The sequence below is a fragment of the Hippocampus zosterae genome, chromosome 1, assembly GCF_025434085.1.
Source record: "Hippocampus zosterae strain Florida chromosome 1, ASM2543408v3, whole genome shotgun sequence".
Taxonomy (NCBI): domain Eukaryota; kingdom Metazoa; phylum Chordata; class Actinopteri; order Syngnathiformes; family Syngnathidae; genus Hippocampus; species Hippocampus zosterae.
This window is the reverse complement of record NC_067451.1, coordinates 12,662,261-12,806,439: the sequence shown is the minus strand read 5'-3', so window position 1 is coordinate 12,806,439 and position 144,179 is coordinate 12,662,261. Positions and strand designations below refer to the sequence as shown.

Here is a 144,179-nt window from a genome sequence, read left to right as displayed (position 1 = left end):
TAATGAGCCGAATGTTTTCTGTTGTAATGAACTCTTGCGTCAGCTTTAATAATTTTAAGGAGATGAAAAATGATAGAGAAATGTCAAATATTCATTTAATTGACAGCTCAATCTCCTTAGCCCCTTTTTACAACCTTAAAGGCCATTGGGAGTATACAAAAAAGACAGGACTGGTGAGAAGAAATGGAGGGAAAATAAGGAGAATGCCTTAATAGGTGGCACAGAAAGTTAAAATAAGTGGGGCACTCCAGAAAGGACCAGCTCGCGGATGAGTTGTAATTCATCCGATAAGGCTAGAAGGCTTGTTGTTCATGCTTATCTCCCATTAGGTATTTGAGGCATGCCTTTGCTGGTCTCTTCTAGTCTGACTCCAGCAGATTTAGATAGCGAATGATGCTTTTCTCTCACCATCAGTCTTCGCCCTGATTGACACTCAATCTATGTACCCGTGTACGTTTATGAAACATTTCACAAATTCTCACTTGCCCTGCGATGGGCTGAAAAACACATTTGCATACTACATGTCAGAACAAATGAAAAACAGTTGCTTTTCATGCAGGATTTAAATTGTGATTTTTTTTTTCACAGAATCACAGAATAAACATTCAAAGCTACCTTACCCTGTGTGAAAAAGCACTTGCCCCATTGTTAGGCCCAAGCAGCTGCAACCAACGCGCATTTGCTGTTGTTGAAGAGATTTTTGTTGTTATTATTGCAATTTATTATTCTATAAATTAAACATGAACGACAGCTCACTAAACGTTGCACAGTCACCAGGCGTGGTGAAAACATGGCATTTTAAGGTTGTTATGCATAATTACAAAATGTAAAAACAAAATGGTAGTGAGTGGGTGCTGGATCGGGGAGGAGTGCAATGATACACCAAGACTGAATGACTTTGTAGCCTTCGCAATGCTGTTGGCCAACAAGTATGACGCGGTCAAGGCACTTCACGTTCGATGACGAATCAATTTTTAAAACTCCCTTCAGTCATTGTGGAGCCGCTTGATGCACTGCGCATTGGGAGATAATTTTCTCCAAAACAGGGCAGATAATTTCCAGAAGAAACTGGATCTGCTCCTCAAAGCTGAGTCACTTTGGATTTCTCATTGGCAATCTCAACTTTAGTCATCTTAAAAGCATTAAATTTTCTCAAAAGCCGACAGTGCGCCTGATAATCTGATGTGCCTTATAAATGGATCAATATTCTGATTTCTTGGATGCAGTATTTTAAATGTTCTACAAAGCTCTTTGTTACAGCTGCAGCGGTTGTGAAAGTTTTATATAAAGAAAGCTATATTGTATAAGATAAGATAAGATATCCTTTATTCGTCCCACACTGGGGAAATTTACAGCCTGCAGCAGCAAGAATGTATGTAGAAAGGAGAAAGAGAAAAAAAAACAACAACAAACATCTTTCAATTAAATACAATATGAACACAATGGATAAATCGCAGTACTATTTACAATTTTACTTCACATAATTTAATTATTATTATTATTATGATTGTTATTTTTTATTCATCAGCCTGACAGCAGTCGGTAGGAACAAGCGTCGGTATCTCTCCTTCTTGCAGCGCGGGTGTAACAGTCTCTGGCTGAAGGAGCTACCAAGTGCTGTCAGTATTGTATTGTATCAAAATGTATATCAATATTGTATTGTATTCTCTTTAGCGTAGCTCCATCTAGTGGATGCATAATGCAAACCCAGCATCTATTGTAGCTGGGCTTGCATTATGTGCTATATGCTGTATCTGAAAACAAATTTTCAAATAGGCCAGTCATTGAAGATGTGCTTGATATTCCGAAGCGCCTGATGGTGCGGAAAATATAGGACCGGTACTTATAACATATTCGTCTTTTGGTGCCGCCATGTGCCTTTTGCATATGTTGAAAATACAATACAATACAATACATGCTGATTTATATATTGGAACTTGTGTTTGTTTGTTTGTTTTTTGTTATTGTTATTCTTAACTCTTTCATTCCACAAGACGTATGTCTTTTTAAAATTACGCCCCACCTACCAAGGACATACTTCTTTTTTTTTTTGCGCCATAGAGAAGAGGAGGGTCTGATGCAATCTGTGAATGAGAATAAGCCGTTTGCATTGTAAATCATGTAAAAAAGCAAGTAGGTGGCATTGGTGCCTCACGTGATTAAAATGCATGCTTTTACAAAAAGCTATTTGTTTGCATTTTTTGCCCAGGAATCGCCATTTCCATGAAACTTAGCCATTTTGTAATGCCAATTGCTGAAGAATGGAAAAAGAACATTCTTTTTTCTACTGAAAAAAGAGTCCATGTTATGTTTATATAGCATTAGGACCAAATATTCTGTGGGCCATGCAAAATCAGTCAAAATCCAGTAAAATGTTGGGATTGAGGAGGTTGCTCTAGTGAAAATGGCTGGGATTGAATGAGTTAATGTCCAATAGCCTAGCAAAAATACAGAGTGAAAATAGCAGTTGTCTTGAGTGGCTGTGTGTGTGTGTGTCACATGTCATCAGGGTAATAAACAAGCCACAACAGTAGCCATAATTAACAGAGTTGAAACCCTGTGCAGTGAGGCAAATATGAAAATGCAAAATTCCAACAGAGCTCAGTTCCGATTATTCTTTTGTTTTGTATTTTTGTTTAATGTGCTGCATACATCTCTGCACTGAGGGGGAGAGCAGTGTGCAATTACGCATGCGCACAGCTTGGTGGGAACACAGCTGGGTCATGTTAACATCCGAGGAACAACACAATTAGCTCGTGATCCCTCATATAGTACTCTTTGTGGGTGGATACACTTTCCTTTGTAAACTCTTTCAGTTTACCCACGGACACCTTACCTTGGCTGCATGCTCTGAAAATCAGACCTGCCATCACTGTGTTGACAGTGAATATGCCAAGGCTGGCTGCCAACATTGCTTTGTGCTACCTGAAGCAGTTTTTTATGGTTTGTGTGTGTGTGTGTGTGTGTGTGTGTGTGTGTGTGTGTGTGTGTGTGTGTGTGTGTGTGTGTGTGTGTGCGTGTGTGTGTGTGTGTGCGTGAGCGAGCGTATGGCTTTTTTGTCCTCAAGGCTGGAGCCATTATGCACCACTGATTAGATGAAAAATCACATCTGTGGCCGCTTACTATAACTGCTGATGTGTTTAATGACCTAAGGCAGAATTTGGATGAGAGTGTGCTCAGGTCGTGGAAACGGTTGGTGTTAAAATGTAACCAAATACACTGTAAGGATTTTCACATGTAAGTCTCAAACAGCAATGACACCCACTGCTTTCCAAAAATAACCCCAAAAAGTTTGAGAGAGTCGTTCTGTTGGGGGTATCAGAATCCAATGGGGGTTTGAAAGTACCGGTACTGTAATCTGTGACTTCAGCAAATCTTTCATTTGCAGGAGAAGGCCCAGTCTCAAGACTTGTACTTCCAATCTTGTAGCTGACGCTTCGGCCGGGCCTCCATCCCAAGGCCTTCAGCCGAAGCAGTACCCACAATTCATTCCGGATTTGACTAAAATATCAGAAACATATCAGTTCATAAATTTCAATCAAAGTTTTAAAGTTGCTTACTTATTTTGTCGTAGTATATTTTCCGTACAAAGCGAATTTCTGCACATGCGCTGTAGATCATGTCGGGGCTGCACATGTGCATGGTGCACCCCAAATCCTGGAGGGGAGTTACAGCCGCCATTGACTGGGGGCTTGAACTTTTTACTGCTATGTTTGATGACAAAATCGGTATGTAGAAATGTGTTTATGGCTAAATGTAGTTGTTGTGGCTTTTAATCATGTGCGTTTTCTAAACAAGAAATTACAATCATATGTTTTACATTCTTTATGTATGTCACATGTACAGGTTGGCCAAGTTATCCAATTACACACATGAGCCACGCCCACTTCACAGATTTTCAGATCTTCTACTGTTTGATGGGTCTGTCTCTGTTGACTTTCAATCTACAGATTGCCACTTTATTTAAAAACACCATGTTATTTAAATGTGACTATTGTTGGTTGCAGCTTGTTAAGATACATGTGATTACCGGTATCATTATGTTTCCATCCAAACTGACATCTCTCACACAAAGCTTTTCAAATGCTCAAGCTAAAAGGCTTGACACCTGACTTAAGCAAGCAAGGCACTTCATGACCAAGATTGTTTTATGACTAATATCTTTTCCCAGCATTTCTCCCATCCATCCATTTTCTCGATCGCTTGTCTTATTAGGGTCACAGGCGAGAGGCTCCATAAGAGGTCGGGTACAAATTAAAGTGGTTGCCAGCCAATCTCAGATCTCCTTTCTTCCATCAGTCAATCAACTGTAAGACGTGGAAATAAATCTTGAGTTACTTGTTCCATTTGAAATCCTCACAGATGGTTTTTAGACGTTTTGATGGTTTTCTAATGAACAGGAACAAAACTGAAAAGAACTTTAGAAGCAACCACAAAATAACTTGTTAGGGCGCTGATTGTGAGAAGGACCCCAGGTCCAGACATGAGAGGCAGATTATAATGTCGAGATTGTTATCATAACGTGTGGTTATTGTGACAGGAAGTAAAGGCTCCTCTTTGGAGAGAGTTGGCGGAATACAGGTGCAGGGTCAAGGTTGTCGGGAACAAGATCTGTCACGTGACTGCAAAAGAGGAACAGGAAACTGGTATACTGGAAAAATAATTTAGGACGGGGCAGTAGGGCCTCAATTTTGGCTTAGCACGATCTTAAAAACATTGTAATCGAAGACGCATACTTTGCCAAGAAAATAACACCTCTTTAGAATGTCTCAAAACATGCGTGAGAGCACAGACTACGTTACGAACACATTAGGTTTGGTTAAAAAATATATATAAAAATTCCACTTTGGTGGCAGAAACTGAAAATGTTATTTTCTCGGAGCCCTACCCCTCACACTTTTTTCCCCCTTATGGATTCTCTTCTGAACAGAACAAATTTGAATGTCCGGATAGCGGTTAATAGTTGAAATCTCAATATTACAAATATTGCTATGTATTCACCTTGGCATATGGTGGGAGCACCTGGGTTCATATGCATAATAAAATCTCAATAGAGTCTGCACTTGATTATGGGGAACCCTTCAACTGATTACCAATTCGACCATGTTTGTTAGATGGCCGTTTTCTATCTTATATTTACATTCATCTTGCGTACCCTCTGAACTGACCCATCAGCCTGTCTTTAACCTTGAAAAAACTGACTCATTATGTAACATCTTCACATCGGCAGGCAGGGGTTGACATGTCACATTCCATCTACTCCCCAAGGCAAAAACAAGTTAAAGTGGGTGGACAGGCCTTCCTCTGCCCAAATTCAAACAGCTCTGGACTGAGGCGTACACATTCGCTGAGTGCATGTGTTGGTGTGCATTCAAGCCTTTGCACTTTCTATATGTGCAAACACAATGTCATCTTCCCCCGGGCTTAAGGACACTTACATAAGACTGTAAAAGCAACACAGGTGATGAGATGATGGAAAGGGCCAGAAAACATGGCGAAGGACCCAAAGTGTGCTGCTGTCTCTCAGACCATCTGCCTGTCTGTCTAGCTATTTCAGGTTGGTGGATCGCTGGCGGGTAATTAAATGTATTTTTGGCTGCTAACTGTCTCTGGCTTTTTATCAGACATGAGATACCATAGAAGTAGAAAAAAAACAGGTGGGTCAGTGCCAGCAGGGGTGTTTGTGTGTGTGACAGTGTGAGCGTGCGTGTGAATTGGTCTGCCGATAGGTGGGTGAGGGAGATGGAGACAGCTGTAATTTTCAGACACCCATTTGGGGTTAGAGGTGGAAGTGACAACTTTGACGGCTACCTTAAATACACCAGGTAGCAGGGGAGGAGCAATACTGTTTTTCAATTTATTGTACTGTAGTGTAACATTTAGGGCTAAATGATCATGGAAAATAATGTGTTTCTTTTTTTTTAACCTAATAAAACATTGAGATTCGCTTTTGATCTTCCTTTTATAATGCATTTTCAACAATTAATGTTTATTCAAATGGACAATTTTCAACAATTAATTTGTATTAAAATGAAAAATAGCAGATATGGCTTATATAACACTAGGGTAAATGCAACTGAAACATGAAAGACAATTATAGGTACAGAATTTAAAAGATTTTTACGTACAATTTAGTAAGCGTTCACAACAACTTTACACAGTTGCGTTTTCATTTGACTACTCGTCTGTGTGTGTGTGTGTGTTCAAACTTCAGAAACAATTACCGTATTTTACGCACTATAAAGCGCTCCTAAAAGCATTCCATTTTCCCAAAAGCCGACGGTGCGCCTTATTATCCGATGCACCTCATATATGGATCAATCTTCTGAATTATTGGATGTAGTATTTTAAATGTTCTGTTCTTTGTTCCAGCTTCAGCGGTTGTGAAAGTGTGTATAAATAAAGGTGCATTGTATTGTATTCCTTGAGTGTAGCTCCATTGCGATTTTGGGGTTTCAATGCACGCTGTAATGTTTATGAACAGAATACAGTGACATCCAAAACATCGCAAGTGGTCCAAATTACAGCTCTGATACACAAAAACCGTTGTGTATCACCTGATGCCAAACCTACCATCAAGCCCATCCAAGACCCCACCAACATGTTGATATGATATGATATTATATTAGTATTATTTTATATTTATATGAATGAACTCAGAATCCAAACGGCAACCAAGACGTGCCCTCCACTCTAGAGCTACTAAAATAACTACAATGACATAGCAAATTGTGAACTGTATTCTAACAGGGTGGCCCACTTAAAAGTAGCCCGGATTTTTTTTTAAATTAAAATATTTTTTAAATTTTTTTCAAAACATGTATTTAATTACGTGAATGTTACAAGTGACCCAAGTCTTTCCAAAACCTGTTTTTATTACTTACAGGTTACAAGAGATGCTGGAAGTGTTCCAAAACTGCTCCGGTTATACACGTTGGCGCTGAGCCAATTTTTGTTTGTTTTAGATTATACACGAACAGTAGTGCTCCTACCTTCTCCGGGTGCGTACCATACCTCAAGAAAATGGTGTTTTCCTTGCAGCAGAGAATAGTGATTGTGGAAGGCTATGTGCGAACCGGATCAATTAAGAAAACACAAGAGGCCTTCACTCGCGAGTACCCACAAACAAAACCACCGGCTAAACGTTGTGTTCAGAGCCTGGTTAAGAAATGGCGAGACACTGGCTCTCTCGCAAACGTGAAGAAGCAGAGACCTAAATTAGTCCGGACGCCCGAAGTTGTCAGTGATGTTCAGCAGCGAATTACAAATAGCCCTCACAAGTCAACTCGGAGACTATCCCAGCAAGTTGGTGTATCACGAACGACATGTCAGCGTGTACTGAATTCTCTGAAACTGAAACCATACCGAATTTCATGTGTTCAGGAACTAAAGCAGCCCGATAAAGCTAAACGCATTAATTACTGTACATGGTTGCTGACTAGCATTGCAGACGGACTTTTGGACCCACTGCTATACTTTATGTCGGACGAAGCATGGTTTCACTTATCAGGATACGTAAATTCCCAGAATACGCGGTACTGGTCTTCTGTGAATCCCCACATGACACGCGAAAAACCACTACATGACCAGAAAATCGGTGTTTGGTGTGCAGTTTCAGGAACACGGATAGTGGGCCCATTTTTCTTTGAATCAACAGTGAATACCGATGTTTATCTGGGCATCTTGGAACAGTTTTACGAGCAACTAACACCACAAGAAAGAATGTACTCCTTCTTCCAACAAGATGGTGCAACATGTCACACGTCCCACATGTCACTGGCATCCATTCATGAAGTCTTTACGGAAGAGCGAACTGTGAGCAAGGGGTTATGGCCACCACGGTCTCCGGACCTGACCTCATGCGATTTTTATCTATGGGGGAATTTAAAAGAAAAGGTGTACGCAAATAATCCTCATACCCTGAACGAACTCAAACAGAACATCACCAACACTATCCGAAGCATCACCTTAGCAGAGCTGCAGTCAGTATCAGCCAACATCCTGTGCCGTGCTCAAAAATGTATAGATGTCAATGGGGGACACTTCCAGCATCTCTTGTAACCTGTAAGTAATAAAAACAGGTTTTGGAAAGACTTGGGTCACTTGTAACATTCACGTAATTAAATACATGTTTTGAAAAAAATTAAAAAAATATTTTAATTTAAAAAAAAATCCGGGCTACTTTTAAGTGGGCCACCCTTGTATTACCTCATTTGACTTGTGTGGTTCCACCATATTGTAAAAGAGATGAGACAGTATAAATTAAATCCTTTTGTTACGGCAGCTTTTTCAAGCAGTCAAATTTATTGCAAAATCGACAGTGAATAATATCGTTCATGGACAAAACCCAATGTGACGCTCACCTATGTGTGTGCTGAAGTGGAAAATGGCCTTTTATGTCAACTTTAACTATGCGTTATTAATGTTTCAACCGTCTGCAAAAACAATAATATCAATCTCTCTGTCAGGGATCGTGTTTTCTATAAGCAAGCTCTAACAGCGCAATGTGCCTCTCCCAGAACATCCTTTATAATTGGGGCTTACAGTGTCTCAAAGTGAATCACATTCCAAAGACAACATTGTTCTCTACACTATTCCTGGCCAAAGCTCATATAGTCTTGCACTGTAACATGTTGAAACCATCAAAAGCTGTGCCCAGCATAAGTTTTTCTTGCCCATTAGTGTCCTGTTGTCTGGGCTTTGAATTGTTTCTGGGTGGCGTATAACCACAGATGGATTCGCTGTGGGGCTCTGCTGGTGATTCATATTAATGGCCCTGACCCCAATTCCTCCTTTCATTGTTCTTCTTCCAATTTTCCCCCCTCCCCTGTACCCCCCGCTGTTCTCAGTCTCTCATGCCTTCCCAACACCCTGGAGACAGATGGACCGACACTCAAATTCACACCATTTAGCTTTTCAAGGCTTCCAAAGTAGTGTGTATGAAGAGATGGAGTGAGTCAGTCGGGGAATCAGAACTGATTGTGTGTTAGGTGTGTTGTCCTGTGTTTGGCTGCACATGAGGGCATTGGTGTGAGGCTGTCAGGCATCAAAATGTGGGGAGTAAATGGGGACTTAGCGCTCGCCACGACTGACTGATCAAATCTATGATGTTACCTTGAGCGCCTGTAGCTCCACTCAAACTCTCCTTCTCTTCCAGTAATGAAGAGTGAGTGCTGCTCCAAATGCCAAGGAGCACACCGGTGCCTTCACGGAAATTGGTGAATTAATTCTGCAACTGTTCAGAACAGAATCGATTTACATGTTTTGGAAGTGTGGCCATAATCGAAAACATACTTTACAGTCGAGACATTCATCCAAACTTCAAATTTACTTCAGTAATTCTTAAAAGTGTGGTACAAGTACCGCTCATGGTATGAACGCTCCCTCTAGTGGTGAGTGAAAGAAACAGTGCCTAAGTGTAGTTCAATTATTTCTATTATTAGTATTATCATTGGTACCAACTGAATCATTGTGTAATTTGTTTTTAATTTCCTTTAATTTTCTAGATACACAGTATTAATGTTAGAACTGTGATTAAGAGTCCAAAGGTGCCAGTATAACAATTTATTTGCTTTATTGACAGTCAACAGTTTTTGTTGCTGTAGCTCTTGAGGCACCACAGCGCAAAGTCCAGGTCTCTCAGATGAAACGACAGTTGGCAGACCTTCACTGACATTCCCAGCCACTAATTGTACTGGTTCCTCGAGTGTAAGTCATCAGAGCGACTTTGTTCCACCAAGCGCATTCACAGTACCTGTGTGACCCATTATAATATCAAACCACTTCCGGAGTCAGTAACCGAGGACTCATGATTCTTGTCATTACAGCCAGGTAAACAGCCCCTCCTGGCCTTCTAAGCGCCATCAAGACCCATGGACGCCTGTGGCCAAATTTCGATCAAACCAAACCTATTTACTAGTCCTGTCATTGTGTACTACAAATTGAAACACCACCTTTGTATCCTGTGTTTCATTATTCTGTTCTTTTTGATAAGATGATAAAACCTGTTTGATTTTGGTGCAAGCTCTTGGGCAGTTTTATCAGACCAAAGTCAAGAGGGACAGGAGACCAGTGTACCACTCAGTTCTTTTCTCTGACCTTCACCTTTTGTCACAAGTTTTGGAGAGTAGCAAAAAAATAGATAAAAAACAGAATCCCAGACTCACGTCCCTGAAATTAGTTTTCTCCTCACGGAGATTGGTGTCACCTTCCATGACAGCTAGAGGATGGGAGAGGGCTTCAAGGTCAAGCTACAACCCCATTGAGGCGAGGTGGATCACGAACCTTTTAAAGATACCTCCTATGACACCTCCTGGCTAGAACCAAGCAGAAGGATGACAACCTCCATCTGTTTTCGTTGTGTGTTGACTCTCAGGGAGATACTTAGTGTAACTTTATTGCCATTGGTGGCTGTGCACCAATTACGACAGATGATTGGCTATTATGTTTACACTCCTGCTGTCGAATGAGCTTGTTTTTTACTTTTAGTGCAAAGGCAGTGGAACCTCTAAATTCCAGTGTTTTAAAGTTGGATCGTTCACAATCATGAGGGCGATATGAACCAATGGACACTGTAACAATCCTTATTTATTATAAAGATGATGCTTTTACGATGGAGGTTTTCTGAATCAAAGAGTACTCCAGCAGTGTCCGGATTACTTTTCCCAACTTCCAATAACACCCTAGTTTAAGTTAAAGCAATGGTCATATTTGTTTTTAGTTTAGGTTATTTTTTTATTTTTTTTACCATGTTGACACTTATTCAGTTACAAAATAAAAAATATATATATTTATGATGGTGACAGTCTGAGCAATTATTGAATTTTAACTTTAATGGGGTGGGTGAGGATGTCTTCGCACCATTTGTTTTTTGACACTGCAGTACTTTGTACTACTCTATAAATTTTCTGATCCGCTGATCCTTTAGCCTATCCCAGTGCTCAATCAGCCGGCTATGCATGTTTTTGGAATGTGGGAGGAAACTGCAGTACATTGGGAAAAACCCACACAGGCACAGAGAGAACATGCAAACACCACACAGGAAGGCTGGAGCCGGAATCGAACCTTGGACCTCTGCACTGCTAACTTGTCGACCATCGTGACGCCTTGTACATTATCGAGTTTGAGCTAATTAACAATCCTCTTCAAAAAGTGAAGTCACCTATACATTCAGTGGGATGTATAGCACAATATAGCCAACAAGTCTCACATCTTTTTCAACCCACAATACAACAAGTGTGCATGGCCCCAAAAGCGCGCACAAAACCATTCACTCCGATTTCTTTTTTTTTTTTTTTCCAACAAGAATGCAATTACTTAACCCAGCTTCGGGTTCCATAACCTCTTTGCACCACCCACCTTCAAACTCTACATTAATATCTGCTGACAGCCTACATCCAGCACCACAGGTACACGCACACACACACACACACACACACACACACACACACACACACACACACACACAGCTGATCCCCCTCAGAGTCTGATTAAACCAAAACCAGAATGCCCATTTTTCAATTCATGGGACAATGAATATCAATGAGAGCCCTGTAGGGTGTCACAATGTGTGTATTATTCTTTTTTTTTTTGTCAACCGAAATTTCAATTGGATGCCTATATTTGGCACTGAAGATCTATTAATTTAAATATCCTTCTTAATTTTTTTTTTCTTTATCTGTTCCGTCCATATGTCTCCACAACATCTGGATTTTTATTGTTCGCAGTCCATAGATCACTTACTCAGCTAAGTAACAAGGAGGTCATGCATAATTTCATATTCTCCAGTGCTACTTGGGGGCATGTTCTTATTTTACTGAAATCTATGATAGTTTCCTTTCAAAAGGCTATAACTCTCCATCAATAGCTAATATCAGGGTCACAGATGCTAAACCAGCCCTTTATACGGTCCTGGTGGAAGAAGAATACGGTGAGTCATGACAAACTTCTTATTGGGCCTCTTTGACTCTAGATGTGGTCCTTTCCTCACAGAGGCATACTAAGTGCAAGCTAGCAGGCAGAGGATGTTATTTAAGAAGTCATCAGTTAAGTCAATCAGATATCCACATTATTTCCGGTAGATATTCCCACCGGCAGTTGCCCACATGAGATTTGCAGTGATTGCTCGTTAATATAATTATCTTGTCTTTTGTTGCATGGCTTTTTTTAATTCCTCTAACTTACATCCCAATTTCATGTTATGATTCAAATATAATGAAGGATTAAAAATTTAAACTATTTCACACTTTGATTAATCAAATTTGATTATTATTATTTGATTAATAAACATAAATCATTTCAAATAAAACATTTGTAGTGACACATATTTTGATGCAAAGCTAGGGCACATCATCATCGATATGACCTGAGGTCATAGAGTGTTTCAAGTCATTTGAACATCAGACATCCTTGCCCAGCTGAGTTTGATTTGGTCTCATCTTCTACACGAGCAACAGTCGATCACAGATGTGACCTCTCTAACCGAAGCCACCTCAAGGCTTTTTTTCCCTTTTTTTTTTCTTTTCTTTTTTTTTGCTGAGTGTAGTGTACAGTAGGCTCTGCAGAAAGACTGCCCTGCAAAATATCTGCATTCAACTTCCACTGGCATCCTGCTTGTGTTCTTCATAAGGCACTGTACGCTCCAGTGTGATAATCCTTGTTACGTCTGACACTAGAACAGTGTGCGTGCCTGAGGCCAGTCACACTACTCCTTGACTGTTGCATCCAAAACCTTGTCTGCATCGTCCTCAAACTTCTCCCACATGGCTGTTTAAGAGGCTTGAGGCCATCGTATCCTCTTTTCTTTACTTCCTGGTTGAAGGCATGGTTTGCATTACTGAGAAGCTCTGGGCTCTGTGTGGTTCGTCCAGACCTGGCTCCATCTCTGTAGCACCACATGCGAGATCTGTGCACTGTGATGCTTGCATCCCCCCCACCCCCTTCCCATGCACATTAAGAGTCTGGTTTTCATTTTCAAAACATTTCCCCAAATGCACGATGATCGTACATCAATGCTCAACAAACAAAAAGTTTGCATCATTTGAACTCAGTTGCAACCCTGCATCACACATAACAAAACAAAAGGAAACGTGAACAGGTGTTCTGAAAATGCATTGGACAGCTGTGTGGAGGGCAGACAGCCGTTCAGTTATTTAGTGTGCCACAAAGTGCTCTGCCTGCTCTGACTGTGGACACAGAGTGTCAGAGTATCCAACAGGACAACATGGAAGCTATGCAAGCAAGATGCGAGTCCCCGATGGAGTATTAGACGGAATCTAACAACACCATGTTCATAAACTCTGCCTCTTGGAACACTCACGCTTTCCGGGTAGATTTAGGTCCTCATATTGAATTTCTTTATGCCCCCGACTTAATACCGTATTGGCCCGAATATAAGACTGTGTTTTTTGCATTGAAATAAGAAAAAAATTGGGGGTCGTTTTATATTCGGGGTCTAGACGTTATACCCATTCACGACGCTACATGGCGCCAGATATCATTGACACAAATGGTGAACTTGGCTCCCCAGGTCAAAGTGAACCCATGGCATGAAGAATAAAAATAAAAATAGCGTGAGCACATAGAAGAAAAATAAAAAATAGCAGTAAGAAAGAAAAGAGAAGAAAATAATAGAAGAGTTAACAGAAAATGGAGAAACGTAGTGACAATCTGGAGAAAAGAGAGTCGAAGATCGGCCAAGTTAACCGGCAGCTGAGGAGAAGTTGTGATGTAATTTACATTTCAAAAACCAGAAGCCATTCATTTCCAAATGTGATTGCACTTTAGTTTACATATTTAAATGTTCAAATATTTAGATTTGAATGAGGCAAAACATGCTTTTTCTCACAAATATATTGTTATAATCATTTGTTTCAGATGTACTGTAATTATTTTCTGTATAAAAATTTATTTGGTGTTCAAAAAGTCTCTTTTCAAACTTGAGTCTTAAAAAAGAGGGGGTCGTCTTATAATCAGGGCCGTCTTATACCCGGGCCAATACGGTAAATTAATACAAAAATCACTTCCGCAATTTACTAACTATGTACAGGCTGTTTTGGAAAAATGTGAATATGCGGCTGTCAACACAAAACTTGCATTGTAAAAGTAAAAATGTATCAAAATAGAGTATGTTTTGATTATTTATTTATTTGATTTGATTTTACGCCTTATAATCATATTGATTATTTAGCATTTAGGTATTCTTTATTCTTCTATATAAATCAGGATGGATTGTATTGTATTCTGTCGGGACGTTTGTTTTAGTGAATAATCAAAGTATGCCATTTTATTTCATCCATCCATCCATTTTCTCCCGCTTCAGGGTCAGGTCACAGGGGCGGCAGCTTGGGGAGGGAAGTCCAGAGTTCCCTCTCCAAAGCCACTTCTTCCAACTCTATTTACACAGAGACACACAACTGGAAGCTGGGCAGCCAAGACACACGCTATGAAACGAAGATAGACTGTTGGAGACAAATGGATATAATTTCATGTTGTAAATGTAAGTCGTGCTTCTGATGGAGGCCTGCAAGGGACTCTCTGTTGGTTTAAACACCATCATAAAACTTCTATCAACGTTCAAGATTCAGTGAAGGGTTGAGTATCCTAATGACAGTTGGTAAGATCAAGAGTTTAATACGTTTTTTCAGTCCTGCTTGCAAAAAATGCCTTGGGTAAGCACAATTTATGATTCTGATAATGGACAACCTGGCCATTACGGAATTATCTGAACCACACCACCAGCAAAGTGAATGAATTAGTCAACGTCCAAAAATGGCTGTGTTTCCCGCTGACTCTCCACTTAATGAATGTGTGTATTTGTGTATGTGTGATGTCTATCACGACTTTTTCACCCCCCCCCCCCCCCCCCCACAAGTGACTTGAAGACTCATTTCACTTTACATTTGCCGTATTGAATTCATAATTGCTTGTTGGCCATATAACTTCCTGTCTAATGAAATGCTTTCATAGTAATCAATAAAGGAAATAGAGCAGATCCATTTAAATGTTGTGGCAATAATAGACACTCATCAGGCTGAACTGTTTTGCTTTGTTCGCCGGTGAGTTACCACATCCGGGAGTGTCTAGCATGTACAAGAGGAGTGGAGTTGATTCTATTTCGGAATCTTCAATTGGGTCCTGCTATGTTTATCCTGTGTGATGACAAAAAGGATAGGAGGGATGGATGGCTGTCTGCGGTTTCTGGACCAATCCTGGCCCTTGAGTGCCCCTTCCCCAATCTCTCACAGTAGATTGTGCTTACTTTCATTTAGCCCAACCAATTTGTCTTCCTTCTAAAGCACAGTCCACTGCAAAGATGTAATTCCATAAAAGCATTCAATCAATACACCTAACGTGTAGTCTCATCTATCATTTCTGATAACAAAAAGAAAAAAAAATCAAATATGGTAAATTGTCTCGAAGAGTGTATGTGTAAGTGCATGTCTGTTTGAGTGGGACTAAGCTGGGACACATTGCAATCAACAAGCTGAGGAGGTGCAGCCCAAAATAGCTGGTCGTGAATGAGAGACAAATAGATGCACAACACTGGGCTGTCCGATGTACGGCATAGCACTGAGTGGTTTTGTCACTCTATTTTCAAAGCAGTCATCAACCCATGAGGTGTATAATGTCAACAGAGAGGTTATATGTATTTCTATGCTCCCGGAAACCTGAACATTTCCTGGAAGATATAAATGCAATAGCCACACAGACACTTGCAGCCACCTACAGAGACCTCATTAATCTCCTGTAACAGGACTCTATCCTCCAGCTCAAATATTACCGTAAATGGTGATGCTTATCTGGAAGCAGCCCTGCCCTTGAAATGGGAGCTATTCCATTGCAGGCTAATTCAACAACCATTACTGGTTGGCACATTTTTCACGGGTATATTCTGTAAATTGCTTTAAGCTGCTGCTTACTTTCTGCACATTGAAATACAAACACAAATGTTCTCTCCATTGCGTCTCTCTCTTTCCTCTTTCTCATGAATACCCACCCCTAAGTTGCATACTCACCTCCATCTTGCCATCCCTCCATTCTCTTTACACATGAAATGAGCATAAATTGACTTTTAGCTTGAAGCAAGGTTGATGCAATAGCTTAATAGCAGCCAATAAACATCAATCGCTTCCATTTACGCTAACACTTCGATCGTGTTCATACTCAACAAGACATGGATATGGCTAGAAATCAGTGTTACGTTTTAAGAGGTCATCCCCCCTGTGCAAATGTTTAATCTACCTGATGAAGAAGGCAAGCCGCTGTATCAAGGGCAATTATGTGGTTGGTCGTGGCGACGTGCAGGTATAAAGTGGGCGCAAGCGTAAGCCAGCAGAAATTCAAGGGAATCTAAAAAAAAAAACTAAAAAAAAAACATGCATTTCAGCTTACAAATGCTACAGGGTAGCGGGGATTAAAAAAAAAACACAAAACTATGATGCAAAGTACAAAACATCTTGTACACAATAAAACAAATAAACAGGTTACTAACTCTCTCCCATAGTTGACAGAACATACCACAATGGACAAAGCTGAGAGGAAGAGAGCATGGGAATTACACAGAGACTGCAAAAACGCTGATGAAATGAAGAGGCACACCGGGACAGATTTGAGTCGATGGAGAGAGTTGATTGATTTGATTGACACAATAGGAGCAGGACTGATGAGAACAGGTGAACAAGTAAGACACAGGGAAAACAAACCAAAAATATGTACCAAAATAAGAAACTCAAATCACTTATGACCAATGTGACATTTAACAAAATGACAAAACACACATCATGACAAAAGGGGCTGTTTTGTATGAATCTATCTTAAAAAAGGTAAATCAACAATGATGTCTACCCTTTGTCAGGTAAGTCACTGAATTATCTTATTTCCAGTAACTAATACCAGAAAGCTCTTAAGTCATACCCTGCAATACAAAAACACTTGAAGTCAATCCCCGCAATGAAGGCGAATGAAGATCAGAGGCTCTCGTCACACCTTTGCCCATCCAGAACTGACAACAGGACAGCTGCAGCCTCGCTGATGAAGGGTTGAAATATTCCCCGCCGCTGTGTTTGTGCATCTTCCCATTTGTCAGTTTTATATTCCTTTTGGCGCCCACAGCCACTGAGCAGGTGGCTACTTATTTGTAGCCAGCACGTCGGTGAATGTCACAAGGTTTCCACGCAATCAAGAATACATTTCCGAAGCAGCCACACAACAATTCACAAGCCTGAAATTCATTCTATGCACACACATAAAGAGGGCCTTGCATGGCAATCAAAGTACGCGGAAAACTACAGCAACATGAATCGAACTAATCGCTGTTGCACTACCAAAGGCAATTATTAATCGATCGGTTTGCGTTTGGGATGAGAGGGTTTCAAACAATCACATTCTTCCAGGAGAATATTTGACAGTGGAGCTGAGGATCTATAATTGCCTCCCATTATGTTTGTTTTAAATATTGCATTGGGCAAATGCACCACTAGGAGCCCTTATTACACAAATCATGTTAGAGAAAAGAACTTCAAATATCCTTTGTGAAACCCATTTTAGGGGTATTTAAGATCCATTCATCCATCCATTTTCTAATTCTCTTTTCCTCACAAGGGTCGCGGGTGTGCTGGAGCCCATCCAACCTGTCTTCAGTCAGTAGGCGGGGGACACCCTGCACTGGTTGCCAACCACTCACAGGGCATACATAGACAAACAACCACTCACATCACAATCACACCAAAGGACAAATAAGAGTGATCAATCAACCAGCCATGCATGTTCTTGGAATGTGGGAGGTAACCAGAATACCTGGAGAAAACCCACACAGGCATGGGGAGAACATGCAAACGCCACACACGACCTGTGCCCTGTGAGGCGTACGTACTAACCAGTCCACAAGCGTGCCACCGTTGGTAAGATCAAAGGTCACTTAATGACACTAACCATGCCTAATAAAAAAAAGAAAATGTTTCGGGTCTGTTTCTTCAGCTCAATAAATCTCCACATTTACTCATGATCCTGAACAACACCATAATCTTTATGTCCCTACTTTAAGAGGCACTGAATAATCAAGCATTTATGTTATTGTATGAGTGCATCTCAATTTGTGTGTATGAGTGTGCCTCTCTCATGTGGCGAGATACAAAAGGGTGCCAGCTCGACATTCGCAAATTGAATTCTGCCCAAACGTGACAGTGATGAAGTGTTGTTCCTAGCAGCCGTGATTGTCTTTATCTTCACACTTGTCCATGAGTAGTGCTGCGGGCCTGCCGGCTCCATAGGCATCATCCTCACAGCCAGCCCTGCTCATCTATAAATGACAGCATTGGAAAATCAAATTACATCATACATGTTTTATCCCGCTCAAGATTTGGTTGAAAGCCTTGTGTTTGTGTGCGTCTCGATCTTTCTCACGGCATGCTTTCCACTTTTTCCTTGTAAATACAGGTTTCCTTCCCCTTCAGGCTAGCGTTTAATAATAGGATGCAATGCAGGGCATTGATCCGGGGTTCATGGGTAAAAGCTTTTACGATTATGTCAGTTAGAAAACAAAGTTTGGCTTTCCTGTATTTCTCTTCAGGCATGAAGAGAATCTCAATGTTGCACTCTGACTCTGCGCGGATTTCAAAAGAAGAAAAACAGGAAGGCGAAGGAGAGCGGATATAGAGGCGCATGAGGAAGAGGTTATGATGCTGGAATTCAGTCTCAAATATCTCTGCAGAGCAACCTTTCTCAAACAAAGGAACAACAGGAAAGCTATGTCTGTTATGGCAAAATAAATTCAATGAATAGAAGGATAGAAGGTTTGTACTGGAGAGGTGGGCGACCGAGTAGGAAACAAAATCAAGGAAAGATATTTCTGCCAAACAGTATGTGAGAAAACAACAGCAATACCTGTACCTTAAATCGTTTTGTGTGTGTGTGTGTGTGTGTGTGTGTGTGTGTGTGTGTGTGTGTGTGTGTGTGATATATTGCTAAATGTTCGACAAAATCTTCTCAGGTTTGAGGAAATGAATAGCATCATAGCAACAAGCATCCTGGGTAATTTAAATCAAGAACAGTTGCCATGGTGAATTCAGCATGCACATTCTGTCTCTGTGTTGTGATTTGAAGCTTAGAGGGTCCACGGTGGGTAAAAAGCTACGAAATACATTTATCAGTCTTGTTATTGTCTTGATTTGTTCATGCATTGTTTTTTAAGTTTTTTAATCACGGGTGTTGCATATGTGGGATATGCTGCAATACAGACACTTTTCCCAATGACAGGTTTTAACACCACCATCTCGCCAACGCCTCCTCCCAAATTTTAAAATAAGGGAAAAAAATTGACCGTAGAAACAACATGCCCATATCCTCCTTTTGTATGATTGGCCTCTGTTTGTAGCAATGAACCAAACAAACGAGAAAGGGAGTGAGCGTGAGGGTCCTTCAGAGAAAGTGACATGTTCTTTACATGGCAGGTCGGAAGGCCTCCTGCACGAGAGCCTTTGAAGTGGCAAGAAGTACCGCTGCATGACCCTTTTCTCTTCCCCTTTGCCAAATCAAGCAAAATCACCTCTGACATGCTGCAGATTATTCACATTTTTCCCATCTTGCTTCCAATCGTTTTTATTGCCTTCTTGTAATTGAAAATGTTGCATGAATTTTTGGGCTGCTCAGTTACTACATCCAAATTAGTCTCATTACCTGTATGTTTAAGTAACACATGAACAATATTGGGGCCACTCAACTGGTTAGCATGTCCGCCTCACAGTGCAGAGGTTCGATTCCGACTCTGAATCTTCCTGTGTGGAGTTTGCTTGTTCTCCCCGTGCCTGTGTTGGTTTTCTCCGGGTACTCCGGTTTCCTCCCACATCCAAAAACATGCATGCCAGGTTGATGTAACTCTCTAACTTGTCCTGAGGTATGACTGTGACTGCAAAACGTTGTTTGCCTTTGTGTGCCCTGCGATTGGCTGGCAACCATTTCCTATGTCACAAAAATAATAATAAAGTTCTAGTCTCAATTAACTCACAAACTGTCAGTGTAAAGTCTGGGCCTGCTCAATTAAACACGAACTGATTTACTCATGAGAAACAGTGACTTAATCTGTGGATGAATGGAAACGTGGTAATTCTGAACTATTTCAGTCGAATTGGATAATTTCTTAGAGCAGCCCTAATGATCTATGCCTGCACACTAGGGTGCCACAGCACCCAAGTAGGGGAACACTGCTTTCACTGTCGATTTGATTTTCCACTGTCAAATTGCTCAACCGTGTCCTCAAAACTAATCAAAAGACAATAGCTTTATGCAAAAAAGAAAAAATAACATAGAAGGTTGCGTATGTTGACTTTTGCTTGAATTACACTCCACTGTAGCTTATGCTAAGGTGGTGTGTACAGTACAACAAACACACAAACACATACGTGCACACAAATCACACATCACATGTGCACAGATGCACACTCTCCACACACAATGGAACATAATGAGAGATTTTATTCTGTGCTCCCTCCCGTCTGCAGGAAAGTCAGTGAAAGTGGAAATTGCCCTTTTCAGACCAAATAAATACCAAATAGGGAGGGAGGGACGGAGAGAGAGAGAGAGAGAGAGAGAGAGAGAGAGAGAGAGAGAGAGAGAGAGAGAGAGAGAGAGAGAGAGAGAGAGAGAGAGAGAGAGAGAGAGAGAGAGAGAGAGAGAGAGAGAGAGAGAGAGAGAGAGAGAGAGAGAGAGAGAGAGAGAGAGAGAGAGAGAGAGAGAGAGAGAGAGAGAGAGAGAGAGAACAGTGTCACTAGTTTCCCGCTAGGTTACAATCAATTCCATTACATATCAATGCCCAAAGTATCTGAGTCCTGCGGTCATGGATGACCTTTGAAGCTCAGAGCTCCCACTTTAGTTACCGAGGACTCTAGAAAAAGAAACCCACCCACACACACCAAGGTTTTCTAAAGCCAAGTTTGCTTATTTTCCCAATTGATATAGGATGGGTTGCAAACTAAATTTCAATGTGTCGACGCACATTACACAACAGGAAAGAAAAACAGGCAGATCTGAAACGATTTTGCACACTGCATTTGTCATAAACACAGTCCCTTTCATCCATCAGAAGCTCAAACAGCTGAGGGACTGCAGAAGCAAAATACTTAGAAGGTACCTTCTGGCGAACTTTCTATGATGCTCAGAGGACTTACATGTTAGGTCTGTTGAGTTGAGAAGAGAGCATGGTATATCTGCAACACTTCAAACCCCACTGGGAATGAGGTAGGAAGGATGAAAAGGGGTGGAAATCAGAAGGGGAACAAGCTCACAACTTCCCCCTTCCTGAAAATAGCTCATGTAGAGGGCGTTATGCACTCAACTAAGGGTACTTGCCCCATGAGAGTTAGCGGAAGAGGGAAGGAGGATCAGACGCGGCTTTTGTTACGCTCTACAGGGTAGCTTGTTGACAGGTCATTGCCTTTGCAAGCTCAAGGGTGTAATTGTTTCATCCCAATTTGAGTCTGATCACAAATTTCCTGACAGTTGAATTCATTGTCAACTCCGAAAGTTGTGCAAGAGAAAAGAAGTTTGATTTGTAATGTATCTTTCCTGTGCTCATATCCAACTAGCCCAGATCATAAACCCTTCCCTATTGCCTGGACCAAATGCTCAGTGCCCTGAATCCATCTATTGGTCTGGTCACACTTTTGGTAGAAGAGGAAGCACTTTTCATCTAATTAGACACCAGTTGCAAACATGTTCACATACCCACCCACAAAACATATTTACATATCTACTATACTTGTGTTGGATAGTCTGAAGCACAGGTAGCAAAAGTGAAACTCATTTGAAACACAAGTATCTTATCAAATGCTGAGACACAGTTCTTGAAACTTTTTTGTGAACTACAAACAAAAAAAAAACACTTCAAAGAACATTCTGACTCTTGCTGGAAAAACAAACTTTCCATCAAAACAATTTGAACAGTGCACAAAACCAAACGGTGTGATTACATCAGAACCTAAATCAATCAAATCTGGATTAGCAAACCGGGGTGAGGGTCCCTCTTTTTAAGGAGGTGGTATGTTCCAACTACACCAAGGAGAACCCAACCCACATACATGCATGCCATTTATCCTCACACTGTGCTGGATGACCGGGCACTGCACATCACTTCCCGATTCCCTTTTTGTATTTTGTCATTTCCCTTTCTCATGAAGTGGAATAGAGTTGTCCGTTTTGCTCGTCTCTGAGTTGTGATTGTTTTTGCTTAATGTAAGTCTGCTACTCGAGCCACTTCTCTTTAGAAGACTTTGAAGTGTAGTTTCGTTGATGAGGACCCATTGTAAAGATGAGCGGGGCTGTCATTTGTGAATGACGGCACAGCCAAGGAATGGTATTGAAAAAGGTTCAGGATGGGAAAGAGTGCAGGACTTTTGCTGAAAGAAGAAGAAAGTCGTTAAAGGCAAGAACAACAGAGCCTCAATGACAGATGTAGAGTGGACAATAAAAAACATATATATATATATATATATATACATATCTGGATTCTTTGGCCTGCATGAGAACTATCCAGGATGGTATTAAAAACAACGGTATGAGGTGAAGCATTCTAATGATGCACCTTACTATCCATTACTTCCCACTTGCTCCCTGCGCTCTAGAGGAAAAAAAAAACTTTAATAGCAATTTGCAGTAATGCATCATGCCATAATTCTGTCTGCTGGCTGCATCACCACTGAACCGTAATTGACATTTTACTTATAAATGATGGACAAGAACATACCATCACAAGAGGAACAAATCATGTCAAGGTGATTGATGAATGGATGGATTTAGATGAGTGAGTGTTTGTGTGAAAGGGTATTGATGTGTCAGCAAGGAGTGGTTAGATAAAAGCAGCATCAAAGTGAACATTTGGATTACATTGGAGAACGTATCCTATTTCCCAGCTTGCCACACTCAGGATTGTGCTGATGTATACATTGAATTAATGTGTTGACACATTAAGATGAGCAACCTGAACTGCATTTAGAACAATGTTTAGGCTCATGCAAGTTAAAAAAGTGTGTAAATTATTAAGTGGGAAGGTTGTGACTATTGCATTGGATGTACGAGGTGCCACTGCAATATAATTTAATCTTCACATCAACTACATCGACCAGAACTTTATGGGTACAAGTTAGAACAACACCTGCAGGAAATGTTGTACTGAATGATGCTGATGGCAGTACAGTGGCAAGTGGTTAGTACTTCTGCCTCAAAGTTGTAAGGTTGGGGCTTTGAATCTTGGCTCACTCCTTCATCCATGGGGTTTATATTATTTCCCTGTGTTTGTGTGGTTCTCCTTGTCGTCTGAATTTCCCTTTGTTGGTGTTGAGGAAAACGCCGGTGGACTTATCGCCGCTTTGCTTGGTGGTGCTAGCAGCTGGAGTAGTTACAGTGTACTTGGTAACGCATGAAATTGTATTGCCGTTTACCAAGGGGGAAAAAGGTAAAAAATGGGAAACAAAATACAAGCGAAAGGAGTGACGGGAGCAAAGTCTTGGATAAGTTAAAGACACCATTGCATTCTGTGTGCGCTTTAAGGAGCCATTAAGGAGCCATCTTACGCAAGATACGAGCCTGCCTGACCTTGCACTCCAAACGATTTTTGATGACAGTAGAAAAAAAAACAAAAACAGATCACTCCACCTCAAAGGTCAGCCCATGTGCTGCTACCATGGCGCTTTAATGAAAACAATTGCCGGGCAATGTCTCAGAGGTCTCAAGCAGTTAGAAAGGGTAGGATGTTGAATCTAGAGGAAAATAATGGGGGTAGACGAAACTCACAAGAAATGGATGATGACATAAAACAACATCATGCATCCTGCGAGAAGTCAGAGACAATATTTGACCTCCTTTCGGCAATATTTGACACTGCCCCGAGCACTATCAGTGCCATTTGCCTTACGTGAATGCTGTACACTATAGGTGTGAGTATAGATCTTTGCACCCAATCAATCTTGGGCCGAGCCATCAAGGGAGGCTGTGGATCAATTCTGAACAAGAACAAACATGAGCTATTTGCCAAGTGCCCCACACAGAAGGGAGGCAAACACGACGTTCTGTAATGTCTGCACGTTTGCAAATGTTCAAAATTGAAAACATAGTAACTGCGTCCAAATTCACAGGCTGGATCCTCCGAAGGACAATTCACAGGATGGCTCCTTTTGAAGCCTTTGAAGGCTTATCATCATGTAGCCTCCGTGGAGTGCATAACCCGTGGTGAATCTGGACAGGGTTAATAGCTGTGTTCAAATTAATTGGCTATGGCCTCCAAATGCCGAATATGGCAGCCACATGACGTCACTCAACAGCACGACTCGACCGCACGCTGTTGTCCAAATTCATGCAGCCTTCAAGAACCAGTCTTCAAATGTCGCCTCGTTTCCAAGGAGTTTCCATGGGCACTGGCCCTGAATTACAAAAATGCAACGTTCATAGCTGTCATTGCTTCGCAGTTCTTTTGCGCCATTCTACAATCTTCTTCGACGTCGATTTTGTGCGACCTGTGACATATGTTACTAACCAAAAAAAAAGAACTTTGATCCGTGGAAGCCATTCGCCTTGGCCATCCTTTGCGTGTCATGTGTGAACGCTCCATTATGCTGTGGACATGTCATCCAAACTTCCGTCCACACCCACTCCACCGCTAACAAATATTTTTTCAAAGCCTGATATCTGGTTGTGAGGAGGCTCCTGAAATGAAATGACAGGGGTCCACTCCATTTTTTACCTTTCTTCATGTCTTAAGGAGTAAGTAGCTGACTGCTCAATTCGTAAAACTGTTGACAGAGAACGTTGGCCTCTTAACCAGAGTCAAGTGCCCCACAGCCACGGCTTGGAGGTAAGAGCCATTATAGGGAATATCTGATTTCTGTTAACATCAGGTGGTCCTTTGCTTTTTCCTTCCTGTGAATTGAATTTTGAGCTTTATGGTAATAGGCAAATGTAAATGAATTAAACATTTCCCTTTTTGTTCATTGCCACCACAGGCAATCCTCCTACTGTCGACAAGTCGCTGCTGTTCTCATGCAACAATCATGTCATTGGAGGACAAGAACAATCAATTCCTTATACTAATAATTCAGCTGTGCATCACTCTTCTACATTAATAATAGCTCAACTTTTTATTGCACTTTCACGACAGCTTAAGCACTTTGCAGAACATATAAAACATTAAAATAAAATGTGCAAGTCAATTGTCACGTTCTGTCCGAGGCGATGAATAGATCGCCTCGTACAGAACAAACTAAAGGGGTGGATTCCCAGTTAAGCAGACACGGAAAGATCTTGTCAGAGAAAACAAAGAGTCTTTAATGACTTAACAGAAAGAGCCCGACAGGGAAAACTGTAACAAAAAGCGCTGGACAAATAAGGACCAGGAAATAAGGAAAACAACCGAAAACGCTCGCTAAAAAACAAAGTGCGAGGAAGTACTGATTAGGTAATCTAGAGATATACAATTTAGAGGCAACGCGAATAACAAGAGTGATGGCCGCAAGGCAAGAAGGCAACGAGTAGTTAACAATCGAGGAAATAGCGCGAGAGAACAATGGCACGGCATGGAATTCTCCGGCAGTGAGTGGACTGCCGGAGCCTCTTAATAAAGGAAGATAATCAGCCCGAAATTACGGACAGGTGTGCAGTTGGCGGAGGGAAAAGCCCGCCACCTGCTGGCGGGCACGTGACGTGACAGTGCCCCCCCCCCCCCCAATGGACGCCTCCCGGCGGACTACCCGGCTTGGACGGATGAGCAGTGTGGAAGTCGCGCAAAAGGGACGGATCAAGGATCCAGGAGCGGGGCACCCATTGCCGCTCCTCCGGCCCGTAGCCCTCCCAGTCGACCAGGTACTGGAAACCCCTGCCCCTGCGCCGAAAGTCCAGGATGGCACGTACCACGTACACCGGGCCACCATCGACCACCCACGGAGGTGGCGGCGGAGCGGGAGGAGGCGCCAAGGTGCTGGAAGACACAGGCTTGAGCAGGGAGACGTGGAACACGGGGTGAACCTTCATGGAGGACGGCAGCCGGAGCCTGACTGCGACGGGACTGATGACGGCCTCGACCTCGAATGGTCCAGTGAATCGGGGTCCCAGTTTTGCAGACGTGCCGGCCAGGCGAAGATCCCTCGTTGCCAGCCACACCTTCTGTCCCACCACATATGAGGGCGCCGGGCGCCGCCGACGATCTGCGATCTACCGGTTCCGGGTCGCAGTGCGGGACAACGCAGCCCGGGCCTTCTTCCGCACGTGATGGGCCCGCTTAATGTGGTGCTGTACAGAAGGGACCTCCACCTGCCCCTCCTGGGATGGAAACAACTGTGGCTGGTAACCGTAAGCCGTCATGAATGGTGATCTGCCTGTGGCGGAAGAGACGAGGGTGTTGTGTGCATATTCCAGGGTAAGTGGTCGACCCAGGATGCGGGACGGTGGAGGCACACACAGCGGAGGGCCGCCCCCAGATCCTGATTGGCGCGCTCAGCCTGTCCATTGGACTGGGGGTGGTATCCCGAGGTCAGGCTGGCCGTACCTCCGAGGGACCGGCAGAACCGCTTCCAGACGCGAGACACAAACTGGGGCCCCCGATCCGACACAATGTTCGCCGGAATGCCGTGGAGACGGAAGACGTGCTTGACGAGGAGGTCGGCGGTCTCCAGCGCCGACGGCAACCTGGACAAAGGCACAAAATGAGCAGCCTTGGAGAAGCGGTCCACGATCGTGAGCACGACAGTTCGACCCCGGGAAGGAGGAAGGCCCGTGATGAAGTCCAAAGCGATGTGGGACCACGGGCGAGGAGGAATGGGCAACGGCTGGAGCAGTCCCGCCGGAGGTTGATGGGACGACTTGCCGCAGGCGCAGGAGGTGCAGGCCTTGATGAACTCCGTCACGTCACTACGGAGCTCCGGCCACCAGAACCGCTGGGCGACGAGTTGCACCGTCCGGTTCACCCCGGGGTGACATGCCACCTTGGACCCATGTCCCCACTGCAGAACCTCAGATCGGAGGGGCGGAGGTACGAACAGCCTCCCCGCTGGGCACCCCGCCGGCACCTGAACCCCCTCCAGGGCTGCCTGGATCCGCTGCTCAATCTCCCATTGGACGGCCCCCACGATGCACTGGGTCGGGAGGATGGTCTCCGGGGATCGGTCCCTCCCCGCAGGTTCGTGGAGAATGGAAAGGGCGTCGGGCTTGGTGTTCTTAGACCCGGGAGAGTAGATAAGGACGAAGTCGAACCTGGTGAGGAAGAGGGCCCACCGGGCCTGACGGGCGTTTAGTCTTTTGGTGGAGCGGAGATAAGCGAGGTTCTTATGATCCGTGTAGACCGTAAAAGGTTCCTTTGCCCCCTCGAGCCAGTGCCGCGACTCCTGCAAGGCGGTCACAACTGCCAACAGTTCACGGTTGCCCACGTCGTAATTGGATTCAGCGGCACTGAGTCGACGGGAGAAGAAGGTGCAGGGGTGCAGCTTCTGGTCGACCGGAGAACGTTGGGACAGCACCGCACCCACCCCTGAATCCGAGGCGTCCACCTCTACGATAAAAGGAAGGTCAGGATCAGGATGTTGTAGTACAGGGGGACTAGTAAACGCCGCCTTCAGGTTAGCGAACGCCGCATCCGCGGTCGGATCCCACTTAAATGGGATCTTGACAGACGTAAGGCGGGTTAAGGGAAGCGCCTTCTGGCTGTATCCGCGGATAAAACGTCTGTAGAAGTTGGCGAACCCCAAAAAGCGCTGCAGTTCCTTGCGACTGGTAGGAACCGGCCAATTAGTGACCGCACACGTCTTAATGGGGTCCGCTCGTAACCTGCCCTGTTCTATAATGAACCCCAGGAAGGAGATGACGGGGACATGGAACTCACACTTTTCTGCCTTGACGAAGAGCCGGTTCTCCTGCTGGCGGGCACGTGACGTGACATCAATGTTCACATAGACCTTCACGTACCGTGCTTTGAACGCTTTGCCGACACTTTGATAACTGGAGCAAATAATATAAGTCATTCATGGTATCTTGACATCATTTCAGCATATTGCGAATTATTTAAAGAGTTTGATACTATCGCTGTGCGTTAGAATAGCGACCGGATATTATAACACCAACGTAGCCCGAATGCACTTGGACACCACATGCAGTTGAATTGCGCCGGAAGTGACACACAGACACACACACACACACATACAAATATGGTCTCTGAGCACAGTCCAATCAAAGCAAAGCTAAGCAAAGCTAATTACAGTCTTGAGCTGATATTATGCCAGCGTGGAAGGAGCTGGCCCATCGATGACGTCTAAGCTTAAATTACTGCTTTAATTACTGATGCTAATGTTTTCCCTGCTATTAAACCTTTATGCAAAGTGGCATCCGGAGATGTTCAAATCCTTATCAACATAGATCCCCTGAGGCCTTGGGGGGGCGGGGGGTGGGGGGTGGGGTTGCCGAGGACTGATGTAGGAAAAATGCCATTGCTGCACTTCTATCCAATCTCCGTGGATTCTTATGAAACACCTGCTGCGGCCTTGGCCTCAAGTCCTGTGAGAGATACCTGACTTAACTGCTGCCAAAGTAGTCAGCCCTCATCCAAGCATGCACGGTTCATTTATATGCTCTGAGGGAATTACTGGAAACTCCGAGTGGGTGAGCGGACAGGCTCTGAGGGATGATGGCTACGGGGCAATGAGACAACTTTTAAAGAGAAAACGTGACAAAAGGTACAACGGTTGAAGAGAATAATTGTTTGTGCACGGAAAGAAGTTATTCCGCACCCGGGCTTGGGAAGACGCGTAGGGAAAAAAAACAGACCTCTGTGAGGAAAACATAATTGCACCATGACTGCTATTAGCATAAAAAATGCAAATCAGAGTTTTACAACAACTTTTTTTTGTCCAAATGTCTCCCTCAGTGGAAAGAGCTTATACCGGACTAAATTTGACCTACCTCAGGGTGGTGGGTCAAATATTTGCTCCGGTGCAAATGCTCATTTGAGAAGCAGCACCGGTGTAAATTTGCACGTGTGAACGCAACTGGGTTAAATTTGCTCCAGAGCAAATGCTTGTGAAGAGTACGTATGGCGAGAATGCGTTGCTTTCGTGCTCTGTTGGACTTCCGTAATGTGTTTGTTTCATAACGACACAAGACTTGGCTAGTAACATCTTTCCTTTTGTAGGAGACTGGACTTTCTCGGAATTGTTTGTTCCTTTGTTGTTTGTTCACAACCCCCCGCCCCCCATATAATTTATTTTGTGATTTCCTCTCTTGATTTTCTGTTTGGCGCATTAGTGTTTGCTTTTCTGAGTGTCATTGAAGTCATCGTTCATTTACGTTTTCTTGGGCGGTCACTCTCGAGCAGAAGGCACGGAAACCGAGAAGGAGAAGGACGTGCCGGTCCAGTAGTCGCTTGAGTTGTGTATATACAGTACGTTTTAAAAAGAACCAACACGACAGCTCAGTTGTTTTCTGTCGTTTTGCTCCGCTGCAGAAACTGCCGTGTGAAAGAAAGTGGGGCAGCCCCGACACTGTGTCAGGACTGCCCCGCTCAGCGGCTTTGTATCTGTGAACGCTCCACACAATTTGCTGCGGTGCAAAATATATCGCAACAAAATATATCGGTGCAGCGTCGGAGCAAATGTGTGCCGTGTGAACGACCCTAAAGATTTGAATGCAGATGAGTGCTTTGATCATTTTCGGCCGCAGAGTAGGCTAAGCAGGATGGGACACCCCTGTTAAATACACCCTGGGAATGTTTTCATAAACACTATTGGCACTTATTTTATATAAGTGCCAACAAGTCTTTCTACACACTTTTAAAACAATACATCCACGTTGAATTACATTATATATGGACAGAGAGTTATCATGCTTTTGCACAAGAGGCAATGAGAGGCTTTTGCATGATAACTCAAGAATATTGGACAAACAGTATAAAAATAGAGGGGGACTGAGAAGCATTTGTTTCTAGTATGTAGAAACAGTCAAACCGTAGTAGAATGGCAAATAAGAAAGACGTAAATATCCAACCATCCATCCATTCTGTACCACTTATCCTGGTCGGGTCGCAGGAGCAACAACTTTAGCAGGCAATCCCAGACGTCCCTTTCCCCAGCGACTTCTTCTAGTTCTTCCCGTGGGGGATTCCAAGGCGTTGACATAGTTTCTTCGGCATGTCCTATGTCGTCCCCGTGGCCTCCTGGCGGTGGGACATGCCCGGATCTCACCAAGGAGGTGTCCAGTGGGCATCCTGATCAGATGCCCGAGCCACCTCATCTGGCTCGTCTTGACGTGGAGGAGAAGCGGCTCGACTCTGAGTCCCTCCCGCCTGGCCGATCTTAAATATTATTATTATTGTTATTATTATTTGTAATTTATAGTAAAAACAAAATAATATTATTATTAATAAATTAATACATTAATTTATATTCTTACTATTATTATTAATTAATCTCTGATCCACTGGTTAAAGGACACTTTGATTCTCTCCTCTTTCATCTCAAACCGCTTCAAACAACAAAGCGTGTGACGGAAAAGTGGTTAGGACTGCACGACTGTCTGTGTTTTATGTTATGTGTTGCGTTTATTATTTTACTTTATGTTAACTGTTTTGTAAAGCGCTTTGTTACAGCTGCCGCTATTGTGAAAGCGCTATATAAATCAGCATGTATTGTATTGTATTGTATTGTAATAAATTGGTGCCGTTGTTAAATCCAGCTTCTTTCACCTTAGACAGCTGGCCAAAATAAAACCTCTCCTCTCACATGAACACTTTGAGACAGTAATTCATGCCTTTGTCACATCCCGGCTCGATTACTGCAATGCCCTTTACTTTGGAGTCAGCCAGTCCTCCATTAAGCGCCTTCAGCTGGTCCAGAATGCCGCTGCTCGCCTCTTGACTGGTACTCGTAAGAGGGAGCACATAACTCCTACTCTGGCATCCCTTCACTGGCTCCCCATTCATTTGAGAGTTATTTTCAAGATCCTCCTCTTTGTTTTCAAATCTCTGAATAATCTCGCGCCACCTTACCTCTCTGAGCTCATCCGCCCCTACACACCTGCCCGTTGCCTCAGGTCTGTGGACCAGACATTATTAGAAGTACCAAGAACTAAACTGAGGCTCAGAGGGGATCGAGTCTTTTCTGTTGCTGGTACCTCTCTCTGGAATGACCTCCCACTGAACATTCGACAAGCCTCCTCGCTGGCCATCTTCAAAGCCCTCCTCAAAACTCACTTGTATTCTTTGGCATTCAACTCGGCATGAATTTGATTTGTTATTGGTTTTACTGTTTGGTGCTTTCTACCGCCTTTATTACCGATTTGTCTTACTGTTTATTGTGCATGTTAAATTGCTCCATGTACAGCACTTTGTATGCAGCGATGGCTGTTTGAAAGTGCTCTATAATTACTGTTGACTTGACACTGTCCGGTTTAAGGCCCACGTTTGAGACTGTTGACTTAAGATAAGGAGAAAGGGGGCCCAAGTCTACAGGATGGAATGTAGAAGGGCCACTGGGACCAAACAATATCACCTCTGTCTTCTTTTCGTTGAATTTCAAGAAATTTTGTGCCATCCAGGTTTTGATTTCTTCCAGACAGGATAGGAGTGGCCTTAATGAAAAGGCGTCTTTCTTGCTCAAGAAAGAAAAAAAGACAAGACAGAGTTACATCTCACACGTTGTGGTCTTTTGGATAAGGAGTGCTACCACCTAATGAAGAATGGATTGACATTCAACCGAACCAGTTTCTTCAACAGAATGTCTGGATGAAGTGAATTAAAGGCTGAGCTAAAGTCTATGAATAGCTTTCTGGCATATGTACCCCCTGTTCTCAAGTTGCCTCAGAAGAAAGTGCACAATAGTCGACACTGCATCACTCGTACTACGGTTTTTAGTGTAGGCAAATTGATATTGACCCATCGAAGCTTCCACCTCCCTGTGTCCTTGCATAGTTTCTCTCCAATTATCTTCTCTAACCTTTTCATCACATTGGAGGTTAAGGCCACTAGTCTTTAATCGTTGTCAACCTGGGGACAGTGTTTTTTAGGGACCGGTATTATAATCGATTTCTTCCAAGGCTGCGGCATTTCTGTGTCTATAGACAGCTGGATGAGAGGATGCCAGACCGGTGTTAGTTCCTCAGCGAAAGTTTTTAAATCGATAAGCAGGCATGTCGTCTAGTCTAGTGGCTTTGTTTGCACACAGTGATTTAAAAACCCGGGTAACACTAGCTGAGTTGATTATCACCCTGTTATTAGAATCGCACTGCAGATTGCAAAGCAATTCATGACACTCTTTGGAAGTGTCAACTTCAACAGGCATGTAGAAATCATTTAGCTCCCTTGCCCTCGCTTTCTCATCATGAGCCGACAGGGGTTTCTTCCAAGTGTCCATGTTTGTCGCGGTGCGAATTGAGTCCCACAACCTTTTGGTGTTTGAATTATCCAGGGCTTGTTCTGCCCGCTCTTTGTGTTTAGACCAAGCTGCTCTTAGTTGCCGGTTGAGATCCTTCTGGGCCAACTTCAGCCCAGCGGTGTCACCGAGCTTATGGGCTGTTTTCTTCCTCCTTATGCATTCAATAACATCCTTTCTTATGTACGGCTTGTTTGCATATATTTTTACAATTTTTTTAGGGATAATGTACATGCAGAAGGAGACATAATCTGCGATTACTTCTGCAGCCTCATGAACATTGTGTCTTAGAAGAAGATACTCCGGTCTGTGCCGAGATAGCTTCCCTTGAGCTCCTCTACTTTGTTATTTGACCACACGTTCACAGTTTTTATTTCTGGCTTGCTCGACTGAAAGGCTGACCTGGGAAGTAGGTATTTAGCCTTATGGTCTGAGCTTCCAAGGGGAGGCAGGGCTCTAACAGTATAAGCATCCTTAATATTTTCATAACATTTATCATTTAGGATATTGTTATTTTTGTGCCACATTTACCATACTGAATAAAGCCAGGCAGTGATTTATCCAGATTACAGTGATTTAGGTCCTCTAGAATTAACTTGGGGGGCATCAGTTCGTAATTTGTTACGAACAAATTAGTTTGCTACTAACTTTGTCGTCCTCTTGGTTGTATTTTGCTGATGCACTCTCAAGGTTGCAGGCTAATTTCCACTCTAGCAACAGTGTTTTGGGGATGCCTGAGACATTCTATTTTCCAGGATGTGCTATGTGGATCCTCATCCTGCAATGCAAGACAAGGCTGGATTAGAATGGACGAGATTACCCTCATTTTCATCCCTGTGACCCCAAATGTGTTGCTTTGGATAAGAAACGGATACAGGCAGGTAGTATGGCGGCTTCCTACTTGCCTTCTCTACTCAGTAGTTTCCAAGTCTCATGCAACAACTTTATTCTAGTTCAACACAAAAGAGAGATCCTCTCCGTCAGCACAAATTTGAACACGCTCAAGATTGTAGAGATGATCATGGGCTTCAGGAAACATTCTTCTCCACAGTTGCCCCTCACACTATCCAACTGCCCTGTGTCAACCATCGAGACCTTCAAGTTCCTGGGAATCTCAGTCTCCCAGGACATGAAGTGGGAAGTCAACACCATCTCCATCCTGAAAAGGGCCCGGCAGAGGATGTACTTCCTGAGGCTGCTGAGGAAGCATGGCCTGCCACAGGAGGTGCTACGACAGTTCTACACGGCAGTCATCGAATCAATCCTGTGTTCTTCCATCACGGTTTGGTTTGTGGCCGCCACAAAAAAAGGACAAAATCAGACTTCAACTGACAGTTAGGACGGCGGAAAAAAATCATTGGCACCGCCCTACCCACTCTTGAGGACTTGCACACTGCAAGAATCAAGACAAGGGCACGGAAAATCCTCCTGGATCCCCCGCACCCTGCCCACCACCTTTTCCAGCTCCTCCCCTCAGGCAGACGCTACAGATCCATGCGCACCAAATCCAGTAGACACTGAAACAGCTCATTTCCTCTAGCCATTAACTCCCTAAACAGTCACTGACGTAGTCACTCTTTTTGTACTACAAATACTGCTACTGGTCACTCTAAAATGGTTCAATGATTTTGTTGTTTACGGTGATACAAATGCAGCGTGTTATACCGGAGACAAATTCCTTGTGTGTTCTACATACTTGGCCAATAAAGATGATTCCGATTCTGATTGATATTTAATACAGGAGGCATGGTTTTGGTATGGTGGACGAAGCCTGAGCAACCGCAATTCAAACCCAAAGCACAAGAACTGTGAGGTGTTCAACACTTGTGAACAGTCCTGCAGAGACACACGGACAGACAGATGGATATCTAGCTAGCTAGCTAGATAGTAATCAGCTAGCTAGATAGTCCAAACTGGCGAACTATAATGGAACATGTCCTCGGTCTGCCTATCGATGAGCAGCAAGCACGGATAACTAAATTCTAAAATTTGCTAAACTGGACTTCTCATGGCATGAAAATGCCGAAATGTTTACGCCGAGAGTAGTCTAATTTCTGTGACCATATCGGCAGGTACGTCAGGGGCGCCAGAATGCCCGGTCACCCTCATTGTAGTCCCAAACATGGTAGGCTGGACTTGCCCCAGTACAAAAATTAAGTTGCGTCCATTTTCACGCCGAGCACATGGGCGTCTGTCAATGAAAATAGAGCCATAAGTGATGAACGTCTTCTTTGTTTTCTATCTCATCTTCCTATAGGCACATTCTCCCCATTCCGGAAAAAAAAATCCTCCATGTGGACCCTGATCTTAAATGACTTTGACACCCTTTAGTTTAAAGTCATTATTTCACTTAAAATTGTCCAAACCCTCTAATGGTAGCCGATTAACAGTAATTATTCTGATTTCTGTATTCCTTCATGAAAGCAGACAGATTTTGTGTGTGTGTGTGTGTGTGTGTGTGCGTGTGTGTGTGCATGTTTAATCAAAATAAGACATTGCTACACCTCGTCTGTTTTTACTTTATTAGAAAGTAATAACTGGAATACAAAAGCAAGCCCTCTCCGGTGATGTTGCTTTATTGTTTAGTTGTTTTTTTCAATCACTAATAAGTAATCGGTAGGGAAAAAAGGGGGTCGGTTATACACTTCAATCCAAGTGAAATTGTATAAATGTTTTTGATTTAGCAATGGAATTATTGACAGAATAATCAATTCAAAAAAATATATTCAAAGGAGGCGGCCCGGTAGTCCAGTGGTTAGCACGTCGGCTTCACAGTGCACAGGTACCTGGTTCCATTCCAGCTCCGGCCTCCCTGTGTGGAGTTTGCATGTTCTCCCCGGGCCTGCGTGGGTTTTCTCCGGGTGCTCCGGTTTCCTCCCACTTTCCAAAAACATGCGTGGCAGGCTGATTGAACACTCTGAATTGTCCCTAGGTGTGAGTGTGAGTGCGAATGGTTGTTCATTTCTGTGTGCCCTGCGATTGGCTGGCAACTGATTCAGGGTGTCCCCCGCCTACTGCCCGAAGACAGCTGGGATGGGCTCCAGCACCCCCCGCGACCCTAGTGAGGATCAAGCGGTAAGGACGATGAATGAATGAAAGGATGAATGAATGAATATTCAAAGGAGACATCCTGAATAACCACTGACGAGAACAAAGGCGCTAAATTCTTACTGTACATTGTGGGGTCTCATGCTGAATCAAGTGTGAAACTGGGTCTCGTTTTAGTCACACCCAAGAAATCTGGAAACTAAAATGTTGAAAAACAAAGGTTAAATGCCATTGACTATGTCACTGTGCTGATTGGATTTTGCCATAAAATCACAGTAAGGTCATTGAAATACTTGGCATCTTTACTACTTAAGAGGCTCAATTGACGCTTCGGATAGGTTTGTCTTTGGTTGAGATTTTGATCACTCGAATAAAATTGGCGGGGCAATGAGTGTCCCCTCCCTTAAAGCTCATTTCTAATGGGACAATGAGCACTACTATTGCAGGTTTGGTATGTTTTTTTTTCTTGTTCATACATTTTCTTGTTGTGATGCTTCTTTTCCCACCTAGTATATGTTGTGTGCAGATATATTGGGTTTCGTGTTGAAACAGTAAAAGAGAGTCAAATTGGAATTAAGTGTGTGTGTGTGTGGGGTGCCGGGAAATGGAAATGCGAAATAGAAGGTGAGACCTCTGCATATCAGCCTGCTTTAAATCCTCCCGAGTGTCACTGCTCACTAGAACTCTGCTGTCCATAGAGACACACACAAGCATATACGGCTTGTCCTTGTGTGCACTTTGCAATTGCCGAGTTAGCCTATTGATTTCCCCTATTATTCTGCAGTATTACTTTTTTACTGAGAAAGTGCAGCCAGCCTCTCAGGGGATCTCAAAAGTTTGCCAAAAGACCCCCAAAATAAAGCAGTTCAAGACTAAGTGCAAACAAGATAAAAGCAGTACCATGGGTGCAAGTAAACAAAATCCAATATTTTAATAGCAGCACTGTCACAGCTCAATTAGAGGACATTAGAGCTGTCTTTAGAGACATTTACCGCAGTCGGAGTTCGTCAAGTGACTTGTCTAGTTTATTTTTTTATCACTATACCCATATTGTTATACATACAAAACAATCCCACAGCATATACTATATATAGTATATATAGAAAGTCACAGTGAACGCCTCAGTCAGACGTTAAAAAAAAAATAAAACTGACTACAGCTACCAATTTCTGGTGACCCCGGGTAAATGCCACCAGGGAGATGGACTTCCTTCAGCGGCATTCGAAATCCATATTTCAGTCAAATGTCAGGTCGTGTACAACCGTACACTTGTGAGTCTTTGAGAATGTGTGTTGGTGCGTGGGCACTGTCACACAGTGACCTCGTGCAACCCTGAGATGAAAGTGCATCCTCGGCAGAGGCACAAGAACAGCACAGGTGGTCAAGTCGACAGGACACACAAATCTTAAATAACACACACGTATGCGCTTGCCTACATCAACACCACTTTATTGTATTTTACTTGTTCCCGCATCAGTTAAAGTGATAAAACCACCCAGTGTAATTCAAAGGCATACGTGCTTGTGAAAACAACCATAAGAATGGAAATTGGGTGTCTGCAGATTTTCGACAGCCCCCTAGAGAATAAAAGTCCTCCCAAAGAGATTTATCACTCCTGCTTTAAGTCAGAGTCCACCAGCGTGGCTATGCAAAATGCATGCAAATGGGCAAAGTTTGAGTAGGCTCTTAAAACTAAGTGTTAATTGAGTATTAACACTGGACGACTGTTGTGGACTCATCATTTTAACAACTAATTATGGCCAAATCTAATGACACCTTTGGAATTACTGCAGCGTCATCACAGATGTATTGCAACAATTATGGCTCAACATAATGTGGCATTAGAATCAGCCCAATAGCTCAAATTGACTCACAACAGTAAGTTTTTCTTTTTAAAACGCTTTACTTAATTAACTACTTGTGCATTTTGTTTCTGTGCTGTGGTAGTAGCACTGCCACGGGCATGCAAGTTCTCATGGTTTTAGTGGAGCAAAAGGATTGTTGAAAAAAACGAAACAAAACAAAAATGGGAAAAAAAAACATTTTCGTTAACAAAATATAATTAAAACAAGAGTGCTTCTTAAGAAATTATGACAAACTGAAATATCGGTATATAGGATAGTGTATAGTTACAACAAAAGTATCCTTTGTTTTAATCTGAATCTTCAGTTAATAACATATGTGAGCTTTTGCGATTCATTTCAAACATTTATTTCCGGATTGCGCACATACGTACAGAAAAAGGAAGGTGCTTTAGATTAAGATTAAGATAACCTTTATTTGTCCCGCAATGGGGAAATTACAGAGGCACAAGAACAATAGGAATTTAGGAATTGTAGTTTACCCTTTGTTGCACGAGACTTTAGTTTTTTTATTAAATCTTGCAAATACTCAATACACAAAAAAAACAACCAAAACATACACAAAAATTAATAAAAACTGAACAAAAACTAAACATTTTGCTGAAACTAAACATTCACCGCAATGAAAATTCCCAAACTATTTTAGCCTATGTCTGGAAGTGTCAAGTTTGCAAGGTGGTCGGTCGAGGACCCCAAAAAGCACGGAGGCAGGAGGGCTGAACACAAAATATATTTAATAAAAAAAAACCTTGCAGGGTAAACTACAGAAACTAACTCAAGTATATAAACAAAGTCCAGAAAACCAAACGAACACCTATAACAGAAACAAAACGTAACAGGAGCACACAGATACATACAATGATCCAACAAAGACTGATGAAAGCCAGGGAACTAAATACAAGCAGAGTGATGAGACAACGAGAAACACCTGGACAAGAAACAAAGGGTTGAGGGAGCTGATTGGTTAAACACAAGGGACCCACCCGGATGACCAGAACAGCGGAAGACAAAAAGGGACATGGGGGAACAAAGCCAAATGTAATCTAAAGAAAAACATCACAGAAAGACTGACATTGTCCTTTTGTTCCAACATACGTCACTCTTACAAATATGTAATACTGTATCACATCACACAGCCAATCAATCAGCTTGTAGGGTGACTACCCCACGGGTGTTCTATAATGTGTTTCATACTTGGAGGTAACCTTAAATCAAGAAATTAAAAGCCCTCCTGCGATTCACAAGGGCAAGCAGGTCAATTGTGGAATCAAACAATGTGCGTTGAATTAACTTGAAGTGAAGACACAAATAAACTTAGTGCGGTCACAGTGACTCATTTAATAGGGGCTTGACCTAAAGTATGCGTTAATATATTTGACAATTGGATCATATCATTGATTAGCCACGAGGGGTTCACAATACCGAATTATCTGCGCTAATGACAAATCTCCTTCAATTATCTGCCATCCCACTCATTTTATAACAGTACATGCTGAACAACAGATGGACCCAGACCTTGAAAAAATATTTTGACAAATGCCTGCAATTTAAAATGCACGGCTTTTCTGGTTATCCATCCCGTCCTTTTTCTGGAGCAACTGTTGTGACAGTGGGTTGGAGCCTGTCCCATCTGAGCGCTGGCGTACATCCTTGGCCCATTGCGGGGCACATATGGAACAACAATCGTTCACATTCACACTTATGGAGAATTTCGAGTCTTCAGTTAACATTCAAACTCCACACAGCAAGACCGTAGCTTGAATCGAACCCTGCACCTCCACACTGTGAGGACGAAGTACGAACCAGTCGACCACGGGCCGCAGGAGAACATAAAGAATGTAAATGTGGAGGATTTTCATCAGACAGACCCAATATTTCTCCCCAAAAAATAAATAATTAAAGAATGTCGTAAATCAGAATTCACACACACATTCTGTGTACCTTTTTTTAATTATTTGTCAGGCAGGGTAGATATTTATTTGTTAATCTCGGACTCCTTGTTGAAAGCACAATATTTTTCAATTCAAACTTCCACCCATCCATTTTCTATCCTGCTTATCTGGCTGGCTTTGTGTGGGAAGCTGTGTACCCCTTGGGCTGGTTGCAAGGCCAATTGCAATGTACTACTTGACAAACAACCAATTACGGTCACATTGGCACCGAAGAACAATTTAAAGTCTTCAATAAACACAATATGCACTTGTTTTGCAATGTGGGAGGAATCCAGTTTCTGGGGAAATCTCAATAAAATGTGCCGAATGTTAGAACTGCGAGGTGGCCACTTTGCCACTTCAAATTCAAACTTTATTCCATTATTGTTTTTTTTATGGTTTTTTTTTTTTTTGGGTGGGGGGTTGTCCTTCCAGTTTAATGTGAAGATGAACAGTTCATATTGTTGGAATCGTACAGAAGTGTATCTTTCTATTTCATTTCACAATAGGTGTGCATCATGTTATTTAGAGTTATTTTGAACACAATCAAAATATATGATAGAAACAAACATGTAAAAATTGCCCACAATTGGACCTATTAAATGTTTCATTGAGGATCGCTGCTAATGCTACAAATCATATCAGAGCTATTGAATGTGTGTAGAGTGCATGAAATGGGGAAAGAAAAATTATGGAATTTAAAAATGAGCACCTATCCTGCTGTGTTTGTTGTCAACACATGACATAATTGGCTTGTCTTGAATTAATTCAGTACCGCCACTCAGTTTTACTGAAGATGAAGCAATTAAACGTGACATTCGCCTCTGCTTCTGACTTTGATTAAAAGTTCGACATCATGATGCAGCTGAAAAGGGCAAGGAAGCTCTTCGACAGACTAACATTTTCACATTTAAAAATACAGAGGCGAAATAACTAATCGCAAAAATCATCCACTGAAGAACGCGCAATTAATATTTCGGATCAAGTTGAGCCTTGTTGTGGCCTTCAAGGTGAAATCTTTTTTTTTTCCTATAAATTAGACATCCTTTTTTAATTCAAGAAGCAAGATAACTCTTTGCTTGGTGTTTTGTCTTTTATTGTCTCACATTCCAGACCGTATTTTCACGACTATAAGGCGCCATTAAAAGTCTTAAATTTTCTCCAAAATGGACAGTACGCCTTATGGTGCGGAGCGTCCTTTATATGCGCTGAGTTCCAAAATCTGATTGACTGCCGACACGCTGTTTATATAGAGAAAAGGCGGAAGTGACTGTGAAAGAAGTCGGCCAATCAGGGAAGGGTGGGCGTGTATACATACATATATGGAGAGGGAGAGAGAGAGAGAGAGAGAGAGAGAGAGAGAGAGAGAGAGAGAGAGAGGGAGAGAGAGGACAGACAAGCTAGTCCGCCAATGGTGAAGGGTGGGCGTGTAAGTGGACGCCTCAAGCCAGTACCAACACTTGTATAGCGTGTGGCAATGTGCATTGTTGCAAAACAACTCCGGTTTTGGTTTCTAAGAACCCCTGAAAATAAATTCGACAAAGAGACATGCCTACGAAGCTCAGTTAAAACTTAAAGCCACCGGTTATGCTTTTGGCATGCGTGACCATCTCACAGCAGCGGTGAAAAATCAAGTCAAGCAAATGAACTCTGAGCTTGCCGTTATTCCCGGAGGCTTGACTAAAGAACTCCAACCGCTGGACATTGGCATCAACCGGGCGTTCAAAGTAAAGTTGCGAACAGCATGGGAACAATGATCGATGGCAAACACAACTTTACAAAGAGTGAGAGGCAGCGCTGGGCGAGTTACGCCACAATACGCAACAACGAGAGGGAACGCGGCGTTTTTGATGGATTACGGTACTTGCACAATTGTTCAATTCTTTCTACACACACACGCGCTGCCACCATGTTTCGCTCTGTTCTTTACTTTCAAATGTGGGAAAGCTTCACACGAGAGAAATGTTGACTTTGCTGTTGCTACTCCTTCTTTCCGCTCGGCAATGCGTAGCAACTCACACTAGCATGTGATGCATTCAATGACAACTGAGATGTGCAGTCCTCTGCTTCTGATACAGAGGATGAGGACTTTGATGGATTTCTAGGTGATGATTGATCGAAAAACGTGAGAACATTGTACGATGGCTAAATAAAATACACCCGAACTCAGTTCTGCTTTCGTTGCCTTTTTAAAAACGTGTTTTTATCTTATTTGTATGTTTTGGCATGCTACCGTATGCTTCAAGCTAACGTGTTAGAGTGCGCGCATGCATGCCGTATGTTTAAGCTGGCGTATGTTTTACCACTGTAAAACTGCGGCTATTCGTACGATGCGTCCTGTGTATGTGTAAAATACAGAAATGTCACGCATTAATGAGACTGCGGCCATTAGTACGATGCGTCGAATAGTCGTGAAAACAAATGGTTTGGGCTCAAAATGTCAAGGTCAAATGGCAAGATCAGCGCCAGCGTCAATCCCCCCATGTACATCCTACCAACAAAAGCATCATCAAATTTGGTGCAAGGAATCTCAGACATTTTTTAATTACAGAAAAAAATGAATATCCAATATTGCATGTGATATGCTATTTGCTGCTGGATCAAAATATGTACCGGTCGGTATCTAACATGAATGACAGCAACAGCAAGTGGATTTTCGGCAGTTTCTGTCCAATCATTCATCCATTCTGGTCATATTCATTAGTAGGCTACCCACAAAGGTCACAGAAACAAGTTGAATCTGATGATACAAAAATTATCCATCCATCCACTTTCCAATTCGTTTATCCCCACATGGGTCGCGGGGGGTGTGCTGGAGCCCATCCCAGCCGTCTTCGGGCAGTAGGCAGGAGAAACCCTGAACCGGCTGAGCCAATGGCAGAAAATGTAATTATTTTATATGAAATACTCAAATGACAAATAAAATGAGTATGTAATTAGATTACATTAACAATATATAGTATGTAAAATTCAAATTTCCACTACCTGACCCACAATGTGTTCAGTAACATAAGGCATGCGGTGTGACTGTTAGAATTTTTGTCAATGCGTTCTGCCCAAGACAGTTGACAATGGCAAATGCTATGTACATCCATTCAAGTCGCTCTCATCCAATCAGCCATGAGTCAGATTTCCCGTGCCCTACCCCCTTCCCCTCCAACACCACTTCTGTCACTGTGTTTAACCATGTGATTGTGTTCTTTTGATTTGCTGTTGCAAATGGCTTTTTGTGTTTTTTGTTTAGTGATAAATTTTGATTAGTGTTTTTTTTTCTCTTTCTCCTTTCTTCTTTCTACATACATTCTTGCTGCTGGAGGCTGTAAATTTCCCCAGTGTGGGACGAATAAATGATATCTTATCGTATCTTATCTTATCTTATTTGATTTGATGCTGTGTTTCGTTTATTGTGTTTCTATTTTTTTTGGTCAGTTTTTTTGAGGAGGTGCTTGGTTTCATTTTTTTGTGTGTGTTGGTTCTTTGTTTTGCACTTCGTAGGAACCACCATGCAAAGGCTGTGTTATTAGTTTTCAAAAAGCAGTTTGTCATTGTGATTTTTCGTCTGTAACATTGGTAATAAAGTATATAATCAAACTTCAATTAAAAACAAAAAGTCCTTGTCTCACTTTGAGAAAACTGCAATTAAAACTTGCAATTATCGAGACATAAATGTTTAATGTATTTCCTAATTCTAATCTGAAAAGACCCATCACACCTCATAAATTGATATAAGCTGAGGCAGGAGGAATCCATCTCCTGGAGAATATGGCCTCGTATTATTTAATTTATCTGTCACACTAATTGTCTACAAAGACAGGCCAGACAGACCGTAATGCATCACCAATGTTATTCTGCCTCACATATCAGGTGGTCTAGTTCGACAACTACTTTTAGAAGATTACTCACAGGAGATCCCACATATTAGTTCTGTGTTTTATAACTAAGATGTGAAAATGAAAAACACCTAAAATGAAGTCTTATGAATCATAGTCAGGGGAAAAAAAGAAAGCGTTGTATGACTAATCTAAGCCCAAACTGATTTTTATTTTGAGAATGTGCAGACCAAATGAAAAGTTACATCAATTTTGTTGTGAAGAAACATCTGAATCTTTCTTTTTTGGGGTCTCTCGAATTGATGACTAAACCCCTCTGCACGGAATACGGCTTTGGCTTCTCCGTTGTTCGAACACGCATGCAGAGAAAACTCGCAAGATAAAATACAAATGGCACCCTGAAAATGACGTAACTTCCCTATCACTCTGTGAAAATTACATCTGCCCCCCACTATTCCACCAATCACTTGGAAAAACTGACCCAACTCTCCCTTTTACCACATGTCCCAATTTCAGGCTTTTCCTTCTCGTTTAATGTGACCTTAAATTGCCAGAGCTGAATTGTCCACAAACAGTGTGGGGCGGACAGGGCGGCAGGAGGTGTACGTGAATGTGTGAGTCTTCATGTTATCACCATCGCTTTTCATTTTCCTCTCCAAGTGGTGCTGTAAAAAGCCAAACAAGATATCACTCTCCGGTCGCTCCCAACAGGGTGTCTAGAAAGAACCGAAAGAAAATGAAAAGACACAGTCAAGACAAAAGAAAACAAATAAAATGGCTGCCTTCAAGACACCGGCCCATTAACCTTACAAGACTAATCCTATGATTTGCTTTCTTCCGTAATCCTAGCTACCAGTGTGTCTCTGTGGGTACAGCAAAAGGCGCCTTGGAGTGTGTTTTTAAATGATGTTGAGGTTATTTAAAACAAATCATACCCGGTGATACACCCTCACTAATGTTTTTTTTTTTAATCTATGATCCAGGATGATGGTGTGGTATCCCACATTTTTGTTTAGAAATGGTTCTTGGGCTAGAACCCCAACTCCTCAATTTTCAAGAGTAATAAATACTACACTTGACAGCTCCAGTAAAGTCAACCGAAACAATTTTTGGCATTTGTGTTTCTAACTTTCAGCTCTTTTGTTCAAGTGTGTTCCAACTGCAATGCAAACTAGTTTCAAGTGGCTAGTAATAAACAGCATGGAAAATACCTGTGCAGCGCCAATAGAAAATACATGACTGAATCTCAAATACAAGGAGTGAAATGTTACAACTGACCCCATGGCCTGAGTCACTTGTAACATACCTTGTGGTCAAATGTAACATGATGAAATAAAGGCTGCTGTAATGACCAAAGCTATCGAAAACGATTTCTCAAAACAGTTAGCCAATGAGGTTTACGCTGTGCGAGAAAAAAAAACAGAACTGAAGCTTTTCAGACTATGTCAAGACTATTCTTGATTATGAAAATGGTGTTTCAACTCAAGTCATATTTTCTACAAAAACGTAGTTTGTGAACCAAATTATTCACCAACCTGATCAAACTGAGGTTCTACTCTCAAACAACTTCTTAAACCTTTGCTGAAGTGGGAGCTTTTGAGAGGTGTGACCAATCCAGTGCAGAGGCACTGTGCTTTATCATCTGTGTCAAGAAGATGTAACAGTCGTCGCACGTGGCAGACCAGTCACTTTGTTTTAATAACTCCATCAACTGTAAATCTGTAGGCAGCCACCGGACGACATGGTGCACCATGGCGCTATTCCTCTCCAGCTTATAAAACATCACGTCCTTTTATTCAGTCTCATGTCTGGATACGCTGCCAGGTCATAAAAGAGTCTGATTTAGACAGAAGTGTCGTGGTTGTCAAGGTTGTGCGAAAGGTGGATTGTAACTGTTTTACATTCAGAAGCACGAGCGAAGCGAAGGAGTGGCACACAATACACTGTGTGGTTATGAAAGTGAATTGAGTGGACTTTAATTGAACAAAATTAACCCTTTCATGCACCCTTTAACCTGATAACATGATAACCTGTTCACTGTATAAACAGCTGTCCCTGAAAGGGTTCACGTCATCAGAACTTTAAATGCATCATTGTTTTTCTCAAATATCAATTATGTCATGATGAAATAGTCATTTGAGTTCAGAATTAGTCTTTATTGCATATTTTTTGTACAACTGAGGGTAAGGTGGGGGAAGAGATTTAGCAATTGTTCATTTCATCCAATTTCTTGCGCAAACTGAAATCTTAATGCTAATTAATTACATACACAACTAGCAATTGAAGACGATATGTCGTGTATTTTTATTTATTGTAATGACTTGAAAATGCTGCTGTGGAATTGGGGCTGGCGTATTTGGCCACCTTCACATTCATTCTGTCTGAGTTCTCCCCTTGCTTGCAGGTTTTCTCCAGGAAATCGGACTTCTATACTCCAAAAATGTTATGATAAGTCATTTGGAAAAGTGACATTTCCTGAAGGAGCGAATGTAAATACATTATATCTATTGTAAATTCTCTGCAGTACAGAGTTTACTCTCTCTCTCGCCTCAAGTCTTTTGAGAGAAGCCAAGATAAGTGTTAAAAAATAATTTTAAAAAAATATATTTTTTAAATGGCTGAATGAAATTACGATGATGTACGATAATATTTAAATAACTGCATTTCATCATGCTCTCTAAGAAATGTAATACAACAATGTAATTCTAGTACAGGTATTGAAAAAAAAAACCTTGTACAAACTAACTTTTGGTGCATCTAATGACAATGCATTCGTTGTTTATTGCATTCTGTCAAGTAATTTCTGCTGCACAAACTTCTAAAAAGCATTGCAGGTAAAGCATGATTTTTTTTTGGGGGGGGGGGGGGGGGCTGGGGGGTCAGATACTGCACCGTAGGAGTGTGAATTGTTATGGTCCATTGTTTTTGGAGACCTCTAAGTGCTTCTCAGAGGTAAGAAAATCAGAAGCTTTGTAGTTTGGCAAACATCTTAAGTGGTGTAATTTCCCGTTTGGCGTAAATAAAAACATGCCTGACATCAACAAAACTAACCGCTAATGTTTCTGACTCGGCACCTTGCTTCCCATTTGTAGATGAGCAAACCGTCTCCGTACAACACCACTAGAATAGGAAATGCCGTTGAGCCAGCTGTTGCTCTCCGTGCCATGCTCTCACATTTGCTTCGAATTCTTCTCATGGATACAAATGCATCATGCCTTAATCCATCACTTTCTCCCACACTGAAACACAGCTGGACATGTACCGTATTTTTCATGCTATAAGGCGCACCTAAAAGCATTAAATTTTCTTACAATCCGGTGCGCCTTATATGTGGTATTACAGTTTCTTTATTTCCCCCAATGAGTTGTTTCCCTGTTAGTGTTCCTATTTCATCTAGTGGTGATTATGAGCAGGAACCAATTGTCATGTAAAAGGTTTCTGCCCGATACAAATTGACATGTGAATTCGTCAAAACACACTCAAACTAACAACTACTTTGCAAGCTCTGTGCAACATTATGAAACAAAGATAACACCAAAAGTATAGTTAACTGCTGACTAAACGAAGAAAGAAGGAGACAAGCAAAACTTGTAAGGATATTTAGCCCCTTGTGAATGTGAGCCCAGGTGGTTTGTGTGCCTTTTTGTTGAATCAATTGTCTTCAAAATCTTTGTCTTTCATTAATTGTTTTGTCATGCCATTTGTATTTATATGTTCCATGTCCATGTTTGTGACCAATTCTCACGCTTTGGCAAGGAATAAACTCTGTATTTTTATGGATTTCATTCCATGCTTCATGCTACATCCTTATGACTCTACATATGGGTCAATATTTAAATTTCTTGGACATAGTATTTTAAATGTTTTGTAAAGTGATTTGTTACAGCTGCAGCGGTTGTAAAGGCTCTAGCTAAATAAAGTTGTATAATATTGTATTGTATTCCCTTCAGCATAGCTTCATCTAGTGGATGTAAAAAGCAACCGCAGCCACTATTGGAGCTTCTATTCTGTGTGCCTGATGATGCAGTGCGTGCCCTATGTATGAAAACAATTTTAAAATAGGCCATTCATTGAAGGTGCGCCTTATACTCCAAAGCACCTTCTAATGTGGAAAATATGGTACTGGATATACATGTCAAGAAGAGGTAATTACTCCCAGCGCCGTTAGCTGATACATGTGCTGATTCATCAATGCGGAATATTTCACACAGCCACTCACATTTGTTTGGTAGCAGAATATAGTTTACATAGTGGCAGAAAAAAATGCTGCAAGTTATCATAAGGGGAAGGAATTTTTATAAGACCTGTTTACATTTGCAGTCTGCCGTTTGAACCCTCCATTATTGTGTGTCTGTCTCTGGCTATTTCCCATCGCCTAGCATCTCTTGCAGCAGACAAGGTGTGCGCGTGCATGGGCAGACTGTTTAATCCTTTGTTGCAAAGCATTGGCTTGGGACTGCACAGGATATCCTTCATTGGACTGATTAGAGAGAAGGAGCGAGGTAGTGAATGGTGAAGAGGAAGAAAAGGGGGTAGTGGGAGGAGTGGGCCTTCACAGGTAAACACACCCCAGGCACTATTCGATCCAAACATTTAAACAAACTCACCCTCAAAGCCACAAACCAATTATTCAGCACAAACTGCTGCTTGAAACGAGATCTAACCATATTTAGAAATAAACAGTAGAAAACTAGAAACTAGAAAACTACTAAATGTTTTGAGCAAAACCTTGTTTACATGTGATTTGGATGCTATAACCTACAAGTTCATTCTTTCTAAACAAAGCTTGAAGTAAATGCGGAGAGTATAGCAAAACCATAAATAAGGCAAAAGATGTTGGAACAAAAACAAATTAATAAATTGCAATTAAGTGGAAGCAGTGGATCATGTGGTGCCAAGGTACATATACATATTAAAGTTTTAGCTGAATCTTCTAGTTTCATGTTAGCATATAATAGATTATAAAAGCGATCCTATCTCAAGCTCCTTTTTTGGTTTTGTTTTGGGGTTTTTTTGGGGGCGGGGGGGGGGGGGGGGTAATGGGGGGACGGGGCGCATTTTCTGGGAAGGTGTGTGCTGGGATCAGACCAGAGGGAGAGTGTGTTAACTAGCTCTCCTTGAAATAAACACTTACTGTTTAATATAAAGAAATGGGCTGGCTAAATAGACTGCCATTCACATTTGTTTCATTTGAATTGAACATTTATCAAGCAAATTGCAGGTGGAATTTGCCCTTAATGCAAACTAAATACAGGGCAAAAAGTTAAACACTTTATCGACCACGTTACAGAATTCATTCGCATTCCAATACACTTCTTATACTCCAGCTGCTTTACACTCCAAAAAATGGAAAGTTCTCCAAAAACACGGCGGATGTGCTGCAGATTGTCAATTTTAACATTTTAGCAATATAATATTGTATTTGTTGTACAGAACAATTGGAGCTGCACGGTGGACAATGGACAATCTCAAGGTGCAAAGGTTGTGGGTTCAAATCCGGCCTCTGGCCTTCATGTGTGGATTTTGCCTATTCTCCACCTGCCAGCATGGCTTTTCTCCGGTACACCAGTTTCCTCCCACATTCCCTAAAAATATATGGTAGCTTTTATTAAGATTAAGATATCCCTTATTTGTCCAATGGGGAAATTTACAGTCAGAGTTCATAAAGAAAGAGTATTGAACATTAAATTGTCCATAGGCGTGATTGTGAGTGTGTATGCATGTATGTCTATGTCTACGTGTGTCCTGCAACTGGCTGGTGACCAGTTCAGGGTTTACCCGGCATGCCGCCTGACGACAGCTGGTATATGCTCCAGCATGCCCACCTTCTGAAAATGGATGGATGGATAAATCGCTGGGGTAATCATTCATCTGACAAATTAATTGACTTTTGTGGAGTCTTGAAAATGGGAGAAAATGACACAGAGACAATAAATTGCAACCTTTGGGCAGGGGCGCTGGGTGAGCGGGATGAAGGCAATCTAATGTGGGTAAAGGATATGATGGAATGATTGTATGTATCATTTTAAAAAAAAACACATTGCTGGCTGTAAACTGCTTTGACATAGGCCAATTCAACCACCCCATATTAGGACCGCCTCTCTTATGTTAATAAAATGAGCTGAAGGGAAACAGGACGCTGGATGCCTTTCGTGCGCTGGAAGGGACTGTCTCCCCTTTTGCAAAAGATAAGCTCTCAGTCAGGTTGTTTTTTTGTTTTTTGTTTTTTTATCTCCTGCCTCGATTTGGTGCATGTCTTCTGGTGCATGTAATTCTATTGCATAACCTTAACAGAATAGTGTTAATGTTTGAATACTCCTCCAAGAATTTTCTAAAGAGAGGAAGGCTGCATAATAAAGTAGCACTTTAAAGCTACTTGCTTCACACTTTGGACGTACACAGTCATTGTAGATTTCAACATGGACATTTTCCCGTCAAGATGTTTTTCTGTCAGGCCATGAATGGGTAACATCTCTTCTGTGAACCATGGCTTTATGCATTCTGAGACCAAGGGTCAGTCAAAATCAAGTCACGTGATGGGAGCAGTGACAAAGCTTCCTTCTTGAGGTGTTTGGGGGTCAAAAGGTCGTCCCATGTCAGAGATGAAGTGGAAACTGCAGCACTGCATAAGCTGCAAGATACGGGTGGCTTTTTGAAATATGTAGATTGTGATTTGAATCTGTGAATCCTCATTATAGTCTGAGCTTGTCTGACGACGGCATTATTAACATAGAGAGATGCCCGCATGCCCCCATGAATAGGTAAGTCTTGTTTGCCTTCAGTGGAGGATTTGCACCCAAATCGATTAGGAAAATATGTACTCTGCATCGGTATGAGTTTGAGAACTTAGCATTATTGAAGTCAAGTCAGTCTTTTTCGCTTGCTCAGCACATTGAGCAAAATTCTAAACTCAAGGTTAACATATTCATATTGGTCATCCTTTTTTGTTGGTCAATCATTTTTAATCAGGTATTTTTGTCAGTCTGTCATGATCTGGGAGTTGTCAAAGATCATGATATTTTACACCAAATGATGATCAAAGACTGACTTGCATACTCAGGTCAGCCCGGTTTTACTCATCATTGACTAATTGACAGTCATGCTGTTATTTATGCATACACTGAAACTTGCAATTGTTTCTAATTTGGCTTACTTTCGCCTCTTCTTCCGTTTGTAAACACTGCCCTGGAAGCTTCTCCATGCCCTCTCTACAGCCAATCACAGCTCATATATTGGCCTTTCTAAAACACCAGACCCCAATTTAAAATATGCACACAATGGCCTTATTTTTTTTTCCCTTGTGGGACTATTAAAGTCGATATTTTGTCTGTAAATATAAGCTTGTGATGAGCCCTACAATGTTCTCTTAAACGTGTTGGTTCAGCACTGGGGTTTGTTCTTTATAGATGTGCTTCATTGTAAGTTAAAGCAGTATAATAAAGTGAAAGGGTGATGTTTGGAAGGATTCTAAAATAGAATCCTGGGCGCACATCACCTCTTTTACATGACGCAGGGGATTACTTGCCCACTGACATTCAACGATCGTATTTTTCTCACGATAAGGCGCTCCGGACTATAAGGCGCACATTCAATGAATGGCCTATTTTAAAACTGTTTTCAAATATGTGGCGCACCGCATGTTTATATCTTATTTTCAGTTTGAAGAATTGTGGAAGAAAATAATCAAAATTACATTTCCCTTGTCTTCAATGGCTACAGTGACAACTGGTGTTGAGTCGCTGTTTTTCCAAACACACTGCACGACAACACTATACCCATAGTAAAAAAATGTTCAAGAATTCAAGTCAAGTCAAATCAAGTACAATTTTATTGTCAAATGTGCAGTATGTGCAACATACAGTACAGATGGAATTCAGTATTTTAATCTGAATCTGGATTTAATCTGGTATCTGTCATGATGTGTCACGTTTTCCCTTAGTTTATGGACCACATACTAGGTAATGTGTTTACCAGTGGGAACAGTTGGGGTTGTTGGAAGATTAACGGGGCTTGTAATAAAAGTGGAGGAATGGTAGGGAAACCTTAAATGACTCTTGTCTTGAAAATGTTCAACTCTATAGCTATCCTCAGATGAGCAAGATGAGTGGATCAGTGTGAGGAACTGTGTGCAGAAGTAAAGTCATCCTCTAACGGCCTAACACAGTGGTCAGACCCGGAGATGGAGGATCACACTTATTCAAGAGGACCATCCATCACTTGTGAAATGCATGGGGTAGCTATGGATCACATTGGCCCTGAGAAGACTTATGACCTACATCTAATTGGAGCAATGTTGAAGGTGTGGGGGGGGGGGGGGGGCATTCGTCTCGTGCTGATATAGTGCTACCCTCATAGATGAAAGGATGAGTTTTAAATTCTGCGTGCTCCTTGTGGAGTTTGTGGACAAAGTCTTCCGAAGATAACTCTTTTGGGATCAGATGCTGATGGTGATGAATCAGCCTTCTTGAATATGGTCCGTTTTCTGACATTTAAAATGAATGTGCGTCATCCTTTTCGCTTCAGCCTTCATTCCACATCAATTCATGATGTTATCTTTCACCGTCTGAATGCATTCTTCACCTCTCAATTGAAAATATTTACATTTGCAGTTCAATGTATGTATGAAATAAAAGCAGCATGCATAAGCGGGTTCACGCTTTACGTTTGGTAACTTTTTAATAAATTGCACTTTTAAGAGTCATCTCAATGCAAAATATTTATTTTGCTTTTACTTTTCCTTTCCTTGACCTGCACCACACCAACACCCCGCTGTTTATATTTCAGCTGATGTTGAAAGTAAAATCGAGGCTCTCTGATAAGGGACTTCAAGTGTTTGCCTGGGCTCGACTGTATCACGCCTCTTTCAACAAACCGCAGGCGACCTTATTAGTGCACTAAGTACTGATACGACTGAGCGCATTTAAGATTGTTCATTGCCTAAATGTGACCGTTAGTTATGTCTGGACACTTTTTTCATGTCATCCTTCAACCCCACATCATTAGAAGGAAACAGATTGTCATGTTTTCTCTTTTAAGATGCAACTACCTGTTTTCCGACATGGTTTTAGGTCTGTCATGCTCATACTGAACAATGTCACGAACCGTTAGCATGTAAACAAAACACAGGTTTTGGGAAGTCGCACCCATAAGTCACTCAAAGGATCTTGGATGCTAAGAATAAGATACATACGGCATCACGATTGGCCAGAACTCAAGTGGTCTAAATGAATAAAAATAACATGTTTATTATAATGAGAACCTATAGCAGAACAGTACATATATAATGTTTCAATCTGCACAAAATTGATGAGAGATCCACTCAGTAAATTTTTCTTTGTGGAAAAAAATCCAATCATATATGTATGCAAAATCACACAATGTTAGCGATATTTGAGCAAATCTGAAATATATGCTGTCATATTCCGTTCATGTGAGAGATTCCGTGTGTGGATTTGCTTGTCTTGCCCTCCTGGCCATAATTAATTTGAGTTGCAGCAAGACCTGATTCCAATGCCTGGGGGACTCCAACCTCAGTGACCTTTCAATCCACCCCGCAGGACCCATCTCCTCCAAAAAACAAAACTGAGAGCGGCACGTTCTGCTATTTTTCTAGCACGTTATAAAGACCCGGGTCATTCTCCACGCGCGGTGCATTTGTCCAGGAATCTATCTGGGGGGAAAAAAGGTGGAGAGCCAAGGCAGACAAGGGTGAATAGCCGAAGTCTGCCCAACATTTGATATAAGGATGAATCAGTGGTTGGTGGAAATGGGCGCAGAGCAAAAAGGTTGAAGACGGCGCCTTGGGAAGAGCAACAGTGCCACCTGCTGCAGCTGTGCTTTGACCCATTGACAGGCTTTTGACATCACAGCCGCTGTTGTTAGGAGACCACAGGCCTTGACAAACACTGTCAGCTTGTGTTTTCTGGTCAAAAAGAGATGACCACTACTTCAGCCGAGAGATGGGCATAGGTTCACCGTAACTACGGCAGGATTTCTCAGCAAGCTGGCTATGAGAAGTGTAATTCACAGATTTGATAAAGATGGATTTTTTTTCTTCCCTGAAGCAGCTTTCAAGATGCGATTTATGTGGCACACATCTGTTGTTATATATTGTATATATATACACTGTATATATATATATATATATATATATATATATATATATATATATATATATATATATATATATATATATATATATATATATATATATATATATTGGAGAATTACAGCGCGAAGATCCTGTGGGACTTCCAGATCCAGACTGACAAGATGGTAATGGTGAACCAACCAGATATCGTGATCATAGATAAAGGGATAAGGAAAGCCGTTGTAGTGGATGTGGCGGTCCCAAGTGATGGAAACATCAGAAAGAAGGAACACGAGAAACTCGAGAAATACCAAAGGCTCAGAGAGGAGCTGGAGAGAGCCTGGAAGGTAAAGGTGACAGTCGTACCTGTGGTGGTCGGAGCACTCGGGGCAGTGACCCCCAAACTAGAGGAGTGGTTGCAACAGATCCCGGGAACAACATCGGACATCTCAGTCCAGAAATGTGCAGTGCTGGGAACAGCAAGGATACTGCGCAGAACCCTCAAGCTTCCTGGCCTCTGGGAGAGGACCCGAGCTGAATGAGGGACGGACACCACCCGAGGGGGGGTGAGACGAAGATATATATATATATTCATTCATTCATTCATTCATTCATTCATTCATCTTCCGAGCCGCTTGATCCTCACTAGGGTCGCAGCGGGTGCTGGAGTCTATCCCATCTGTCTTCGGGCAGTAGGCGGGGGACACCCTGAATCGGTTGCCAGCCAATCGCAGGGCACACAGAAACGAACACCCATTCGCACTCACACTCACACCTAGGGACAATTTAGAGTGTTCAATCAGCCTGCCACGCATGTTTTTGGAATGTGGGAGGAAACCGGAGCACCCGGAGAAAACCCACGCAGGCCTGGTGAGAACATGCAAACTCCACATAGGGACGCCGGAGCTGGAATCGAACCCGGTACCTCTGCACTGTGAAGCCGACGTGCTAACCACTAGACTACCGGGCCTCCCTTATCTATATATATATATATATATATATATATATATATATATATATATATATATTGCGCGTCGTCCCGCACGCGGTCTGTCCTTCCGTCTGTCCCTTTTCAAAACGTACCTACTTCACCGCGCCGCTGCGCGCCGCCACTGCGCGCCGCAACTGCGCCGCTCAGGCAGTGGCTCACTACGATCGCGCGGGCATCTTAGCGAAAAAATGTTGTCTACCCACAAGCATTCCAATGAAATTGTTAGTTATTTAGTAGAGCTAAACATCTCTTTATTTTCGCGATAAGCAATGAAGATGAACAAAAAGTTGAACCAAGCAACAACACTTTTGTGGGCCGAAGGCCCACCTTACCAGCCTTCCGCAGGAACTAGCTGATGACAAATTGAAGAAAATGTTCCTTTTAACTAAATTGTGTATTTCAGAATTAACCTTATTTTTTATTTTTTATGGTAGTTACTTTCACGTCACCGGCAAAATATAATCAAATGTGTTTTGTTTTCTGTCTCTGCCTGACTTCTTGTACTCAAATGGGATGAGTAAGTCTCGCTTTGTTAATAACAACCAAATAACAATAATGATTACAAATTAACGTTTACGGTATTATATTTATTCTATTCAGTGCAGGCTGCATGCCATCAACCGTCGATAAAAATAATCTTAATTGTAGGGATGATGTTGATAGCAAAAAAATTAAAAATTAAAAATCAGCGCATTTTAAAATGTGAATTGATGTTAGTGCTTCAAAATTTTTTATTTCATTTCTTTTCGTTAAAGAGCTGTCATTCATTTAGATTTCCATACGATCAATGGTTATTTACTTGTACGGCGCCTTTCTACCTCATTGAGACACTCAAAGCGCTTCGCGCTGATTTGACATTGATGCACTGCTGATGCAGCATCGGGAGCAACCGGGTGGGGACTCAGTACCTTGCCCAAGGACACTTCAAGGGCAGGGGATCAAGCCCAAAATCTCTAGGTTGAGGAAACGACCACTCAATCATAACACTCCTATGAGACGAATGAGAATAATCGTTTCTTGTCGTTTTTCTTGAAATTGTTTAAAAAAAAAAGACAAACACTGTGTATTTACTTGAAACTGGTCGAAGGGAAACTTCAACAACCCGTCATGCATTGTCATCAACAACAACAACATTAATGTGATTATGAAATCTTCAGAGCCTTTCGGATGTTTGGATGTGTCATTGGAATACACTCCCACTGCAAAGATATATTGAGCTTATCCCCAATCTTGGCATCTGTTCAGTCAGCACTGCCTTCATGTTAAATGGAAGTAGTTAATGTAAACAGTGATTCACTGCAAAGTTGATCATTTAACTGAAATGTTTTATGAAACATGTGTGAAGTGTGCAGGCCCTATACAATAATTGGATGTGCCAGACTGGCTTTCCAACAATTTCTGTGTTTTGGGAGGTGCATGGTCCAGGGAATGAAGTGTCCTGTCAGATGGATCTAATGACCAAAGAACACAAGTGTTTGTAGGATCATGAGCCATATTTCAGCATCCTTCAGCGTTTACTGCTTTTTGTCACTCTGACAGGTTGCCCATATGACAGCGTTGATGGCCAGTCCAAGGTGTACCTCTCTCTCAAACTCAGCTTGGTTCAGCTTCAGATATGACAAGTGGTTAGAAAAATGGAAAGCCTCCAAACTCTGCAGCGCTGATGACTAGATTTTTCAAATGTGGGTTAACTTTTCGAGATTATTTATTTGCACGGATTCTGATTTGCCGTTTTTTCTTTAGCACATCAGGTTTCAATAATCACAATAATATAATAGCAACCAAAAAGGGCTGCCACTTATACAGCACTTTTCTACCTTTGGTACTCAAAGCGCTTTACACTGTTTCCTTATTTACCTCCTGATGGCGCAGCATCTGGAGCAACTGGAGGCTCAGAATCTTACTCAAGGACACTTTGACAAGGTTGCACTGGCCAAGGATTAAAACCCCACCCTCTGGTTTGGGAGAAGGCCACTGAGCCAAACAAAACAAAAACAAAATATCTCCAAAAATCTGTCATCAAAAATACATTGAGGGACATCTTCTGATTAAAATGAAGACAGACAAAAGACTCCCGAAGTCAAGGACTGACTAGCCGCCAATGACTTTTCAGCCCTGACCGCTGTGAGAATAGATAAACTTGGAGCACATTCTTCTTGTCGTAAACTTCTAGTAATAATCATCTCACTTCCCTGTGGGGAGACACAACCTTCTCGCGTGAATGATGGCAAGTGCGTACCCTCCATTTCCTCTGACTGGAGGCTCTGGTAAGTAAGGGGTGTATAAATGTTCTGTCTCATATTGTTGCCCAGAGGTGACGAAAGTACTCATTGCGTCTACCCACTCTCCTTCAGCTTCTCCACCGGCTATCATAGAATAAGTTTGAGATGTCGCTGAGCAAAAATTGTATCTCACACCAACGGTAGCACATCTCTTAATGTGCATGGTCGGGGGAAAGAGCAGTTTGACTCTTTAAGACCAATGGCTGAAATCACCCCTAAATAAAAACACACAAAAAAATCCCTAAATGAAATGTAAATCTGATATTATTTTGAACCCAACAGTTTATGGAATTAAGATGAACTACCAACGGTTCTTTACTCGGGATCTTTCGTGATAGTACTGGCAGATGTGTTCATTCAGGGTTTCGATTTAATATTTCCATTTAAAATATAGTTTACTTTATATCGTGGACTTCTCCTTGCTTTCATTGACAAGTTCAAAGAGTCTGTCCCTGTTGTTGTGTTTAATCAGATGGCTCACAGCCTGCACAAGGCCTCAAGAGGGGCACCGTTCTTTTCAGCATTTGATACAATCTGGCGAGGCCTCCATAACTCAAGTCCATAGCTGCAGTGAAAGCAAAGGGTTGCTGTTAAATGTGCTTCTGTGTGTGTCCGCAAAGTAAGAAAGATACTGTAGTGTTTGCCCTGCCCATGATGAATATGAATTTGTTGCCCTGTCAACTGTATTTTATATTTAACAGAGAGATGTGATTCAATCTATGTTTTAACATCTATCCACTTTCTATACGGTAATGCTGATTGGGGTTAAACGGCTGTTGCTGTTTTGTTGTTTTGATGCAAAACTTCGTGACAGCTTGGACATGGTAGAACATATCGGCACCTAATACTAGTGTCAATCTGTAGGAATGTTTATTTTTGTCTTTATTGTCTGTCTTCCTCTTTGTCTCTTGTTAGGGCTGATAATGTGAGTGATTCCAAACGACGATACATTTTATGTCATATTTTGTCTCCAATCCAAGCCACTCTTCACACAATGGTTCAACGAGACCAGACTGCATTTGACAGATTCCCCCTGTGTGCAACTGTGCGCAAGAACTATTTAAAGAAATGTCCTGACTGAGTTCTGTAGACGTTGACTAAAGTTCACTGAAGAAAATGGCTTTAATGGATCCCAGAGCACCTCGCTTTGCTCATGCCTGACGTCACTGCCGAACAGAGTCACACTGGATTCATTACCAGCATCTTCTTCAAATCTGCTTTTGGTATTGTAGTTCTCATTCAGCACCAGGGCTGAGCAAACACCAAAGAGGACACCAACTAGAATGATACTCAGCAGCCCTCTGCCAAAGGCAAACAATCCGAATGTGGATGAGCAGTAACTTGTTCACATTCACCCACCTCCATTACGTGCCTGGATATTGTCATTAAGATTCATGTATTAGTCACACACAATGAAGAGAAAACTGCAAAAAGTTGACTTTTTGAACATGGACTAAGACTGTATGATGACATTTTCTGTGCAATGAACATGACCCAACAATGTCAGGCTACTCTCAGCTCACAAGGTTTAATTTTTTTCAGGCTGAAGTACGAAAGCCAGTGGTAAAAAGCAGGGACGATTCTTGGAAAAGTTTTCTGGGTGCTGACAGTTGGGCCTAAAAGCACACCCGAGAGGGGCATTCAGTTCCACAGAATGGGTGTGGGGAGGGTTCCTTCACATTTTACTGCTCCAAAAACCACTCTCTCTCTCTCTCTCTCTCTCTCTCTCTCTCTCTCTCTCTCTCTCTCTCTCTCTCTCTCTCTCTCTCTCTCTCTCTCTCTCTCTCTCTCTCTCTCTCTCTCTCTCTCTCTCTCTCTCTCTCTCTCTCTCTCTCTCTCTCTCTCTCTCTCTCTCTCTCTCTCTCTCTCTCTCTCACACACACACACATATGCACACGCACACACATGCGAGGACCTGAACCAAAACTAGAACTAAAACAAGGGCACGGCAAATTCTCCTGGATCACCACATCTAAGCCACCACCACTTCCGGCTCCTCCCCTCAGGTAGGCACAATCAAACCATGCACACCAAGGCCAGCAGACACTCTAATAACATCTTCCATCTTGTCTCATCAACTCCCTAAACAGTTGACTCACATACCATTGTGGCTGAGCAAATGTTGACAAATTTTGCACACCCCCGTGTGAGAGAATCACCACACAGATCATTGGAGCTTCAGCTCTCTTCATATTGGAACAGGTGTCAGTGATTAATATTCCACAGCACTAGACACTTTAAAGGTCTCAAGGACTTTCTGCATAATTGCACATCCAAAGTTACATTCCAATTACTGCGAGTGGTCACTTTAACCCTTTCATGCACCCTGTAACCTGGTAACATGATAAACTGTCCACTGTAGTAACCGCTGTCCCTGAAAGGGTTAAATTGTGTCATCTGTTTCGTTTCTCAATGAAACTTTGTTTAATCTGGGGATAATCAATGCGAGCCGGCAGTTCACCCCCCGCCATAAAAAAAAAAATGTTCACATCCCGTGAATTTTGTAGAGCTAGCATCTTACACAGTACACACGTGCTGCATGCGCACACCGTGCGTTTTATGGCATATTCAAAGCATTTTGACGACTTGCCAGCTGATCAAAAAGCCTCAACATCCTATCAGTTTCACATTCACGAAAAAAAGTATTGAAAGCTACGGTGGCGCCTGACCTGCATCTCAGGAAATCATGCTCAGCAGTCTACAATTGCAGAGAGTGATCTGAGCTCGCTCTCTCTCTCTGTATAGACATATATATATATATATATATATATATATATATATATATATATATATATATATATATCTTTGGGCAGTAGGCGGGGACACCCTGAACCGGTTGCCAACCAATCGCAGGCCACACAGAGATGAACAACATTCCGCGCTCACACTCACATCTAGGGACAATTTGGAGTGTTCAATCAGCCTGCCATGCATGTTTTTGGAATGTAGGAGGAAACCGGAGTACCCGGAGAAAACCCACGCAGGCCCGGGGAGAACATGCAAACTCCAAACAGGAAGGCCGGAGCCGGGATCGAACCTGTGCACTTTGAGGTTGATGCGCTAACCACTGGACAACCGGGCCACTCTCTCTCTCTCTCTCTCTCTCTCTCTCTCTCTCTCTCTCTCTCTCTCTCTCTCTCTCTCTCTCTCTCTCTCTCTCTCTCCCTCTCACTCTCTCTCTCTCTCTCTCTATATATATATATATATATACACCTTAATCAGATGAATGAAATAAAAATACAGTTTTAAGTGCCAAACCCATAATTCAAGTGTCACTTTCATACAAATGATCATAAAATACTGCCATAAAGGGAGCCAACATTTCTCGTGCTCTCACACGTCAAAAGCTTTCAGGTATCAAAGAAATACCGTTAGAATCTAATGCAACCATAGCTGTCAATACCCTCAGTGAGCGATTGACCCGAGACTTCATTGCTTTGACATTAACATACTTTCAAAAGTCAACCTCTTTGTGCAACACTTCTGGATTTACACTTGACAACCTCTTGGCTGATTAAATGCGCTGCTTTGGAATAAAATACAATCTTCGTCAAAAGAACCGGAGGAAGTCAGAGAGGCCAGGGTTACACTGCATGTGTACGACACCTTAACTGCATCAATGATTATCTCTCCACATTACGCTTTCCCTTCTCATATTTATCGTTGTGTCCAATTTTCATTATGCCCTTCATTAAGTAGCATAAATAACTTGCGTAAATGTGCCGGCATGCCGCGACACGCCCAATAATACTGCCAAATGTTATCCATCTTGTTCCGAGTGAGACGACATTACCTGGCTGAATTATGTCTATTAGTTTCCAGTAGCCCCTCCCACTCAATCGGGATAGCAGTCCTCATATGGCAGCATTAACTTTTCAGGCTTTATTGCATCTTCTTTACCCAACATGAGCCATTAATCCCCTTAATGGCCACCATGACCTCTTTCACCGTGTTTCATAAAATAAAATTATGAATAAAGCCCATTACAGTCTCTATTGTGGACAGTCAAAGTGATGAATCAGTTCGCTCTATCAGAGGGATTGCCCCTGCGAACGCTTCGGTTGGCTGCATTCAATCATAATCACTGTTTGTGTTATCAGACCTTGCTTTTGCATACATAAAGATGTGATATTTCTGAATCGTGGCCAGTGCTGGGCCATTTTTGCCATTTAGTTTGTGTGTCTCTACTAACAACTAAAGCCTTGTCTGTCAGTGTGCTGCAAGTCTTTCACTTTTTTTGCCTTGCATGTTTATTTTTTCAAGTATTGTTTTCACGTCTGTGAGCTTGTGACTGTTATTGTACTGCAAGTTTTCATTTAATTATGTTTGCAAAGTGGCCTTGAGTGCCCTCAACGGCACCTATAAAACGAAATGTTATTATATTGGATAAAATTGAATTGCCAAATCTCAGCCTAAGTTGCACTTGAATGCGCCATGGCAATATGATAGGACAACATCTCAAGTATAAAATGTGAAAAAATAGGGAAGTACCAAACTGATCAGGAGGTGGGTAATAGACCGGCCATTTGGGAAAATTCACACATTTTCCTGAAAGCCCCGATGGCCTCCACACCCTCTTAGCAGAGCACATACAGATACGGACAACCAGCCGCATTGAATAGTCGATGGTGTCACGTCCCGTGTTTGCCAGCAGGGGGCAGGCTTTTTGCCTGCCGCCTGCACACCTGTCACCCATTGGTGACTAATTTGTCAGCCTTTATTTGGACGCTCTGGCAGTCTACTCACTGCCGGAGTATTCCACGCCGTGCCAAATTCTCTCGCCCATTCCTATTCTAATTATTCGTTGCCTCTTAGCCTTGTGGCTGTTATTGCGCATCGATAGTTCTCTTTCGTGGGAAAACTATAAGCATTCGCCAATCAGACTCTCCTTGCTATTTTTCCGCAAGCGTTTTCTGTTGTCTCCTTATTTGTATTCCTGGTCCTTATTTTGACCAGCGCCTTTTGTTATTCACCTGGACGGATATTTTGTGTTGGTATTAAAACTCCTTTGTTTTCTGACAAACATCTTTCTGTGTCTGCTTTTTCGGGGATCCACTTCAGTTATTTTGTTGTACTCGAAGCATTTATTCTGTCGCTTCGGGTACAACGTGACAGATGGTAGACTCCAGATCAACTCTGAATTTTCCCTATCTTCATCTTGGAATATTAGTACCCCCCCCCCCCACCACCCTAAAAAAATGTTTGCATTCTGAGCAAATTACAATCCCACCTTTTCTGTCATTCCATTATGTTTTCAGTGGATAAAATAGTTTTGTTCCATGTAGTGTTAGATTGTTAGATCAAGTCCGAGCTTGATTGTTTCAAAAACATCTGTTCCTCTTTTTTAGTCAACACCTGCTTCTTTTTTTCTTTTGAGGCAGTAACTTCAAGGAAAGTCAAAGAAAGAATAGAGGTCTCCTTTCATTTGCTTCAACGGGTTCCAAAAAGCATCTCCAGACATTATTGCTTAACACTGCTCCTGATAAAGCGTCACAAACACTTTGTTGTTCAGGGGAGTACAAACCAGTTTGTGCAGAGGCACAGCGATGATAAATTGGATTAAGCTTAACGGAAAACACTTACGTGACTATGAGTCTTCTCTTTAAATTTATAATTTCAGGATGCAGCGTTGCCCTTGAAATTTTAAGTTGGATTTAGTGAAGGAATTAATTTCAGATATGAAAGAACAAAGGGCTACAGAGCTCCCTAGACACTATTCCTTCATTCTCGTTTTGTAAAATGAACAGTGAATCACAATCTCCTATTTCAATATCGGAGTGGTACAAACCACGACAAGAGCAGACAGCGAGTGTAAAACTCCACTAAGGTCAAAACATTTGTCCAACCTTTCAAATCAATAAGGCACAACCATAAAAAGAAGCCTATAGTAAAAACGAGGTCAAGTTTGAAGATTCACTATTTCTCCAGAACCAGCTGAATAAAATGCACAGCAAATCACGATCTGGTCTGATGATATTCAATAGAGTTGTAAATGGCTGAATGTGTTTAATTGTAAGTTGCATGTCGTATTCACATAAAATAGAATTTGTCAGATTAGAAGCACAGTGTAGACATCCATTCATCCTTGTTCGAAAATGTTGCGTCTTCGTGGCTTTTCTCTGGGTACTCCGGTTTCCTCCCAAATTCCCAAAAACCTTCATGTTCGGTAGGGTAATTGAAACTTTGGAGAAGTTTATCGGTGAGACTGTGAGTGTGAAAGGTTCTTCATCTATGTGTGCCCTGAGATTGGCTGACACCCAATCCAGGGTGTACCCTGCCTGAAGACAGTTGCAATAGGGTCCAGAAGATAAGCGGTTCAGATGGATGGCTGGATGGATGGCATGGATCCTGGGACGATATCCATCATAAATTCCAAGATGGGCAGACAAGTCTTTACTGGTGAAAAGATAACCTTCATGGTGGCCGAAATGAAACAAAACATTTATAATAATAATAATATATTTTATTTATATGCGCCTTTCAAGACACCCAAGGACACTTTACAATAACAACAAACACAAAACAATACGGGTTGAGCAGCGGCAGCCAAAATCCGGAAGTCAGAAAGAAACCACCGGGGAGGGAGAGGGGGAGAAAAAAAAACACGCTCGAACTACCCTCATTTTGAGGATAATTTGAATTAGGCAAAAAAACTCCTGCACAAGCATATGACAGTTACAACAGGTCACAAGACAAACAATGAAGACGGTGAATCAAGGGAATGTATGAAGGAGGGGGGAGGATGGTGGGGGCTAGCTTTTGTGCGTACTTTCATCAGGGGAAGGTCGAGATAGGTTGAGATTTCCCTCAAATGACAGTGTGGTGCATGTCCTTCATGGTCCGAGGCAAAGGGTATCACAGGAAAAAAAGTTCAGTTGGAGGCACAATCACAAAACACCAACAAGACAGAACATAAAGTCAAAGAGAAAGTCGAAAACAGGGCTCCAAAACCGAAGCTTCATCTGCTCCTTTTTGTTGTGATGCAGCGGTCCTATTTTCAGGCCTTAATTCACCTTGCCTCTGTCATTCACTCATGTCCCTCCTTCCTCTGAGGAGCTGCTCACCTTTTTAGCATGTAGTCATTTTCTCAGCTGTCAAAGTGTGCTCCCTCCGAGCTCTGCTTGTCGACCTAACCTGTCAAATTCTTATCTGTAACATGTCACCCGGTTTGTGTGCACGGTTTCTTTTGAAAAATATCATTTCATTAGTTTCATGCTGTTCATTAATGCTAGTTGTGTGAGCGTGCGTGTGCATGTGTGAGTGTGTGCATGTGCATGTGCATGTGCGTGTGTGCACTGCAAGGGTCCTGTCAGAGGTTGTGTACAAAGTGAGTCATGGCAGAGGTTAGTGCTGCATTAGTGAGCGTCACTGGCAAGACAGGTGAGCACAAAGCCTTGGCAGCCCGCTCCCACTCATTCACAATCACACACAGACACACACACAGGTGCTTTGTGAAACTTTGTGACGTTCTGTCATGGATAGAAGCCAGCAGGCCATGACTCACACAAAGGGCAGTGTCTGGAACAGACGGACGCATCCAAGCTGTCTTTTTGCCTCTATGCCCACACATGTATAGGACAATGTTTGCATAAGACCGGACACTGGAGCTGCCAGAATCTAAAACTCTTTGCCCTTGCCTTTTAACACAAGTTCCTCATTTTTTGCCCGGTTTTGGATTTGAAGTTATTTTAATGACATTGATTGAGGTTGAATCTTTATGGAGCCGATCCAGTTCTTAGAGCTGAAATCTCTAATTACTTCTGCCTTCTTATGGTTCAATCACTCCAATATAAATTTAAAAAAAGTCACGATCCAAGCCATTTCTGTTGGGTGCCACGTCAGTGATTTTTTTTTTCGTGTTCAAAGTCTTTTCAGAGTGTCATGGATAATTATGGCAAAATAAAGAAGCACTGTAAAAGCTGATTAAAACATCTCATACAGCTGAACTCTTCACTCCCTTTAAATGCACAAGAACAGAAGACAAGTTATGCAACTCCCACCTCAGGGACCCATCCGACTTTCTGGCCAACTTTGCCTCTGCCTCGTGTTCTAGGGCCGTCTGAGGGAGAAAACGCACCTTTTTGATGTGCGTGTTTGAAGCCGCCGCTCTGACTGGGGCAAGGAGGATGCAGCTGTTGTTCACAGCTCGCGATGCTCCGCTGCTCTCTCCCCCGAGGAAACAGCTTCAAAGCGAGGCAGAGTTTGACCTTTCCTGGTTCTACATTTAACACCCTCTTAAAGTGCAATGCCATAGTGCTTTCCCCAAAAGCTTTTACTTTTGCCATTGTGCCACATGAACGAAAATGTAGCGGTGAGAATTTCACACGCCTACTTTCCTTCTACTGTTGGTCATCAAACTAGTCTCGTGTGATGGCCATTAGAAGAATCTGCTTGTCATCATGTACAAAGTGCTTTGCTTTATTTTGGACAAGTAGTAGTCAATCAGCTCAAGTGTCTTTTTTTGTGGGGGCAGGGGGGAGACAGACAAAACAGAACAAAGTTATTATGTACTCTTAATTGCGGTTCTCATGGCGTTATGATTCGTTCACACTGGACGTGATGCAAAGTACTGTACTGCCTCGTGTTGATTGCTGTTGTTCATTTTCTCTCGCTAGCGCCACATATACCAGAAAGGAGGAGGAGCTTTACCTGTTGGAGGAGGAAATAATGGAAGAGCCATGTTTCTTCATTCTGTGAACAAAATTGGACGACTTTAGCAACAGTTGCTGCTTTGTAACTGAAAGGGAACTCTCATAAACTCCTGAAAAGTTATTGGGGAACCTTCACCCAGTCAGTCCTTTTATTTTTAATGCTCGCAATATTATACGAACACTAATGACCAGAAGACTGTATATTCTCAGTTGAACTATTTAAACAATTTAGCAAATTACAAGAACCAAGGTGGTGCCAGCCTGAGTGGCTGCCTTGGTTATGCGCTCCCGAGTCATGTCTTTGATTTTTGTCATTTTCGTTTGGTTTTGGCGACCCTAGGCCACTTATTTCTTCGAGAGAAGACTTGCTAAGCATTAGCTGTTTTCTTCCTCCTTCACATTGGCATAGATTTTGTATGATGAGTGCGCTGTCAAAAAGGCGTGGCGGGGGTCCTTACATTTGTCTTTCATTCCCTCTGACAGAAACTCATGAGTCAAATCAGACAATCAGTGGGCTGGCATCAACTGTGGTCGGCGATTGTGCGCTGTGCAATGTCAAACTTGGTTCACACTAAATTGCAACCAACAGCTGTCATCAAATCACGTACTGTACATATATATACTCACCAGACACACCAAGACTGACCATTTACAATGCCTGATCCTTCTACAATCTCATTATGCGTTACGGGACGTATGGAAAAGCTCATGCTGCCCACAAATGATCAGCTTGTCTTCCATTACTGAATAAGACATGCTGGATTCTGATTGGCTTTGACAACACTCACACTCTTCGCAACGGCAGACGGATACACAGTCCGCATCATTGCAGACGTTGCGCCGATCTGCCGGTTGAGCTCCGCTTCCATTCTTTACTTGTGTGGCTTGTAACGACGCACACTGTGCGTTCGATTCCACAAAGTCCGTTGTGCTATGAACTTGTGCCTTTCTATTACACATTGATATGACCATAATTCGTAATTAACTCATTCGCCCCCAAAGACTTTTTTAAACGTCTTTTCAGGCTTGGTTTAGAATTGGCTGGTACTGAATGAATTTACTCATCCAAATTCAACCTGTGTATCAAGCAGACTTGAGCAAGCAAAAAAGAAATAAAAATACTATAATGGTCCTTTATGCAAAGTGGTTATCATCGTTTTCTCAAAACTACAGGAAATGCCGATTTATTCCTTTGTTGTGTGTCATCAAATAAAAAAAAGAGAGAAGGTTGACTTCACAGCTGTGAAATGTTAAAAAAGATTAAGACATCATAAAGCTCTTATCACTCGGTCATTGAAACTCGTTTGGTCAAACTTTGATGACCAGTAAAATATCAAATTTGTCATTAACCCTTTCAGAGACAGCGGCCACTACAGTGGATAGTTTATCGTGTTATAAGGCTACACTGTGCATCAAAGGGTTAAGTCCACAATTGCACAGACGTGCTATATGATGCTCATGTATTGGTACTATGATGTGAGAGACAATCATGCAAGTCCCTTGAATTGTTTTTAAGTTGCTGTTCACTTGGGCGGTGCGGTAAACAACTGGTTAGCACAACCGTATCAAAGTCCAGAGGTTGTGGGTTTTAATCCGGGCACTGGCCTTCCTGTGTAGAGTCTGCATGTCCCCCTGCCTGCGTGGCTTGCTCCGGCTTGCTCCAGCTACTCCAGTTTCTTCTCAAATTCCCAAAATATGCATGGTAGATTAGTTGAACAGTCAAAATGGTCTACCGGTGTGCACGTGTGAATGGTTGTTCATCAGGCATGTGCCCGGCTCCAACATATCTCCAAACGTTGTAAGGATAAGCAATACAGAGAATGTGGATGGATTGATATTGTTCACTTTAACACATCCTGAAAGGCAATCAAAAACTTTTTGAAAAGTTTTTCCTCCAGTTTCCTGTGGGGTCTAACGGATTAAACTTTTTAAATTACTCTACAAAAACTATGCTTTCATCATGAGTGCAGTCAGGACATTTTTGGTTCGGTTTTGTTTCCCAGATGTCTCAAAACTGTACCCAAGGAGCTTCAAGTAGCAGACACGCTTCAGTTTTCCAAATAAAGGTCTGCCTGTATACCGACTGTCTTAAATCTGAAAGAACCACTTTTGTAGTTAATACTGCATGACAAAAACAACATCAAAATTTGGGTTTCACACACCGAGGATACCTCAAATGAACGAGGACATAAAATAATGATATTCCATTGTCAGTTAATCATTGATATTGTCCACTTTTTAATGACTGGCATCTTATCTTCTGATATGCAAATGCAGATTTTGTTTTATGGCGCATATTACAACCACAGCAGGTAGAAATGCTCAAATTAAAAGATAGATAGAAGTGATTGTTCCCAGCAGTGTACTCGACGACTGAGTCATCCTTTGATATAAAATTATATTACGCATGACCTCTCATCTAAATCTGGCCCACCCTCAGAAAGGCACTCTGAAATTAAAGAAAACAGCTGCTACACATGACTGCAGACAGATACCACGTAATGAACTACTTTTATAGACGCAAAGTGTAGTGTAGTGCTTCTGCAAATGGTGAGGTGTTGGATTTGACCAAATGGTTCTCAGACATACTGCACATTTTGATCCACGGTTGCTTTAACTGATTGATACTGCCGATGATAATCGGTCATTATTGACACTGAAGCAACAGCATGTTGCAACAGCATCACTGGCTAAAGACAGAACTCCCAACTGACAAAGTTTTGAACATCACTACACCCTGAATTGGTCGCCAGTCAGTCGCAGGGCATTTATACAGATGAATGAAATTTCACACCCACATTCACACCATCTCTGAGTGAGAACCAATCCCATGCTGCCCACTCAAGACCAGACAGGGTAAATTTCACTCTTGTGGAAACAGTCTGGAGGTATACAGTCCCAGACATCCATCCATCCATTTTCCGATCTGCTTATTCTCACAAGGGTCGCGGGAGGTGCTGGAGCCTATCCCAGCTGTCTTTGGGCAGTAGGTGGGGGACACTCCGAACCGGTTGCCAGCCAATCGCAGGGCACACACAGACGAACAACCATATACACTCACACTCACACCTAGGGACAATTTTGAAGTGTCCAATCAGCCTGCCATGCATACTGTATTTTTGGAATGTGGGAGGAAACCGGAGTACCCGGAGAAAACCCACGCAGGCCCAGGGGGAACATGCCAACTCTGCACAGGGAGGCTGGAGCTGGAATTAAACCCGATACCTCTGCACTGTGAGATCGGCGCGTGAACCGCTGGCCTACTTGACCGCCAGTCTCAGACATGACGTTTGGGAAAAAACTATTAAATTAAAAATTCTACTTTGTGTGTATGAACGACTAATTTGTGTGCACAAACTACTTTTACTTTCACACTATTTACGCCGGTGTGTGCACAAACTATTACTTTGTGCGCACAAAATAGTTACAACATGCCCATGAAGTAGCTCTGATTCCTTATTGAATCAGTGGGTCATAAAAATCTTCACAGACTTGCTTCTCATTGACCTAATCAGTGCCTTCAAAGGCCTAGAAATTATTGTATGTTCATTTTATACCAACAATAACGTACTGATATCGCGACAAAAAAGTTTTGATTTTATATACATCCCCTGGTAACCATCAGCCATCCCAAAGGGTTGCATTTGCTGAGTAATAAAATTGATCCATGCATATAAGTCGTACCTCTGCCGCTAAAACAACTCTCATCAGTCTATTCAAACGTCTTTCTGTGATAATAACTCCTTGCATTGCCAAGCTTTTCATGATGTCCTTGTGACTCATCACAAGTCTAAAAAAATGGTATACTGTAATGCTATCCCTGTTGATTGTGTTGCTTTCCTTCGACCTTTCAACTTTGAATGAAGATACTTTCGATTTTCTCATTCAAGTTACCCGCAGGGAGCCACGATGACTTTGTGTGCACAACTATTTTGTGCACACAATATATTAGTCCATGCACACAAAGTAGAAGTTCGTGCCCACAAAGTAGTTCCTCGTGCATACATAATAGTTACTGCGTGTGCACAAATTCGTACTTTATGTTTTTTACGATGTGATATTTGAGACTCCATATGGAGCAGTCCCTTTCCTATTCCAGCAAGGATTTGCCTCAGTGACACAAGGCCCATAAATATATGCATGCACGAGTTTGCTGTTTTTTTGGATGAATGGACAAAAAAAAAACAAGCAAACCAGAAATCTCCTCCACACACTTTTGTTAAATCTCCCTCCATAGCACATTGAACCACCTTTGATTATTTTACCAATTACATCTTTAACAGGTAATTAGTGACTGTATCAGAATACATTTTTAAAGTAAACCTCCCAACCCTGTGAATGTATGTATATGCACGTAAGTTATGTATCTCACATAATTGCATAAAAAGGGAACAATGAATCTGCTGCTTACATCATGAATCTCTAGGTGCTGAACCTGGTGTGTCTTTTTTCTTGCGGATAACTACTCTATGTATTACCAGTAGTTGTCACGACCCAGTCTAGAAATCTGTTAATCTATTACCCAACGCGATCAGTATGTGACATATGGTGTTTGTCTGTCACGCGGGGGAACTCTTGTCATTCAGGCTGTCTCACTCTTCAACTTGATCTGAACTGTGATCTGCAGAGCCATGCAGAGTAAATGACTTAGAGGTACTCAAGAGCAGATCAGCGTAAACTACAGGTCACGGTGTTAATAACGGGACCAGAGTGTCACACAGAAGCTGACAAAGAACAGGTGCATGTGAGGAGGTACTGTACTGTATGTCTTGGAAGTGGAGCCAAGTGGAGATGCTCTTCTCTGTACTGTACAACCCAGTAGGTCTGCTCCCCATTCATCTGCAACTACCAGCTGCTCCAGTACACTGAGGTCGCAAACACAGGTAAGCGTGGCTTTGTTTTTTCTGTATTCCCTCAAGATCTCAACTTTGAAAATGTCCATGTATAATAATCAGGATGAAAGTAATGAGCAGCACAGGCAAATCTATAATTCAGCCGGTCCACTGTGCCAAGAGCCTGGCATCCAGCCAGCAGGGATGGAGGAGTGGCGGGCCAGATAAAGCTCATTGCCAACGTCGTAATGTCTGGCGCTGGTTCATTGTTAAAAATTACTGTTAAAATGATTCATTTCCAAGCCAATCAGCGCCAGAACGTTGTAAGACCTCCACAAAGGCTCTGTGTAGATTCCAAATAACTGCTAACCTTGAAACAGAAGCTGAACTTCAAACCTGGAGTCTTAATAACAAATGTGATTTAATTAATGACACTAATAGCAATTCTGCACCGACGGAAAGATCTGCAAAGCACTAAGGTAGGAGTTGACCTTGAAGATGCACTGAGAGAGTGTACAATTATCATGTACGAACACAGGAGTTTTCCTTATTTTTTTAATGGGCTTTGCGAAAATTAAATTAAGAGCAATGTGAGAATGGATTGTTTAAAAAAAAGACAAATATTTGCATTTACGGTAAATTAAATGTTTTTAAAATCAATGAAATGAAAAAAGAAGTCAACTAATTATTTGTTGAGAAAAAGGCGTAGTTGTAGTTCCAAAATTCTAGATTTTACACCTGATCCACGTGATCAGTATTGGCCGATCAGATTCATGGATGATCGTGATTGTCAGTTTAAAATCCGGATCAGACCATCCCTAGTATTGGCAAGTATGCAGGTGAACGCTGAGAATCAAAGTGATATTGTATTTGATGTTGTCTGAGATTTAAATTAAAAGAATGCAATAAAAACAAAATAAAGACAGTGGTGGAAATGTGACTCGGATTGTCGTGTGCACTCTGTTGTCTCACGTGTCTTGACCTTTTTCTATATGAGAGCAGGTTCACAGTTTAGATCACCTCTTGTAAGAGGCACTAATCCTGAACCGGTCGACCCGTCTGCAAGGTTCATACCAGGATAAGATGAATGTGTAGCAAGTTGGACATGCTAAACACGCGCACACATTCCTGTGTGTAAGTGTGTGTGCGCTGACTTGAGCATACGAATGCAATTTTTTGGTATACTGCTCTTTAAAATGTCACATTCCACTGCCCTGCCCTTACTTTAAGCATCAAATTAAAGAGCATGTAAATAGTGTAGTATTACATTTCATAGTAATGTAATAGTAATAATAATAATATACAACTGGCAGTGTCAACAATATGTGTACTGTTCCAAATAACAAAAGTGAAATTTAAAATTTGCACATTCAGCAGTGAACTTTTTACTGTATATCACTGGCATGAAGACAAGTCGCAGTAGTAGACATGTGCTGACCTAATCAAAACATATACCAATTACAGTTTTTGCAGCGCTCACCCCAAGCGTTGCAAGCCTCCGCAACACAGTTTCGCTGTGCTTTCACAAACAATGAATCTGCCAGGTGCAGCGTGAAAAGGGTGTAAGTGGAAGAACATGACTTTCATTTTCTCTTGATGTCCCAATTTTCATACGTGTAAAATGTGTATTTATTGTGAATGGAGGTGACAAATGGAAACACAGGGGTTATCTTATAAAGACCATACATATGCTGATTTTTTTTTCTTCAGGTCTCCATTCTATGGCCAAGGCATCATGGACGTTGTCAATCCTGTTTCTGCTGGTGCTCCCAACTCCATGGGTTGGCCCCATGCCTACCCACCACCTCTGTGGCTCCCACCTTGTGGACGCCCTGTACTTTGTATGTGGAGAGAGGGGCTTTTTCCACAGTCCGAGACGACTTCACAAGAGGGAGCTGGAGCACTTGCTCAGTAAGGCCATGTAAAATCATCCTCATCGGAAGTCATGAGTGTGGATTGTCTATCTGGTGATTAGGAGAGAATCCTTCTGCAGAAGCCTCTTGGAGGGCTTGTATCTACCATGCATCCATTTCTCTGGCCATGGGTGCACATGAGTGGTCCTCACTGAAGATGTTAAATGCACACCAGATTGTATGCAACTGTGCATTTGCTTACAAAGCATATCACTTTTTTCATGAGTGAACGTACCATCAATGGAGTTACTTCATGAAGTGATTCATTCCTTTCTCAGTTCAGTTGAGCTCAGACACGTACTGTACATGTGCCACACATATATGAACTTAATGTGTTCATATATGTATATATCAGTATTTATTTGTTTACTCATGAAAAAAGTGATATGCTTTGTAAGCAAATGCACAGTTGCATACAATCTGGTGTGCATTTAACATCTTCAGTGAGGACCACTCATATATATATATATATATATATATATATATATATATATATATATATATATATATATATAGTGACAGTAAATATTCCCATCGCCGGAATTCTATGGAAAGGAATATCCTTCATCCGTAATAAAAACCTATGCATGAACATTTTGACTACGATATTACGTGTTACCGGAAATTCCACTAGCCGTAACCCGGATGGAGGTGTAATGCCGCGGGAGCTTAAATACACGCAACACCCACCCAATGCGATGGAAAAGACATCACTGAAACATGTTTTCACTTTGCGTTTTTTCGATCATCAGATTCTAAATGATGACGTGTGAGTTGTTATTGCCGTGTGTTTTACTGTAATTGTGAATGATTTTAACTTTATTCACTTAAATCCTGGAGAACGCGGCCTTAGCTTAAAGCCAGCATCCACTTGAACGAAGAAACGTGTTCGCTTCGCTGTTTTCATTCATCAGATTCGAAACTAAGACGTGTAAGCGACTTTTTATTGGCGTGCGTTTTAGTGAAATTGCGAAAGATTTTAACTTTATTCACTTATGTCGTGTAGATCATCGCATCGAAACGTAGAAGAACTGTAACAACTGGAACGGAGAGAGTGAAATGAATCCGTTTGAGCGAGGCTGGACACAAAGTTAAAAAGATCCAGCAGACACTTGGAGTCGGAAGGACGCAAATCTACGAAACTTTAGAAAACAAGGCATCGATTCAACTCCTAATGACAAGCCACCATCCAGCAAGGAAGCAATGCAAATGGCAACAAAAATCCTTCAGTATGCACAAGAATTACCAGACATCGGTGATCAACGGGACAGTTACTTGCAACTAGCAAGAAAACTGTATGACATGCAGGCAAACATTGTCATAAACCAAATAATGCATCCAACAAAACAATTCAAAATACACATTTTTTTCCCCAAGACGGAAATAAATAAACATTAAAATACTGTACGTATTTTACTGTTGCGATTTTTTGGGGATACACCTGTATTGCAGTTTTTGGACAGTATATTTTTGTATTTTATTGATTGTGTTGTTACATGTGCATTTTGTCAACATACTTGCAGGTTCAGAAAGGACATGTACCTTGCTCATTTCCCAAATGAGGAATTTCTGTTATCAGGACAAATTGGACAGCGCAAACATGAGTCCGTACTAGAGAATATTTCCTGTATACAGTATATAAAGATGACAAAATTTAACAAAGTCAACAAATGCCTTCCAGAGTTCAACACCCTACTTTGACAATATCCTCTGCATTGCATAGTAGCCTCCTACGCTAGTCTAAATTTTAACAAGTCAATGGAGAAACGTTTTTGCACTCAAACCAGACATATAAGACAACAATGATAAATACACGATTTGACTCATTAACTGCACAGTAACTATAACTTTTATCTAAAAATAGATGTACATTTTTTGTTGGGGATGTCCCCCACCTACTGCCCGAAAACAGCTGGGATAGGCTTACCCTGTGAGGATAAGTGGATCAGAAAGAGTTGGATGGATGGATGTTTGTTGTATTTTCTCCTTCTTTAACTTTTATTCAGGGTGACTCAGGTGAGTGCTTAGCACCCTGTGTTGACACTGCTTACTCGAAGCTTTACACAACAGCAAAGTAGTTCCTCTTGTTCACTGAAGCTTGAACTTTTTCTTTTTCCTTTCAAGAGCCTTTAGTGACTATAGATAGCATTTCAAAATATTAACCGAATGTTGAAGTGATGACAGGCAGTAATAGTTGGGCTGGCTGAGTACTTAAGCTCTGCAGTCGAATGTTAGCAAACAGTCAATTAAGGTCAAGTAAAGGGACCTCACACGATATTAGAAGAATCAGGGGATGGCAATGGCTAGTGATGAAAAAAAGCGGAAAGGGGCGTGGCCTGGATGGGGCAACCAATCACAACAAGTAAAACATCACACACGTCCAATCGCAGGGCTATTTAAAAACGGAAGATGGAAAGACTGATCGGGAGAGCTCGTGAAAACCCGACGATAAGGTGCCTATTAGGGATGTGAATCTCAGCACTGAGGACGATTCGATACACATCACGATCCACTGCCAGCGATGCGATACTTAAACGATACATGGAATTTTCTGGCGATACGATGCGATACGTTTCACCGTCGTCACGATGCGATACAATTCGATACACATTAAGTTCAAATCAATGCGATCCGATACGATACAATGCAATTTGTTGCGATATTGTGCAATTAAACATGATGCAAATAAGCAAAGAAAAAAAGCTTTTAAAAAGATGGAATTCAGTATGGTATTACAAAAAGGATACCACTTTATTCCTTTAAAGAGTAGAACTTGTAAAACAACTTATTTAAGCCCTTTCACAATTGGGTTTTGTGCAAAGAAAATGTAAACAATTTGGCACCTGAGACTCACAGCTGTTGCTATAGTGTAAACACAAACAGACTCTCACTGAGTGTCTTATATGAAATATATATATATATATATGAATCTATAGCGCAAGATGTCCACCCATCCACTGTAAGTGCAACTCTTTGCGCACTGTTCAGCGACACAGTAATCTCACTTCTCACTTTGTTGTACACATCGGGAATATGTTTGTAAGTGAACACAGACCTGTCTGGTATTTTATACCTGGGTTCCAAAACGTGCACAAGCTGTCTGAAACCCTCGTTGTCCACCACGCTAAGGCTGGAGGTCTTTGCATATGAAATAAGCAGTGGCCTTAGTTATAGCCATTGCGCGGTCACAGTGAGTTGCAAGGCGACTCCCAAAATAAGAGGCAATTTTTTTCTGATCCTTACCTGGTTTACCAAGAGTTTCTCCGGTGTCCGACGAGTAACTGGGCGGGGAAGCGGGAGGGAAACTTGTCGGTGATCTGGTGCCATCGGTTTAAGTGGGTCTGCATATTTGTGGTGCTGCCGTTGTATGGCTTCTTAGTGCGACATTCCTTGCAAATTACGGAGGTTTTATCAAGCTTTCCGTCTTTCTTTTCGAAGCCGTAGTATTTCCAAACATAAGATTTGAATGTTGCGGCTGCATTAATTATAGTAGTTTCCTTGCTGCTGCGTGCGCTAACTTCCATAATGTTTCGCTCGTTGTGGACTGGACTGTTTGTGACGCACGGCTACCGTCCGTATTCAACACAAAACGCAAAGCAATGATGGTGCATTCATTGCGCCTAAGAAAGGGCAGATATGTGACGTTTAACATGAAGAAAACGGCGATTGAATCGGATTTTACCGATACCCATCAATGCATCGTGATGAATCGCGATTTCACCGATACCCATCAATGCATCGTGATGAATCGCGATTTCACCCGTCAATCGCGTCGTACCCAGTTAATGAGCCGATGCACTCGGATCGCGGACGTGCGCATCGATGTATCGATTAATATCGATTATTTTCCACACCCTTAGTGCCTAACCCCCTCTAAAATGTTCTCAACGGATTTAGACGATTGACAAAAAAATGTTAAATTTAAGAAATAAAACGGCGGATTTCCGCGTATCCGCGGGATATTGCCATCCCCGAAGAATGCATTGAGAGATCCTCATTAACTTATTCACAAAACATTTTTTTAGACCTAGACAAGACTGTGATGTTTTGAAGTTTAGACGTGGCTGCTTTGATAGAAACTATTGTGGCTCCACCGTATCCCCCTCAAAGAGGGCCTAACAAGACTAAATAGATTGGAATGATCAGATTACCTAGCCAAGCCATTAAAGCTCCATTAAAGTGTGATGAGTCCAGATGCTCAAAGAGAGAAATTTGAGGTTCACACAGCAGACGGACTTAACTTGGTTTTGGAAAATCTCTCATCTCTAAGGGTCCCTGTCGAAAAAGGCCAGACAAGAGAAGTGGCAGTGGAGGAAATTTTCTGGAGGCGATGATTCCAAGGTGAAGAGAGGCATCGTGGAGCAATGCTGTTATAAGCCGTGCAGCATTTACCACCTGGAAGGCTACTGCGACTGAGCCGCTGACTCCACATACAGAGCCACCTGTGAGAAAAGGTCCCTGAAGTCCATGTTCGGTGATGTACTGGCTGTGTTTGAATGACAGTAAATAAAGCTCCATAACCCATAACCCGAGGCTCTTCTGTGCAAAGATGTGACTTTTGTTGGGAAATGACGGGATGTTGCAGAAACATGAGTTTCTATCATTTCAACCTATGACTGCGATACGACAGTGCTCTCTGCTGGCCAGACACAGGCACGGCCAATGTTGAAATCTGGCTTTATTTACAAGAAAGAAAGAATTATGTGCATCCCAATACCGCAGACTAAACTCCCAGCTTACCTACAGAGTAAAAATATCATTTTTAAAATGCTCATCAGACGTCTTATGGAAGGAACCATTTGTTTATCATTTCTCAGACATACGTTTTGAACATTTCTTGTTAACACACACCCTCTAACCTGACATTTTAACACGTTTGGAATGTTAAAAAAGTTGAGAATGATGCCCAAAGAAAGAAGCTCAATCATTGCTGTTCTTGTCTAGTTGAATCTCGCTGTGTGATTTTCTACAACAGAAAAAAAAACAAATAAACAATTATTTGATCAATTTCCCATCTTAACTCTGTGAATGTAGGAGAAGATGAAGCAATGGCTGCTAACCTTCTTTCAGAGCTACTGCAGTCTCAGTGTGCCTGTTCTCCTTATTGTGTTGGAATGCTTTACTGGGATCAAACCTGCGCTGAGATTCAGCGGGGAGCTTTGATTTGAGGTGATTCAGATCACTTTTCTGACGACTCAACTGGGAGCGAAGCTTCAGCACCTCCTACAAAGACACACACACACACACACACACAATGAGACAGAGAGAGAGGACAAGAGCAAGAAAGAAAACTCAAAGGTCATACAAGTCATTGTATGAACACCAACTAGTCAGATTGCAATGTGTGAAAGGGGTCATTTCCAGATCGCTTCATTTAGCCACATCACACCTGACTAAACCCTCTTTGCACATGACAATCTCATGCACCTCCGCGAGTCAATTTTTGCTTCCACAACGTCAAGCACTGTGACCGCCCTGATTTTAAAGGGAATGAGGGGAGTTGCTTGGATTGGCCGTGAGTCGGCTGAGTCCCATCCCACGAGGGTGCAAATGCCTCTTCTATTTGCGCTACACCAGCAAAATATCAAAAAAAAAAGAAAACGCCATCCAATGCGCACAGTTGTTTTGTTTGTTGTTTGTTTTATCGTGGAATGTCCAGCATGTTGTAACTTGTTTTGAAAAGCACAATACAGTTATTCACGTTCATATTAGTTACACACTGACAGGAAAATAAGCCTAGTGATGTGTTAGAATACCGCATCCCAGTTGCGCTACCTGTTTCAGGTTAAAATTTTCATCTTTTAGCTTCATCACATGCTTAATCTTCTGCTTCTGGTTCTGGTGACCCAGCAGGTGAGCATAGGCATCTGACAGCTTGTTTATTTCTTCCTGGTTTGCTCCATTTTCATTGAGGAGTGCATTTCGCTCAGCAGCAAAGTAATTCAGCTGCTCCTAGAGGTGCCACAAAAAATAATATTTTAAAGGGGTATAATGAAATCAAAAGTCTCATTATTTGGGAGTGTGTTGCCAACTTTTTATTCATTAAATGCACCACTGCTTTGTTGGATTGTCGCGTCTACACAACAATTACAATTACAACATTAATCCAGTGTATTTCGTCATGTCTGCTTAAACTGCTTGGAAGAGACAAACCTCAAAGGGTTGAACCTTAGCAAACAGATCCTCATACTGTGACCTCCATTGTTCTGCCTCAGAACTTGAAGAGCTGTGAAATAAAATTAAAATATTTTTTTGCAAGGTGTAAATAAATTCATCCATTCATTAAAAAAAAAACTACTCACCTCTTTTCCTGTGCTTCAATGATTTGATTTTGGAGTTTCTGTCTCTGCTCATCCATTTCCCACTGCAGCGTGACCTTCTCCTGAGTCAGCACCATGACCTGGTGCTCCAGAGCGTGCCGCTCTTGTTGTTGGTATTCCATTTTGCACAGCAGACCCTCCACCTTTTCCTCTGTGAGGGCCGTTTGTGCCTGAAGGTTCACACACTCTAGCTGAATTTCATCCAAGCGATCCTGAAGCTGCCTTTTCTCTGTATTTGCCGTCATCAATGATTGCTCTGAGAGTTCAATTTGTGTCACGAGTTGACTTCTTTCCTCACTTAATCTATTGAGCTCAGTCTGTAGTCTGTGAACCTCTGACCTGAGCTGTTGGTGGGCTTCTGTTTCAGCTTCCAGTACTGCCTTTTTCACCTCGAGCTCGGCTTGATATTGAATTTTCTCCTCTTTTTCTTGTAAAAGTTGTTCCATTAGTTTCACCTTTTCCTGGCGGACTTCCCCAAGCTGTTTCTTAGCCAGTTGTTCCTGGTGGTGAAGCTCAGCAACTTTGTGCTCTTCAATTTGCCTCAATGCTTCTTCCTTGTCTTGTGTCTGGCGCTGTATCTCCTGCTCTAAGTGAGATACTCTCACAGCATGGCTGGCCTCCAAGGCCTGCATCTCCTGAACTTTTTGAGCAAGGCGATCTTGCACCTCCTGCAAAACTCTAGAGCAAGACAAGAGATTAAAATGAAGAAAAAAAGGAAGACTTCATTAGTTAAAGTCATACGATTTAAGAGGCAAACCGTGAATTCTTCTGTCTCATTTGGTGCTCCTCATCTTTTTGTTGAATCGCTTGGTCCATCTCCTCTTGCATTTGCTGGGTCAATCTGTTAATCTCCTCTCCCAGTATTTTATAGCTCTCCTCGGAGGCCCTCAGAGCCTCTTTCGTGCTTCACCGGACAAAAGAACCATAAACTCTCAAAATATTGCTATGTAACACAACAGCAACAAGAACATGTTTGACAACTCACCATTGAAGCTCTGTCGACATCTCTTCCAGTTCTCTCCTGGCGGTCGAATGCTCCTCTTTCAACAATGACAGGTTGCTGCGCAAAGGATAGACTAGGATTACTCAAGGGTTCATGAGCAACTCGCTTGGGTACAAACAAACTCGGGGCTGGGCGATCAATCAATATCAATATGTGTCATGATAAAGCAAGATCAATATCAACAGAAAATACATTTGACAAAATGTAAAAGAAAAAAAAAGAAAAGAAAAATTAGGAGGAAAACCGCAACCCCGCACTGCCAGGCATTCTGCGGGATTGAGAAAGTGTTTGCAGTGTATCATTAGATTTACACCGCATTTCCAAGCACATAAGAGGAAATATTGAGCACAAAAGTGTGTTTTGCCGACCTGAGGAAGCCACTGAACCAATGAAGAAGTGCAATGAACGATGCCGTTTTGGGGTAGCATGCTATGAATTGTTTTTCTTATTTTGGTGATCGATAGACCAATATGAAATATTTATATCGTGACACATCTACAGCCATGGCGCCCAGTCCTAAACAAAAGAAATCTATTAGATGGTATTAAATAGGTGACCTTCAAATGGTTGTTTCGATAACTGAGAAGAGGTATTGTTACTTAGATAAAATAACACAATGCATTTTTTATTTACAATCATGGATGAAAATGCTCATTCTGTTCCTCATCACTTTGCTTTTCGTGGTGTGTAGAGCGACACGTTGTCCGGAATATTTCCCGAGCATTTGTCTTCATTAAGGAGATTAGGAGAATGAAAGGATGGGCCAGCCTGTGGGACGCTGTTATTTATCCCGTGTAACAGATGTGCTGCTCATCTTGAAGTGGTGGACGATGTCATGGTATTTGAATTCCTGGTATTTACACCCAGGTTGAGTTGAAATGTAGTCAATTGACATTGCACATATAACACATACTTATACTGTAACGGGGCGGCCCGGTAGTCCAGTGGTTAGCACGTCGGCTTCACAGTGCAGAGGTACCGGGTTCGATTCCAGCTCTGGCCTCCCTGTGTGGAGTTAGCATGTTCTCCCCGGGCCTGTGTGGGTTTTCTCCGGGTGCTCCGATTTCCCCCCACATTCCAAAAACATGCATGGCAGGCTGATTGGACGCTCTAAATTGTCTTCAGGTGTGAGTGTGGGCGTGGATGGTTGTTCGTCTCTGTGTGCCCTGCGATTGGCTGGCAACCGATTCAGGGTGTCCCCCGCCTACTGCCCGAAGACGGCTGGGATAGGCTCCAGCACCCCCCGCGACCCTAGTGAGGATCAAGTGGTTCGGATGATGAATGAATGAATGAATATACTGTAACGCAGCCCGCTAGCCCAGTGGTTAGCACGTCGGCTTCACAGTGCAGTTCGATTCCAGCTCCGGCCTCCCTGTGTGGAGTTTGCATGTTCTCCCCGGGCCTGTGTGGGTTTTCTCCGGGTGCTCCGGTTTCCTCCCACATTCCAAAATCATGCATGGCAGGCTGATTGAACACTCTAAATTGCCCCTAGGTGTGAGTGTGAGCTTGGATGGTTGTTCGTCTCCGTGTGCCCTGTGATTGGCTGGCAACCAATTCAGGGTGTCCCCCGCCTACTGCCCGAAGACAGCTGGGATAGGCTCCAGCACCCCCCGCGACCCTAGTGAGGATCAAGCGGCTCGGAAGATGAATGAATGAATTATACTGTAACTGAGAGGGACACATGATGTATGTGAAACATCTCATTTTGACTTTTTAAGACAGATACAATGAAAAACATGTTTTTAAAAATTAATCGCCTGATTAATCTGTTATTGGTATTTATTTATTTTTTTGGGGGGTGGTGGGGTGAAATATGAGAATCGGCATCAGCCTCAAGGAAGTCCATACGAGTCAGGCCCAAGTAGTTGACCACACCATAACAGTCCAATCAATATGTTACATACTCGCCTCATACACACTCGCCCGACAGGACCATTACTCAAAAAGACTGAATGCAGGACACTGCTCTGGCTCAAATTATAGGATGCTGGACGGACCCTGTACCATTCGCTGCTGTCATTTAGTGGCAGGATGTATGAAGCTCACCCATACTTCAAATTTGGTCTCACAACTTTCACAAATAAACAATGGCAGGTAACTCGGAACGCTCCACGGTACTGAGCGTCCATTTAGATTTGATGCAACTCACCGCTCAAAAAGTTCCCTGTTTTCACTGAGTTGTCTCTCCAACGCATTGATTTCCTCCTGACCCTGATCCCTCGCTTCAAATCGTCTTTGCGCCTGTTCCTCCATGAGAGCCAGCTCTCCCAGCACCTCCTCCAGCTCCTCATTCAGCTTACTCCGGTGCTCCTCTGACTCCTGCCTCTCTTGCTCCAGGAGCACAGTAAGAGAGTCTACCAGAGCCTGGGCGCGTTCAAACAGAAAAAGAATGGGCTTTAAGAAATGCCTTCATCACATCACTAAAACAGGGAAGGAATTTCAAAAATGGTAAGGAAATTCCATGCAAGCAAATCCAGCGACTGACCCTTTCTTTTGCCAGCTCCTCAACGAGAGAAGCATGCTCGTGCTGGAGCTGAATCCGTCTGTCTTTCTCATCTTGGTTTGTGTCCTTAAGCAGTTTGAGCTCTGTGGTCAACTCCTCCAGTTTCCTGAAGCCTTCCTCTTGAATTTCGAAAAGCAACAACAACATGAACAACACTGCTGAATTTTGTTGTGGTTGTTTATGATTGATATTGGTGGGTGAGCATACGTACGTTTCTCCTCTGCCGAAAGCAGACACTTCTGTTCAAGATGTGCCACATCTTCAAGCATCTTCCTCTCAGTCCTTTGGAGTACCTCCCGTAGCATTCCAAGTTCGGCCTCCTGCTGACCAACCGCTGCTTGAGAGTCCTTTATTTGTTGGTTGATGAAGTTCAAGTGTGTCTCCAAGTCACTCACTGTATTTTGGGAGGCCTTAAGCTCTTCCTTCAACTTCCTCTCCACTTCTGATAAAGCCTCCTTTGAGGCCTGCATCTCGTGCTCATATTTCAGGACGTCCTCCTCTTTTTGCCTCAGAGCAACTTCAGTGCTCTCAAGCTTTGCGCGACAATGCTCCAGCTCCTGCTCGAGGTGTCTGCAGAACATGCAACAGATATCTGTGGTCTTTTCTTGAATTAGAATCTGACACCCTTCGAGGGAACTATTATACATTTACTCACTTCATGTTCTGCAGCTCAGAGTTACAGACGATGACTTGCTGTGTGGCCTCTTTAAGCTTTAAGCGAAGATCCTACGAAAGTGAATCTGCGAATGAATGCCTGCGATGGATCCGATTGCAAATTTTCACTTTCATGCCCACCTGATTCTGATCGTTGGATGCATCGAGATATCCCTGAACAACTTTGATTTCCATTTGTAGCTCCCGTATCTCAGCTGGAAAAATAATAATAATAATATTGCAAGCGGGGCAAGAGGTCTGTTCAATTAAATGTGGTCCATGAAATGAGCTTGATTAAAAATGCATGTGCAATAGAGCTCAGTTTTCATTTGTTTTTAAAGGCATTCATTTAACAAAATATGCACTCAACCCTGGCTATTCGCAGGGGTTACGGACCGGACCGGCTCACAAATAGCAAACATCCGCGTATAACTGACGGCCATGACTTCACTGGGCATTCATTTTCAACCCAAAACTGGATTTACTGTATTAATAGAAAGAAAGGCAATTCTGTACAAAGCAAGTGGTAACAAAACTGTTCCGTTATTGCAGTGTAATTATGCCAAACTAAAACATATTTGCAAATGAAGGAAATAAATAGGAAAGGGATTATTCTATGGGCAAAAAATGTATACCGTAAAGTGCGGATCACAACCCGCTACTTTTTTTTTTTACACACTTTCAACACTGTGGCGTGTAGTAGGAAGCGGCTTTTTAATTTTTGTTTCCATCGCGGAAAAACGTGGACCGATAAAATGAATGAGTAGTACACATGGGTCCAATGAAATTGTATGATGACCGGAAATCATAACTTCCTTATTTCAGTCTTTCTCCTAACCCTGATCAACATGGAGAATACCAGATGAAAAGCATATGATGCAGTTTTTAAACTAAGATTTAAGATATCCTTTATTTGTCCCACACTGGGGAAATTTACAGCGATCAGTTAAAGAAGGAAATTGAGCTGCTGCCCGTAATCTTGGCAAAGGCGAGTCGATGGTGCGAAGGTGGAGGTTCCGGAAAGAAGAACTGAGCCAGTGTAAAAAGACAACCAAAGCTTTTAAAGATGGGCCGTCGTCTATTTGGGCATGCACGACATTGTGTCAGCAGCTCCCTCCCAATTACGAGGACAAACTTGCTTCGTTCCACACATTCACACAAAGATAGTGGAGAATTCCATCAGCCCAGATGAAATAATAAATATGGACAAAGACCCTCTGACATTTGATTTGTCTCTCACTCGGACTGTAATTAAAATAGGTGACTCCTCCGTCATACTGAAAACAAGCGGCCACGAGATAACACATTTTACCTGTGTTTTGAGCCGCGCAGCATCGGGCCTAAAGCTGCCAACGATGATCATCTTTAAGCGGCTGACTGCAGAAATAATTTCATATGTCATTTCCCATTTTTGCATTTGCATTATTCTGTTTAAAGCCTAGTGGGCTGCAGTATTTCTCCTCGTAATTACGCAAATGCACATCAAGATCTCTCATTGTCTGGCCTCTTATTATGTGTTTCAGCATAATGTCGTTGTGCAAATGCATTTATCATGCTCATAAAAATATGGAGAATTATTTTAACCTTAAGAAATTTTGCGGGTTTTTTTCTGCAGGGGCTCACCGGGGGACCGCGTCAGCCACCTCACCCGGAGGCGCCACGCGGCGGCAGGGATGCAGTAGCAAACCCCTGTCTACTCATTGGCCAGTGGTTTATAGCACGGTGCGGCACATACAATTACAAAATTGATTTTTCTTGATAAATCTGAGCATGCGGCTCGTAATCAGGTGCGGTCTGTCTCCCGGAATTTACGGTAGTTACTTATATAAAATTGAGACAATACGCCACTCTACTGTATTGAAATTCCTGCAGCAAATTGCAAAAATGCCATCTGATTTTCAACTTGGTTACTGCTAAAAAAAAACCTAAACTCATCTCTGCCACTTCCTGCTCTGTCTCCTGTCATCCCTTCAGTGGCACTGTCTCCAAGCAGTATCACCATGGCTGGCCTCCCCACTGCCTTATAAACATTGCCCTTCACTACATTAGATTGGGGATCAACTCACCATATAACCTGTCATTCTGTTGTTGCAACTCCTCATTTTGTTTTTTCATCACTTGATGGAGGTCCTCTGTGAAAGACAACGTTAACGTTGAATTAACATACCCAGCATTTGAGTACAAAACAAGGGGATCGGTTGCTGTTCATCCTTACCCAAGTCTCTATTCCTGTCTGTTAATGCTTTGATAGTGTCCTTACTCGCTCCGAGATCTGTTTCGAGCACCTTGAGGTGACCTTCGGAGCTGAGCTGTAGAACACTGAGCTCCTGCACTCAGACATATTCAGTATACAACTGAATAATTGGCTCACTAATGAAACTATGATCATCAGCTTATCACATGTAATATTTTACTGTGTTTATAGAAAAAAGAATAAAAACTGTTGTAATGAGGGCAGTGGGTGCATCAAATGCATACCTTGTTTTTGCCGTCCAATTTGTTCCTGGCTTCCATTAGTTCCATTGTAAGTGAATTGATCCTCTTTTTTGTTGTGTCAGCTGAAACCTGGGAGAAAACACACACACACTAATTGAGCTGTAAAATATATTGAAAACTTCAGCTAGCTCCAGAATACAAATAGCATGCTTATTTTGCCAGGTGAAACAATGTTTATTTCATTAGATAGAAAAAATGTAATTTCTTTAAATAAATGTCAGGGCTCTATGCTAACTTTGACGCTGGTAGCACTCGTGCGACCAACATTTTGAGAGCGGTACAGTATGACCCTATTTCCTGATATATAGTCATCTCAATTGGTATTCCGTAGTTTCATATGATATACCCCATATAATTTATTTTGTGATTTCCTCTCCTGATTTCCTGTTTGGCGCATTACATTTTTGCTTTTTTGAGTGTCATTGGAGTCATCGTTGATTTACGCTTTCGGGGGCGGTCACTCGCGAGCAGAAGGCACGGAGACCTAGAAGGAGAAGGACGTGCTTGTCCAGTAGTCGCTTGAGTTGTGTATATACAGTACATTTTAAAAAGAACCAACACGACATCTCATTTGTTTTCTGTCGTTTTGCACCGCTGCAGAAACTGCCGTGTGAACGCAAGTGGGGCTGCACCGACGCTGTGCCGATGGTGTCACGCTCAGCGGCTTTGTACGTGTGAACGCTCCACACAATTTGCTGCGGTGCAAAATACATCGCAACAAAATACATCGGTGCAGCGCCGGAGCAAATGTGTGCCCTGTGAACACCCCTATACTTTACTGGAACAACAACTTTATATGCAACAAGCAGTGGTTGGTAAAACAGGTCAGGAATTGTATCTGATTTTAAACAAAGACACACACAAAAGGAAGAATACTGTATAACAAACCTTGTTTTTTAAGAATTCATTGACTTTCTTGAGTTCAGCTTTCTGTCTTTCCAGGGTGGTGATGTTAGCAGTGAGACCGGTCTTCTCCCTGACTGCTGCCAACAACTTGGCCTCCACTTTTTTAAAGTCCTCCTGAAGGGAGAACAACTGTCGATCCTGTTCCCCTCTCTGCTGGACCAATAAGCGGATCTACAAGGAGGGAAAAACAAAAATCAATATTGCACCATATAAGTCTATTACTTTGATAGCAGTTTCTGGTTCTGAATTCTGGTTGTTGTAGCATTGCACAAATTTAGTTTTAAAAAGGTGCACCTCTTTCTCCAATAATCGATGTTGTTTCATTTCCAAGGTCATGGAATGTTCTCTCTTTTTAGTACTTGACGCCTCAACCTGTAAGATACATTTAAAATGGCAAGGAAATTGTATGGTCCCAAATTAATCGAAGTTATATACTTTATAACATAACAATATTGTAATGTCAACTGTAATTTACCATTCCATCAACTGATAGTGTTCTTCTGACTGGAGACATTGGTGTACTTCTGGAAGGTGATGATGGGGGCACTGAACACACAAATGAAGAAAACAACTACGTAACACATGATTTCATGAGGTCAGTCTCGTAATATGTCTGTCTGATTAACATGTTACCAACCCGCCTTTGCATCTTTGAACCGATCCGATTTCTCAAAGGATGCAGGCCCCTTCAGTTCTTCAGGTTTGATGTCATAGATTCCCGGTGCAGGGGCGCAACCTTAGGTAAAATAAGATTTTCCGAATTTACAACACTTCTTTGGTAGTGATCGAGAGTTATCGTGTGATTGTACTTTTTTGTATAGGAGTAATTTCAAAATTCGAGAAAAAAATGAAAAGGTACAGAACGGTATTTGAACTTGTGACGCGATGGAATAAAGAATCAACATGGACACGACTGTTACAGGTATACCTAGTATGCCACAAGCTGGTACACTTCCACCGCTACAGGATTTGTACTTGCAGTTCACGCGCGATTCACGGCAAAACTCAAGTTACCGGTTGCGACAAAAATAACCATTGTGTGTGGTTTATTTCTTGTTTTACTTCAACAACATGAAACATATAATAACAGCCAAATTCTTCCAAAGGGTGCTATCTAAATTGTCCTACAATTTTGAAATAAACCCAACGCTGCGTGCGTAATGCGAGGACGAGTCTGCTGCAAAGCCGCAACGTAAAAAAAAAACACCGCTCGATTTTACTTACCAACAGGTTCGTTGAACCTTTTCAAAGGAGCTCTTGCGAAAGACATTTCGATTCCCAAGATTTTGATTATTTTTCCCTAATGCCCAAAATGCGCAGCTCCCGAGGACAGCAGCAAACAGCTACTGGAGTTTCAGCGCTGAAATTTAAAAAAAAAACGTCATATACGCATTTCCGTATGTGTGACCAATGAACGTCGGCTGACTGTTGACGTCACGCAACCGTTTACGTTTAATAAAATACAGTAACACACCTTTTGTTTTCTGTTTACTGAGAATGGTATCCTGACTTGTTCAATAAAGATTTTTAAATACAGTAACACACCAATCAAATGCAATATTCTTCACCAAAATGATGCATCTTGTGCAAACCGGTGACAACAACAAAAAATATCACACTCACCATTTCCAGCAGCCCCAGTTGTAGCTAAAGTTGTACTTCCTTTTTATTGGATACTAGCAATTCATAATAATGGCGCATAACATGACGCCTTCAGTAATGGCGAGCACAAGACCAAATTTACTGTTTTAAATTGATCAGACTGAATCTCTTCACATTCAAAATACCTTTAGCAGATACACAATGCTCAAATAAAATTAAGCATGACACCACTTTTCAGCTCAAGATGTTTTATTTCAAGGAAAAACAACGTAATTTCTCATTCTATGCAGGGCCATTGTTGTCCATTTGATAATCCCCCCCCCATTTCCAGTGCTTCAAAACACAGGTCACTTGTACAATTACATAAACAAAGCCTCATGTCACAAATGGAGCCGCCAATAACAATAAATTACACTTCCATGCTTAAGTTTCACAAAGATACATACTTTATTTTTACTAGATTAACCTGTAAATGAAGAATAGATCAAAGTTGAATAAATATAATAAAAAGATAGTTACAAAAGAACATTTCTTAATGAAAATGTAAGCAGAAAAAGATCGCAAGAAGGGGTTGTTAAGTAAGTACGTAATCTGTTATCCTTCTTGTGAAAAAATAAGGGCTAATTTATTATATTTTGACAGCATTGCTAAAGCAAAAATCTAACAATCAGCAATACTGACTATTTTCAAGAAATGCTCAATTAATAACATGTTTTTCTTCATTTCACACATCAATTGGACCAGCATTATCCACACACACACACGCCAAACAGGTTAATCTAGTACAGCACTGTTATCATCCACCCAGAGGTATTTACTCACCTTGTTGCTGTTTAAGATTATTGAAAAAACAAAACATATTGACCAATCATTTTGTTTTCTTTCTACGTTAAGGAATACCAACACTGTATTCGTGAACAGCATATAAAAATCTTTCCAACAAGCAAAAAGAGAAAAAGAAATGTGGTTTCCAGTCCGTCGCAGAAAAGCATACCAAGAATATGTAAATAAAAGTATTCATATTAAAACAAGACCAATTACAACACACATCACTTCACTTAGTTTGATTGTGAAATTTACATTGAAATTTGCGTTGAATAAAAATGTGTCAAGATAATCAAATGAGTTTGGACGGGGTGGGATAATGAAAAGCAGATGAAACCGGCCGTGTAACATTGTTTCCTTTCTAGTAAGCGGACGCATTAAAAAAAATGCTGTTTTTTTTAAAGAAATCACTGGATTTATAGACAGATGACCTATCATAGCCACGCCAAATAATTACATAAATGAGAAAGAAATATGTTCGGGAATGTGGATGTGAGCCCATAGCATCCTTAGGCGTGCCTCTGGTTTTGTTGCTGACATTTTCCCCCACCTAACTTGAATAATTAGCATCCATTAGGAATAGTGTTTACCTTATGCTAGGACTCACAGTCATTGAAGACCTGGTCTCATATTTTCTCATCCGTTTAAGTAATCCAATGTGGTGTACAGCTGAGAGAATATGAGAGGGCATGCATGAATCTGATTGCAAGTCATGTGTACATTCACAAAAACAAATTCAGTTGTGAAGATATACTTTGTACTTCCACCTTTCCTCGACTCCACTATTGCAAATATTCTCCGAAATTTCATTGAGGGTAACAGTTTGAGATGATTCAAAACAGAATTTCTTTAGTCAATGTGAGGAGGAACTGAAGTAACTCACAACTGTAAGTGACCAGAGATCGATAGATGAGAAGGGGCATCACATCCATGAGGAATGTGGGTGTTTCAGTGTGTGCTGTCTGCCGACATCTATTTTCAACAAGTGGTAGCCAGGGATTGGTGTATAGGAGGCTGGAAACAGCGAACATGCTCCACAGTTGAACTGTCTGTTTCAACGGCCTTCATGTACTTGTTCAGGATAGCAAATATTTCATTGTTAAGGATCTGGTACTTCCTGATGCGGTCTGCCATCTTCTTCAGTGGCTGTGAAGAAGAGAATAGTGAACACGTGAATGGCGGTTAATCAAGCAACTGGACAACGTTGAAGACTAAAACCATGTGGTCAGTACTTAATTTCTGCGGCAGTTACAGTGCACTCACCACATTTTTGATGATCTCATCCTTGCCATCTTGTCTTTGGACTTTGAGTAGGTGGTAGCAAAAGTCAAAGAGATCAAAACGACGCTGTTGTCCCAACAGAACAATGACAGCACAGCCGGCCCAGTTCAGGCCATCACCAAAGCACTGCCTAAAGGTCAAAGCACATATGTCATGCTACACTTATGATTTACTGTCATTAATTACAATTGTGTGTGTTAAGAGTATTCCAAAAGTAAAAAAATAATCATTGCTGCAGGCCAGTTGAGGCAGTAATGCTCCTACTACTTTACTCCTACAAATAGTTTCACAAATAGTTCAGTACTTATTGCAAGTATTTTTTTTACCTCGTGGTAACCAGACAACTAGTGTTAGTCTTATCCCCAGACAAGTCACCTGCTTGAATCGATTCAAAGTGCCCCGCTGGAATTTTTAAGTCGTCAGTGATTCAATTAACTCTTACTGCCACTTAGGTTTCTGTTTATATCCTTTTGCACACATCCGACTGCACCATTTTTGACTGGCTTCTTAGTCACTTTTGATACATCACTGGATAAAATAAATGCCAGCCATTATACCTTAGTATCATGATGCAACTCAGTGTGTCAATGTACAGCACCTAATTTCAGACGAGTAAGTGTTAGGTTACTTTGTCTTTACTTTATTTGGGCACAGATACAAATTGGCATTATTTGATGAAAATTGAATTTTCTGCAGCCACGGTAAAAATACTTTTCATAACATTTTTAAGGAACCAGTTTAAGCAAGTCAGTGGCTCTCAAGGCTCGAAGGAGTGAGGTTTTCACTAATGTACACTCGCGCGGGTGGCATCATTGCCCCATATTGTTTTTATTTCACAGATCACAACGCTGTGTGTATATTGTTTTTCTTGTAATTTTTTTTTCATGATTGAGTTTTGTCTTTGCTTGCGCGCCGCCTGCGTGTGATGTGGAAATTACATTCTCAACGTTGAATGGCTGCCGCCGACGGACTGGGCCCACGTGGGCCGGCGTGAAATACTGATGGCACCTCCCTAACAGATTGATGATGCCGACCTCTGGTATCCAACATACATAAATCTGGTGTTACTCACTCTGCTGTGAACTCGTGAGTGCCCACTGGAATGCAATACACAAACTGCATTGCACTCCAGAGGCGGTGGAACTCCATGCACTCATCGACATGCATGACACCATTGGTGGGAGGAGGCCCGCGCCACACTCCGTCTTGCAAGAAGCTGCGGATACGCGTCAAGATGACCTCAAACATGGAAAGGCCACAGCACAGGCGTTCTTTGGTCAGCAAATCTCCCTCACGTGCAATAGCAATTTGCTACCAGAAAGACAAAACAGTTAAATAACATACATTCAACTGTAATTAAATAAAAGAGAGATGGGTTTGCACGAGCAGAAAAATACCTGAGGGGTTCCCAGCCTTTCAATCAGAGGCACCAGGTGGAGAGGGGCGTACTTTGCTTCCAGTCTTTTCATCCTCACTTCCAGACGCTCTCCCTCTTCACGTCACATAAACATTTTTCATGTCAAAAAACAAATCACCCATTCAATTTGAATGATTTCTAACCAAATATACCTTTGATGTATACTCTTGGGAGAATGTTTTGGAAGGGGGCAGCATGAAGAAGGTCACACACTTCCTCCTGTGACTAATATTAAAACAAAGTATACAGGATAAAATAGTATGGATGGGCTGTGATGCTTCAAAACATTTTAAGACTTCTCGAGCATGCAGGTAAGCCATGAAGTGATGTTAATTTCTCATTCATCCATCATACTCTCCAATCCATAGTTTGTGCATGCTGTGTCAGTAAGATGTCTACTTATGTGAGAAATTTAATGCCCCTCACATGTTTTGTTTGTTTTGTTTGTTTTTTTTTGGGGGGGGGGGGCAGTTAAGACAATAATAACATTTGGGCGTCAGTATCACTGTCGGGTTAGCAGTGAAAATGAAAGAATATGGAATAAGTTGATGCGAGAAGGCCTGGCACACAAGCTGAGTTCTAGTTCATCCTAAAATGTTTTTGATTGGGTTACGGTCAGAACTCTCAGGTTCTTCCAACGCAAGTACGTTATGGACCTTGCTGCGTGCACTAGGAGACAGTAATAATGGAGCACAAAAGGCCTTCCCAAAAAGTTGTGATAATGGAACTATCTAAACTGTTTTGTAAGATTAATAATTTATTTCGGCAAATCAGGGTCATAACCTTTCCGCATATTTTAAGATCAAATCAACTGTTACTCTTCTTTTAGCATGTGATGGCATTTATTGAAGGTGCACAAGCTTGAATGAAATGAAACACTAATGTTAAATAATTTCCAAGTGTGTGCACAGGAGGAGCCATGCAGTAATACTAGCAGGTCACATGCCTCTATGTACAGAACATATGTTAAATTAAAACGGGATATCCACAGATGTCGCCTATGTAAAAAAGGTTAGTGTTTGATGTAAAAATGAGATGTTATGCAAACAAGAAACATGCACCTAGAATCATAATACATGTTCATCACGTGACTGCAAAAGCAAGCTTCCAACAATGTGACACAATTTCCTCCGTGGATGAAAAGCACATTGGGATTCTTATACAGTAGCTTGTTATTGTTTTATGAATCTGTCTTTAGATTTCAGTTAATGCCACATCTGTTTTTTCTAGGCCTGATGTGATATAAAACCGTGTCATGCAAACACAGAAATAGAAAGAGAATAATGCAAGCCAAAGCAAAACGAGAGAAACGGAAAGAGAGAAATCATATCAATGTTATTTAGACGGCAATGAACAAAACCCATGTCCTTACCACCTGTGGTTGATGCCAGCGTGTAATGAGAAATAGAATCATAGTTTCAAGATTAAACTCACTGGGGCACTCAGACTGGGGCCTGAAAGACTCTGTGATAGCTGATTTAGAGGACATTTTCAATCAGGCTGAAAACTTTAGACTCCCACACAAATGAGACAACACATTCGCAGTCCTTCGGGGTATCTCATTATACCAGCTTAAACTGTCATCTCAACAGCAGAATCGTGATCTTACCAGAGCTTGCTCGATGAGCAGGCAGAAGAGAATGGCGTTCCCCACCTCCCTTAAGCTCTGGAAGACATCTGTCTTGAGCTCAGCGTACTCGATTATATCCTTGAGTTGATGGTGGAAGAACTCCAAGATCCCTACAATTAAAAGAGGATGGAAATCTTGCTGTCCACTCAATATTTTTATGACATAAATTACAAATCCCCCCAGAATAAATATTTTATAAAAACAAATGGGTTGTTTGGTACGATAAAGTGCATCCATACAACTAATAATCAAAGATTGAATGATGTCAGAGGATTTGATGACCCACACTGTGTCCAAGCATCAGGCCCTTGCAGTTGAGGATGAGAGAGGATAACTGAGGGTAGTAAGATTTCAAACGAGTAAGTCGGGTCAGAAGTTGTGGTACAAAACGTTGGTAATTTTCCCAGTGTGGGACAAATAAAGGATATCTTAATCTTAATCTAAGGATTACTAAACCCTTCTCATAGCTGTAGCCCAGCTGCCAAAAGTCTGATCTGAATTTGCAGGTCAAGTCAAGATGCCAGGAGGTCATTGACTGAATTGGATGCAAAGTGGTGTGCCTTTTACGGTATACATGCCAAACTATTTTTACCTTCCAGTGATGTCATTGAATCACTCACCCGGAGAGCCGTATTCATGGCGGGGTAGGCGGCAGATTTTGGGCATGACTTCAATGAGTGTTTTTACATACTGCAAGATGGTGCCCTGTAACTGAGGGGACACAAACGTGAACCGCAAAGTCATATTGAGAGTCCACACACACAAAAAAAAGATGGTGGGGACATGCTCATGAGGGGGTAAATAACAATCAATACCAAGCTCTTGACAATCTTGAGCAGCTCCTCCATCACAACAGCAATGCCTTGGTAACCAAGAAGACGACAAATGGTCTTGAAGTGAGGTGGGCCAACAAAGTTCCTGTAGGAGCTGTATATGTGCGAGTAGGCAATGTTCAGAGGCTAAGAGGAAAAGAGGAGACAAAGAATCAGTGTCAGTCAGCAAACTACATAAAGTCTATTTCAACCTGAGTCATTAAACAATCTTTTTGAAAATGGAATTAAATGTGCATAAGACTAAGGCACACCTTGGAACCATACAGGTAATAAGGCTGCACATTAGCTGGCTTGTCTCTCTGGGGCTCCTGGGTGAAAGGAATAGCTGTGCGTACAAATCTGAAAATAAAACAAGCTTAAAACAGTTCAACGTTTTACCATTGAAATAACGCATATCTGCAAGCAAGGACAGACCGGTTGGTGGATCCGTTGTAGCAATAATTAGGGAGGAAATCGAAATTGAGCTCCCAAAAGACATGAAGCGTAATTCGACCGTAGGGAGCTGAGACGTTGTGATTGGCCTCACGGAACATGGCATCAAAGCTGTCCAAGGTCATGTGCTTGGACAGAAGCCGGTGGGTCAGTCTATTGATCTCCAGAAGCCACTCCAACTCCTGACCCAAGCGTGACACAAAGTGTTGCCTTTAAAATCGACATCGAATGCTGAGCTATTTCCCCGGGGTACGATATGCGATCTTTACCACAATAGAGGTTAGATCCTCGCTTTCAAAGCGGCTGATGGCATGGTCCAGAGACTTGTACATGGCAGCAGAGATCCTCTGGGTGATAAGACGGTTCAGGTCAATGGAGCGACCCAGAAGCTGTAGCGCACAGGAGGAACCGAGTGAATATAAATAAATTAGTCAAGTGCACAGTTATATATTCAAGTTGTGTTTAGTACCTGCACATGTCTCTGTTTAAGCAACGTCTCGTAGCGGTTAGAAGGAGGGTACGGTATAATCACCCCATAGTTTTTACACTCTGCACGGAAGCGCTTGTCAAGCAGTACACTTTGGTGGAGAAGAAAAAAACAAAACTCTTTTAATCGGTGCAAATTATTGTGCCGAATCAAACGGATTAGGACCAATTCACACGTCCTACCTTCCAGCCATCGCTTTATAGTACGCAAATATCTGGTCAGCCAACTTGTAGACAAACTGATCAAAGCAAAGGTTGACCTGTGAAGGAGTGAACACTTGTATTTCAAGAAATGGTCATAAAATTATGACATTTGAATTGAGGATACCATTAGACAATACCTCAGCCTCAATCTCATCATAGAGGAACTGCTTCTTGAACTTAGTAAGAGCATAGTAGCCACTGTCATTGTACAAATCCAGGGGATACAGCACATACCTAGCCAAATGAGGAAAGCATTAAACACAAAGCCTTTGGTTCAAAACCCAATCTGACTTGTTGAGGAAGTGGGACTCACTCCATCATTGACGGTTCCTTGGTCTCCAGGATGTGATCGGTGAGAATCCACGGCATGGACATCTCAATAGGGAACTGGATTCTGCGGCCCATGGTTAGCTCAAGGAAGAACTCTCTAAACCAGAGTTGGGACAGGTCACAACACTGCTGCAGGGCCTCTGGACAAAGGACATAACAAAGTGAGGTGTTTCTTCAAATAAATGCAGATTCATACACTTGAGTCATTTTGTTTATCATTAACAATACAATACAATACAATACAATACATGCTGATTTATATAGCGCTTTCACAACAGCGGCAGCTGTAACAAAGCGCTTTACAAAACAGTTAACATAAAGTAAAATAATAAACACAACACATAACATAAAACACGGACAGTCGTGCAGTCCTAACCACTTTTCCGTCACACGCTTTGTTGTTTGAAGCGGTTTGAGATGAAAGAGGAGAGAATCAAAGTTTCCTTTAACCAGTGGATCAGAGACGTCATGCTCAAAATGTGCACACGTCAGCTACAAGCTAAGTTTCAAAGTCAACAAGAAGCTGTAGCATCCATTGACGAAAAGAGATTGGTTCACTTCTCCTGTCCCATGGAAATCCATTTCAAGTCAAGTCAAGTCAAGTCAACAGTATTTATAGAGCACTTTCAAACAGCCATCGCTGCATACAAAGTGCTGTACATGGAGTGATTTAACATATACAATAAACAGTAAGACGAATCAGTAATAAGTAATAAGTAATAAGGCGGTAGAAAGCACCAAGCAGTAAAACCAATAGCAAATCTAAGTCATGCTGAGTCAAACGCCAAAGAATACAAGTGAGTTTTGAGGAGGGCTTTAAAGATGGGCAGCGAGGAGGCTTGCCGAATGTTCAGTGGGAGGTCATTCCAGAGAGATGGACCAGCAACAGAAAAGGCTCGATCCCCTCTGAGCCTCAGTTTAGTTCTTGGTACGTCTAGCAAAGACTGGTCCACAGACCTGAGGCGCCGGGCAGGGGTGTAGGGGCGTATGAGCTCAGAGAGGTAAGGTGGCGCGAGATTATTCAGAGATTTGAAAACAAAGAGGAGGATCTTAAAAATAATTCTAAAATGAATGGGGAGCCAGTGAAGGGATTTCAATTCCAAGCGGCGACTCACGGTTCCAAATACGCATCGGCGCTCTGCACCAACGCTCCTCTCTCCTCGTCCTCAACTTCAGCAGCCATCCATCCAGCCGCACCAACGCCAACTGTCCAACAGCGCTGACATAGCCACTGAACAAATCGGGGTTGTGAAAAATGCTGCCCATTACTGGCGCAAAAAACACAAGCGCCCCAGGTCTGTCCAGCACCGACAGTCAATGGCGCCGACATTCCTCCCAATCAAAATCTGTGCTGGTACAGGCGTGCTGCCGAGAAGGCGCAACCACCAAGCACAGATACTGCTCCTTTGACGAATGTCGTGGCCAAAAAGCGCTGAAAACAGTCCATATCAGGTCCACACAATGAAACAACAAACAACATGTGACAAAACAAAAGACAAAAACAGCAAAAAAGAACAAAAAAGCAAGGCTCTTGAAGAGCACTTGCTGAAGGCTGCCTCCTCGGGCGCCATCTTGGAAATATATACAAACCAAAAGGTGTACAAATAGAATAGCATAGTATACACAAGGGTAAAAATATTTAATGATATGTAGTTTTTCATTTCTTTGTTTTGAAAAATGAACAATTCAGTTACATAATAAGGGGTAGGACTAAATAAGTTATTTACTTCTTCCTACTCCTTTGAGCATATAACTGTGATGTGTGTTTTTTTTTCTCTTTTAACTATTTCTAATTTTCCTTTTATAATTTTGTTTGACCTTTCTCTGTTATTGCGTGTACTATATATGCTCAATAAAACAAACAAACAAACAATTTTCTGTAAAGCGCATTGTGAGAGCTGCAGCTGGAGTGAAAGTAAAGATGTATCGCATTTTATTGTATTCCTGCTCTTGTGGACCCACAAAGTCTTCACTAAAAGAATGCAGGGCATTTGTTGTTCAATACACCCGTTTTTAGGGTGTCACCACAATCTAGAAGTGGCAGAAAGTACTTAGCAATTTTGACCATCTTCCTTTTCCTTTTGACCATCTAACACATTGTGTTAGGTCAAATATGTCAGCTTTTTAGCCATACACACTTAATATACGAACATAGTGAGAAACAAAAGGAACGTAATGAAAATATGGTATGTCAGGAAGACTTTTTGCAACATTATGGGTCCTGTCTGTGCGAATTGTTTTCTATTCATACAGCAGAACATTTGCAAGGTCAGAAGTCAAAGACAAGAGGCTCTGACTCTCAATCCCAGGTCAAGTTCATCCCAAATGTGTTCAAGTCAAACCTGAAGTCACCAAATCATCCCACCGGAAGAAAATAAAAGCACCTTTCTCAAACAAGTGTCCAAAATGTATTGTCTGTCTAAAACGAATAAATCGAGATCCAGGGGGAACGAGGAGGCCTGATCAGCCCCTGATGGACTGATTAACTGATTAAGGACAAGGACCTCAACTGTTTTGCTCAATAAGGTCATTCATTGTCTATGCAGGGAGATTGTCCTCACCACTGAAGTTGAGCAAGTGTGTGAAGAAGAAGGACTGTTTGTGGAAGTCTTCTATGGCTACCACAATGGGTCCATCCAGACTGCTGCGCAGGGTCTTTTTAGAGCCACTCTTGTCTGCAATCAGTGACTCCAACATAGTGCGCACCATGTACAGCTGTAGGGAACACAAAGAGGGACCATGAAGAAGAAACGCTCGACAATTTAATGACATTGAAAACAAGAGCAACTCTATCGTGATACTATACTCAATACAATTTTAAGAGCGCAGTTCCGTGTTGTTGCTCCAATTCCAGTGATAACCATTAAGAAAATTAAAACCACCGGATTTTCACGACCATAGGGCGCACCGTATTAAAAGGCGTCAGTTACGGTACTATTCCGGTATTTAACATGTACACAAGACGCACTGTATTGTTGGACGCAGTCATGGTAAAACTAGGGGCATGCCTTCAGCGTCCTCTTTCACGCCCACCTTTCCCACTTTGACGTCCGCACGCTGTCCTTAGTTACGGCCGCCTTTCCTCTATATAAGCCGCATGTCGGCACAAAATCAGTCAGTGAAGCGGACGCCTCATCGAAGTGACACAATAGCACTGACAGATTTTGGAGCTCGGTGCAAAGACCAGGCGACCCGCATTATTAGACCACTTTGGGAGAATATGTAAGACTTTTAAGTGTATATTACGGTCGTGAATATACGATAAGCGTCATTTCCGATGAAGGGAATAATTTGTTGGACTTAATCATTTTGTACTGATGTAACTAAGGAAGTGTCTGCCAAGTGTATAGTATTTGCAAATTAACATACTTTGAGAGGAATGGCACACCAAAGCACTTTCACTTGTTGCCTGTCGTGTATTCATTTCGGTCCCTTTTGTTGACGATACCTTCAGTGAAACTTACTTGTGTGCTCGAAGGCCCCACAGCTCTCCGGGGCACCTTGATATCAAAACCGCCTTTGGGGTCCTTCTCCCCTCTCAGACATGGATCATTTGGCGGTTCCCTTGCTCCTTCCCAGTCACAAACGGTTTTTCGAATGGCTTGAAGAACGCTGAAGAGTCAGAAAATGGGTAGATAGATCCACACGGGACAACATGACATGCAGTCCATCAGATGTGCTTCTGAGCAAATGATCTGTATATACCTAATGAGGACATTCTTCTTCTTGCGCACGGCTTGGCGCAGAGGCTCTCTGAGGGTCATCTGGGCAAAGTCCTGAAGTGCTGCGTAGATGGTATTCCTGATAGCCTGATTAAACACGGACTCCATTCGGCCCATCAGGACCTGATTAACACAATGACATCAGAATGAGTACTAGCATCGCACTTATAGCGGGAAGAAAGTTTTGAAGCGGTATCAACAAAACACAAAAGATGGTTTATGTGTCAGAACCTGAGCAAATCCATATCTACTCTATACAAAAGGGCAAAAAGACCACACAAAAAACCGAAGCGGTCATTCGCACCTGAAGCCCTTTAATCATGGCAATCACTTCCACCAGCGCAAACTTCTCCTCACTGGTGTAATTATAACGTGTGGCTCGTTCATACTCCTCTGCTGTGCCCGGACAGTCCTTGTTACAAAATTTATCTGTGGGATGGACCAGCTTCCATGAGTACTGAAAGAGCCAGAAAGGGTGGATTATTTTGATGGTGCCTTTAAGAATACACAAACACTCACCGGCGACTTCTAACCCGTCAGGTACACACACGTACACAATCTTAATGAGCGACAATACAAGAGGAGATTCAAAAGGTACGACTCACAACTTCCATGACATGCGTGCTCCACTTGGACAACAACTGCAGACCCCTCAGTGAAAGGTCAAAAAGCTCTCTGTACTCCTCATCTGATTTCTGGCTGTCCAGGCCTGAGCCCGTCACCACTTCGCTGTTGCTATAGCGCGCCAGCTCAGAAATGAAGCGAATGTGGTCCTCTCTGATCTGGACCATCTGCTCACACAGGTTGTACTGTGGCGAAATACTGCTCTGGGTGCACGTCCACCTGTGTGCACAAGGGGGTGACGAGGAAGGGTTCATATGGTTCAAGAAGGAAGGAAACCTGTACATCTGAAAGTGTGTATTAATGGGTCTCTTACTTGGATTTGTTTTCCTCGTAGTGAGCACTTGTCTCAATGTAGCGGGACAACTCTATCTGCATGTCTCCAAATAGTGGCACCACTTGAAGCTTAAAAGCACAAGAAAGAAAGTCTCTTCTGATACGGTTGACTTTGGAAAGAGATAGATTGAAAAGTTCCAAGTCTTACTTTAAAGAATTTGTCAATCTTGCTAAGGTTGATCCTCTTTTTGGCATCCAGTTTGTAGATATTACTCACATTCCCATCCATCAGGTAAAGACCAAATCCCATCACCTGACACATACACATGTTGATTTAGGATGGAAAAAGACAACCTCCAACCTCAAGCACATGACTACAGTAAAACGGCTGGTAAGAAAGCATGAAATGTGTGTACCTTGAGAAGCATGTGTTTCTCACTCGGAGTCAAATACATCTTGTTCTCGTAATAATCGACACAGATGTTGACGATATCAGCCAAAAGTTCCTCGTAACCTGGAATCACTTCCAGCTGTTGGTGCAGGCACTACACAAACACAAAACAACAGAGAGAACATATAATATTCAAAGTTTGGAAATGGTCACTTACAATTCGACATGCCAACAGTTCTTTGCCTATAGAGTAGATACTTCCTAAGTCATTGGACAACCAGCTCTACCAACGAAGCCACGGTTTCCCAGCAAAACTAGAATGCCGTTATTGCCCTGCTGGTAGGTGGTGATACCAGCAAGAGTCCAGCTGACCACCAGAGATATCTGGTGGTCAGCGCCTGGCAGGGCAACAGCAACATGTTGGTCCTGCTGGGCCACTGTGGTTCGTTAGTGCAGATTGGGTGTTCGAATCTTGGCTTTATTTGTTCCGTTTTTGCTGCTGGTTTTGCTTGTGACACCAGCATGGACCAGCATGCTGCTGTTGCTCTGCTAGTCATTGCTGACACCAGCAAGACCAGGAAGAAAACACAATACAATTATACAGGCCAGGGCTGTTTTAATTTTTTATTGAATTGCATAGCAGTGAAGTTACACAATTTGGTGAGGATAATCCAAGGAGTAAATAAGGTAAACATATTAGCATGTAACAAACAAACCTGAGTGATCCTGTTGTGGTTGGCTAAGAACATGGACAGATTCTGAGATTCCTGGATGGATTGAGGGTCAGCCATCTTCCTCAGGAACTGAGCAGCCCTGAAGACAAAGAGAGCCTGACACATTAACCAGTGTCCCTTTTGGAAAAGCAAATGCAGCAATGAGAAAGGTTGCATTTTTGTATTGTACAGTACCTTTTGTAAGCAGAATGATCGTTCTTTACGCTACATTTCATGTTTTTCAGTTCGTCCAGGACAGCAAACATGTTGATAAATTTGCCCAGAGTGAGGAGATAGGCCTCAGAAACAAAGTCTTTCCTTCTCTCAGCATGGCAGAGGCGCTTCACTTCGCTACAGAAACGTTCTATAGCTTTCCGCTGAAGAAGAAAAACAAATTGAACCCCAAAACACATCAGTATTTGCTCTGATGCAAAGCAATAAATAGATGTTTAGATGTACAAACAGTACATCCTTTAGACACTCGTACCCTTGTACTAATTATCACATTAAAATGTCTTACTTGGAAGTACATAAACTTCATGAGCTTGGTGACTTCAGGCTCCAACACCTCCACTGTTTTCTCGTAGATCTCAACTCTGTTGGGTTGCTCATTGCATTTCACCTAATAAACACCAGAGGGCTCTATTACAGATCTTGCCATTCTAGCTCATACACTAAATGAATTGGAGCATTTAAAATTGAGCGTCAATTCAGGATCACAAGATAAATTGCAGCACTAAAAGAAGGAATGCTGATAATTACAGTAAAACATAAATACACCTTGTTTTGTGTTTTTTTTCAAAGTTTTCTTCGGTTTCTTGATGTTTAAGTTCGCGCTGCCACCCATTGAAAGGGGAACTTGTGGGTTGAACATGACAATATAACATACACCGCACTAGATTTCACAGTACAGTCAGTGAAGTAAAAATAAAGTGTGAGTCGATCAATCAACATTTATTTGTATCTGAATGTTACCTGTGGAATAGCTCGAGAGCAGCTTCTCCAAGTGTAAAGCATCACAGCATACTCATGTCCTTCCTCCAGCATTTCATTCTGCACAATGTGTAAAAGTAATAATCCGTTATTTCAACCATGTGAACAGTGTGTTCTTCAAGCAAAAAAAAAATGCTGGTCAATAATAAGCTGCTATTTTGATATTTTTGTTGTTGTTGTTTTATGTTGAGAGGGAAGAAATTTCATCTGTGCTGTATGTTAGACATACAGTACATTTGACAATACTATCCAATAAAATAAAATAAAAATGGAAACTTAAACAATGCTAATGACAATTACATTATCACGTTAACCAATACAGTCTCAAAAATAATGAAAAACAACATGAATTTTTCAAACCAGAAGAACATTTGAGCAATTGTTTTGTGAGTTGCACAGATCATTTTGACAAGTTATTGTTGAGAATTTTATTGAGTGCAGGTTTGTATTAAATTTACAATGTCTTCACAGAATAGTACGTTCCCCTCAGATGAGCAACTTGTTCCATTATGAATGGGCACTTATTAATATTGCAGCAGGGGAACATTCCATTCGGAAATTACTTCCATTCAGAAATAGGTGAGACACATTTCTCAATACCACTTGTTCCATCGTCCTAAAATAGACGAGCTTCAGCCAAAGTGGGACTTCTTGATGAAATAGACTTGAATAAAGCACAGCTTCCCCTATTTGTAAGTCGAGTCACATAAGTCCCCCTCACAACATCATTCATGGAGGAGGAAGTTGAGTGGAACTTTGCTCTGTCGTAATTTTTGGCTGGACCAACAACCAAACAGTTGGCCATACTAATTATGATGGCAGACCAGTCGTAACGAACCATTTGAAAATATAAAAAAGGTCTCACCATGCTGGAGTGGACTGTAGCTTGCTCAATATAACGAGCAATGCCAGTCACAAATGCATTCCTATCTTCAAAGTTGGTATCAAAATTGGCCTTGAGAAGAAGGGAGAGATTAGTGAGGACAGGACACTAGCTGGACAGATGAGAGTGTAGGTGGGTTTGTACCTGGTACATAATGGAGGAGGGAGGGGGTTCAATGCATGGCTGCTGGTCTGGGAGGGGCAGCTCCTCCAGCAGGTCCACATTGGACAGGGCATCTTCAAGCGTCACGTGGGTCGTCATGGTTACAATGCCTCAATCACACCACACTGAAGTCTGAATGATGAAAGGAGAACATGAGATGATTACCATTAAATAGCCAGTGGATGAGTGATGCTACTAAAGGGAAGGAGATTTATTATGCATTTTGCTTCCTATATCTGTGATATGCTTTAGTCAAAATACCCCAAGCAACAACCAAACAATGCAGGATACGGCTTTTGTTACCATGACAACCAGAGCCGGGGGTGAGGGGGGGGGTCGCTCAGGAGTGGAACGAGGCAAGCCGCTTCGACTTACGAAAGCACAGCCCAGAGTGTGGAAAGAGTGCCCGTGGAGATAAAAACATAGTCACTCATGAAGGCAGCACTAGTTCATGAGTTAACATTAATAAGAATGAGTGCGTGAATCTGTGCATGTGTTTAGTACAAGAACAGTACTTTTTGACTTTTTTCACATTTTGAACCATGCATCTTTTAATACGATGCTGGTTATTTGTGAATTTGTACTGACAAGCTTCTAGCTGCCAATAGATTTACTCATATTCTTGTCACATTTGTCCAATGAAATTAACGAATACATCACGTTGGACCATTGAAACTGTCCCGAGTCCGCTCTCATACTGAACAGTAATCAGCCATTTGCGTTTGGAGTGGGCACACGGGAGGAGCTGGCTGCAGCATTACAGGAGTGTGAGTGTGGCTCTGTAGGGCGAATGTAGAAACTATATAGTACATATTCATTCATTCATTCATCTTCCTAACCGCTTGATCCTCACTAGGGTCGCGGGGGATGCTGGAGCCTATCCCAGCTGTCTCCGGGCAGTAGGCGGGGTACACCCTGAATCGGTTGCCAGCCAATCGCAGGGCACACAGAGACGAACAACCATCCACGCTCACACTCACAACTAGGGACAATTTAGAGTGTTCAATCAGCCTGCCATGCATATTTTTGGAATGTGGGAGGAAACCGGAGCACCCGGAGAAAACCCACTCAGGCCCGGGGAGAACATGCAAACTCCACACAGGGAGGCCGGAGCTGGAATCGAACCCGGTACCTCTGCACTGCGAAGCCGACGTGCTAACCACTGGACTACCGGGCCGCCATATAGTACATAGTAAAGCAAAAATAAGCATCTAGAGTTGAGTTTGAGCCTGGGGAACGAGTGCCATAAATACATCCATCTGTGTAGCGCGACCCCCGTCTCTCTGTTGTTTGTTTGGAGACTGACTACCACCATTGCTAGTAACTGACTAAAAGGATAGCAATTTCGACCATGGACCTCACGGACTTATGTAGAGGTTTTTACATTCCCTGCATTTCCCCAATAGGAAACAAACAGGTTTCCAAAGGCTGCTTTGCTGCGTACTGAAGCTCGTCAGTGAATTGGCATTGTATGACAAGAAGAGATACTGAGAAAGGTTCTGGAACGCTACTCGGTAGCTAGCTGAATTCTGCATTGTTAGGGGAGGGGGACAGCCGGGCATCTACCGGTGTTTCAGGAAAATAGAAGTGTTCAAGTGTGTGCCCTCCATGTCCCAAGTTATAGCATTGAGACCTGCAGCTAATAATACCAAGTGGGCAGTGTATGCACATTTGTATTTATGGCTAAATTTAGCTTTTGTGGCTTTTAATCAGGTGCATTTTGTAGACCAGAAATGACCAGGTATGTCAATTCGTCATCTGAACCCCTTTGTCTTTGTCATTGCACCTCCATCTGTACCATCTCCCTTTTCAATACACATTCTCATCAATAAAATTCTAAACTAAGCAGCAAACATCTTGTGTTTGTCTCAGAAAATCTACATGAAGAAATTCAATGAGAAATATGGGAAGCGCTGTGACACGTGTCCATTGAAAATGGAGTTGGTGTACTATGTACTGTCTGTTGCACATTGTTATGCATGTACAATCACATGAGACATGGGGAGATATTTAATGTATGTAAATCACCATCTTGATCGCTACTAGAAATGTAGTGCTACTCTTAAGAAAGTGCAGCAAGTCTTTGCCCTCTTTTTGTCATGACAATCACCAGCACAACTGCAGCAGCATGTATAAGCTCTTAATGCCCATTATTGGTCTTTGGAAAATGTGTGTTTACATCAGACCGGGCAGACAAAGTTGACAGGGCCAATAATCGGCTTAATATGCAGAGCCGGAAGCGAAAAGATGAGTGTGGAAAAGAAATGTGCCAGCATAAACTATGTGTGACTCTTCTCTGACTCTGAGTTTATCCTTGTGCAATGGTACAAAGTACTGCAAAACATTACTGTGTTTAACTGGTACAGTATTCATTCATCGATTTAATAAACTCATCCATCCATCCATTTTCAACACTGCTAATCATGGACAGGGTCGTGGTGAGTTGCTGGAGTTTTTCCCATCTGACTTCGAGCAGAAGGCAGACTACACCCTGAACTAGTCGCCAGTCAGTCGCAGGGCACATATACAGATATGAAAATTCACACCGACATTCTCACCGTGACTGAGTGGGAACCGAACACATGCTGCCCGCACATAAGTCAGGCGAGTCTCCCACTACACCATCAGCGACCCTTAATAAACTCAAATGTAGGTCCATATTTGTTTTCATTTGTGTTAGATACAAAGTTATAACGTAGTTGTTCCAAATATACAGTAACAATGTGATGTGAACATACAATTACATATGCTGCACATGTATTTATATTACAGTATAAAATGCAAATAAGTAAAATATTTAACTATATTAATCGAAGGTAATTCTGAGAACTGCCATGTTGTTCAAAAACACAATGTGGACTGCAGCAACTATGAGTGTATTAACAATCCCAATGTTAAAAATAAAACAATTTTCCTTAGTAGGTGACGTACAGATGCTGAGTACCCCCACTAATCATCAGTCTTAGGGGCCGTGCTCTCCTGCGAACAGCAAAAAAAAAAACATTGACATTGATTGACTGTCTTTAGGGCGCCTCTACACATGAAAGCATCAACCAGTGAACATGTACGAGGAAGGGACTCTGTAAAAAAAAACAGCTAAACGAAACAATGAGAAACCAAGAAGATAGCATGGACAACATCCTTTAACAATAGTAATAAAAATACTGCATTATTAAATTAATAGCTCTCTGAGAATGAAAATAAAAAATATACCTGTATATCATTACTAACAAGGATGTTTATCTGTTGTGCAGAGAACTGTGGCCGGTGTCTGTTATCATGCACTCATCAAGAGGACACAGACTGAGTGAAAGTGTGTCAAGTGTAGGGTGGCACGACTGAATGGAATCCCCTGCCTCGGGGTTGACTTTGTTACATTGATTCATGCTCACCAAACAAAACCAATGTAGAGCATGTCAAAACCCATGTTCCAGCAAAGTCTGTGAAATGTACTGCATCGGACGTTGGCTAGTGTCACCTGACCACATGAATGACATGTTTTTATTTGAGACCATGAACAATTGACACCACAGGCTTGTGCGAAAACAAGCCTGGTTCACGTGACCAACCTTCCCAAGTAGGAGAAGGAATGAGGGCAAATCAAATCGCAATCATCATGTTATGTAAAGGAAGTAAATACGAGCAGACAACATTGACCATAAAAACGAGCATTTATGTGTGTTTGGCTAGTTTTGTTTTGTGCCTGGAATTCAAACCAAGTCTTCTTCCATGACTCTTTCTTTGAAATACTGCCATTGGTCAACCAAACGCAAAAGATTAAAAAATATGTTCCCTCGCAAAGATTGCGAGATAACGCATTTGTGTTGTTGTTGGGTTTTTTGTTGTTGTTTTTTTTTGCTTCAATGTCACCTTACAGTCTCCGTATTAAGGTATATTCTAAGAATATGTTTTTGCTTGTCGTTGTTGTTTACAATAGTGGAGCGCAGTACTAAATCAGAGTGACTCTTTTGTTGGTGTATTTTTGCATATTTTTAAGCAACATGATTGGTGCTAAATATTAGAAACATGAGATGCAAAGCTGTTGTATTTTAGCATCTTAACACCAAATTGTTTCATTTTGATCAATAATTTCCTGTGATGGAATTTTAAACATGCACAACATTTTTCTAATGTGATTTTTATAACACAATCAATGTGTGGTTTTGCTCTAGAATTGGATGTGATGATGATGTTTAGAACACCAATGAATATAACATGCCAAGTTTGAAGGGTTAAAAACGATGGGCTTGCCATTTGAAGCTAAATAGATGGTTAAATGGACAATTTTTGTGTGGTGATATTAAGAAAGTAAAACATTACAAATATGGATTATGTAGTTTTTTCCTAATCCACCGCAAACTACTACTACAACCACATTCATTTAAAAATTGTTAATTTGTTCTTGAACAGTGGCAATCCAAACAGAGCCTTTTATTTGATGTAAAGTACAATATTTGACGCTTCTCTTTCACAAGGTGTTATTTGATAGTGTCGACATAGGCAATGAAGTGTCCAGATGGTAGAAAGATAATAATGCAATTGTGTAGTTGTATGTAGTATGTAGTAGTTGGTACTGATTTTTGTATGAGTCTTTTGAGGGAAATTTTCGGTGTCTGGAAGGACATTTGGTGAAGAATGGGGTCAATTACAAATGATGACATCACGGCTTTGGGTGAGGGGCTGAATTACACATTCACACAGCAGTCAGGTTCCAACCACGCAGAAGTCACACGAGATATACATGGTGGGAGCCTGCGCGGGGATCGCCTGAGTTCGTTGGAAATTGTTAATTTGGATGTGAAGCAGAAGCAGGCGAATAGTGGATGTCATTTGAGCATCAGTCACAGGCCCGCAGGCGTGTCACCATGAGAGCAGAGGAGCTTCTCCAATGTTGACACCTCGCTCACTCTCACATGCACGCTGAACCTACTTACACAAAACGAGGAGTCATATATCAAACGACTATTTTATGCAACACCATGGCAGTTTTTCCTCCTTGTGAGAAGGGGGTGGGGGAGCGTGTGGCCTGCATCACTCATCGATGCACTTGCTACGCTCGCATCACCCCACCCATCTCAACAGCTACGATGCCGCTGGAAGCTAACGGGAATCCCGTGTGTGGGGGGAAATGAAAAAGAACCGCCTCACTCTCAACAACGCCCAACGACCTTTAATGCACTAAATGTGTAAGCGCTGATAAATACCGATAATGATGCACTATGTGAGCAGGAAGTGAGGCAGAAAGCGAGCGCACATCACCAGCGACCACACGTTCATCTTCGAGGTTCCATCCATCGCCAAGTCGGCACGTACCTGCAAATCTCATGTCCGTCCGACAACACGGGTGGACGGACGGACAGTGCAACGCCGATCCGACCTCTTTACAGCCTTGAGCACGTCTTCAGAGTCGACGGGTGCTCTAGTTTTGCCCCGGTGCCGAACCAGCTCTAATCCACCCCACACAAAGAGCAGAAAATGGCTGCAAGTGCAGTTTCTTAAAGGGGCAGTCACACTGGCGCCGACATGATCAGGATGACAATGAGGCAAACGTGATGCTTTTCGCGGTCATTCGTGTCCACAAGCATCCATCAGCCATACGGCTTATAATCACCATTTGTTATGTTTTAATAAACGAGCGTCATACACACGCACACACCCAAACCCACACACACACACACACACACACGCACACACACATACACGCACGCACGCACACACGCACCCACGCACACACACACAGACACGCACGCAGACACACACCCACGCACACACACACGCACACACGCACACACGCACACACACACGCATGCACACGCACACACACACCCGCAGACGCACGCACACACGTGCACACGTGCACACACATTCACACACATTCACACACATGCACACACGTGTACACGCATACATACGCGCGCACGCACGCGTACACGCACACACTCAAACACACATTGTATAGCATTTTAAGTCAAGTCAAGTCAAGTCAACAGTATTTATAGAGCACTTTCAAACAGCCATCGCTGCATACAAAGTGCTGTACATGGAGCGATTTAACATACACAATAAACAGTAAGACGAAAAGGTAATAAAGGCGGTAGAAAGCACCAAGCAGTAAAATCATGCTGAGTCGAACGCCAAAGAATAGAAAGTTTTTTTTAAATATTTTATATATATATATATATATATATATATATATATATATATATATATATATTATATTTATATTATATTTATATATTATATATTATTATAATAAAAATATTATATATATATAATATTTTTAATAATTAAATGTTCGATATAGTGTATAGTGCTTGAATTGCCATTAGTAGAAGAGAATTGAGATGATAGTAGTTACTTATATATAAAATAAAAAAAGAGACAATGTATACTTCCGGAGATAAATTCCTTGTGTATTTTTCATACTTGACCAATAAAGATGATTCTGATTCTTTTTCTGAAATCACTAACGAGACTGAAATGTACACATGCAAATGTTTCCTATTACAATACCAGTTTTAATAACTTTTCAGCACACAAAATAGTTTCCCTCTTTTATTTATTTAAATTGAACTCGCAACTGAGAAGAAAATTAGGTTGCGAGTCATGTTTTTAAGAGCTAGCTCAAATTGGCTCAATTTTTCAGCTATTTTCTGGTACATTTAATGCCGTGAACTGGCAAACTAAAAATAAAAATGTTCAAATAATAACGACCGAAGAAATACACTTGACGTGTGCGTGTGTTTGTGTGTGTGCGCGTGTGTGTGTGCTTGTGTGTGTGTGCGTGCGTGTGTGTGTGTGCGTGTGCGCGCGTGCGTGTGTGTGTGTGTGTGTGTGTGTGTGTGTGTGTGTGTTTGTGTGTGTGTGTTTGTGTGTGTAAATTCAAAAAATAATTTTAGAACGCCAGAAGCTTGCAGCTTTTCAGATGGCAGAGGACACGGTTGCGATAAGCTATTCTTGTAGCAGACAATTTTAAACAATTTTCTTGAATAAGACAGTGGAGAGAAAACACCTTGTTCCTCCAAACCTGTTGTGAAATCAGCATTATTCGTGCCTATTTTCTCCATGTTTTCTCCACTCCCAAGATCTCAAGCAATCAATATCTCAACCATGGTTGACTTTACATCTGTTTTTCTTTTTACATCATGTCATCAGTTATAGATGTTAAGAAATAACCCACCCGTTAAAGTAGGGAATAGACAGTACAGACATCTGTTTTGAAAAAAAAAAAAAGAAAGTAAGTCGGCAGATGCTCCAGTAAAGTACCAATACCAGAAAAAAATCTTATGTGTGGTAAAAAAGTATTTGGACTGTAAGTACATATTTTGGTTTTCGTTTACAGTACTTTTTTTTTTACATACAAAAGATTCATAGTGGATTAGTTGCCTCTTTACTTAATCAATAATGTAGTCATAATGATTGCCAGATTGTGTAAAATAGTTTATTCTGATCTTTTGTGACCATTGCATTGGACCAGCAAATACACTTGAAATATTAGATAACCTAGAGAACTATGAGAAGTTCCATCCATCCATCATCCATCCATTTTCTAATCCGCTTATCCTCACAAGGGTCCCGGGCGTGCTTTCCCAGCTCTCTTCGGGCAGTAGGGGGGGAACACCCTGAACTTCTAAAATTCATACACACTGCTTAACAGAATGAAGGAAATTAATTTTGAGTTGTGTGTTACTTTCAATGTACAATGCAGCTATGTAAATACAAAGCATGTGAATGGATACAGAGCAATGAAATGGCTAAAGTGCAAATGGAATGACAAAGGCAGGTGTGAGAAGCATGAATTTATGGTACAATATATAAGAACGCCAAACTTTAGCCATTGACACAAAAAAAAACAGAATAAATATAACTCTGCTTAATGTTTAGCATCCACTACCCGCATGTTGTGGTTCAACAGCCTCAAAATAAGGAAAGCTCGTGCAACAGCAATGCAAAGGATGGACGATCCACTGGTTTCTATGAAGACATGGATGAAAAGTAAATGCATGACCCTTATTTGTGTGTGCTTTTTCGACAATATACATCAAATTCCTTCTCCCACCTCTTTCCAGCACCACTCCATAAGCAGATATACAGCCTCCGGTGCCAGTCGTGGTTTAAGCAGCCTCATGCCAGTATTCAGGGACTCTACTACCTGAGCATTGGATTGGTTCTCATAAGGAAGCCGGCCCTCTGTGTAGACTTCCCACATGAGAACACCTGAAGGTATGATGACAATAGACATTCATTCATTTGCTAAACAAAACAATCATGAAACTTTGAAAAGCTATGCTCTGACACATTGCATAAATTGGTGCTGTCGATTGAAAATCTGGTAAATTTGCTCTCCTTTCTTTACTTTAAAATGAACAAATATGTTGATTTGACAATATGAAATCAATAAACTCATGCAGAACTGAATCCTACCAAAGGACCAGACATCAGATTTGCTGCTGAACTTGCAGTATTTGATAACCTCTGGTGATGACCACTTGACGGGAAACTTGGAGCACAAAGAACTTGTGTACTGGTCATCAAGAACATATCTAAAGCACACAAAGTAGCACTGACGAGTGAGATACAGCTACAACGTTGCCATGATAGAAGAGAATATGTGAAATACCTCGTCATGCCAAAATCAGACAATTTAACCACGTTGTTCTTTGAAACTAGGCAGTTCCTGGCAGCCTAAAATTGAAAAAGTGACATAGAATGAAAATTCAACTCAAACCAGTGACAAACATATTTTTTCAACTATTATTAATATTGTTATTATTATTTTGTTTATTCATTTTACCAGATCTCTGTGGATGAAGTTAGACATCTCCAGGTAGGCCATCCCTTCAGCGACATCCAGACACATCCCCAACATTGTGTCCTGGGATAAACATCCTTTTTGGGCTCGCAGGTAGTCTGATAGACAGCCATTCTCCATGAACTCCAACACCAAACACATCGGAGAACGCTGGGTGCATATACCATAGAGCTGAACGAGCTTTGAGTGGTATAATCTCCTAATGAAACAGACACAATTGTACATTGGCTCCGTTGATTATTATAAAAGATAATGAATCAAGGCATTCACTTACATCATGACCCTTGCCTCTTCTTTAAATTCCTCATCCGACATGCAATCTTCTCTTATGAATTTCAGTGCCACTCTCTTCTCCCTCCATTGTCCCCACAGCACCATCCCAAACTGTCCACTGCCTAACTCTTGACCAAAGGTGAGTTCTTCGGGGTCCACCTCCCACTCATCTGTTGAGTATAGAGGTGTACAGACAGTGTAGACCACATTCTTTCGAAACACATTGGTACACGAGAAAAGTGTCCGGTTGAAAGACGAGGATTCCCTGCACTTTATTTATGTTTTTATTGCCCCCAAAAATACTGAAAAAAGATTTGATCAAATGAAATCTGACAACTTAGCTTAAGTTTGTCAGTTATTTTAAACCAAATAAAATCTATGAACCCTCATCATGTTTTCACAGACATCTGTAGACAATCGACCGATTTAGACATTGCACAATTGGCAAGTGATTTAAAATAACAAGCCTTGTCACTTTGCAGATACGGAGTCACATGCAGTCAATGGCCTCTTTGACAACCCACCCATGCAGTGTCATTCTCTGAACCATAGTTCTCTTTATCAAGTACTAACCAAGCGTACAATGAGGTACGCCCACATGATTGAAGAACATCTGTATCAAACCTCCTGGCTTTAGAAAGATGTAAGTAATTAGATCAATTGAAACTGTTATACAGCAATTAATCCAAGATTACTTATTATTGTGATTGTCATGTGTAGTGGAGAACTGCTCCGCATCATAATAAGTAATTCCAATATTGTGAGATGTTTAACTATATCAAGCAATTAACATTAATGCACTCAGTGGCTTGAATGTAATTAATGTATCGAAAATTATTATTCTGTGGGGTATAATGTAGCCTCATAGAATATTCAAAAGCAAAATGCATATTTAAGTGTAGTCCTTGAGCCAGTGAGCGTTTTCCACACCGCTGCATTAGTTACTACAAGCCCATGCACACCCATACGGTACCGAATTACCTTTGGATGGACCATCAATTTCCTGGGAGTAGCCGCCTGTTTGAGTGATCGGGTGTCTGAGACGTGTTATCAGACCTTCCAGGTACACACACACACACACACACACGCACACACACACACACACACACACACACACACACACACACACACACACACACACACACACACACACACACACACACACTGGCTCTTAGAAAACAATTTGATATGCTTGACGGCTTGAAACTAGCATTCCACTTTCTGCATCAGTCATTCATTTTAAGACAGTAGCTAGTGAAAAATAAAGAGAGCCAGAAATTTACCCGCAGCATTGTGTTGGTGGTAACGGATCAGCTCTGGAATAGTGCGAAACAGATACTTCTCGGCCAAGTAAAAAGAAGACTCTTCTGTTTCTGTCCGCCTGATTTGGTAATGTTTCACGCATGGTTGTTTCTCGCCGTTTTCTCTACGGGTGAGATGTTGAAGAGATTTGTTGCATGGAGGCAAACTGTATGACAGTAAAACGGTGTCATCATGATGATTAGGGTGATTTACAGTAAAGCTGACATTACCCCGGTGCTTTAGTGAATACTGACACTGTGTAGACACCTGTCTGTCTTGAGTTTCGAACCATGAATGCACCTTCTTTTCCCTAAATATTTAACACAGAGACACACGCGCACAAATTAAAATGATATTATTCAGGCCTATGCAATATTTTGTTGCAAACATTGTGAGTTGGCATTGCCATACCAATCTTGGCCTCACAGTCTGAAGCAGCAATTAGAAAATGAAAGGTACATTTTCATGCTGCCGAAACTTTACGGCAGGAAATTCATCTCTATGGTTATAAAGGTCTCATGCATTGGCATGTCAAATTCTCACGGTGCAGATTCATTTTGCCCATGCAACACTTGTTGAAGGTATCGGAGCCAAATTTAACCACAGTTTACAGCAATAACCTGATAATAATTTCCAAAGTATTTATTTATGTGCAGTGATGTGTGACTTTTTTGCCTTCCTTTAGTGTGACCTTGTTTTTCGGTAATGAATAAACTACAGTAATGCGTTACTATTTCCAGATGGGAAATCAGCTTAAATTTATAGATGAAAGTTATACATTTGACTGTGCATTACTATTTTTTTTCCTTTAATAAAAGAACACACGCTTGCTTTCTGATGCCAGGTCACGTTTTCAGCCCCAAAAAATGGAGGGAGGTGAGAAGGCTCATTTATTTCTTAATTTGCACTGCTCTAGGTCCTCATTCCTCTGTTTGCATATTAAAGACTCCCACCAGAGATCCCCAAAAAGAGACGAGGAGATGGAGCAAGGGTAGAGGAGGTTGACGAAACATGATGATCCTTCTTCAATAACGTCATTTATGATGCTGAATCAGATCACTTTATGAAATTCACATGCACAGCTCTAGTCATGTCCACTTCAACTTGTGAAACTATAAAAGCGATTGGCACAATATTTTGGATGTTAATGACATTAAAGCTGAACTTCAGCCAAACAGAGGTGGGGTGGACATCGGGAATTTGGAGAAAATATGTTAAGCTTCCAGAATGGCCGTTGTATTTCCGAGCTAGTCCTAGTCATCATGGCTGCTGGCAGTGGTGCTCCAAAGACCAGAGCTAATGTTTCACTTCTAGACAGCCAATCCCTCTTTGTTATTTAGTTGCTATTTAGTTTGTCGCATCAAAGATTTTAGGGTCTATAACAAAAATTGATGTTTTTTGTCATGCAAGAGAAAGATGGAATAACTGAAGAAAAATCCATGTATGCACAGGTGGAACATGGAAACTCCACACAGTCAGGCCACAGCTGAGAATCGAAACCAGAGCCTCTCAAATCTGAGGCAGATATGTGGACCACTCAGGACCATGCCAGGCCAAGATAAATCAATGCAATTGCTGATGCTTTTACCTCTTTGATCAACAAATCCTCTGCTTCTCTTCTGGCAATGTGCTTGTGATACCATCTTTGAGGGGAAACAAATGAGGAAAAACCAGTTCCCATATGTGTACAATAAAATACATTAACATAGTCCGGAAACACACACCTGCAATACAGTAAGCAATTGATATGCACAGACTAAAACGGACAAACAAACATGGATAACCTGCAACACTTGCCGGATGAAAAAGCTAACTTACTCAAATCTCTCAAAGTTGCTCCCTGATATTTCAGCTAGGTGTGTCCTGGGCACAAACCCATCATTCCTGTGATGACAGGAAAGAAAAGGGTTCTTTTTACAGTTGAAATCATTTTCACCATGAGCTCAATGGCACAATGAGATGAGAATAGTTGTGTTTACCCGCTTTCATCTCGAACATTCCACCAGACGGGATGGGAGCTGTCTGTCAGGGTGTACTCCTTGTCTTTGTGAAGCACCAATTCTCTGTATCCAAATGGTGTGTAGTTCTGCAAAGCAATAACCATCCGATGCACTGTATCGTGTATTTCTACCTAATGGAAAAAAAAATTGTGACACAATGGTATTTAGAGCTTCATTTCAGTCGGGGGCTATCAAAATCATTTTTGTCACCGGCCACTTTGGAGTTACATCTTCCCTCAGAGTGCGGTTAGTGACGGTGAAACCACCAAAAATGTTACATCGTCTTATCGCATGATTACTTGTGTACAACGAATTAATGGATGGAGGAGTTATGAAATCAGTCAACTATAATAGTTTGTTCAATTATTGTTCAAGTGAGTGTAAACAGGGTAACAAACGTATTGCAAAATCTCAATGTCAATCATTACACATGACAGTGTGACATTTCAGTTCAGATGTGAGCAAGAATCATGCAGGGTGACATATATATTTGCTTTCGCGGACAACATAAAATGATATGGCAGGCCGGATCTGACCCAGGACCTTGAGTTTGACACGCGTAAATGTGGTACTCTACAAGCCGCGACATAGGTGTTAGATCTACGGACGTCAACAACCGTTGACAAAAACAAATCAAAGTAGTGAACGGGTCACCAGTACAAATACAACTCAAGGACCAACGAAAGATGCAAAGATAAAACAAAAGATGAATGTTTGTGGGGCTGTCATGTTTTTTTGCACTGTTTAAAAATATCAAACATCAAAAACAGCATTTGGTATAAACTGAATTTGTGAGAGATGGTTACCTCTGAAACTGGGATGTCAGGAAGTGGTTTTTTAGAAGCTGTGGAAAAATCCAAAACATGACATTTACTTGTTGCATAACAAGTTGTAGGACATTTTGCAAATACCAGATGTTTATTAATTAAATGTTAAAACCCGAACAGCATTTAGATTGTTCCAATGTCGTGGAAAACTTTGCATTGTAAATTAATTTTAAACTTCAAGTCAGTCATAACAGAACACCTTACAAACTGTATATTAGACCTTAACTCCAGGACAAAAGAAAAGGATCATACTAACCGTAACCCATTGGATCATATACTTGACAGCCCATTGCCAGTTTGTTTGACTGCTGACAGCATTTCCAATTTCCATCCATCCAAAATTGTGGGTGGTATTTTTCGACCAAATTGTTATTCCTTGTCTCTATATCAGTAACCAATAAAAGACGTTGAATGAAGTCAGTGCGATTTTCATTGTCTAAAAGCTTATACATCCAATTTGAAACTTGCTCACCTTCTTTCAGAGCTTGCACCCACCTCAGACGACAATCATTGTCTGGGGCAAAAATGTAGAGGAAATGGTTGCCGTGAAACACCTGCAGATGTTTGCGTGTGAGAATCGGGTTGGTTTTTCATGAATTGTGCTGTTTAAATGATGATTTGACAAATGTGAACCTCACCTGGAAGGGGTACTTGTAGTCACACGGAATGGGGAGGTTGGTAAAGACTGTCTCCACACACTTAATACTGCATAACTCGATGGTACCTTTCAGTACTGGCTTTCTCTGAAACAAAAATAGCTTTACGTTCTCTCAAAATACGATTGGAATTGCAGTCGAATGTCGGAAAGCCATCCCAAAAGCTTGGGATGACTCAACTGATCAGAAGTACCATTTATATTAAATAGTTACTCTGGATACTTACTCCAGGACGATGCTCAGAATACTTCAATTCCTGTGTGTCCAGCACAAAAAGTCTCCTCTTGTAGTTGCATGGAGATGTTCTTTTTTTTTGCTGCGATTTTTTTATCATGGTACCATCGAGAATCACTCTCGAGGACATGGTAACATCAACAACAATCCCAACAAACACTGAGTGACACTGTGTCACAAAATAAATAAATAAATAAATAAAACGCATGACGTTTCCGGTAACTGAGTTTAGTAGACCACATCCTGACTCCAACAGATGCAGACTGCACATACCCACATGGACTTCAACTGCATAGAATCATATTCATCACATACAGACACTGTCACTTTCATTGAGTACACTTTAATAAGTCATCATTGCATTATATTCAACTTAAACCTTTTTTTTGTGTTCACTCTCACTGAGTTGTCCCGTTTGTGGTTGTGTTGGTGTGTAAAGCGTCTTCATTGTCACACCTTTTGAAGTAATTGAAATAGAGGCTTCCTTGTTCAGGATCAGGGGTGTTGAAAATGGTTAGATGGTTGGATAGATGAAATAGGAACACTGACTGAAAAATATGCATAAAATAAATTTGTAGTCCAGTAGTTTGCAACAGGGCGGCCTGGTAGACCAGTGGTTAGCACGTCGGCTTCACAGTGCAGAGGTACCGGGTTCGATTCCAGCTCCGGCCTCCCTGTGTGGAGTTTGCATGTTCTCCCCGGGCCTGCGTGGGTTTTCTCCGGGTGCTCCGGCTTCCTCCCACATCCCAAAAACATGCATGGCAGGCTGTCCCTAGGTGTGAGTGTGGGCGTGGATGGTTGTTCGTCTCTGTGTGCCCTGCGATTGGGTGGCAACTGATTCAGGGTGTCCCCCGCCTACTGCCCGAAGACGGCTGGGATAGGCTCCAGCACCCCCCGAGACCCTAGTGAGGATCAAGCGGTTCGGAAAATGGATGGATGGATAGTTTGCACCACAGGTACGATACGACAACTTATTGTCGTAAATAATAAGTTGTCGTACAACTACAGCATTTGTCAATGCTGTAGTGTCATGATTCTCAGCCATTGTGCTCTGGGATATCATCATGTGTGCTCTGAAAAAAAAAGATCCAACTTCACTTCATTCGTCCGGAAATGGTTGCTTACGACAAATTATACCTTTTTATTCATCTATCTACGCCAGTCACCTGTGGTGATAGCCAGAACAATTTAATTCTCTTCCACTAGAATCAGGGGTGGGCAAACTTTTTGGCTGGGGGGCCACATTGATTTCTAAATTTGACAGGTGGGCCGGGTCAGCACAAGATACGGTACATATAAAAAACTTGTATATGTTGACAGTCCATACCAAACATCATCAGAACAAAAGCATTAAAGTATTACAATACTTTTTTTTTTTTTAATGAGAACAGTGAAACAACTATGGTATATTGTCCTGTATGAACGTCCAAGTATGTTAACAACATACTGTACATGTGTGACAACACAAGCAACAAAGTGCAACAATATATTGTCCAAAAACTGCAGCATACAGTACAGGTATATGACAAAATCTAACAAAGTTAGTTACTTTTTGCTGCAAAATGAGACGAGTAAAAGACCTGGTGGCTTTCTTTCCACTCACTCACTGTCTTGAACTTGACCTCCCCTCGATCACCACACAAGACAGAGTTGCTCAGCTGATGTCGTGCTACAAACTTTTGAACCCAGCCAGCTGGCAGCCACGGGACGCTTCGAAGTCTTAGCGCTATGGAACTCGATTGCTCTCTTATTAGTGGTCCAGTTTGCGGAAGGTTTTTCGCACGATAACAGTCAAACCATTCCAGGAAACCCTTATTATTTACTTGACTGTCCATCGAGCCGCAAGCAATTCACTCTGAGCATGGAAACAGCCAGAATCGGACTGAGCAAGAATCTCTTCCTTGTTTTTCAAAGTTTTGTAGATTTGAGTCTTTCATACTCCAAGCATCTCCTGAATGTTTCATACTTTTTAACCCTCTTCGTTTAATCAGATACACTTCACTTTCTCTTCCGCAGCCATTACTGTTCCTCTTCGTTTGAATGCCATGATGTACAGGATATAAAAATGTTCGCTATTCCAGTAAAACTCACCGCAATAAAGAGTCACTTGCTGTTTTGGATGCAATGATAGAAAATAGCGGCGCGAACACACTTATTCCGTCGTATCGAACGGGATTTGCTTGAATTGGCGCAACTGCGAGCTTCCGTATCGTCTCCCCCTCCCTCCCTATGCTCTGCAACTTCAAGTAACTGCGCCACTTGGCGTTGAAATGCCTGTCATTACAAGTCAAAATGAAATGAATGCAGTCGTTGACATTGAACCTTAATTGTGTACCAATCTTCGACGGGCCGAATTAAAAAGCCCAACGGGCCGCATTCGGCCCGAGGGCCGTAGTTTGTTCACCTTGCACTAGATGGAAAAAAAGATACAATTAACCTGTGCATTCACATATTGCCATTCATGTGGCACCACATCGCAATAAGCTAAAAAATGTACCAATCGAAAATAATAATTACGCTTTAAGATGTAAACATTGCTAGTTGCGAACATTACTGCCCAGAAGACAACACGATCGTTGCTTTCATCCGGTGGCTACCGGCTAGTTATTAGCGACTAAATTGCTCGTGTTTCCCTGGGCAGGTTGTGCAAACTTTGCTCTCATCGTCATGGTTTCCGCTTGGGTACTACTTGTTCAAATGATTCATCGGGTTTCTTGTACTGGCTTGTTTTTGACGACATACAACGTACAACCGCTGCCTACTCAGTGTTGCTCTGGCGCCAAGGGATGAACTTCTCTTGTCAAAATAACTTCATCTTCGAAAGTCATGGCCGCCCGTGAGATGCGCGTCAATTTATTACTCTTACTTTCTGTTTACTACTTTTTCTTCATTTTTGGGCGGATCCTGTTTATTTCAATTTGCATACCAATGTTAGAAGGCGGATTCCGATTGGCTAGGGTCGCGTTTTATTTTTGTTTATTATTTTTTGTTTATATTTTTTGTTTTTTAGAAGAAAAACAAAACTACATCCACGTGTCAACAGCAGGAACCAATGAGTGCTTCAGAACCTAACGAGCAGGCTGGCCAATCCAAACGACGAAACTGAATCACGTGAGTTTCTCAGCCAATGGAACACGGAGATAATCATTCGCCATATCCGCAATAGCGCACGGTAGCTGAAGTGCTATCTGTTCCACCCTATCGGCTCAATCTCAATCAAAGCATCATAATTGTTGGACCCGAGGATCTGCCAAGGAGGCAAGTACAACTATCGTAAATTCATTATTTCTGCCTCCGTGTCTTGTGAGTTATTCTTAGTCGAGAGATAGTTATGCGTAAGCATTGGCGTGCATCTGGTTGCTAAAAGCTAGCTGCGTTTGCGTAACACGTTACGTTCAAACTGCTTGGCGATTGGATATATGATATGAAGCGAAGATAACTTTGCTCTGCGTAACTTGCTTTCCACGCTATGTTGCGCTGATGACGATTTGACAGTACTGCTTCTCTGTTAATGACAGTCATTCATGTTGTTTCAGAGCATCATCATGGGTGAACCACAGCAGGTTAGCGCCCTGCCTCCTCCACCTATGCAGTACATCAAAGAGTACACGGACGAGAATGTCAGCAAAGGTTTTGCCCCCAAACCACCACCACCCATCAGAGACAGTTACATGATGTTTGGAAATCAGTTCCAGTGTGACGACCTGATCATTCGGCCTCTGGAAAGCCAAGGCATCGAGCGGCTCCACCCTGTGCAATTTGACCACAAACGTGAGCTCAAAAAGCTCAACATGTCTATCCTGGTGAACTTTCTGGACCTTCTAGACATCCTCATCAAGAGCCCTGGCAGTATAAAGCGAGAAGAAAAGCTGGAGGACTTGAAACTTCTGTTTGTTCACATGCACCACCTGATAAATGAGTATAGGCCACATCAGGCCAGGGAGACTTTGCGAGTGATGATGGAGGTTCAGAAACGACAGAGACTAGATACAGCAGAGCGGTTTCAAAAGCACCTGGAGCGGGTTGTGGAGTTGATCCAGGGGTGCCTTGCCTCCCTGCCTGATGACTTACCGCAGTTGGAGGGCTCTGACAGTGCTAGTGACGGACCACGAACTCTGATTTCCGGGAGCGGTGTGGGGCCTTCTGGCCAGGTTCCAAGGCTGAAGACAGAGCCTATGGATTTGGAGGAAGCAGGAGCAAGCTGCATGGCAGCAGGTCACCAGAGCAAGATCATAGCTACCATAAAAAATGACAAAATGTGGGACAAAGATGCAGCCATGTGTAGTATCATTGACAAAATTGCCTAGTAGTCTCTCACTTTCTATACTGCGGATGTTTTAAGTTTGATTTGAGTTTATTTAAAAGTGTTGTACCTGTTGTTTTATGGCCTCAGGAAAGACAATTATCCATTCATCCTTGCCTTGACAAACGATCAACCTGTGCAGAACTGTGGGGGGAAAAAAACTGAAAATAGAAAGATTAAAAAAAAATCTAATAAAGATATTTTCAGCTAAACGAGAGCAGTTGTCTGAACAGTCATTATCTCACAGAGTGATATTGTAATGTTTTATGTAGACTGGGCTCATTTGTTCTGCATAGGATCTTGTTGACAAAAAAACGTTTGACCACGGTTAAGAGAGAAGTCAATTCAAAAAAATTCTTGACAATATTTTCTGTGTGGCTCCACTTGTCTAAACATGGTATTCTGATTAATATTGTGCATCTGGAGTATGAAGTAAGTGGAAAAATCCACCCGATTACAGTACTGTATATCCAGCTCACTTGCTGTTGACTGAAAATGACATCACACTTTTTGATCTGGTTTGCTTTGGGGGCTTTCTCCGTTTTAGTGTCCTCCTCAGATGGTAAAATGCAGGCTCTATTCAACAGCATGAGATTGCACTGGTGTGCCTTAGGCTGGCCACAATTAAAGGCCAGAATGCAACACACCTCTTCAGTATAGAGTTAAGTTTTGTAATTGTGGCATTCATCGGTCCCCTCTTCGCTTACTGCAAAATTGCTGGATTGTTTTCCCATAGCATCCCAAACATGCTCCATGGGTGATATGTATGGTGAGTACAGTATTTTGGCCACACAAGAACTGGGATATATTCAGCTTCCAGGAACTGTGTAAAGATTTTTGGAACATGGGGCCATGCAATAATATGCTGCACCATGAGGTGATGGTTGTGGATGAATGGCAGAAAAGTGGACCTCAGGTTCTCATCACATATTGCAGAAAATGCCATAAATTAAGTACACCAGTTTTCATTGTCCCATAAACAACTTAATTGTTTTTGTAATGCTATATTATCGCCCTCTTCAACCATGAGCTAAAAACAGATGCGTTATTGAAGTTCACGGCACACTGTGCCAACAATAGGTCAAACCTATCCGGTCATTACGTTTTCATATGGGTCTGTCACCCGGCTCACTCGCGGAATTATTGATTTGGGAATACCAGCCACTGTGTCGGTCACATTGCATGTATTAGGCAAAAAGGATAGTGAACAAGCGACTGTGATCACATTCGTCCCAAGGTGTTGGGAATTGCATAAAATATTTGGAATTGCATAAAATCTTTACCCACGAATCATGTTATGAAACTCGCCGACAGTGGGTTTCACAACAGGGCTGACGGCAAGCTACTTAGCCAATCAGCAGCTTCGCTGCTACGTCACGTGATCTTTATTTATGTAACTTTGTGGTGTAACATGGTAACCTGGAAATACAGGAGGGTGACTAGTATCCAGCAGAAGAAGATAATCCGCGGACCGAACCACCCACGAGAATATCTAACATACTCCTGTTGGGTTTTTTGAAATCGCTTGTTGCCTTTGGATCGGTGAGAGGAGCGGCTAACTCAAAGGAGACTTGAGTTTTTTTTCTTTACCTGGTGGCGAGGGAAGCGCGTCATGTTGCTAAATGTTGTAATATATCCGTGTGGACGATTTGTCTCAGAACGCCTACATTAGGTAAGCAAAGAAAATGTGTGGAGTGGAGATAAACTGCGGCTCAACTTCGACGGACAAATAACGGGGTCAAGAGGGCGCGCGTTCACCCTTGCGGTGTGATTCATACGGTAAATGCCACACCGTCGAGAAGGAAAGTCTTCACGTGTGCTCGGCGTTAAGGAGAACGCCAATTGTGATCGCGGGATACTGTGCTGAGTGACACAACACCCCCACCATGGAGCTGTTGGAATGCCGACTCTGCCTCTTCCCGATGTGGGAGCCGGTGACCATTGCCTGCGGTCACACCTTCTGCAGGAGGTGCGCGGGGACCTACCTCCAGTCTAAATGCACGACTTGTAAAGAGAGGTTAAAACAGAGGGAAATGAGAAACGCGAAGAACAATGTTTTACTCATCCGTGTCATTGAAAAGTGCTGGCCCGAGGATGCAAATATTAAGTGCCATTTGCAAGAGAAGCTCCGCGCCAAGCAATACCAGGAAGCTTTACGCGTCGCAAACGACGGCATACAGCAAGGTAAGGCATGTGCAAGAAGCCAGTGCAAAAGCCTTAACTTTTTGTGTAGGTGTTTGGTTTTTATTGCCACACACCGTTCCTCTCTGCTTGGTGATGGCTGAGTCTGAAGGGCTTTGCAGATATATACCTAAACCAATGTCTTTTGATATAAACATACTTGCGACAAGAAATTTGATGCTAGATCTATATTAACCTTCCAATTGTGTCACTGTCCCCATAAAAGCCAAATTCAGTAGCTGCGGAAAAGATGCAGTTGTGATTTCTGTGCAAGTGGGACAACAGATTCTGATTTTACAAAATGCAATGTTTTGCTTTTAAATCATCAGAGATATCCTGTTTTGAAGCCATCTCCGTCATTGTGAGAGGTGTCAAATAGTCAAATTGCAAAATAAATTAACCTGAAGCAGAGACACGTCCTCCAGAAATATTGGAATGTTGCAGAGTTATCTTTCAGCCAACATTTTGGGTGTAAGAAAGTCTATCACAACTTCATGGTCACAGTCAATGTCTTATGCACCAATGATGAAGTATGTATAGTCAACTTCCCTCATGTTTGTCTACTCTTTAGGCCTAAGCATGCTAATGTATGAATCATTTTTGTTAAAGTCTAGTTAAAAATGTCTTGGCAACAGTAAGTGCTTACTTGGCACCGGTATCGAGCGCAGCTTTGGACTCTTGTGAACATGTAATGCATTTTTTTTCTTTCGTAATCTTGACTTCACTTTCATAAGCATGAAGGTACTGTTTGCATAATTTCAAACTATGGGTGTAACCCTCACATTATATTTTGTTAAGTACAACCCATAAGACTGGTATGGCAGCTCTTTAGTAACAGTGCACAATGAGTATTATATAGCTGGGGCAGGTATGCTGGACTTTTTAGCTGATGCATAACCTTTTCTTATGTAAATGTTTATAATATATATATATATATATATATATATATATATATATATATATATATATATATATATATATATATATATGTATATATGTGTGTGTGTGTGTACTGTACACAGAGAGAGAGAGAGAGAGCATCATTCATTTATTTGGGATATAAAGGCTGTTATATCAGTTGCTCATTATGCAAACAAAATACAGACTCAAATACTACTTACTAACCGGTGAATACTTCAGTCTAAAATACAAATTTTAGATTGGTAAAATTGTGGAACTTCACTTTCCTGTTTAAAAAATGTATTTGTAACCTGATAAGAATGTTGCAGCATTACATGGCTTTAGTTCTATACCATCCGCAACTGTTGGCTCAAACCATGTCATTATTACAGGTTCGCACATTACATTGTATGACAAGAAATTAATACCCGGTATATTTATTTTTCTTACTTTCATTTGTCGCTGGTTTCATGTTCAGTCCCAGAAGACCCAAGTCTGAAGCTGTACAGAGTTGAAGCAAACTGTGGCCTACTGCGATTTTCTGATGCTCTGGCGGACCTTGACTACCTATGCTGTCTTCGGCCTTTGTGGACTGAGGTGAGGTAGATGCAGCATGAAAATCCTCAATCAAAATGTTTATTTGCATGTATGGATGTCACCAGCCCTTGTGAAATAAGATGAAAAACTAAAAGAAATGCCTTTACAAAGATGTTAATTCTTAGTTTTGAATGACCCCATTGGAGAGGTACAGCATTAGTCTGACAATAGGTTAATTGTTGTGTTTGTGGTTCACAGTGGTGTAGAACTGATCTGCATCACCCCGAGGTATGCCCCTCTCATGTAGATAGATATTTAGGTAGCCAAAATATTAAAATAAAAATAACCTTTCAGTAGTGCAGTTGCTGCCCTGCGATTGGCTGGCAACCAATTCAGGGTGTCCCCCGCCTACTGCCCGAAGACAGCTGGGATAGGCTCCAGCACCCCCCGTGACCCTAGTGAGGATCAAGCGGCTCGGAAGATGAATGAATGAATGAATAGTGCAGTTGCACAATCACCCTTAATAATCACATTACATTTAATGAAAAAATGCATTTACAGTGGTGCTTTGCCATATTAGTGACTCAACTCACAAGGTTTTTGAAAATACAAGATTTTTGACAAATTTTGGGGTTATTTTTGTGCAGATTTGAGTTTTGAGTGCTGTAGTGCAGCAGTGAACTCAACTCACTTCGAAATAAATAGTACAGTACTTTGGAAAATGGGCGACCATTCTTTAATAAAAAGGCTTCAAGTTGTTTATTGTCATGTCAGACTCGGCATAAAACTTAGAGAATTACCCCATGTCTCTTCAAAGCGACCAAATAACATAGCCTTTCAGGCAGCTAGCTAAATGCTAATGCCAAATAGCAACGATTTTGGGGTGCTTTAACCCCTTAAGGATTGGACTTATCACAAAAATTATCACAATTCATGAAGACAGACATTATAACAGTAGCTACTCGCAATTGTATATTCTTCATACTCTGTAAAGAACAACTCATGAGTGCTGCACTGATGAGAGGAATGAACAGTACAGTATATCTTTCCATTTGTCTAAACTTTAACTTGTATCTCATAGCACCAATGTACTATTATGAAAACTTTCATCATTATCCTTGAAAAGGCATCCGAATTGATATGTTGTAGCTCATGCTTTGGATCTCACTGGATTTTGCAGATACAAACATTTCCAAATGTTGTGGTCACTGCGTGTTTGTTCACTCTAAAAGTCTCGTTTATTTACAGTGACTCCAGTTGCTCTAACCACCTTTTTCTTATAATATTGTTATTTGCTTATGTCACGGGCTAACAGTAATCAAGCAGCTACTTGTACTACAACATCATGTGGGGAGAATTGTTTTGTGCCATCACTATTTTTTCTTCTTCCTCGATCATCCTACATTATTATGTAATTTCCTTGCAGTCACATGCCAAGCTATTTAGTGTCAACCACCGAAATGAGAACCTGCAATACAGTATTCTACTTAATATAGGCAGTGGTCCGCTGATCCTGATCCTCTGTGTACACAGGGCTTCTTTCGGAAAGGGAACATACTGTTGGAAATGGCTCAACAGACCGAATCCCTCATCCAGTTTCACCATTGCCTCAAACTTCAAGCTGACTTTCTTCCTGCTAAGAATCAGATCAAGAAGGTTGTTCACACCACATTGACTGTATACTGTAAAGTAGAACAAACAAATGAACATGTGCTTTGCCAAAGGGTAACTCACAATGCACACAGGGTTGAACACTTCAGATTTAAACCACTAAATGCATCTGTTTGAGTAGTATGTCTGTCCAAATTTCAGTAATTTAGCTAAAAGACATTCAGTCAATTAAGTGTTGAGCCTCCTGGCTTGTAGACAAGACCGTACACAAACATGATTTATTTGCAGTTGTAGGTAAAGTTGTGGACCATTGATATTTTGTATTTTATCATTAGCTCTTTTTTGTATTTTCCTGTTCCAAAATTGTAAGGTATTTTGGTCAAAATTACAGATCTTGGAGGCAGAGGGCATCTCAGTGCCAGAGGAAGTCTCCTGCATTATGCGAGTGTTGGCTGATTACTTGAAGACATCCTACTCCATGACAGGCCTCAGTGGCACCCAGGTAACACACCCACATAGCGATGCAGAGGGCAAGGAGAGGAGAGACGCATACCGGGTGCGGTCTCCAGACGGGGTGAGGAGAAGAACGCTTGCATGGTGGGAGGTGTTCGCTTCAATTCTTGAAGTTGTAAAACGGTATTTCTTTAGAGCTCCAAAGTGAATCATGACACCAGCACCGAGTGCTGCCTCAGCATCTGCCAAGCTGTCTCCATCCTGCCTGCCAGTGAAGACGATGAGAAGGGAATGACAAGGAAGGAGGATGTGAAGGGCAGAGGTACAGTGACAAATTGCAATCAACGCAGATGTTCTCATTTGACATATTCATCAGAAGTCATTGTTTTCTCATACAACACGTACGGCATTCAGATATGGTATATTTTTGTTCAAAATTGGCAAACTACATTTCAAGTTTCTTAACACATTAACTTGCTTTCATCTCAGGTGCCAGTTTACACTGCAGAGAAAAAACTCTGAATGTACTCACTGTGTCAGACTTCGAGTGCCCTCTCTGCATCAGGTCAGCTTCCTGTTCTCTCAAAGCAATCTTAGTCTCCGTGGTTGTTGATCAAGTTGATCATATGTCATTTGGGTCATTCCGTGTCATTTCATCAAACGCTTCCCACCAGACCATATTGTAATGTTCTGTAAAAATGTGAATAAAAAGACCAAAATGTTCATTCTCTATTATCTCATGAGACATCGATTGTAGGGTCAGTTTTAGATGGTTTTTGAAATCAGACTCTGAAAATTCATTTTTAAACAGCAATATCTGGAAAGCCATCTTGCTTGTCACGTCCAAAATTTCTACAGTCAGTATTTGTTACGAATAGCCTCAAAATTTGTCAGGCGAGGAACTCAATTATAACCTAGTATTGTAGGTACAGTACTTAAACTTCCCCCCAAATTTGGCTTGTCAAAATGAAATGGCAAATTTGAAAAGTTGTTGAGCCTTCGTTTTTGCACAATGAAGACTTCTGTCACTTTTGCCTGTGTGTCTGGTGGTAAGTTAAACAGTCTCCGAGATATGATCTCCAAATCTGTAGTCTCATTCATTTGACAGTCACTTTACAAGTTCTCTAATGAACATCTTCGTTTTGCTCATCTATTTTGATGGCAACTTCAAACCTTGCAATTAAATGCTGGTTGGGAACATTGTACAGGTTTTCTCGGCAATTACCTCTCAGCTGGCAGCAAATTATTTCACTCCAGCAGATGCAATGAGAAGCTTCTCATGTTTCAAATGGCCAACCGGCAGAAAGATTCAACTCTGTAGAAATACAAGTCTTGGAAGACTTTTTGAATTGCCCTGCTGTGACGTTTACTGGTAGGCATGGACATGTACTGCCAAAAGTAGCCATAAAACCCCCAATAACATCAGGATTAAAAGAAAAAAAAATCACTGATCAGTCTCAACATCTGTGAAACAAATCATCCAAGTGAAACCATATTTTGGCGAATGTTGAAGCTGACACCAGAGATGGAGGTAGAAGTTATGGAAGTCTTCTATTTGCAAAACTCGGAGATCAGCCACTCTTAAAATATTCATCTTTGGTTGAATTTTAAGTACACTAGCTTATACTTGCGCTATACCTCTGACATTCCATGTCTGGAGAACTAATTAGTTGAACTTTTCAAATCAACAAGTGTATCTTGGTGCTCGATTTATTATTATTATTTTTTTGCAAAACTCTGATGATCATGTGGGAAGATTTTTAGAAATTTGATGAAATGACACAGAATGGCCCATTTCTCTCTAAAATATTGCTTCTCAATTATTTTCTGTTATGTCCTTGAAAGATGTACGGTAACAGAAACATTTTCCTCCCCAGCTCTTCGCTGCGACTATACTTGGGCTCATTTGGCTATAGCATTGCTAAACATGCACCTGACCTCTGCATAGCATCGTATGCTTATGAACATTAAATAATACAAAAAAGAAAAAAAGAGACACATATACTGTAGATCAATTTAGAACAAATAATAACTGGAGGAACATTGTTGTTGTTTTTTCCGTGTATACAAACTGAATTTGAAGTGCTTTAATTTGCCTCTGAAATTCAAACAAAATTTAAAAGTGCCACCGCCACATAGTGTGATCGATGTATAATTCTACTTTATTCTAGTGTGACCAAAAAACAACATGTTCCCTGGATGGATGGATGTTTTGATTATTTCACGTATTTCATACATTTTAAAGGTTGTTTCACGAGCCAGTTACCACTCCGTGTGGTCACACTTTCTGTAAAAACTGCATCGAGAGGAGCCTGGACCACAACCTCCGCTGTCCGCTCTGCAAGCAGCCACTACAAGAGGTAACCAAAGTGTCCTGTATGTCGGTACTTCATTATTTTATTTGACTTTCTTTCTATTTATTGGACAGCACATCAGACCTAAACCTCATTTTCCCCTATTTGTTTATTTGCAGTACTTGAAGAATAGGAAGTACAATATCACAGTTGTGGTTCTGGATATCATGGACTGCCTTTTCCCCTCGCAGCTGGCTGAACGGAAACAAATCCATGAAGCAGAGATGGCAGAACTGTCAAAGTAAAATGAAAACTCATACAATCTGCGTTCTGAATTGATGGCAAAGGCCATTGCAACCCCCTCTCTTGTGATGTCATCATGTAATTTTTTTTGCCCTTCTCTTTATCTGTCCTGTCCACTGCAGCCTCACTAAGGACATCCCTATATTTGTTTGCACTGTGGCCTACCCCGGGGTGCCGTGCCCTTTGCACATCTTTGAGCCTCGATACCGACTGATGATGCGTCGCTGTATGGAGACAGGAACGAAGAAGTTTGGCATGTGCAGCTACGAACATGGCAAAGGGTATGCCAAAACGCACATGTTCTGTCAGTGTTGAAACCACAACATCCAACGGCAATTTTTATTCTACTTTTTCCTCACACTAAAGCACAACTATTGGAGATCGAGGCTAAAATGATACCTGGCAGTGATATACAAGCAGACATCATAGTTCAACCAGTCATGTGTGACCCTGTGGGGGAAGAAAATAACAGCAGGCTAACCAGTCTACTGGCTGAGAGATCTTCCACGCTTTCGCATTCACCACAAATATTCCCTTCGTTTCATTTTGCTCCCACAAAAGGAATAGGAATAGGAATAGGAATCGTAATCTGAATTATAAACCAGTTACAATTCTCTCTCTCTCTCTCTCTCTCTCTCTCTCTCTCTCTCTCTCTCTCTCTCTCTCTCTCTCTCTCTCTCTCTATATATATATATATATATATATTTTACAGCTGTGGCTTATATTGTGATTATGTTACTGCATAAAGGTTCAGTCTCTGTCAAAAAAAAAAAGAACTGTAATACACTCTCAATAATTCCATTTTAAAAGTAAAGACACATGGGTCTTTAGCATTGTGTCCCACGCAATGCAATGGCAGGGCTAGTATCTCTCCATACGTTCACTGCACCAGGTCCCCTACTAATATAATTAATGTGCTAAAAACTTCTTAAACGTCTTATACGATGACGGATGTAAAGAATGGCCACACTATGATATAAATATCAAAAGTAGGAGTGTAAAAATATTTCCTGTAACACAACAACCTAATAATATATAAGAATCGAATGGCCCTCATTTACGGACGCAACAGTTTGTGCGCAAGACATGCGTCCGAACGCAATATGTATTTCCGTACTTGAATTTGTGCGTATTCCGCGAAGAACTTTCGAACCTCCTCAAACCATGAGTACGCACAAATTATGAATGATCTTTTTTTTTGTGTGAAAAAGACGTGAAAAAATACATATTTTACCCAAGATGCATGATATATTGAAACTACAGTTATTTATATGAACACCAATACTATTTAAAACACCTTTTGGGTACTTTAATCTCCTCTTATCTGTTGCGTGTCCTGAAAGATTTAAAAAGTTATTTCTTTCTTTTTTTGGGGGGGGGGGGGGGGCAAGGCTCCATGCTTGGGACTTTGTCAGCACTTTGTCACAAGAAGGTGACACAAATACTGATTTGTTCATGCTGTACAATGTCATGAATGTAGTTATTCACCATGTCCTCTGCATTTCCCAAGCTTTGCTGACTATGGCTGCATGCTGGAGATCCTTAGCCTGGACCTACTGCCAGATGGACGCTCCTATGTGGACAGTGTGGGAAGCAACAGGTTCAGGGTTTTAAAAAGAGGTCTACGAGATGGCTACCACACGGCTGATATTGAATATGTGGAGGACGTCAAGGTATGACTTGTTCAAGTAGCTCCAGTGTTTTGGGTCCCCCCCCCACCCCCCGAGTGTATTAGGATCAACTCAATGACTTCCACCTTTCCGCAGGTCGAAGGGAGTGAACTGGAACTCTTGCAGCATCTTCACGACAGCGTCTACCAACAGGCCCAGGACTGGTATCAGCGGCTTGGCGGCCGCATGAGAGAACGGATCAACAGACAGTATGGAATCATGCCTAATATTGAGGAGAACATTCAGGTAGGGGCTTTCGACCGAAATGTCAATCGACATTTGCTGAACATTTTTTTAAAAAGCACTTAAGTACCAAACAGTTAACACATACAATTTATGTGTATACAAAAAGTGTGGCTATTGTCAAATAAGTACCGTATTTAAATGTTAGGTAATTTTCATGAATTCATTCATTGGATAACAAGCTTCATTATCTGAAATTGTTCATCCTCTCTCAATAGACACCTAGCCACTGCTCTCATTGAGTTTAGGACGCTTTTACGTTTTCAGAATCTTTGAAGGCTGTGTTTTCTTTGAAATTGTGTGATAAGAACTGACATCAGGCAATACCATGTTTCAAAAGTTCAAAAACAATTTCCCATGAACACATCTTACCGTCTCAGATACGCATTCAACAATAGTGGTGTGATTTTTTTCATTGATGGTAAAATCACGACCAGTAACCACGGTTAATTATTGATTTCAAAAGTTTGCATTCGGTCAACTAACACGACTCAACTTATAGTATGACTTGAAATTAGGCTTGGTCAAAACAACACTTTTTTTCCCGCAGAGTTGGAAGAATATAAGCCTTTGTTTGAGTCTTGCTCGATATGTGCATTTGCCTTAAATAACAGCTGATGTATTGATGCATTAAATTTTTCTTCAGGCCTCGTCCAACGGTCCAGCATGGTGCTGGTGGCTGCTGTCTGTTCTCAAGCTGGACCCTGCCTATGAAACTACAGTCCTCTCTCTTTCTTCGCTTAAAGACCGGCTAGGTCACCTCCGCCTCATCCTTGAGTACTTCTCTCAGAGCTAAACGCAGCAGCCTGGTGGAATTTCTGGGATAAACGGCCGAGTGAGGGGTCAATATTACGTACAGTGCATACATAACACTGTACTTGAGTGAAGCTCAGAAGTTCTGACTTCAACTTATGTCAGTTTTGGGGCTTAACTACTCTGAAATACAAAGGGACTGTTTTTATGGCACACCTCAAGGCCAAATCATATGGCCAAAACCCTAAATAGTAATTTATGAAAAGACCCTCAGACGTTATTTAAAGCTTGTCTCTTACTCGCTTTATATCATTGTGAATATGTGTGTGTGTACATACTGTATATAAGGACTGTCACAACACACTTACAATCCCTGCAGCATCTTTTGCCACATTCTTGTGTGGTTTATAGCGAAAAGAGGCATTTAACAAATTCAATTGAGCGCTAACTCAAAATTGATCCATGTTACGAATAATTCGGGGTTGAAAGAGTACACATGGATACAACAGTTCCATTACCAAAGTACTGCGTCAGAACGTTGGCGAAAACAAGTGCCAGATGTTGTTTACTCTCCAGTTTTCGCACAAAAGGCTTCCATCGACAAGCAGATAAAGAATGAGAATGTCCTGAATTACAGTTTCAGGTCGCTGTTGAAGAGCCGGTGAAATTATTGACATACGAGAAAGAAATATTCATTTCAGTACTGCAATTAACAGTTATTTCAATAACAGATTATGTTGTTGATTACTTGGTCGATTAATCGATGAATCCGATTTAAAAAAAAAAAGGAGCATGTTTTAATTTGCATCCCTTTATTGAAAAACTGGACATTATTTCACATAACATTTCACAAAATACACAAGCAAATCTGATTCACTTAATGGTTTGGTCGGTGACATGTCCGAAAATAGGTAAAATGTTGATCATTTTTCAAATAAAAAGCAAATGTTATATTATGGGGGACTACAGAGATCTGATCATATTTACCGTTGAGAAGCTGAAATCCCAGGCATTTGTACTACTTGCGTTTTGTCAATACAATGAATAAAGAAAAGATCAAAATGATTCATGGATTATCAAAAATAAATATGGATCAATTTGATGATCGATTAGTTCACGATTAATCGCTGCACCTCAAGTTTTTGGCTTTGCAGACTAATTGTTCCGTGGCCAAGTTGACCTCTTGCTTGTCTTCTCTTATCCCTGGCCGCCATTTTGGAATGCATCGTTTTGTACTTTGGAATATGAAACTACCCACGTTTTGTATATGAGTGATTGTTGCAATAATAGTGTTTGTGTTGTGTGGAAATTTGCACCTACTTGAAGGCTGTTTTTAATGAAAGCCAACAACCAGGTTTCTCACTCATGTTGTTGATCCCTTTTTGTTGGACAATTAGGATATTGTCATTTGACAGCCTTGTTTTTTTTTTTTAAATTTAAGTACAGGAGTCATTGTTTGAATCGTCTGTCATCTGTAATAAGATTAATGTGTCAATTTCATTGACTGGCAACCTTTTGGTTTTACGATGACGCTATGAAGGCCAACATGCCAGCTCCATCTCGACTACTCAGCGTCATGTACTGAGGGAAAACCGCTCGATGAAATGGCCATGGTGTAAGTAGCGATAGATCTCCATGGTGGTAATCTACAATAACGCCGATGGCCCAAACAGTGTCCCATCACTTGAGCAGGGGTCTCTCTGCCATCATTCATATTGGTTTGGAGTGCCTTTGAGTGTGAAAATTCTGCAAGTCTTAAAGGTTGTACGTAACATTATAACATATAGTTGTCTTTGTGGCTTCATTTTATGTGCATTAAGTGCTACATTCCATGGATTGGTAATTCGTAAAAGGTTTAACGGGCTATAAGTATACTTTTTTTTTAACCTCAAATGTGCCATACATTGTGAGATTTATAGAAACACTCTTGAGTTCATGTGTATTTTGTAACATTAAAATGTAAAATTCAAATTACTGTTCGTGCTGGCCTTTGTATGATGAACCACACTTGCAAGTTTACTTGTTAACAGCTTCAGCTATGCAAGTGTGATTTGTCTTTGGAACAACAGAGCAAGACTTGACATGTGCTAAAATAGTGTATTCTATTGAATGAAGCATCAATACAATGAAAAGATCGGTTGACTCAGTTGTGTATGTGACTTTTTTCCTCACACTGGCCTGAGGAAAAAAATTAGCACTTTTCAAGCAGCTAAAGCAACCATAACAGCTCCTTGCTGACATTGGCCTCGTTGGTGCAACACAAGTTGACGGTACTGATGGCAATCATCCATTGGTGGCTTCATCTCACATCTGGCAGTACATTTGAGGTTTTTTTGTTTGTTTGTTTGTTTTCCATCTTTTACCCACCAAATGATGCAGCTTTGCTGTATTACACTTGGCCTCTCTTTTATGAATAATGTGCAGTAGTACCAGTTTTCATTGCAATTGAAGAACACACTTTTGCGCTTGTGTAGGATATGTTAAGCATTTGGATCAGCAATCGCATATACCGGTAGTATTTGGTGAATGCAGGCTCAAAAATATATACGGAACCTTTGCAGGGATAGCGGTTTCTACAGTGGACAGTTATCAGGTTACAGGTTATCATTGTTGGTGCATGAAAGGGTTCATTTTAATTATAATTTTTAATTCGCATTCTGTTTTACCTTTACAGACAATCATTAACTTCCATGTAACTGGACTACTGAGTCACTGTCCTGGAACAATTTTCAAAAAATGTACTTTCACCTCAATTAATTGTACACGGACACAAATAAAAGGCACTTTCCACACAATTGGGATTTCTTTACAGGAACATTTTTGAATAGTGGGCAATGTGGTCTCATGGGTGATATGAGTTTACCACGGTCTCGATAACACATGTCAAAAGAAACTATAAGACAGTTTTGTCTATTTCTCTTTGATTTGTATCCCTCCACCCCCAAACCAAGGTGGATGAAGACATTTTCTCTGATTAATCTTTATCTCATTTGCAATTTGTTTTCAATGTTATACAGTAAATAAATATTTTTAAAGCTCAAAGTGGCATTTTTTTGAGTGGAGTGGGAATGTATTTTCTATCACAAGCCAAATGGAAGTGCTGTGCTCTTTTGTAGTACACAACACTTCATCATTTGTTTCAGCTGAGGACTGATGGCAGAGTATAAAAGGCCTCTCCCGGATCACCATGGAAACAATTATTGAGACAACTAAAGTTCTGCTGCTGTCGAAAAGTAAAAGAATGAGAATTACATATTTTTTACGGATCGAAATTATAATTAGCATGATTACAGCAGCTAGCATTGAATGAAGACTGATTTGATAATGCACAGAGCTGTAAAATGACTGATTGATGAAACCCTTATTGCTAAAGACACATTTGGTAAGCTAATCATTCTCTCCTTCCAGTGGTATTTCATATGAATCTGATTATTACCGAACTACCCGATTTTCTGTATTTGCACATTTTAGTGGAACCCAGAGTTATTTCCTCACCACAAGCGACACTGGCTTAGATTGGAAAAGGTAAAAATGTACAGTGAAGCCAGCCAACCACCAGGGGGCACTCTGTAACCGTAAAAAAGAATAGCAATGCGCCACAAGTGCACGTCAATCGCCCATTATAAACTGTAATAATTACGCACGGTTTATCCTAGATGAAATGACCACGTGTCATAATTTTTTAGCCGACAGGAAGAGCCTTTCAATGACACAAAGCAAGAATGTGCATGGTTTTCGAACGTGAAGGGAAGAGTGACAGGAGAACATGTGAGTAGGTGTGAGTGATCCACACGTCTCAATGAACAAGGAGCAAAGCAGTACAGCACAAAGTGTTTCCAGCCGAACATCCTCTGCATAGGAAGCAGGCAAATGACAAAGACGTGTCACTGGCGTCTATGAGGCTCTGTAAAGCAGCTCAGCATCGACATCAAAGGCCATTGCATTTGCAGAAAGCCGCAGCTTTTCTCCACTAAATTGATCCATCGGCTTGTGCTGACTCCCTGCTAGTGTATGCTATGAGTAAGGATGACAGGCGTTTTGTAGGAGTTATTGCAAAGAGGGGAATTACTCTGTGTGCATGCTGAAATGTGTTTTGGGCTATGTGTGTTGTTGCAGTCCTGCTGTTAAGCAGGCGACATTTTTCTCAAAGAGACAGAAATGAGGAAGAAATTCTCCCTAGAGGGGATATTTTGGATTGGGATGGAATTGGTGGGTGGCAGATCTATGTCAGATTGTCAATTGCAAGAAACTTTTATCAATCGCGGCCCCGAAAAGCAAAAGAATATTGAATAATTATTTGACGTAATTATGGCACAACTCACTCGTGTGTGTCTAGAAGAGACAAGAGAATTATTTTCCCTTTCCACAGTAAAGAAAATGACACCCGGCACTTGAATTATTCAAGATACAAGAGGTGTGTTATGAAGGGGTGGGGGAAGAGGCTCAGCTTGGCTGATGTTTTTTTTTGTTTGTTTTTAAACTCAAAAAAGCTGAATTTCCTAAATTGTTAAGATATGTCTACAATCGTTGAAAATAATCTATTTGTCTATTCTATTTGCATGTGAATGTGACCAAATAAACCGCGACTGCAACGTTGACATGGGGAATGTGGGCTAAAGGGATTAAAAAAAATAAACAAGTTCGGATTTGTTCTGCTTGAAAAAAAAAACAAATAAAAAATAAAAATGCAGCTGATCAAGATTGCCTGCTGAGAGATGGAGTGAAGGGGAAACAGGAAGCAGTGTGGCGCTGCTGGAGACATGAAATAGTGCAACCGGCTTGCTGGTTGACAGCGTTCCCGCCCGTGGTGACACACACCTGGCTGTTGGGCTTCTTTCATTTGGAAATAACACTTGCATGTATCAACTGCGCGTGCGTTGCCAAATATCGAGTATCTGAAGGGCAAAGAGGCAGATGCAGCCAGGTGTAATGACTCCATGTGAGATGTTTGAAACATTTTATTTTACAGAGTAACTACCTCAAGAATTGCCAGCCTTTTTTCTAATTCCAAATCCGCTGTAAAGGTTTCTCGTGAAAAATATATAAAAAAAATAATGCTTGACATTTTCCCTAAAAAGAGTTTATTGAATTGTTTGTAAACTTGACCTTTTGCCTGCTGTCGAATGCTGACATTATCAGTCTCATAATATGCACTTAAACTTTATGGACACAACTCCGAATCAATTAAGTAATCAATAAGGTTGAGCCAGACCTCTTACTAGCCCCCACTTTGAACAAGTACGTGGATCCAACTTTACTTTGTTGCGCTTAAACGTCTTTGGCGACGTGATTGGCCTCAACATCAACAAAAAAAATATTTTGTCACACAACAGCTGCTTTGACAGCTCTTTTTATGGAATCAAAACAGAGCAATATAACATTATAAAGTGCATATCTAAGGTAAACTAGTACAGTAAATATTCCCATCGCTGGAATTCTAGGGAAAGGAATATCCTTCATCCAGAATAAAAACCTATGCATTAACATTTTGACTACGATATTACGTGTTACCGGAACTTGCGTAAGCGGAAATTCCACTACCCGTAACCCGGATGGAGGTGTAATGCCGCGGGAGCTTAAATACACGCAACACCCACCCGATGCGACGGAAAAGACTTCACTGAAATAAGTTTTCACTTCGCGTTTTTCGATCATCAGATTCTAAACGACGACGTGTAAGTGAGTTTTTATTGCCGTGCGTTTTACTGTAATTGTGAATGATTTTAACTTTATTCACTTAAGTCCTGGAGAACGCGGCATTAGCTTAAAGGCAGCATCCACTGGACATGACCGATATAATAAAGCGGCTGGTTAGCTCAGTTGGTAAGGCATCGGTTTGGCATACGGGATACGGTGGTTCGAATCCTGCTTGGAGCAAAAATGAGCATCATCCAGTTGGGCAAGATCATTCACGCTAATGCCGACCTCATACATTCATCAAGGTCAAACAAGGTCTGCGTCAGGTGCTGGGGAACCAGAGCACCTTGATGAAAAATGGGCTACTGGAACAAAGCGGAGATGGAAACATCACGAAGAAGGAACATGAGAAACTCGAGAAATACTAAGGGCTCAGAGAGGAGCTGGAGAGAGCCTGGAAGGTAAAGGTGACAGTCGTGCCTGTGGTGGTCGCAGCACTCGGAGCCGTGACCCCAAAACTGGATGAGTGGTTGCAACAGATACCGGGAACAACATTGGACATCTCAGTCCAGAAATGTGCAGTGCTGGGAACAGCAAGGATACTGCGCAGAACCCTCAAGCTTCCTGGCCTCTGGTAGAGGACCCGACCTGAATGAGGGACGGACACCACCCGAGGGGGGGTGAGACGAGGAATTTTATAATTTTATAAATGTGGTAGTGCCTATTTGTACTATCTAAGGCATTTGGAATTAAAAACTCTCTTCTCTTTCTAGAATGAGTAATATATTACAGACCAGGTAATATAAGCTCAGAAGTAAGAACAAACAAAAATAATTTTACCCTTTATGTAAAACTGCACATATATCATAACAGTCAGATATTTTAGGGATAATAAGATGAAGGTTTCACACCAGGTCCATCAGTACAGAAGGGTTTCTCATAAGCCTTTTGCAACCTTTTCTCACGTATTGCTAATCGAAAATGAATTTGCGTCAATGTATTTCACATGTTAATTCATACAAGGCATTCATTTGTTGACGCCACCAAAAATAATTAAGTGCTGACATTCCAATTTCCAGAAGGTCTTATTTAATTTCCACATCTTTTTATCACATAGGTGCCTATTTATTAACATGCAATAAAAAGTCATCAAATGTCTGCATTTTTATTTTTATTTTTTACAACTTTAACAATTGATGCGTCACAGCATTCCTGCTTACCGTCATGAGGCAGACGGACCTGCGGTAATCTGCACCCCCCCACCCCCACCACCACCTGCCCTCCCGTCTCCTCCAGTACCGCTGTCCCTTTTCAAAGAGCAAGTTGAAGGTTTATTGGAGTTGGTGGCCTGTGATTGTGTTTTAATGAGAGAATGACTGCAGAGCCAAGATAAGGCACCCACTTTGGCCTGGGAAGTCCTTGGTGGGATTAGAATAATCATTAAAAAAACACACACACGCACACACATAGGCCACGGCTGCTCCTGTGATCCTCCGTTGCTGCAGCTTGTCATCGCTTCATCCACAGCGACGCATGCAAGTTAATTGACATTCCCTTTTGATGGTCCATGGCTTGCACAGAAATAGGAAATTTTGTCCCATCGCTTTGTTGTGATCCAAATGTGCCGTTTTACTGATTAGAGAGCGACAGGGAGGAAACGTGAAGATGGGATGAGTGTGAAGCATAAGTGTCAAAGATATGACAGAGTGTGAGGTCACAGGAGACAGAACGAAATGGGGAGCGAGGGATGCCTGACGAGGCCTATAATAAATACATTCCCGCAAAGTCATGACAATGAGGCAGTGTCATCCAGCCATTTCTACAATTTCATTGACTGTTTTTATGTTGACAATGTGATCGAGAAATCTATGAACAAAATGGTATCATGTTTAAAGTTTTGGTTAATTTGGGAATGTCTGGACAGACTCAGCGCAGAGGTGTCGGCCGTTTGGGCGGACGGCCTTTTCTTGAGTAAGCATGTCAAAGCAAGGGGGGCGAAGGTGAGATTCAATCACAGAGTGGGAATAAACAAATTGGGAACAAAGAGTTGTTGAATACCAAAAGACAGTTTGGGAACAGCTGTCGCGCCCAGGTGGACACTTGTCATCAGCAAAGTATGTGACTTGTGTATTCGGGTAGATCAGATCACTACCGAGGGGCCGGACCGGGGGTCGCGGTATGCAAATCTCGGGGGCAGTGTCTTTCTTGTATTTTGCAATAAAAGTTCTAACCGGCGGAGAGGGAGCGGAGTGTGTGATCATCGGAGCAACTAACCGTTGTTCGCTCTCAGAGATCCGCTCCCGCCGATATTGAAGAGAATTTTCCTGTGTGCCGAGTCATTTCTTTAACTTTGTCTGAGAAAATCTCTGACACAATGTGATAACTGAGTGGCATTTGGAAATCAACTAACAAGTAACAACTTCAAGTCAAGCTATCGTTGTCAAATATTGATGTGACACGGCGTAGAGCGATTTGTCCTAAGACAGTGAATCTTAACCTTTTTAGTGGTACCGAACCCAACCAGTTAATATGCATATTCACCGAACCCTTCATGAGTGAAAAATAAATATATTTAAAAAATACATTTAATATATAAAAAAAACATTTATTAAAACCGTAAAAAAGTAAAATTTCAACGGATAAGTAGACGTATTATTTTATTTTTTAATTGTACGACGTACTATCACGACAGTCACACGTTGACTACTGAGCAAACTAAATGTCCCACAGCACTGATTGGACAAGCAATGTCATGTGATCATCTGCAGCCAGTGATGGCAAAGCGCGTGTCATAACTAGTTAACATGTTAAGTTGCGTGTGTCTTACCCTGCGTGGCAGAGGCTCCATCGAACCCCTGAGACCGACTCACCGAACCCCAGGGGTTCGATGGAACCTAGGTTAAGAACCACTGTTCTAAGAGGTGCAACACTAAACCGAATTAGCACGATGAATGGATAATTTGACATCCACATTCTGGAAAAACTCACAGCCAGCTCATTGTGATTAGTCTACATTTTCTTCACTCGATGTTGCCCATCAAAGCTGCAACCACAACTGGATAAAAGTAGGGGAATCTTCAAAGCAGTTTTTTTTCGGATCAATGTCGAATGTGATGATTAGCAGCTAAACAGGGAAGATTGCTACTGGCAGACGCTAGTTCTGTTTGCGTGCAGCTTGGCGATTAGGCACTCTTGAGAAATCATTTGGTTGATTGATTGATTGATTGATTGATTGATTGATTGATTGATTGATTGATTGATTGATTGGTTGATTGATTGATTGATTGATCAATTGAACATACAGCGCATGACAAGATAAATACCGGTATATCCAGGTGAAACACACTTGGACTTTTGTAGTGAATGCTGTCTTGTTTCACAAATGTAGCACTGTCACTTTAAGAGTAGCGCTGGTTTTCCACAGACCCGGCCACATAAAAATATAAATTGGAAGAAAGAAAAGAAATCATCACTACATGTCACTTCACTGCAGTTTACATGTTGAAAATGAGTAGGCAGGTCCAAAAACCTTGTTTCTTTATATAGTTTTCATATCAAAGTATTTCACTAGTTGGTTATTTACAATATATCCAAAATGGGATCCCAAAATAGAGGAAAAAAAACCCAACCAAACATGCTCCTCTTAACACGATAATAAATAATTGAAAGATGAGAATGAGAAAACACGTTCTTCTTGAGGATATGATCGATACCTCAATGTGAAGCACTTTCCATCAGGGCTTACTGGTTGTTTACATCTGAAGGGTACACTCCTATGTAGGCAAATACAAGATATACAGCTACATTTTAGAATGGAAAAAATGCTATACTGTGGGCGGAACTCCTCAAGTGAGGGAGAGACCTTCCAAATCCGCAGCGTGCATGCACGTTTAAACATCCTATTCTAGATCTAATCTTTCTGTGCACACACAGGGTGAATTGTGATTTGTTTTTTTTTTAAATAAAATGCTTCCTGGTTAACTCAGAATGTGCAACAGAGAGTCAAACAGAAGCCAGTGATGTATTTCCAGGTGCTGACTTTGGGCAAGCGCAGCGAAGTGATTAATATTGACACTGGCGGCAAACAAGTCACAAGAACCGGCACAATTACGCAGACCGAAGCACAAGATGCGGCCCTTAACACAAGGAAACCGGGTTGTGACAAAACCTCTCACGGCATACTGACACCCCCTTATTTACGGCTCCTTAAAGGCAGTTTAAATCAATCCAACTCATGTGAAAGGCTTTTCTGCTGCTAACGTGTGTATATTTTGTTTATTTAATGGAGGGAGAGAGAAATGAAAGGATGACGCGATTAAGTAGAGTGAGGGAGAGCAAGGGAGAGGAAGAACTAGCTTGTGGGCTCTCTCTTCAGGGAGAGGGGATTATGTTTCCCTGCTGTCATGTGTTGTGACATTTAGAATGTTATTAAACTTCAATAGGCTGAGCTCAGGGTTCACTGATCACTCTTACTATAGCGGAATCCATTATTCGGCTTGTACATTTACGCATGCAAAATCACAATCACGCCGCATGCTGCCCGCACTCATGCAACCACCTGGAATGTGCTCAGACGTTCATCTTGTGCAAGTCTGGTTGCATTCATGATGAAGACGCGCTTCGGTAGATGTATTAGGGAAATGTGTCATTGCTGCAATGAGAACATTTTTGGCTAATACGCCTGCCTTGGCATATTTGATTTGTATGCCTTGTAAATTATTGTCTGCATATTGAGCTTCCAGCAATAGGCTAAGCGACAGTGTTTTTAAATGTTTCGATTATGATGTGATTAGGTTTTAAGTGACCGATGGCAGGAGCAAACAAAGAAGCAGAGCATTGCCCACCTACTGTCCCCAAACACATCCTACAGAGTGATATACAGGACTGTGCATGTATAACCCCCCCCCCCCGCAGTAAAAATGGAATTTCCCAAAATAGAGGGTATGCCGCGCTCCCCAGTTTTTGACCCATCCACCAGTCTGGCTGCTCTGTTCAGGGGAGCTCTCCAACTTTGATCACTGTTGAAAGTGGCCCTGCTCTATAATCCCCTCATCGATCATTCTGTCTGAGGTGATGTGGGCTGCCATACATCTTCCCTCCACTCCCTCTCTTTCTTCTTTCTGTCTCCAGCCAGTGTTTACAACCTCCCATCCATCATCCCCTCATGGTATTGCCTGCCACCAACTACCAAGATGGACAGATGGGAAAGGGACAGAGAGAAGCAGCAAAACAGCTTTTCTATTCAAGAATTAAAAAAAAAAAAGCCAGTAAAATTTGGGGACAACCATCTGTAAAAAAGGGTCATACTCAAAAACAGTGGAGGGGCCTATAAATATCCAATTGGATCATTAATGATTCATTATAACCTACTATATTTTAATTTATAGAGCAATATAACAGGATTACTCATTATAGATCAGCAGATAATAGGGGACGTGAACACTGGAAGTGGAGGCCTTGAGGAGTGTATTGACATGGCGAAGCTGTGTTTAACCCTATCAGGGACAACGGTTACTACAGTGGACAGTTTATCATGTTATCAGATTACAGGGTGCGTGAAAGAATTCATACTGAACATGCAAATGTGACAGTAGTAGATTTTGAGCAAGGTGCAGTGATATTAAATGTAGGTTTTGCTGAAGGATCATTGAAATAACACAAATGTCCATGAACAAATATACATGGTTTATTCCTTTATTCTGTTACAAAAGCATGATGACTTCCTTCCAGGACACTTTGACTAGAAAAAAATACTTATCCAATTTCCCCACCTCCTATTAACATATTAACCATCCCTTCTGTATAGTTAAATAAAACATAACAAATAATAAAAGGACAAAAAGAAACAACGTTCTTATGAATGAACCGTAATTCGAGTCTCAGAATAAAATACTGTGAAAAAGAAAAACAAAACATGGGAAATATTCAAGTTGTGTTAAATACTCACACTTCAAAATACAAACAGGAAATCATTTTTAAATATCAACAATGAAATAAAAATAAACCCCAACTGGATTTAACATTTCCACAGATTTTTGCACGTTGTCTTTTGTTTGTTCTTTTTAACACCAAAGTGTGAAACATTGGCAATCCAACTCTCCTCTATAACACAAACATTGAGTTTTTTTTTTAAATATAGATTTTTTTTTTATATAAACATGTGATGGCATATAAAACCTCTGAATATGAAACCTCCATTGAGGAGTGGTGTGCTGCGACCGAATGAATTACAACAGCACAATAAGACAGAAGTAAAGTATGCACGCAGTTCAGTTACATAGAGATGTGATTGCAAAGCAAACATCCGAGAGAGGAAATTGTGTTTATATACTGTACATCATAGGCGCTGATATGTATGAATTTGGGGAAACTGTTTATTTATCATTAACGGTAAGATTGATAAGATAAGATCTTAAGTTCGAAATTTGGTAGTTTGGAAAGCAGAAAAGGAAGAACAAACAGACGTCTTACGAGGAAGAAGCGACGGTATCAGGTAGATGGTGCTGTCAATGATATGGCAGCAGACATATCATTGTGTATTGGATCATCCAACAAGACATGTAGCCACAACCTTCATAGTCACCTTCAGGTAAAAATCACAGCTTTAGGAATGAACAACTTGCGATGTACAATGTATTCCAGGGTGATAAATGACTGTAATTTAACATAGCGCTTTGCTTTCATCTACTT

The 144,179-nt window shown here is 41.6% G+C and overlaps 6 protein-coding genes across 11 annotated transcripts; 3 read left to right on the top strand and 3 right to left on the bottom strand.

Annotated features, from left to right (window-relative positions):
• Positions 1–71,172: 71,172 nt before the first annotated feature.
• Positions 71,173–76,515, top strand: LOC127596206 (insulin-like). The gene is made up of 2 exons (XM_052058449.1): positions 71,173–71,815; positions 76,088–76,515. Exons 1-2 carry the CDS (start codon positions 71,593–71,595, stop codon positions 76,231–76,233), a joined length of 369 nt encoding a protein of 122 aa, XP_051914409.1. The 5' UTR covers positions 71,173–71,592; the 3' UTR covers positions 76,234–76,515.
• hmmr (hyaluronan-mediated motility receptor (RHAMM)) lies at positions 76,478–87,072 on the bottom strand. 3 transcript variants are annotated; one of them, XM_052057626.1, is made up of 21 exons: positions 86,924–87,072; positions 86,337–86,435; positions 86,175–86,245; positions 85,994–86,071; positions 85,682–85,870; positions 84,776–84,862; positions 84,513–84,624; positions 84,364–84,429; positions 82,439–82,512; positions 82,299–82,369; positions 82,039–82,213; positions 81,855–81,966; positions 81,626–81,762; positions 81,290–81,504; positions 79,123–79,197; positions 78,895–79,041; positions 78,120–78,815; positions 77,971–78,043; positions 77,593–77,769; positions 76,878–77,040; positions 76,478–76,783 (listed from the first exon to the last, which is right to left on the bottom strand). In XM_052057626.1, the coding sequence occupies exons 1-21, from the start codon at positions 86,967–86,969 to the stop codon at positions 76,758–76,760; spliced, it is 2,889 nt and encodes a 962-aa protein (XP_051913586.1). In that variant the 5' UTR covers positions 86,970–87,072; the 3' UTR covers positions 76,478–76,757. The 3 variants fall into 3 exon arrangements, with proteins under 3 accessions (XP_051913586.1, XP_051913594.1, XP_051913605.1); XM_052057634.1 differs by having other exon boundaries at positions 81,855–81,963; XM_052057645.1 differs by lacking the exon at positions 86,924–87,072 and having other exon boundaries at positions 86,341–86,435.
• Positions 87,073–88,516: 1,444 nt separating this feature from the next.
• cyfip2 (cytoplasmic FMR1 interacting protein 2) lies at positions 88,517–108,004 on the bottom strand. 2 transcript variants are annotated; one of them, XM_052057493.1, is made up of 30 exons: positions 107,814–107,998; positions 102,483–102,632; positions 102,321–102,410; positions 101,438–101,515; positions 100,983–101,084; positions 100,658–100,839; positions 100,466–100,562; positions 99,775–99,903; positions 99,567–99,671; positions 99,399–99,487; positions 99,067–99,304; positions 98,766–98,918; positions 98,445–98,584; positions 98,204–98,351; positions 97,301–97,454; positions 94,723–94,879; positions 94,547–94,643; positions 94,389–94,465; positions 94,189–94,297; positions 93,989–94,108; positions 93,702–93,901; positions 93,539–93,626; positions 93,270–93,413; positions 93,075–93,165; positions 92,434–92,564; positions 90,977–91,049; positions 90,805–90,899; positions 90,480–90,718; positions 89,390–89,537; positions 88,517–89,272 (listed from the first exon to the last, which is right to left on the bottom strand). In XM_052057493.1, exons 2-30 carry the CDS (start codon positions 102,597–102,599, stop codon positions 89,105–89,107), a joined length of 3,759 nt encoding a protein of 1,252 aa, XP_051913453.1. In that variant the 5' UTR covers positions 102,600–102,632; positions 107,814–107,998; the 3' UTR covers positions 88,517–89,104. The 2 variants fall into 2 exon arrangements, with proteins under 2 accessions (XP_051913453.1, XP_051913461.1); XM_052057501.1 differs by lacking the exons at positions 88,517–89,272; positions 89,390–89,537; positions 90,480–90,718; positions 90,805–90,899; positions 90,977–91,049 and adding an exon at positions 91,259–92,199 and having other exon boundaries at positions 107,814–108,004.
• A 1,921-nt stretch (positions 108,005–109,925) lies between these two features.
• Positions 109,926–117,215, bottom strand: itk (IL2 inducible T cell kinase). The gene is made up of 17 exons (XM_052057859.1): positions 116,597–117,215; positions 116,353–116,457; positions 116,187–116,268; positions 115,971–116,096; positions 115,694–115,731; positions 114,867–115,018; positions 114,706–114,771; positions 114,476–114,530; positions 113,118–113,197; positions 112,869–113,011; positions 112,567–112,641; positions 111,587–111,755; positions 111,295–111,511; positions 111,121–111,185; positions 110,925–111,043; positions 110,560–110,717; positions 109,926–110,474 (listed from the first exon to the last, which is right to left on the bottom strand). Exons 1-17 carry the CDS (start codon positions 116,873–116,875, stop codon positions 110,418–110,420), a joined length of 1,986 nt encoding a protein of 661 aa, XP_051913819.1. The 5' UTR covers positions 116,876–117,215; the 3' UTR covers positions 109,926–110,417.
• A 2,219-nt stretch (positions 117,216–119,434) lies between these two features.
• On the top strand, positions 119,435–121,205 carry med7 (mediator complex subunit 7). 2 transcript variants are annotated; one of them, XM_052058288.1, is made up of 2 exons: positions 119,435–119,715; positions 120,141–121,205. In XM_052058288.1, the coding sequence occupies exon 2, from the start codon at positions 120,150–120,152 to the stop codon at positions 120,909–120,911; it is 762 nt and encodes a 253-aa protein (XP_051914248.1). In that variant the 5' UTR covers positions 119,435–119,715; positions 120,141–120,149; the 3' UTR covers positions 120,912–121,205. The 2 variants fall into 2 exon arrangements, with proteins under 2 accessions (XP_051914248.1, XP_051914257.1); XM_052058297.1 differs by lacking the exon at positions 119,435–119,715 and adding an exon at positions 119,730–119,862.
• Positions 121,206–122,280: 1,075 nt separating this feature from the next.
• On the top strand, positions 122,281–134,631 carry lonrf1 (LON peptidase N-terminal domain and ring finger 1). Of its 2 annotated transcripts, none has more exons than XM_052057946.1 (12): positions 122,281–123,091; positions 124,467–124,585; positions 126,059–126,181; positions 126,528–126,638; positions 126,785–126,911; positions 127,079–127,154; positions 128,835–128,949; positions 129,063–129,184; positions 129,309–129,467; positions 130,697–130,859; positions 130,953–131,102; positions 131,746–134,631. In XM_052057946.1, exons 1-12 carry the CDS (start codon positions 122,794–122,796, stop codon positions 131,893–131,895), a joined length of 1,713 nt encoding a protein of 570 aa, XP_051913906.1. In that variant the 5' UTR covers positions 122,281–122,793; the 3' UTR covers positions 131,896–134,631. The 2 variants fall into 2 exon arrangements, with proteins under 2 accessions (XP_051913906.1, XP_051913896.1); XM_052057936.1 differs by having other exon boundaries at positions 122,282–123,091; positions 126,528–126,710.
• The last annotated feature ends 9,548 nt before the right edge of the window (positions 134,632–144,179 follow it).

Excerpts from the sequence above, each read along its gene's own strand:
- LOC127596206 (XM_052058449.1), top strand. The coding sequence starts at position 71,593 with ATGCTGATTTTTTTTTCTTCAGGTCTCCATTCTATGGCCAAGGCATCA. Across the intron at positions 71,816-76,087 it reads GGAGCTGGAGCACTTGCTCA|GGTCCCTGTCGAAAAAGGCC; the intron begins GTAAGGCCATGT and ends CTCATCTCTAAG.
- hmmr (XM_052057626.1), bottom strand. The coding sequence starts at position 86,969 with ATGTCTTTCGCAAGAGCTCCTTTGAAAAGGTTCAACGAACCTGTTG. Across the intron at positions 84,625-84,775 it reads AATTGGACGGCAAAAACAAG|GAGCTCAGTGTTCTACAGCT; the intron begins GTATGCATTTGA and ends GTCTGAGTGCAG. Across the intron at positions 79,198-81,289 it reads AACAGGGAACTTTTTGAGCG|CAACCTGTCATTGTTGAAAG; the intron begins GTGAGTTGCATC and ends TCCTTTGCGCAG.
- cyfip2 (XM_052057493.1), bottom strand. The coding sequence starts at position 102,599 with ATGACGACCCACGTGACGCTTGAAGATGCCCTGTCCAATGTGGACCTG. Across the intron at positions 98,919-99,066 it reads GCACGCATGTCATGGAAGTT|TACTCATGGAAGCTGGTCCA; the intron begins GTGAGTCGTACC and ends TGGCTCTTTCAG. Across the intron at positions 94,298-94,388 it reads TATAAAGCGATGGCTGGAAG|TGTACTGCTTGACAAGCGCT; the intron begins GTAGGACGTGTG and ends TCTCCACCAAAG.
- itk (XM_052057859.1), bottom strand. The coding sequence starts at position 116,875 with ATGTGCAGTCTGCATCTGTTGGAGTCAGGATGTGGTCTACTAAACTCA. Across the intron at positions 116,097-116,186 it reads GGTGCAAGCTCTGAAAGAAG|AGACAAGGAATAACAATTTG; the intron begins GTGAGCAAGTTT and ends TTACTGATATAG. Across the intron at positions 114,531-114,705 it reads AGCAACTTTGAGAGATTTGA|ATGGTATCACAAGCACATTG; the intron begins GTAAGTTAGCTT and ends TTCCCCTCAAAG.
- med7 (XM_052058288.1), top strand. The coding sequence starts at position 120,150 with ATGGGTGAACCACAGCAGGTTAGCGCCCTGCCTCCTCCACCTATGCAG.
- lonrf1 (XM_052057936.1), top strand. The coding sequence starts at position 122,794 with ATGGAGCTGTTGGAATGCCGACTCTGCCTCTTCCCGATGTGGGAGCCG. Across the intron at positions 123,092-124,466 it reads AAACGACGGCATACAGCAAG|TCCCAGAAGACCCAAGTCTG; the intron begins GTAAGGCATGTG and ends TTTCATGTTCAG. Across the intron at positions 128,950-129,062 it reads GCAAGCAGCCACTACAAGAG|TACTTGAAGAATAGGAAGTA; the intron begins GTAACCAAAGTG and ends GTTTATTTGCAG.